This window comes from Bubalus kerabau, chromosome 17, assembly GCF_029407905.1.
Source record: "Bubalus kerabau isolate K-KA32 ecotype Philippines breed swamp buffalo chromosome 17, PCC_UOA_SB_1v2, whole genome shotgun sequence".
Lineage (NCBI taxonomy): Eukaryota > Metazoa > Chordata > Mammalia > Artiodactyla > Bovidae > Bubalus > Bubalus kerabau.
In genome coordinates this window covers 6,034,710-6,177,197 of record NC_073640.1, presented here as the reverse complement: position 1 = coordinate 6,177,197, position 142,488 = coordinate 6,034,710, and the positions used below count along the sequence as shown (strand labels likewise).

The 142,488-nt window shown below is 43.5% G+C and overlaps 6 protein-coding genes and 1 long non-coding RNA gene across 15 annotated transcripts; 4 read left to right on the top strand and 3 right to left on the bottom strand.

The window, feature by feature from the left end:
• Positions 1-9,632: 9,632 nt before the first annotated feature.
• On the bottom strand, positions 9,633-14,988 carry LOC129632594 (uncharacterized). The gene is made up of 3 exons (XR_008704597.1): positions 14,867-14,988; positions 11,349-11,593; positions 9,633-9,805 (listed from the first exon to the last, which is right to left on the bottom strand). It is a non-coding gene; the product is annotated as an uncharacterized LOC129632594 (long non-coding RNA).
• Positions 14,989-30,018: 15,030 nt separating this feature from the next.
• On the top strand, positions 30,019-35,646 carry DUXB (double homeobox B). Its single transcript, XM_055553523.1, is given in 8 exon segments — positions 30,019-30,125; positions 31,013-31,063; positions 31,065-31,088; positions 31,090-31,148; positions 34,057-34,140; positions 35,067-35,521; positions 35,523-35,596; positions 35,598-35,646. Coding segments are annotated over 8 exon segments (903 nt in total).
• Positions 35,647-40,733: 5,087 nt separating this feature from the next.
• TERF2IP (TERF2 interacting protein) lies at positions 40,734-48,134 on the bottom strand. Its single transcript, XM_055554374.1, has 3 exons — positions 47,325-48,134; positions 43,833-43,957; positions 40,734-42,022 (listed from the first exon to the last, which is right to left on the bottom strand). The coding sequence occupies exons 1-3, from the start codon at positions 47,998-48,000 to the stop codon at positions 41,624-41,626; spliced, it is 1,200 nt and encodes a 399-aa protein (XP_055410349.1). The 5' UTR covers positions 48,001-48,134; the 3' UTR covers positions 40,734-41,623.
• An 8-nt stretch (positions 48,135-48,142) lies between these two features.
• On the top strand, positions 48,143-62,418 carry KARS1 (lysyl-tRNA synthetase 1). The gene is made up of 14 exons (XM_055554375.1): positions 48,143-48,303; positions 52,073-52,226; positions 53,244-53,409; positions 55,484-55,577; positions 55,889-56,075; positions 56,162-56,287; positions 57,378-57,497; positions 58,910-59,072; positions 59,180-59,353; positions 59,512-59,597; positions 59,933-60,018; positions 60,612-60,738; positions 61,393-61,536; positions 62,137-62,418. Exons 1-14 carry the CDS (start codon positions 48,242-48,244, stop codon positions 62,233-62,235), a joined length of 1,788 nt encoding a protein of 595 aa, XP_055410350.1. The 5' UTR covers positions 48,143-48,241; the 3' UTR covers positions 62,236-62,418.
• A 2,192-nt stretch (positions 62,419-64,610) lies between these two features.
• On the top strand, positions 64,611-102,018 carry ADAT1 (adenosine deaminase tRNA specific 1). 3 transcript variants are annotated; one of them, XM_055554401.1, is made up of 10 exons: positions 64,611-65,284; positions 67,552-67,732; positions 68,018-68,086; positions 69,350-69,404; positions 70,105-70,235; positions 74,520-75,123; positions 76,847-76,992; positions 77,516-77,615; positions 88,222-88,308; positions 101,659-102,018. In XM_055554401.1, the coding sequence occupies exons 2-10, from the start codon at positions 67,564-67,566 to the stop codon at positions 101,822-101,824; spliced, it is 1,527 nt and encodes a 508-aa protein (XP_055410376.1). In that variant the 5' UTR covers positions 64,611-65,284; positions 67,552-67,563; the 3' UTR covers positions 101,825-102,018. The 3 variants fall into 3 exon arrangements, with proteins under 3 accessions (XP_055410376.1, XP_055410377.1, XP_055410378.1); XM_055554402.1 differs by lacking the exon at positions 101,659-102,018 and adding an exon at positions 91,060-93,453 and having other exon boundaries at positions 64,612-65,284; XM_055554403.1 differs by lacking the exon at positions 101,659-102,018 and adding an exon at positions 90,890-91,202 and having other exon boundaries at positions 64,612-65,284.
• A 2,850-nt stretch (positions 102,019-104,868) lies between these two features.
• Positions 104,869-115,017, bottom strand: GABARAPL2 (GABA type A receptor associated protein like 2). Its single transcript, XM_055554404.1, has 4 exons — positions 114,850-115,017; positions 114,468-114,523; positions 113,160-113,332; positions 104,869-105,469 (listed from the first exon to the last, which is right to left on the bottom strand). The coding sequence occupies exons 1-4, from the start codon at positions 114,881-114,883 to the stop codon at positions 105,379-105,381; spliced, it is 354 nt and encodes a 117-aa protein (XP_055410379.1). The 5' UTR covers positions 114,884-115,017; the 3' UTR covers positions 104,869-105,378.
• Positions 115,018-119,013: 3,996 nt separating this feature from the next.
• TMEM231 (transmembrane protein 231) lies at positions 119,014-142,172 on the top strand. Of its 7 annotated transcripts, XR_008703804.1 has the most exons (8): positions 119,024-119,657; positions 119,764-119,933; positions 133,789-133,917; positions 134,503-134,646; positions 136,656-136,737; positions 137,861-137,966; positions 138,334-138,852; positions 138,940-138,957. XR_008703804.1 is itself a non-coding variant. In XM_055551466.1 (7 exons), the coding sequence occupies exons 1-7, from the start codon at positions 119,519-119,521 to the stop codon at positions 139,017-139,019; spliced, it is 798 nt and encodes a 265-aa protein (XP_055407441.1). In that variant the 5' UTR covers positions 119,015-119,518; the 3' UTR covers positions 139,020-140,152. The 7 variants fall into 7 exon arrangements, 5 of the variants coding, with proteins under 5 accessions (XP_055407443.1, XP_055407441.1, XP_055407442.1 ...); XR_008703805.1 differs by lacking the exon at positions 138,940-138,957 and having other exon boundaries at positions 119,014-119,657; positions 134,503-134,639; positions 137,766-137,966; positions 138,334-138,471; XM_055551466.1 differs by lacking the exon at positions 137,861-137,966 and having other exon boundaries at positions 119,015-119,657; positions 134,503-134,639; positions 138,792-138,852; positions 138,940-140,152.
• The last annotated feature ends 316 nt before the right edge of the window (positions 142,173-142,488 follow it).

The window sequence follows — 142,488 nt, the reverse complement described above, 5'->3', positions numbered from 1 at the left end:
TACAAAAGGAAGAAACGATCCAAGGAAAGTGTTGTGTAAGAAAAAGGGTGTTGTGTAAGAAAAAGAGTGAAAGAATGTGTCTTTCACCATAGATTCTACAAGCAGAACCCATCACTGTTGTTCTAACACAAAAATTGATGCCCTTCTACTATGTTTATTGTAATTACTCAGAGTATTTTGTTGGGAAAGAAATTTTTGCATAAACTAAGGATGATGTTTTAAATTATTGCTGAAACTACTTTCATGTTTTACAATGAGCTTAAAAACAAACAGGGTTTGGGGATGCAAACTTAAAATCATGTGGGATTTTTTAAAATATTCTTTTTTAATAAACAAATTGTTAAAACACATAGAAAGTCATTCCCACCTAAAGAGAGTAAAAGAGAAAGGAAGCGTGGAGCTGCCAGCAGGGTTTGTAGTTTCTCTGATGCAGTGCAACAGCATTTCAAATCCTCCAGGAAAAGGAAGAAAATATTCTGTACTCCTGAAAGCCAGAGTGGAGGCCATTTAGCTCTCTCCTGCATGTCAGGAACTTTTAGTAAACTAACTTACAAATAAACCCAAAGGGATTATGATCACTGTGCGTTATAAAAAAAAGGGATGGCCATAAGGAGATTTAATCAGAAAATAAACTTCAAAATCAAAAACATGCTTTGATGCAAGAGCACTGGGAAACCAATCAGCATTTGATGCTCTTAGTAGCCTCTCCTAGAAAGCGCCTTATCCCTCTGGTGCGTTTGTGCGATAAAGTCAGGGCACCCCTCCGTGGCCCTTCATGAGCTGGTCAGACCCGGTCCCGCAGCCAGTGAGGAGCACAGCTCTGATTCAACAAGCTGCAAGCCTGCAACCCCACACCTGAGAGCCCAGACATTCAAAACAACCAGCTAATTAAACCTGGAGCAGCAAGCTATCATCATCCGAGATTCATGGGCATCCAACAAGCAGAAGAACCAGCAACATGGCACTCAGCAACAGCTGTCACCTGCTATAATGTTCTTTAATTATCTTAAAATCTCTAAGAACTGACAAATGGGTGACAAAATGCAATTTTCTGTGTCAGGAAGCGAGAGAGAAGCCCACGTTGCTTTGATGAGAGGAAATACTGTAAACCATCTCTCTCGGCTCTCACCAGGGAGAGGGTACCGTCGTCACTCAGCTCTGGTCTGTAAACACACTCGTTGTTATTGTTGTTGATGTGTAGTCACTCGGTCATGTCCGACTCTTTTGCAACCCCATGGACTGTAGCTCAGCAGTCTCCTCTGTCCATGGGATTTCCCAGGCAAGAATACTGGAGTGGGTTGCCATTTCCTCCTCCAGGGGATCTTTCTAACCCCAGAATCAAACCATCATATGCTGCATTGGCAGGTGGATTCTTTACCACTGAGCCGATCAGGGAAGCCCATATAACACACTCATTACAGGACTCGTGGAGGGACGCATTTCCTTCTTTATAAAGACTGAAGAAGAGAAGCCACGATGGGCACTGGGCTATGACCCCCATAGGCTCAACATGTCTTTCAAATTCAGCCCCAGCTCCAGGGCTAGCCCCACGTGGTGCTCGTGTCCCGTTGACATGCATTCCTGGGATGGACCACTAGCAAAGCCAATCCAAGTTCCCTGGGATCATGTCACGCCCCTTTCCACAGATCCCTCCCGGTACCTGTCCAAATTGCGACCTAATCCCTCTATGTTGCAGTGATGTCTATTATGAACTCCATAAGGATTTCCATTAGTCCCTAACCTCTGGTCATTACATTCTACTAAATGTGCATGATAGCATCCTTTGTCCCCATGGGGCAAATTTGCTTCTATCATCTACAGTTTTGCCAGCCTTTAAGTGCCAAAAATGTTCACAACAACACAAAATAAGTTGCAGAAAGAAGGTCACTCTGTAGTAAATAGCTCTTGTCAACATCAGCAAGAAAGCCACATCATCTGTAGAGAGTAATAGGGTACTCATAAGCCAAGAACATTGCATCACTCATGATTCTAGAACACAAAATTAGAGAAAAATATGGGCTAGCTCACGTCGACAGAGAGTATAAGATAGCCCTCAGAGCTGGAGGAAAACATGCATTAACAGTGTGCTACAACAAACTCTATATAGAATATAGAAGTGTATACAGTCATTTCTTTCAGTATTTGAGAGAGAAACATTAATAACCAATATAAATATTAATAACCAATCAACATGCTGTTACCAGGTACTGACAATCTAAAAGGATAATAATTCTAAAAACATACAGTGTCTGTGACTTGTTCTTAAAATGTACATAAATATATTAATGCATGGAGCAATGACTGAAAGCTCCGGTTACACTTTAAGACTTTGAAAATTTGTTTTTTTGGCTAAGCCCCACAGCTTGTGGGATCTTAGTCCCCTGACTAGGGATTGAACCTGGGCCCTCAACCTGGGCAGTGAGAGAGGAGAGTCCTAACCGCTGAAAGTTGCTCAGTCATGTCTGACTCTCTGCCAGAATACAGTATTCTCCAGGCCAGAATACTGGAGAGGGCTGCCTTTCCCTTCTCTAGGGGATCTTTCCAACCCAGGGATTGAACCCAGGTCAACTGCATTGCAGGCAGATTCTTTACCAGCTGAGACACAAGGGAAGCCCAAGCAGAATTATGCATTTTGCCTTGGCCGGGAACTGCCAGGTAATTCCCCAATGAAGATATAAATTAAACAAGCTTCCCTGGAGGTCCAGTGGTTAAGACTCTGAGATTCCACTGCAGGGGGCCAGGGTTTGGTCCCTGGTCTGGAAACTAGGATTCCCACATGCCCATTGGCATGGCCAAAAATTTTTTTTTTAATAATAATTTTTAAAATTATAAAATAAAATAAATTAATGTCAATTTAGTAAACATTCAGTGAACATTTCTGCTATAGTTTATAATATAGTATAATCATTTAAATTTTCTATTTTAAATTATTTTAAGCAATTAGCATATTATTTTAAATTTCTATTACTAGTTAAATTAGTCTGTTTTTATGCTCTTTGAGATACAAGTTCTCTGGGAACAAGGACAAGATCTGTTAAATAATTTTGTTCATGATACTTTGATAATCAACATTTTGTATTTGGTCATTTTAATAATAAAGTCAACTGTTCTCTTCAAGACCATGTAGCCAAATTCATTAATTTTTTCCTCCTCTATTTTCAATCTTATTATCCACTCCACCAATGCTTCTCACTTTATCATTTCAGAGCCCACAGGTGAAGGCTTAGTGTACAGTACAAGATTAGACCTGTTAATTGACACGGTACCTGAAATGGACATGCCACTAACCTAAAGAGATGAGGAGACCATTGCTTTCTCCAATCAACTTCCACTAAAAATGCAGGTAAGGGCATGAAGCTGATCCAGAAGAAGGTACAGCACCAGAATGCTGCCCAAGTTATGACCAAAAAAATCTATACTCCCAATTTACCTATTTTGCTTAAAGGAGAAAAAACTTCCAGTGAAAAACATACCCATTTCATATATTTAATATAACTGGGGAATGTTAACACTAGAAGGAACCATCTCTGAAAAATGAAAGTGAAACTACAAGAAAGAGTGAATTACAACAACCCTGATTCCCAAAGAAACAAATTGCAGCTTCCAAGCATGGACATTTAAATTACACATCACAGATGCTTTGGTGCCTTTCAAAATAGAATAAATAAAGAGGAATGTGACAAGGATCATTCTCCTCTCTCCCCATCTCTGCAAGGGTGGCCTTCAGTGGAACTTGGCCAGGAACACAGATAGCCCAGGAAATCCTGATAATCTATCAAGACTGAAAAAAGACAATGTATTATAGATATAAAAGATATTCTTTCACCGTGTCAAGTCAGTCTCAACAGACTGGATTTTGTTTTCTATTGTAATGCATTCTTATTTGTGAAATAATATCAAAAACTGAAAAGCACTTCACAATTTACCAAATATTTCCATAGACCTTCTTTAGCACTGACAGCATCGGACAGAGATAATGGGCTGACCAACTTAGATCCCTGCTCCTCATTCATAATGCAAAGTTGGTGGAAAGAGGTGGCCCTGGTTGGGACCATGTGATGGAATGTGAGCCAAAGTGATGTCTGCCATTTCTGGGCTCAGATATTGAGTACTGGGTGTTCAATCCTTTATGCTCTCACCCTTCACTACACAGCCAACTAAGGGCAAAGGATCCAGTAAAAGACACTAAAGGCATCTTAAGAGATGGAGAGAGTCACATCGTAACAGGAGATTCACACACATCTGGGAGGCAAGCAGGAAATTATTGAGATTTGCAGAGTTTTTCTTGTTTTATTAGCTAGTGAAAACAACACACTCCAAAAGAAGTGACAATGCAGGTGCCAGCCAGGGCCTGATTCACATCAGGCGTTCAACAAATGCTGGATAGACGGATGGACAGATGGATGAATAGCAGGTAGATGGACCAATGGCAGCCCTATTTTATTCTAACCTATTAAATCTGGAAATCATACAGTTTTGCCACAAACACAACACTCGGTAGTGATGGCAGTTTCTAACACATGTGACCTGGGCTGATGACTATTTTAAAGAAACATGGCTGACCTATAAAACTGTAATAAACTTTTCAGAGGAATATCAGAAAAATTATAAATGGCACGAATTAGAGTCTAAACTAAATAAGGTCTCAAAATATCTCCAGACTAGTAACCATGATTTTCCCAAATAATTCAGAAGAAATGGGGATTAGGGTACTAATACGTAGGTTTATGAGCATTGGGCTTTGAGAAGAGGAAGATGGCAATTCAGATGAAGGTTGCACCACATACTAACTGTGTGACTCCAGCTGAATCCCCTACCCTCCCTAAGCTTCGCCTCTCGCATCTGTAACATGGTACTGAAACATGAAATCAAAGGAGAAAGTTTAGCATGGGGTCTGGCACATAGAAGACACTCAATACGTGCGAGGCTATTGTTCTTGAGAGCGACTCTACACACTGTTACTGCTAATTAAAACATATTCAAGTTACCCTGTCACAATGGCAGGTAATTTCACAGATATTAAACCATACAAATTAAAGGATTCCTCCAATTTTAAGCAGAGTTAAAAGACAGTCAATAACTAACTCATGTTGCAGAATTGGAAGCTTTTCAAGGGTGGCTATCAGTGGCTGCTGTATGATAATTGCTGAGCTCTTCTTACAAATTTAACTTGTCAATCCAGTGGTTGCTAGCCTTTTCTGAATATCAAGGTCTGCATGCATGACATTCTCATTTCTCTCCAAACATGCTTCCCAGTGTTCCTATCACCATCTTCCAGACAAGCCATAATTTCTGCTTTTGAGCATTTTCTTGGGCCTCCCCAGTTTTGTGAACCACCTTCCTCCTATTCTTTAATCTCCTGGGCAAATATCAGACTCAAGGTCACGCTGATAAAGCCTCCTGCAAACTTTATATACTTGGCAAATGTCAAGGCTCTTAGCTCTCTCCATTTACTTATACCACAACAGAGATCTCCTCTCTTCAGATTCTAGAGCACATATAATCCACATAAAACAGAGTATTTATTCCTATACTCTTGTATATTGATATTTAATTATTTCACTTTTTTATTCCTCTTAAATAGGATTATCAATTTCTTGGCAGCCTTAGTACCCTCATCTGTGAAATGAGGGCACTGTATTAAAGGTCTCCTAGAGAAGGCAATGGCACCCCACTCCAGTACTCTTGCCTGGAAGATCCCATGGACAGAGGAGCCTGGTGGGCTACAGTCCATGAGGTCGTTAAGAGTCAGACACGACTGAGCGACTTCACTTTCACTTTTCACTTTCATGCATTGGAGAAGGAAATGGCAACCCACTCCAGTGTTCTTGCCTGGAGAATCCCAGGGACGGGGGAGCCTGGTGGGCTGCCGTCTATGGGGATGCACAGAGTCAGACACAACTGAAGCGACTTAGCAGTAGCAGTTTCTTCTTAGTCTCAAATTTTTACTATCTCCTGAGGCATTTTGCCTGTGAAGACCAAAGCATTAAGCACAAAGATGGGTACATCTTAGCTTAGTCACTATGTAAAGAGTTAAGAGAAAAGATGTGTGCGCGTTCAGTTGCTAGTCATGTCTGACTCTTTGCGACCCCACGGACTGTAGCCCACCAGGCTCCTCTGTCCATGGGATTTCCCAGGCAAGAATACTGGAGTGGGTTGACATTTCCTTCTCCAGGGGATCTTCCCAACCCAGGGATCAAACGCGCATCTCCTGCATTGGCAGGCAGATTCTTTACCACTGAGCCACCTGGAAATCCCAAGAGAAAAGTGATAAGCCATCCTTAACAATTCAACAAAGGTCAGGTCTAAAGTGAACCTTTTTTGTGTACATCAGCATACAGAACAACATTCACAAAGATTTTCTCTCGACAGATTTAACTCTAAGGTTAAGAAGATTCATGGCATTTTTCCCCTTCTTTTTGTGAAATCGAAAGCCAACATAGGGCCAGGCAGCCTGATAGAAACTTTCTTTTGCCTACAGGAGAGAGTGCTCTCTTTTCAAAGGCTTCCTCAAAGGCTCCGGGATTTCTGCTGCCCTCACTTACAAAACCCGACTCAGGCATAATTCCACTTTCTTCTTTCCTCATGCTCAAATTGATTCACCATGAAACAAGTAAGACATAGCTTTTAGGGTCCCTTATTTGAGAGAATTCTAGCAATTTGTCCATGTGGTCCAATGTTGCACAATTTGCAAATGTAAGATACTTTATTCATAATTAAATGACTGTGGTCTCTTTTCACTCTGCTTTTTCCCCCTTTTACTGCCCTTTGCTGAAGTGGTAGTGTTGTGACCATGGGCACATGTGAAGACAAGGTAAAAAGATGCCAGTTTATGATACATGGTTGGGAACACAGTCAGCTCTTGTTTAGTCAGATGTTTTCACATGGTTCACCATCACTTCCATAAAGTAAAGCTGTAATAGCTTGTCCAGTAAGTGGCAAAGCTAGGATTCAAACCTAAGTGTGTCTGATTCTAATGCTACCATATCATCTATGTACTCCTATCATATTCTTTGGGATCTATTAACAAGTCTTTGATTCCTTAATTTAAGTATGATGCTCGATGCTCAGCCACTTGCCAGCGTCTTGTACCTCCACCTCTCAATCTGGTGCCAACAGACTATTTCCTATCCCTAACAGCTACCACCTTCCTACCTGTATAAACAACTCTATCCACGTTGAACTCTTTTTCTTTTACAGATTGCACTTTGGTTTATCTATCCTCAGGCTATAATAGTTTTGACCAGTCACATTTATGTGAATTCTTACTAATTTTTTCCTAAATTGACATAAAGCATTGGCATCAATGAAGATAATATATAACTCATATTATACCACTACTACAAAGACAGCAATGAAAAACTGGGTTATGATTGTTGTCAAATTTAAGAGTTGTCCACTGAAAAAATCTAGAGACAAAGATCAACCCAGTAGTACTAAAGACCACTAGCACCCAGATTTTGCTTTCTAAATGTAAGTACGTATAATTTTTTAGTTTAAAAATGAGAGCACCTTGGGAAAAATTACTAATTACAGGTTAGGGCAGGAACTATCCAAAACTAGATCCTTTGTCATACCTGCAAGCAAGAAAGATTTCTGACGTTGCTGCTGCCAAGGTTTCACTGTGATTTCAGTTACCCCCATGGTCAACCGCAGTCCAAAAATATTAAATGGAAAATTACAGAAACAAACAATTCACAAGTTTTAAATTGTGTGATGTTCTGAGTAGCCTGATGAGATCTCGTACCATCCCGCTCTGTCCCACCTGGATCATGAATCACGTCCTTTGTCCAGCATATTCCCCCCTACGTTAGTCACTTTGTAGCCATCTGGGTTATCAGATCAACTGTTTGAGTACTGCTGTGCCTATGTTTAAGGAACCCTTGTTTTACTTATTATTGGCCCCAAAGCACAACAGTAGTAGTGCTAGAAATTCGGATACGCCAAAGAGACACTGCCAAGTGCCTCTTTAAGTGAAAAGGTGTCTCAAGTTAATGAGGAAAGAAAAAATGCTGTGCTGAGGTTGCTAAGACCTATGGCAAGAATGAATCTTGTATCTGTGAAAGTGTGAAGAAGGAAAAAGAAATTTGTGCTACTTTTGCTATTGCACCTCACACTGCAAAAGTTATGGCCACAGTGTGTAATTTAGTGCTTAGATAAGATGGAAAAGGCATTAAGTTTGCACAATAAGATAGTTTGAGAGAGAGAGAAACCATATTCACATAACTTTCATTACATTATATTGTTTTGACTGTTCTATTAATATTATAGTATTATTGTTATTAATCGCTTACTGTGCCTAATTTATCAGTTAAACTTTATCATAGGTATGTATGTATAGGAAAAAGCATAGTATATGGATATACAGCTCCATACTATTCATGGTTTCAGGTAAACAATAGGGGCCTTAGAAAGTATTCCATGGATAAGGAGGGACTTCTTTATTGAGGTTATATCACAAAAACAGAGGAGTCAATTTGAAGAGGCTTCAACTGACCAAAGTATTGATAAGAATAAAAACACACGAAAATGTTAAAATTCATGAGTTTTAAATATTACTAAAACAAAAAATGAAACCTTCACTAATCACCTTTTAAAAATGCTCAGGGGACTTCTCTGGTGGTCCACGGTTGAGAATACACCTGCCAACGGAAGGGACATGAGTTCGATCCCTGGTCCAGAAGGATTCCATGTGCCAAGGGACACCCGCCATGCACCACAACCACCAAGCCCGCTGTGCCCCAACTACTGCGCCCACACACCCTACAGCCCAAGCTCTGCAACAGGAGAAGCCACTGCGATGGGAGGCCCACACACCATGGCTAGAAAGTAGCCCCTGACTGCCACCACTGGAGAAAGCGTGCGCACAGCAAAGAAGACCTAGTTCAGCCAAAAATAAAATTAATTAAAAAAACAAAGAACAGGAAGACTGATAAGATTTAAAAAAAAAACAACACTACAGAATCAACTCATTTTCCTGATAGCTGGTAAATAAACCAATATTCAAGCTGCTTTTTAAAAATCAACTATACACAGGGTAACCAGATACTTTATTAGGAAAATTGTCTCTCTATGGAATCATTCCAAGAACTATAAGAGGAAATGATTGAATAGCAACATTTGCAAACTCCTAATGAAGACAGGCAGTGGTCATGAATAGCTTCAAGCAGTCCCAAAGAAAGACAACCAGACACCTTGTACCTTATGACAAAAGTGCATAACACCATTTATGACGGTAAAGTGTCTGCCTGCAATGCGGGAGACCTGGGTTCGATCCCTGGGTTGGGAAGATCCTCTGGAGAAGGAAATGGCAACCCACTCCAGTACTCTTGCTTGGAAAATTCCCTGGATGGAGGAGCATGGTAGGCTACAGAGCAGGGGTCACAAAGAGTCGAACACAACGGAGTGACTTCACTTTCCTTTCCTTTCCTTTTGCCAATAAAATCAAATCTAAATCAGATCAAGCCTCTGGACATAATTATCAATATTCTGAGAAGAGAGTACACAGAGGAACATAGTTTGTGACATCTTTAAAATGCAATTAGGAAAATCCAAACAATAATGACAATATATAAGTGTATGTTTTTACAGCACTTTTTTTATACTTTTATAATCAGCAAAAAATAAAAGTGTTTTGGAACTATAAACAGGCAGTATAACAAATAAAGAAACTTAACTTACTTGTGAAACTATTATTACCTTAACAAAAAGATTCTCTCCTTGACAAGATTATTCACCAAGACACTTTGGAGAATGAACTGAATTGGTGCATTTATACTTAGTCACAGCTCCTTGACTTATGGTCCTACATACAGAGAAATTCAAGAATGAAGTTTTAAAGGCTACACAGTCAATGGAAGACCCAATTGTAGTAAGTAAAAGTGTTTTTAAATTTATATCACTGAAAATATTATACATTGAAAGAAAACTTCTACATTTGCAAAGTTCTCATTTAAATTTTATCATTTCTGTTATTGTTGAGTAAGTAAGTTGTGTCCAACTCTTTGCAACTCCATGGACTGCAGCATGCCAGGCTCCTCTGTCCTTAACTATCTCTCCGAGTTTGCTCAGATTCATGTCCATTGAGTCAGTGATTCTATCTAACCATCTCATCCTCTGTCATCCCTTTCTCCTTTTGCCTTCAATCTTTCCCAGCATCAGGGTCTCTTCCAATGAGTTGACTCTTCACATCAGGTGGCCAAAGTACTACAGCTTCAGTTTCAGCATCAATCCTTCCAATGAATAGCCAGGCTTGATTTCCTTTAGGATTAACTGGTTTGATCTCCTTGCAGTCCAAGGGACTCTGAAGAGTCTTTTCCAGCACCACAATTTGAAAGTATCAATTCTTCAGCCTTCAGCCCTCTTTATGGTCTAACTCCCACATCCATATTTGACTATTGGAAAAACCATAGCTTTGACTATACAGACCTTTGTTGGCAAAGAGATGTCTCTGCTTTAAATAAGCTGTCTAGGTTTGTCATAGCTTTCCTTCCAAGGAGCAAGCATCTTTTAATTTCATGGCTGCAGTCACCATCTGCAGTGATTTTGGAGCCAAAGAAAATAAAATCTGTCACTGCTTCCACTTTTTCCCCTTCTATTAGCCATGAAGTGATGATACTGGATGCCATAATCTTAGTTTGTTTTTTTTTCATTTTAAACTTTTTATTTTGTATTGGAGTATAGCTGATTAACAAAGTTGTCGTACTTTCAGGTGAACAGCAAAGGGATTTGGCCATACCCATGTTTCCATGCTCCCCCTCACCTCACCCCTATCCAGGATGCCACATAACATTGAGCAGAGTTCCATGTGAGGGATGGGTTATTTTAAAAATAATAGTATCTTGATCAGGAAATCCTTCGATTTCACTGAGCATCTAAGAGTATTTAAAATAATGAACGCTTTTTGATTTATTACATCAGTTCAGTTCAGTCACTCAGTCATGTCTGACTCTTTGCAATCCCATGGACTGCAGTACACCAGGCCTCCCTGTCCATCACCAGCTCCCAGAGTTTACCCAAACTCATGTCCACTGAGTTGGTGATGCCATCCAACCATCTCATCATCTGTCGTCCCCTTCTTCTCCCACCTTCAATCTTTCCCAGAATTGATGCTTATGAACTGTGGTGTTGAAGAAGACTCTTGAGAGTCCCTTGGACTGCAAGGAGATCCAACCAGTCCATCCTAAAGGAGATCAGTCCTGAGTGTTCATCGGAAGGACTGATGTTGAAGCTGAAACTCCAATACATTGGCCCCTGATGTGCAGAGCTAACTCATTTGAAAAGACCCTGATTCTGGGAAAGTTTTTTTTTTTTTTAATGTCACGTTTCAAGCCAGCTTTTTCACTCACCTCTTTCACCTTCATCAAGAGTCTCTTTAGTTTCTCTTCACTGTCTGCCATTAGGGTGGTATCATCTGCATATCTGAGGGTGTTGATACACACATGCTTAAAATCAGGTCCAAATGTATCCATGCTAGCCCAGCTTCCTGCAGGTCTCTTCAGAGTGCGAGTCACCACTGTGCGTTGTCAAGGAGAACTCAGCTTCGTCTGCACAAGGAAGCCGTACCAAACAGCCAAGGCAACAGACCTGAGTCCTAAGGCAGGAGAGCAGAATTGCAGGCGAGATGTAAGTAAGTGTCATGCATGCTGACTTATGCTCGGGCCTTTTGTTTTTTATTCTATTAATTCTACGTTATTATTTAACTCTGCTTTGCATAACCAAAAAAAAATAGCTTTGTAAGTCTTTGGCACCCTCTTTTGGACAACATGATTATTTCAAAACTGAAATTTGTTTCAATAAAAAGGATTTCTGAGTATGCTAAAGGCAAATTGGAATCAGATACATATTTTTATGTACTTTTGTTTTTATAATGAATAGACTTTACTTTTAGAGTGGTTTTAGGTTTGTAGAAAAATCGAGTAAATAATTCAAAGTCCCTATATGTTCCCTTTCCCACAGAGCTTCCCCGATTATTCACAGTTTGCATTAGTGTGGTATATTTAAGTTAACAAAACAATATTAGCACGTGATTACTAACTAAAACCCATAGTTTACAATAAAGTTGTACATTTCTATAGATTTTTATAAATTTCATATATCCACCGTCATAGTATATAGTTTTACTGCCTTAAAAATCCCTGTGCTTTATCCTTCCTCCTCTCCACCCGACCCCTGTAACCACTGATCTTTTTACTGCCTCTATAGTTTTCTGTGTCTCTGTACTTTTCCAGAATGACACATAATGGATAATAAAACATGTATCCTTTTCAGACTGCTTTCTGTCACTTAGCAATATGCACTTAGGAGTCTTCCATTTTTGGTTTTCATAGTTCATTTCTTCTTGTCACTGAATAATATTCCATTGTATGGATGTGCCAAAGTTTATCCATTTCCTACTGATGAACATCTTGATTGCTTCCAGTTTGGGCAATTATGAATAAAACTGCCATAAACATTTCTGTGTAGGTTTTTTCGTGTGTGTTTGCAGAGTTTTCAACTCATTTGGGTAAATGCCAAGGACTTTGATTGCTGGATTATATGGTAAGATAATGTTTAGCTTTGTAAGAAACTGCCAAATTGTCTTCCAAAGTGACTGTACCATTTTGCATTTACACCAGCAAGGCAAGGAGTCTGATTGCTGGATTACATGGTAAGATAATGTTTAGCTTTGTAAGAAATTGCCAAATTGTTTTCCAAAGTGATTGTAACATTTTGCATTCTCACCAGCAACGAATGAGTTTCTGTTGTTCTGCATTCTCACCAGCTTTTGTATTGTGGGTTTTTTTTGGATTTTAACCATGTATATTTAGGATAAATCCTACTTGGTTATGATGAGCAATTTTTTTATTCATTATTGGATTCGCTCTGCTAATATTTTGTTGAGGAATTTTGCATGTATGTTCAGAAGAGAAATTGGTCTCTGGTTTTTCTTTATAATGTCATTATTTGGTCTGGAGAGTGAGTGTAATGTGAGCTCCATTGGATATGTTAGAAAGTGTTCCCTCTGCTTCTATTTCCTGGAAGAGGGTGCAGAGAATTGGTGGCATTTCTTCTTTAAATGTTTGGCAAAATTCACCAGTGAAATCATTTAGAACCACTGCTTTCATTTTTGGGATTTTATTTATCAGTGATTCAAAATCCTTAATAGATATAGCTCTACTCAGATTATTTCTTTTTGTTTGAGTTTTGATGTCCACTTGGTCCATTTTACCTGTTATCAAATTTGTGGGAATAGACTTATACCTAATATTCCTTTATTATCCTTTTATTGTCCATGAGATCAGTAGTGATCAGTTCTATTCATTTTTTATTTCATGTATTCTGATGCTCTGTTGTTAGGAATATGCATATTAAGGGTCACTTTCACTTTTCACTTTCATGCATTGGAGAAAGAAATGGCAACCCACTCCAGTGTTCTTGCCTGGAGAATCCCAGGGACGGGGGAGCCTGGTAGGCTGCTGTCTATGGGATTGTACAGAGGTTGCACAGAGTCGGACACAACTGAAGCAACTTAGCAGCAGCAGCAGCAATGACCTCTTGGAGAATTGACTCTTTTAATTATGTAATACCTCCTTTTATTCCTGATAATTTTCTTTGTTCTGAAGTCTGGTTTGCTTAAAATTAACATAGTTACTCCAGTTTTGTTTTGATGGATGTTAAGATGGTATATCCCTGGAGAAGGGAATGGCAACCCACTCCAGTATTCTTGGCAGGAAAATCCCATTGATGAGAGGAGCCTGGTGCGCTACATTCCATGGGCAGCAAGATGGTGTAACTTTCTACATCTTTTTACTGTTCATTTACCTGCATCTTTATATTTTGAGGGCTTCCTTACAGACACTAGATAGATCTGAGTCCTGTTTTTTAATCCACTTTGATAATCCCTGTAATTTAACTGTTATATGTAAACCATTCACATCTGAAGTCATATGTGGTGGATTAAAATCTACCATCTTTCTATTTGTTGCACTTTTTTTATTACTTTGTTTAAACTTTCCCTTTTATTTAGTTTGAAAATATTATTTTTTTGCTAGAATCAATAGATTCAATAAAATCTTATTAAATTCAATCAAAATGATTCATAGATTTCATATCCGTAGTCCTAATCCCCAGAATCTCAGAACATGACTCTATTTGGAAATAGGGTCTTTAAAGAGGTAATTAAATTAAAATGAGGTCATTGTGGTGGTCCCTAATCCAATACGATGGGTGTCCTTTTAATAAAAGAAAGTTACAGAGGGAAAGCAAGGTGAAGACACAGGGAGAAGAAAGTCATATACAAGCCAAGGAGATAAGTCTTGGGAGACACCAATCCTGCAGACACTCTGATCTCAGATTTTCAGCCTCCAGAATTGGGAGAAAATAAATTTCTGCCACTTAAGCCATCCAGTCTATGGTACTTTGTATGACTGACCTAGCAAACCAATATAATCACCAATCAGCATTAAGGCTTTAAGGACCTTAAAAACAAGTGCTTTCAATTTGCATTCATATATCTATATTTAGGCCCAAACTTTTATTTTGAAACCATTATTTTCTCTTTGACTACTATACAGAAGCCATTCTTGAGGTTATTTGATGCCGTAATGAACAGGGAAAGTTAGAAATGTAGTTATAACATAGGTTTCACATAGCTCAAACTGCTGGCTGCTTCCTGGTGAGTAGGTATTTTTATAATCCCCAAATAATTACAAGGTAAAAATCAAGTCCATGAGAATACCTGTGGGGCTGTGCATGGGTGAGCCTTATGGCATCTCATGTTCAAAGTCTCCCAGGGACTGAGCCAAATGCCCACACAAATGGGAAATCATGTAGGCTGGGTGATAAGACTCAGGATTCCACTGAGTATTTCTGTTAGAGCTCTTACCTGCAGTCTGAAGACTTCAATTCTCCTCTAAACTGAACTACCAATTTAGAACAAGCCAGGCAATTCATTTCACATTACAAGGGGTGCTCACGTGTTTTCTCACGTATGAAACAAAAGGATCAATCTGCTAGCCAATCTCTAAGGCTCTCAATGGCTCCCAAAATTTCTGAATCATAAAAGTAGGAGATGACATCCAATAAGAAGCTCCATGGTGGTGGCCTTACAGGAAGTTTGAGTCACTCTTTCCACGGCATCCACATGACCAGACAAGTGTGTATGAAAAAACCAAAGGCAAAGCAGTCATCCCACTGTAATGTAAGACATGCAATTGAGGTAAGGTTGGTAAAAATGTCAACATGACAACCTCTGAAAATGTACTTCTTCATAAAAGAAACAGAAGAAAAGCTGGCAAAATTTGTCAAAATCAACTTTTTCAGACCTAAAGGTATTAACCAAAGACTTGTAATAACCCAAGGAGCATTTATTCAAGAAAAGTGGCTGCATTTAGTCATGAAAGCAGCAAGTCCTGGGGTGTTTTAACTTACCCTAGTACCATCCACACTGCCCATCTCAACAGTAGCCTTGGAAACCAACAGTCTGCATTCCTATAGACAGATGGAGCAAAGCATCATGAAATACAATCCACAGAATGGGAGAAAATATCTGCAAATCATATATCTAATAAGGATATAGCACCCAGAACACAGAAAGAACTCTTACCATTCATAATGAAAAAACAAATGACCCAAATTTTAAAAATGGGAAAAGGTTCAAATAGACATTTCTATAGATACTCCAATGGCAGAAAGTAAAGAGGAACTAAAGAGCCTCTTGATGAGGCTGAAAGAGGTGAGTAAAAAAGCTGACTTGAAACTCAACATTAAAAAAACTAAGATCATGGCTTCCAGTCCCATCACTTCATGGCAAATAAAAGGGGGAAAAGTGGAAGCAGTGACAGATTTTATTTTCTTGGGCTCCTAAAAATCACTGCAGACGATGACTGCAGCCATGAAATTAAGATGCTTGTTCCTTGGAAGAAAAGCTAAGACAAATCTAGATGGTGTATTAAGCCTCTACTAACAAAGGTCCACATAGCCAACGCTATAGTTTTTCTAGTAGTCATGTATGGATGTGAGAGTTGGACCATAAAGAAGACTGAGCACCCAAGAATTAATGCTTTTGATCTGTGGTCTTGGAGAAGACTCTTGAGAGTCCCTTGAACAGTAAGGAGATCAAATCAGTCAATCTTAAAGGAAATCAACCCTGAATATTCATTGGAAGGACTGATGCTGAAGTTGAAGCTCCAATACTTGGGCCACCTGATGTGAAGAGTCAACTCACTGGAAAAGACCTTCATGCAGGGAAAGATGGAGGGCAAGAGGAGAAGGGGGGTGACAGAGGATGAGATGGCTGGATGGCTTCACTGACTCAACGGACATGAGTCTTATCAAACTCTGAGAAATAGTGGAGGATAGAGGAGCCTGGCATGCTGCAGTCCATGGGGTCACAAAGAGCTGGACACAACTTAGCTGTGGCTCAGCTGGTAAAGAATCCGTCTGTAACGTGGGAGACCTGGGTTTGATCCCTGGGTTGGGAAGATCCCCTGCAGAAGGGAACAGGTACCCACTCCAGTATTCTGGCCTGGAGAATTCCATGGGACTGTATAGTCTGTGGGGTCACAAAGAGTCAGACACGACTGACAGCCTTTCACTTCACTTCACTTAGTAACTGAACAACAAAATAGACAGCCAGATACACAGGTAGGATGGACAGGTGGATAGATACAGGGCAAATAAGCACAGGAATGCTCATCATTCATTAGAGAAATCAAAAATCAAAACTATGATGAGATACCACCTCACACACACTGAAATGGTTATAACTTTTAAAACTGGAAATAACAAATATTGACAAGGATGTGGGGAAATTGGATCTTTATGTATTGCTGATGGAAGTGAAAAATTGCACAGCTGTTGTGGGAAACAGTTTGGCTATTCCTCAAAAAATTACAAGAAGTTACTGTATGATAGCAATTTCACACCTAGGTGTATATACTCAAGAGAAATGAAAACAAATGTTCATAGCAGCATTATTTATAACAACCAAGAAATGGAAACAAATGGTCATCAACTTATGAAAAGATAGATAAAATGTGGTATAAGTAGCTATACAGTGAAATATGGTTCAGTTAAAGGGAGTGAAGTACTGATACTTGCCGCTGAATCTTGAAAAGTTTTTGCTAACTGAAAGTAGTCAGACACAAAAAAGCACACATTACATATCATTTTACATGAAATGTCCAGAATAAGCAAATCCATAGAGACAGAAAGTACATTAGTAGTTTCATCTTCTCCAGATTAATGAAATATTCTGGAATTAGTCCTGATAGTTGCACAATCTTATCAGTGTACTCAAAACACCTGAAATGTACACTTTAAAATGATGAGTTTTATAGTATGCTAATTACATATCAACAACACAATGAAGCAAGACACAATTAAGCCAAATATTGCTGCTGATTCCAAAAGGCTGGCCTTAAACACGGGGCAATCTACACCAAGAATGAACAGGACACCAGCAGTGCGGCGTCTCTGGGTTTGACACACATTCTCAGTCTTTTGAAAGTCCAATAGTGTTGCCAATAAGGCATTTTCATTTTAAGCTTCATAATAAGGTGGTCCATTGTTACCATTATTCCTTGCCTGACATGTGATTTTATTTTATCTCCACAACAAAGTAATTCTTGATAGATCACAGTAATTTCAATCCATGAGGATCTTTCAACTGTAGGAGTGAATTAGAAAGATATTTTTATATTGCCTATTTGAGATAACAGGTCCTAGCACCACGCTTCGGGCAAAATACATCAAAAGAATGAACTGAAGGTTAAGTTTCCTTTTAGATCACAATTTTTATAACATCACAACATTCTTGCCTAAAAGCAATCCGAATTATTCAACTGCAAGATATTCTATATTCACCTCATTCAGCCTCAGGGAAAGAACAAAGTCAGTAGCTGGAGACACTTCTGAGGTGGAGGCACATTCATCTTCTCATTGTGCCCTCCTAAGTCACCAACGCCTGAATTCAACATCAACACACTAGAAAGAAAATGCAAGTAAAAGCTTCCTGAAAAGCTTCCTATTATGCTGTATTTGCAAAGGTAATCCTCACGTGGAAAGAAGTCATAAGAAATTCAAGTCATGAAATTTAAATTCCATGTTCAACAATTATTACCATTTTATCCTATCCAAATCAGTCAATTAAATATAACTCTCTCTCCAAATTAGTGTTAGATAGCACTTAATCCCAACTTGATAAAAAAAAATTTACTTTATGTATATTCTTGTTTCTATGAAAAAAAAAGTTCCTTGCTGTGATTATGAATCTTAGAGAATTGAAAGATTCAAGGTTCTTTGCCTTATATGCTGTTTATCACAGAGCAAGATTTGTATTCAGTTACAGGTGGATCCATGGGGGTCTTTCCCCACAGGGGTTTATTTACTGAACTATCCAGAGATATTCATTATGAGATGATTTCATATATCATTATCCATGAGCAACTTTGGTGTTAACAAGTTTGTATTTAATCAGGTCTTTCTTGGTTTCAGCCTCTTTTGCACAAGACCTGACCTTTGACACACACGGAGCCCACTGCCGCTGCTGCTGCTGCTAAGTCGCTTCAGTTGTGTCCGACTCTGTGCGACCCCATGGACTGCAGCCTACCAGGCTTCTCTGTCCATGGGATTCTCCAGGCAAGAACACTGGAGTGGGTTGCCATTTCCTTCTCCAACGGAGCCCACTGGGGTTGTGCAATACTGTGGTCCTGCTTAACAAATGCATCTTTTCTTAATCTTTATTGAGACATAATGGATATACAAAAAATCACTCACATGTAATGTGTACATCTTGATAAGTTTGGACATATACTTACATCTGTTACACCAAAGCTCTAAACATATCCAAAATTTTCCTTGTATACTTTTGTGAGTTTCTTGTTCATTTGTTGTTGGTTTGCGAGGGGTTAGAACATTTAATAGGAGATGGACCCTCTTAATATTTTAATGTATACGCACAATAATGTATTATTAACCATAGATACTCTTTAAATAAATTCTTTCTGATATTGATGATGACAATGGACATGACATCAGGTAATATTACCCTCATTCATTCACTCACATAATCAATGATTTTGTATTGATCACTCAATTTGTGCCATGGCCTGTCTTGACACTGTTGACAGGATGATAAAGAAGGAAAACACAGCCCCTGACCTGATGCAGTTTTACACTTTAGTGAGAGGAGAGAGAAAATACACATAGCCTGAGTGAATAAGATCACTTCAAACACTTATAAGTGCTGTGGGACAGGAAGTGGCAGGACAGAACAATTCACAGTGTGCTGAAGTGGCGAGAGAGCAGTCAGCTCGCCAGGCCCTCCTGCCCCTGCAAAGACCAGTGGAGCTCCAATACAGAGAACACGGTGGCAACATGAAACGTCCCAACAGAAGATGTCTGATGGCCAGGTGAGGAATCAGCGCACCAATAAGAACACCCAACTCACATCAGTTTTACACTGGGATCTGCTTCAAAAAGTCTCCCATTAGAGAGACTTTAGTACCATCAGTACACATGTAGCTCTGTCTTGTTTCAGCTTTCAGAAGGTGTCCACTGAAAGACTAGCCACCATTCCAATATTTTACACTGAGAAAAACCACACTTCCAATTTTATCTGGAAGACAATTCAGGAACTGTGAATCCTGAAGAATCCCACTGAACTGTTGACATACCATCCTACTGAGAAGAAGTGGGATGCAATTTTCCGATCAACAAATTAGCAAGGTCAAAATGCAATTTGGGCAGGGAAAGGTATCTGCAAATGATCAAGGTATAAATTATCAACAATCATTCCTTTAAAGACATGTTTTAATACTTCATATGATATTGAGATGAGCCTCTGAATTTATGTAATATTTTTCATATAGTTGATGCAATTACTTATGCACAGTAATTTATAAATTCATACAAGAACGGTATCTGCCAAGGTGAAGCAGGAGATGTGATGCTCCCTACTACACTTGGGAAACTCTTGGCTGAAGAAGCCACATTCATCTGAAGGACTAGAGGATGGGCAAAGACATGGAGAGACGGTGCCAACTCAAGTCTCCTCAGGCATCTTCTGCAATAACATAGGTCAGATACTTCAGTTCATCTTTGTTCTTTGTCCTAGTCCATCTGAACTGCTATAACAATAATACCACAGACTGAGTTACTTACAATTTAACAGAAATTTCTTTCTCACAGTTCTAGAAACCCAAAGTCTAAGATCAAGGTGCCCTAATGATTGGGTTCAGGTGAAGGCCCTCTTCTTGGTTGCAGACTGCCAACTTCTCACTATGTCCTCAGAGTTAAGGCGCCTCGTCCTTTCTCAGGTGTTGGCTTGAGAATCAGCTACAAAGTTTTCTTTTCGAGATAATTCTAATCCATCTTCACTTGTAATACCAGAACTTCTTAGAACATGATTGCTCTTTTTAATGTCTGTGCTTTGTTCATTTACAAGGGCCAAAATTAAATACATATTTTTTGAACTGGACTATAACTATTTATCTCAGTCTTAATTGAGTCCAATTCTTTTTTTAATTATTCCCAGGATTTTATTTACTTATTTTTGGCTGCACTGGGTCTTCAGGGCTGAGCACAGCTTTCTCTGGTTGAGGTGAAGGGGAGTTTCTCTCCAGTTGTGATGCACGGGCCTCTCATTGCAGAGGCCTCTCCTGGTGCAGAGCACAGGCTCTAGGGCACAAGGGCTTCAGTAGTTGCAGCTTGCAGACTTAGCTGCCCTGAGGCATGTGGAATCCCAGACCAGGGATCAAAGGAGTATCCCGTTCATTGGTGGGCGGATTCTCAACCACTGGACTCCCACAGAAGTCCCGAGTCACATTCCGTGCGTGTTGGGCTCCTGCCTACACGCTGTCGTCTTTTCACGCTGCAGTTTGAGCCACCTAACCTGGAAAGCCTATGAAAGAGCATAGGACTCCCAAGCTGCACAGAATGACAGGGAACAAATAGAATAGCGTATCTCCATTAGCATTTACTTTATACTAAAAGTAAGAAAGAACTTAGACGTCTAATATTTGCTTGGGAGAGGAATCTTGCTCAGTTCATACACAAAATGCTCATGCTGTATGTGCAGTGTGCCAAGCTCAAAGAAATAGTGGAATTTCACCAAGATATTCACATTTTCTGAAGTGAACAAGAGAATGCCAAGACTAACATGCCTTCGATTCCATTTAAATTAGCCTCATTATGACATAAAACAGTGATCTACTCAGACCTGACATATAACCTGCAAAAGATTCTAAGAGGCCCATTCTACTTCATCAGCAGCACGAGCGTCACAGTTCTGTGTCTATTTTGTAATCTACATAGTGTATTTGGATAGGATGTACTATGTAGGTAAAATTCATAAATAACTAGATATAAATATGTTGGATGTTTACTAAACCAATATTTTATTACAAAGGCTGTACAAGAGTTTAGAGACTCTAGTCTAAAACACCATTTTAATCATATCAATCACTTAATTGAAAGTCATTTAATCTCCACTAGCTAAAAGCTATAGTCCAAATTCTTAGTGCAGCAAAGTGGCCCCAACTGCCTTTTTTAAAATTCTTATTTCCTGCCACTCTTCTCATGGACTCACTCAGTAAGTACTTCCTGATCTTGTCATGATATTTTGAGTACCTCTTTCCTTCTACTTTATGCCATATTCAGAATTTTGAGGATGGACGCTTATTTGCCCCTTTCTCAAGTGGAAATTTCCTAGACATCTTTTGAATCCCGATGGATAGTCATCTACTCTGTGACGCCTCCCAGACCTCCCCTGACAGTTACAAAGCATGTTGCCTCATGCTGTCATTTGGGGTCCACATCTCTGTCCCCTCACCAAAGACAGGAGCCCTCGGAGGCACCAGAAGCATCTCATCATTCTTCTCTGTGAGGGCCTTATATATCAGACACGAATGAACACTAAACAATGCCTCATAAACACACATAAATCCATCTAAAGGTTGAAAATAACCCTACCCACTGTGTCATTCCTGTTGAGTCCTAGTGAGGAGAATCACTAAATCTATATATAGCACGTATTATTTTAGGCAAAATATTTTCATAAATTTTACACTGAAGCTAAAAAATACCATCATGACAGATACAGGAATAGAGTAAAGCAAATCAGACTGGGTTATCCAAATTAATACCAAATATATCATTTTATATAGCTCTTAACCTAGAAATGCTGTCTCCGCTGTATAACATTGCCATCTAGTGGTCAACTTCAAAACACTAACTCAAAATAAGACTGTTTTCACTGTTTCAAAGTAAGTACATAAATAAGACCTTAGCTTCTGGCCATGATAGAATAATAAGGAACAAACTTTCCCTTCCATCAAGAAAAAAAAAGAAGACAAATCACATAATTGTTTACAAAGCACTGAACAACAGGCAATAGAGGACAGTGGTTCTGTGAAACAGGAAACAAGCAAGGTCAACCCTACAATCTCCCCAGATTGTTGCCTTGAAAGAGACTGCAGGCCACGGGGAGGGGAGGCTAGTGGACTCATTATGGATCATGTATGAATATTTGTTCGTCAACTGTAAGAAACATGCCACACTAATGCAAGATGTTAATTATAGTAGAAACTACATGCTATAAATAACATAAAACAAAAACTATGTCTTTATAAGAACTCTGTGCTCTATTTTTCTGTAAACCTGAGAGTGCTCTGCAGAGGGTGTGCGGGCAAGGCTCGCAGAATGCTGGAGGATCCCCGGGTGAGACATTTGCAGCAGCTCATGAGCGCGCTTCTTGAAGGGCTCTGTGATGCAGTGGGTGCAATCCGTGTCCCCTGAACGACCTCTGAGAGCCCTCTCTGCTGCTCTCCCAGCCTCTCCCCACCCCGAGTCCTGTAGTTCACAGTCGGCCTCCTTGATGAGGCGGGAGAGTACCCTTCGGCACATTTTCCTCCACAGGAGATCACAGGCCCAGAAGCTCTCTCTTGGCCCTACGCCATGCTGTTCCGGGGAAGGAGTGATGTGGGCAAAGTCAAGCTATTCCTCTTATCCACACTCCAATGCATTCAAACTTTTTTTTCTTCCAACAGTGTGGGGAACTAACTTCTCCTCTGGAAACTCAGACTTCCACATAGTCTCTCTTATCAATGTCTTTCAGAGGCTCCCTGGTCTGAGGCAGAGAAGGGCTGGAGCCGGTTCACAGGCCACTGCAGGGTCCACGATCAGGACCAAGGTCTGTGTGCCTATTACCCAATGTTCAGTGGGGGTGAGACTGGACCCCTTGGCCTATGGTGCTATATCCCACAGATCTCACAGAGACAATCTGTGGATGGATGCCAAATTTTTGTTGCTGGGGTGGGGGAGTGAAAAAAGCAAGTGACATCTTACGCTGCCATGATGCTGCCATCCTGCAGACATGCTGATTGTCAAGGTGGGGAAGGATGCTACTGACATCTAGTGGCTAGAGAAGCTGCTAAACATCCTACACCATCCAGGATGCCTCCCGCAAAGAATGATCCTGTACAAAATGCCAACATAGCCAAGCTTAAGAAATCCTGATGAATAATACCGCTTTGAAAAGGAAGAACAAAGTTAGAGGACTTAAACCATCTGATTTCAAGACTTAATATTATAAAGCCATGATGGCCAAAACCATGCAGCTGGTGTACAGATAGACGAATAGATCAATGGGACAGATTAGTGACGGCAGAAATAGACATACATATAAATTGATTTTCCACCAAGGTCCCAGAACATTTGATGGGAAAAGGATAATCTTTCAACAAATGGTATTGAAACAATAAAATATATGTGTAAAACTCTATTCTTAATCTCACACCATAGACAAAAATTACGTTGTGTCATAAACAACTTTAGGACCTTAATCTGAAAAATTCTAGGAGAAAACATAAGCATAAATTTTAGCAATCTTGGGGTTGGCAAGGTTCTTAAGTATAACACAAAGAACACAAAGATTTTTTTACCATAAAAAATTGGACTTCATTTATATCTATATTTACCTTGCTGGAGAAAGGTCTCCAGTAGAACTCCTATGCATTGTCTGAAGTTAGGGTGCCCAGTGAGGGGAGAAGCCAGGGGCTGGCAGGAAGGACCCCACCAGCCCAGGACCCTAAACGCCCCACACGCAGGCTGCACCGAGGTGACCTCACTCAGCCACCAGTACAGCACAGGGTGGAATCCGTGCTTCCACCTCCCACACCCAAGACCTGCGTTTGTTCATCTTTGGAAAAGGTGGGGGTGTGAGCCAGGCTAGCCTCCTTGGCACTCGCACTCGAGGTGTGACATTGGCGCGGCTGTGTTCTCGGTGTGGGGTCCCTCACCCTTGGCTAAGCGGTTGCGTGCACCTGGATTTGCACCTCCCAGGCCTGGCACCAGCTCAGTCCAGCCAAGCAGCCAGATCAGGCTTCTGGCATAAGTGACCAGCCCTGGCTCTACACAAAGCCGTGTCCCACGTAAAGACAAAGCATTATCAGTGTGGAGATGGTGGGCACCAGGGATGGTAAGAGGGCTTGAGTTTGTGATCTGTCCTGGGCCAGGCCCTGATGGTGCTCGCACCTGCCTTACTCCCACCGAGACCTGAAGGCCCCTCTCCCAAGGAGCGGCAGGGTCTGCAAAAGTCAGAAATGAAAGGAGATGAAGAACAAAGTGTCAGGAAATACTGGACATGAGGGCTCTTACTGCAGTTATTAGCGACCTGCAGACTTTTCCACAGACCACTAACAGCTCCATGTGGGAACGTGATAGGGCTGTAATCTTAGACAAGGCTCCGTAACCGTGGACTATTTTATGTGACTCTTAGATGTCCTTTCTTGTTATTCTGTTTGTAGATGGTGTAATGACAGTATTTTGTGGCTACCCATAAGACCACTAAAATGATCAGAAACACAAATTTTCTTTTTTTTAATGATTTGATTTTATTTTTCCTCTTCTGTTTTCATTGCTAGTGTTTAAGTAAGGGCAAAATTTTGGTTGTTTCTGTTTAACAAGGGCCCATAATGCAAACACTAAGAGGGAATTTACATGAGTGGACTCACAACTAGAAAGATTTGGAAGGCAAAGTTTATTTCATTGTAATGAGTTACAGCACTCACATGTTTAACAAAATTAATTTTTAAGAAAAAGTAGGTTGTGAAGCATTTTACATGGCCCAGCATCACTTTCTTCAGCATTCATCGTGTGTGGTTTTGTACTGACGGCCCTGGGAGTTCTGCCGCCCTTCACCCTCAGAACCGAGCTCTGGGCCTGGATGAGCAGCTCAGAGTGGGTGCGTTCCTCCAGACGCAGCCTTCTTAGGCGGAAACGCTCTCTACCCACCCTCCAACAGTACCATAACCCAGATTAACATATCCTAAGGCAGCCTTTCAAGAAATGTGTTTCTGTTAAGTTTGGTGTAGAAGAAAAAAAAGTCATCAAAGTATGTAAGAGGTTCGCTGCACTCCCCAGGACGCTCCTTAAGACACAACTTTAATCTTAACACTGAAATGTGCCCCAGGTGGGCACCCACTCAGTTAACAGGTCAAACCCAGCACTTTCCAGCCAGGCCAGCCTATGGCAAGCAGATGACTGAAGGAGGATTTTGTTCAGGGTCCTGATCCCTTTCTCTCTGAGCACTGACTGATTTATCCGAAGTGTCCCTTGATATCAAATTTGCCTGGGTGACTTCATGGTGTCCAGGACAAGCCCAACTCAGGTCCAGGCAAATTACCTCCTAGCAAATACCTGTCTCTCAGCACATTATTCTGGACACTGTGGCCACCAATCTGTTTTTCACCCTTTATCTTTTATTTGCAATCGTGTGTCCTTATGTGCTGCACTGTGCTGTGCTTAGTCACCCGGTCATGTCCACTCTTTGCAACCCCATGGACTGTAGCCGCCAGTCTCCTCTGTCCATGGGATTCCCCAGGCAAGAATTCTGGAGTAGGCAGTCGTTCCCTTCTCGAGGGGTTCTTCCCAATCTAGGGATCAAACCCAGGTCTCCTGCGTTTCAGGCAGATTCTTTACCCTCTGAGTCACCGGGGAATTACAACTTTGTTTTTATTCCTCTTGATGTAATAGGCATAAGTTTATGAATTTTGAATTATGGTTGAATCCAACTTAAGGATGTCTGGATCTGGCAGGGAATGGCATGTAGCAAGTGAATAAATAACTGCATTAACCATGGAACCTCAAGATAAAATCTGGAATATGAGTTTCAGCAGAAAGCCGCCTCTTTTTTTTTCCCCTAGCCGCATCTTGTGGCTTTCAGGATCTTAGATCCCCTACCAGGGATTGAACCCAGGTCACAGCAGTGAAAACACTGAGTCCTAACCACTAGACTGCCAGGAAATTCTCCAGGCAGCCTTCTCTTTAATGACACTTTTGTACTTCCTCAGCGGAGTGAAAAAGTGAAGTCGCTCAGTCGTGTTCAACTCTTTGCGACCCCATGGAATGTAGCCCACCAGGCTCCTCTGTCCATGGAATTTTTCAGGCAAGAGTACTGAAGTGGATTGCCATTTCCTTCTCCAGGGGATTTTCCCGACCCAGGGATCAAACCCGGGTCTCCTGCATTGCAGGCAGACACTTTACCATATGAGCCACCAGGGAAGCACCTCAGTGGAGTGGGAGATGTCAAAAATTAAGAAAAGTAAAATTAAAAAAGAGAGTTTAGAAGATTATTTGTATAAACTGTTTTATATCCCTTCCAATTGATAGAATATTTAGGAAACATCAAGTTTCAGAAAGGTTAAGTGGTATTTTTCTTAGACAAAATTACAGAAGGACAGGTATTGCCCTGGAGGTCCAGCAGTTAAGACTCTAAGCTCCCAAAGGAAGGGGCATGGGTTCAGTCCCTGGTTGGGGAACCAAGATCCTACATGCTGCATGTCCAATAAATAAATAAAACAAAACATTAAAAAAAATAACAGAAGGATACTTACTCTCAGGATATATAAGTGTTATATAAATAAATATACATACATCTATATTTGGGCTTTCCTGGTGGCTCAGAAGGTAAAGTATCTGGCTGCAATGCAGGAGACCTGGGTTTGATCCCTGGGTTTGGAAGATCCCCTGGAGGAGGATATGACAACCCCTACTCCAGTATTCTTGCCTGGAGAACCCCCATGGATAAAGGAGCCTGGTGGGCTATAGTCCATGGGGTTGCAAAGAGTTGGACATGACTGAGTGACTAAGCACAGCACAGCACATCTATATTTATTCATATTCATATATAGTGTGTTCTAGTCTTAGGAATATTAACAAAGTGCTACACTTATTTCTCTGTGTGAAGTGTGTGCTATAATGGAAGCAAAGTTGGAGATAAGAATATGTGATTTGACATAAAATTTGGTAGTAAAGAAAATCTTACAGTGTGAATACCAACTATGAAGGTTTTGGCTACTTAGGTCAAGTTTTCTAGGTTTTAGCCTGGAAAGAGTAATATTTACCCAAGAATCTCAAATTGTGTCCCAGGTCATTAGCATCCCAGTCATGGCAGCTTAACCAATTTATTCCTGGGAAAAGGTTGCTAGTGTGTCATGATTATACGTATATGAGCCATTCTGAAAAGGACCCCAGGATTGAATGAGAAGAAACAATATATTTCATATGTGCTCGGTTTCACTGTATTTAATAACACTTCTCTTCTTGGGAATTTCACATTTTATTTAAACTTTTTAATTAGAATATTAGAAATAAAATATGGAGAGGGATAAATTAGGAGTTTGGGATTAACATATATACATTCCTGTGTACAAAAGAGATAACGAACAAGGACCTACTGTATAATACAGAGAACTGAGTATTTTGCAATAACCTATAAGGGAAAAGTTTTATTTTCCCTTATAGGGAAAACATATTTTTATTTATATAAAAATATATGCATATATTTATATATGTATAGGGAACATATCGGAGAAGACAATGGCACCCCAATCCAGTACTCTTGCTTGGAAAATCCCATGGACGGAGGAGCCTGTTAGGCTGCAATCCATGGGGTCGCTAAGAGTCGGACACGACTGAGCGACTTCCCTTTCCCTTTTCACTTTTATGCATTGGAGAAGGAAATGGCAACCCACTCCAGTGTTCTTGCCTGGAGAATCCCAGGGACGGGGGAGCCTGGTGGGCTGCCGTCTATGAGGTTGCACAGAGTCAGACACGACTGAAGTGACTTCGCATAGCATAGGGGACATATATAAACTGAATCACTGTGCTGCATACCTAAAACGTGACACTGTAAATCAACTAGACTTCAATTTTAAAAGATAATAATATGTTTAAAATATAATTAATATAGTAAAACCTACTTAACATTTCTGCCTATAGCACTCAGACACCTCAGATTTTAGAACAGCAGAATTCAGTGGCATGTTGATTTTTATTAAGTCTGGGAGTCAAGGGAAAACAGCTTGAAGATCTTGGAAAATCAGAATGATGTTAAGGCATCAGAAGACTAGAAGGGTAGATTTAAATGATAAAACTATTAGAATAATTATAACTTTAATGGGTAAATAATAAAATATTATATAATAATGAAAATATTAAACATGAATTATAATTTAGCATTCTAATGGCAAATATATAGCAAACTTCAATTTCATTAACATTATATCATCTGAGCTTATACTATCAAGTTATTAAATAAATATTAATAATGAAATAATTTATCAATATAATTAGGTATTGCTATTAAAATATTAATAGAAATAATTTTGAACTTAAAATATTTTATTAATACCAATGTTATATTAATGGTTGATAAAATATTATATTTGTATGTTCATTTAGGGCAATACTTTCCAAGTTTATCATTAACACTTACATAGAATGATATACAATATCTGTTGGTCAATAAACAAAGTGATGCTCCTTATATTGATGTCATTTTCCATTTGCCTGGACAAAGAAAATGAATAATTTGGAAATGAATGGATGTTTTTGAGTAATGTTTTAATGTCCTTTTATTTTCAACATAATCATATTATTCATTTCATACTTTTCAAATTTTCATATGTGTTCATATCCTCACTTGAAAAACTGAAACTATTCACAAAATTAAATGCATATTTAAATTTTTTTTCTGGTGAAAGGTACTTTACATAAATATTCAAGTTATAGTCAATTAGACCTCTTTCAATCGAAGCATGTGATCAGTGTTGACAAGTGTTAATACTAATGGCATTAAATTTCACCATATTAACTCCTTAACTTACACTTTCATTTTAAACAATTTTGAGATGTTTCTGGAAAGTTTCCTCTGCACTTGCACTATCCAGGGGGCAGAATACTTCATAAGCCCCTTCATTATGTTTTTATAAGCTATTGTTTTTTATTTATTTTTTTAAGCTTTTCTTTTTAAATAAATTTTATTAAAAGTATAACTTATTTGCCATGAAATGTATCCTTTCAGGGTGTGCAACCCAGTGGTTTTCAGCAGAGTCAAAGAGTTGTGCCACCCTCAACCAAAACAAGAGCTAATTTTTTAAAACTTCCATAACCTCTAAAGAGAAATCCCCTATCAATTAGCAGTCAGTCCCCATTCTCTCCACTCCCTAGAAACCGCTAACCTACTTTCTGTCTCTATGGATTTGTCCATCCCGGATGTATCATGGAAATGGAATCAGACACATACTGTTGAATTTACAATCAATCAATTTACAGAATACCTTCATAGCAACACTAAGATTCATTTTTTTTTTTTAATAACTATGGAGTATAGAATAGCCACGATAACACATAAACAATATCAATGATGGAAAAGATATGTTTCTGTAACAGCTAAGAAAAATAGAATACAGAGTACGAATATCCATATAACATTAAAATAATATCATCAAGCCAAAATAATTAAGAAACAAAAGTTTTTAAAACTATACAGAACAAAGCATATATCAATGTATACATACATATGTATTATATAAACTAGAAAGCACAGATTTTAAGTCATATTTGGAAAGATGTTATGATAGATGCAAAATTAGAATCTGGTAGAATCTGTATTTCCTCTTAATCTGATTACTTCAAGTTTCTTCTGAAGTGTTCATATTTAATGAAGGGATTAAGTAGGAGAGCATTTACGAGATGGGTGTTTATAAATCCTGTGTCTTGGGGAACTGCTCCGTTGTCCGCTCCTCTCTGCAGAATCCAGATGCCTCTTCCCTAGATGGATCAAACCAGCACTACAAGTGGTCTTTTGCTCTTCTCTTTGGTGATGCCACATGCTTTATTTTCCAGAGTTTATAAAAAGTAAAGTCACCATTATGATTAGAGGAACAGATTGCTGAAGTAGGTCCTATTTTGCAGTGGTAAGTTGTGTCAGGGGATTGATGGGTACTTTGAAGTTAACAGAATGGAATCCCATATTTAAGAGGCAGCACTGAGTCCCATAAGTGGGTTTTCAAAAATCTTAAAGTTAACATTTTTAATGGAGAAAAATTTATACGGCACACACAATATTTTACATTTAGCTTATATCTAACAATTTAATATATTAATGACTATACCTAATGATTTAATATATTAACAATACCTAATGATTTAAAATATTAATTTTATCACAAAATAAGTTTTGTATATTTTATTTATCCCTTTAATCTTTTTCATATTTTACTTGTTTCACTTATTTCCATTTATTTTCCTAACTCCTATTTTCTTTGCACATAATTTTGTGGATTTCTAGTAATTTCTTGCTTTGATAACTCAGATAACAGAATGTCTTTTTTTACGTTTTATATATATATATATATATATATATATATATATATATATATATTTGACCTATATGTCATTTTTTTATTTTGGCTATGCCGGGCTATTTGTAGGATCTTAGTTCCCCAACCAGGGATTGAAGTTGAGCCCTTGGCAGTGAGGGGACAGTCCTTACACTGGAACACCAAGGAATTCCCATGTCTCCAGTTTAGAATGACTTTAGGTATAGCTTTAAAGTAAAAAATATAAAATAATCGTTGAATCCACAGACTTTCAATCTGAACTAAACATAAGTTACATGCTCACACAGTTTTTAATCTGTAAACATATCCTTCATACTTCTCCCCATTTTCTCTTCATCGGACAGTCTACAAAAAGAACCCTAGCAAGGCAAGATTATTTACAACCAGAGTCAAAAGCATCCAAGCATGGTTTGAATGCTCTTCACCCTGAACAAGCAACCAGGAAACAGCTGGCCAAGGAAATTGGCATTCCAGAAATCTAAAATTCAGGTAAGTACCAGATATTTCATTATTCTGGTTCAAGGTAAAGAAAAAAGGTAGGCTTAGCACTAGCAGGCAATTACTGTTGTCAGGTATGTTTCCCAGAAGGTTTTTCCTGTTATATATACATATACATAGATAGATATATATATATATATATATATATATATATTTTTTTTTTTTTTTTTAAATTTGGCTATGCCAGGTCTTAGTTACCACACGTGGGATCTAGTTCCCTGACCAGGGATTGAACCTGGGCCCCCTGCATTGGGAGCTCAGAGTCTTAGCCAATGGACCACCAGGGAAGTCCCCTCCTGTTATATATTTAAAACAAAATAAAAACAAGAGTTACCTCTTTTACCATGGAAGAAACCTCTATTACTTCTTTTACCATGGAAGAAACCTCTATTACTTCTTTTACCAATTGGCTGGGTGTATTTACTATTGGAGGAAAGAATATACTGGAATATCTCTCCCAATAGAAGATAACTGCATCAGCTTTTTAAATTAATTAATCTGGCTGCCTTGGGTCTTAGCTGTGCACGCAGGCCCCTCCTTGCTATGCACAGGTTTCTCTAGCTGCAGTGCACAGGCTCAGCTGCCCCATGGCATGTGGGGTCTGAGCTCCCTGACCAGAGATTGAACCTATGTCCCCTGCATTGGAAGGTGGATTCTTAACCACTAGACTACCAGGTTAGTCCCTCAGTCAACTTCTGAGATTTAGAGAATATAGGAAATCGGATCACTATGTTAATGATATGGTATCATTAATGATATGGTATCACTGGAATATACACTGCAGAATAATGAGTAATATGTAATTGTGAGGAAAACTGTGGGATAAACACATGTAAATTCCCAATTCTCAGGTTAGTTTTTTTTTCCCCCACTAATATCAGAAATGTAACTTACATACAGGACTATATGAAATAAAATCCCATATTGTATCATTTTGAATACACTACTGATGTAAAAATAAAGTTGGATTTCTTCAGTCAGCGAAGAGCTATAAATAATACAAGAACACCAACTGAAACAGTATTGAAACCAATAAAGGTCAATAAAAAAGATGCTTTTGGGGGGGCAGGGAGAAAAAAAGATGCTTTTAGAGGAGAAGAATGAGTTCAGATTTTTTTATCAAAAATAGTTTCCAATAAATCACTATATGTAAGGGCTATAAGAGCATCCGTCTGGGGGGACACTAGGAAGAAGAAAATTTCCTCTTTTCTTAATGTACTTGTTTTAGGAACAGGAAACAGTTTCCTGAAATCCCAGTAAAAAGTGCACTTTGGGGGAACATCTGAAGCTTCCTTGGTGGCTCAGACAGTATAGAATCTGCCATCAATGCAGGAGACCCACGTCTGATTCCTGGATCGGGAGGATCCCCTGCAGAAGGACATAGCTACCCACTCCAGTATTCTTGCCTGGGGAATTCCATGGAGAGGAGCCTGGTAGGCTACGGTCCAAGGAATTGCAGATTGGACACGACTGAGAGACGTTCACTTTCAAGAGCGTCTAGTGACTGGCTGCGCGAGAGGTACTGGGCCCGTCTGAACTGAGGTGGAGAACGGCAAGTCCAGAAAGAACGTAGGATGAGCTTGTTTCAGCCACTGTGCTCGGTAACTCACTCATTAGTTTCCAATTTCCACTTGGGCTTAAGACTTACTGGAAAATATTTTGATTAATTAATTTAAAGAACAGATATAATCTTTTAGAACAATGCCTGGGAGATGAGTGATTCATCAAATATTGGTTATCATTTACACTCTACTCTTACCATGAATTATCAAATTATCAAAATAGAACACTCAGAAATTATTGGAACTTACATTGCAATGCTGACTCCAGTAATGAGGAAACAAAATACAACTGGCTATATTAGTGATAATTTTAAAGCAAGATATATGGGGCTGTTATCTATTCCATGATGAAGATGAGGTAAGTAAAAGGAAGTGTGGATGAGTTAGCCCTGCTCGTGACTGTGGCTAATTCTACTGTCTTACATAAAGAAATCCTTTTCTATATAGTCTGTACATATTATGTATTATCAAATGACATTTCCAATCAAGAGTTGATGCGACATGAGGGAGAGATTGATTTCCTTTGAGAGAACTAACGGTGCTTCTTAAACCAGTGAAATTTACTTTGGATATCCTGAGGATGACCATACAAGAAACGCTAATTCGAGTTGAGAGCAGATTGTGTCCTGTCCTGAATTTTATGCTAATAATGGCATCACTCCCAGGATAATGCCCTTTCTCTTAGGGGTATTATCCCAAGAGCAACTGATCAACTAGTTTTGTTTAACTGCAATGGTATTTGGGATAACATAGACGGCGTTACGTGACTTCCATGTCTTCCTTTCCCACTCAGATTTGGTTCAAAAACCACACAGCAAGACAGACCACTGGGGTTCAGCTCCTTTTTAGGAGAAGACCAAACCCATGGCTAGAACCATGAGTATAAGGCTAGAACGTTATACTCAAGGTAAGAACCCACCAGTCCCAATGCAGTTCACCAGTGGAATCAGTTGAGAGAGGAATCAATTCTGCATGTTGTACCCAAATTCACCACAGAGAATCCTTAGTTTTGGAGCCAATTACAGCTTGTTCTTTGTAACTGAGGGTCACCAATAGGTGGCTGGGACAGACAGGTTCTGAGCAAGCAAGGCTTTGGACTTTTTGGTCCTGCTGCTCTGAGCAGGGCAACAATCTCCTCTTCTGTCATCTCAGGGGGATTCAGAGGGAGTAAGAGGTTAACACTAACTTCTCAAGTTCGAGTTTCCAGCTTGAATGCAAAAATGTCCTAAAACTCTCCCTTTTGTCCCTGTGTTCTCTTTTAGAATACTTACCAAAAGAAGCCACACAAGACCAGACAGCCATCCCAAGATCTTAATCAAACATTCTAGTTCAAACTTTCTAGAGGAACCAATACCTTGATATTGCCACCAGGAAAACACTAGCCAAACAGGCATTCGGAATTGAGAATTCAAGTTTGATGTCTATGGCAGCAAATACCCCTTCTGTTAAATGATGTTACCCTCTGAGTGGTTGCTGGAAAATTGTAACTAACCTAGATTATCACAGTAATCAAGGACAAAGGCATGGGATGGTAAACATCTGGCATTGCAAGTCACACTCCTGAAAAAGGAAGCATTTTCTAATTAAATTGTCAGTGATGCATCTATTCAGAACTAGCAGCAGCAGAACTGCAGATAATGTAAAAGTTAATGCCTATTTTGAGAACAGTTAGGTTCTCTAAAGCTTGGCACTGTTGTCATTTTGGGCCAGATATTTCTTGGGAGGGGCAGTCTGTCCTGGCATAGTATTCTTCAGCGTTCCTGGCCTCTACCAACTAGATGTCGTGCAGACTTCTCCTTTCCCTGTTCTTAACAAACCCCCTCCAAAAGTCTATAGGCACAGTCAAACTGGGGAACAAAATCACCTTCATGAGTACCCTCTCCTACCTAAATTACGGGGAAAGTGGTTCATATATGTTCAATGTTCATGACAAGGAAGCACATTCTTAGGCAGAATGACTCTCAAAAACACATGTTTATTAACCCTTACTCAGATTTATACACGTTTACAAGATATGTATTCCTGTGCACACACTGATAAAGAGGAAAAAAATGTCAGCCTGGTCAAGAGACCTTGCTCCCTGGTCCACTGCTGAAATCGGAGGGTGGATCCTAGACATATGCCTTTTCAGCCAAGTTTCAATTCATCTAAGGTTGACTGCTAAAAGTGCTATGACCTAAATCTATGTTTGTATGTATGAATATCTATACACATACATACATACACATATATACTTATGTATACATACATACTGAACACATGAACCAGGGTAATTAATTTCATACATATATCTCTTGAGATTTGCGCCTTATGATGTCCACGTCTGTTTTTCTCACAGAGATGTGGTTTCAGGACCCAAGATCTCTGTACCCTGGGCAGAGGAGAAGTGAGCCTGTGAATTCCTTGCTAGATGGCCCAAATGTGAGACCCGGTCCGACAGTTCAGCAGCCTGAAATTGACCTGTGGACTCTCCCAGGCCGATTTTCTTCCTTCCTCCAGTTCTTTCAGCAGGAACCAATCATTTCTACCTGTTCTTCTCCCTTCCTACGGGTCCCTAGTGTGATCCAAGGACAAAGTGTCATCATGCAGCCTGTGAAGCTGTGCAGGGAGAACTCTCTCTCCACGCTAACATCTGGGAATGATGTGCTTGTACCGCTGACTATGGGAGGAGACCCAGATACTCAGGATCCTTTCTGGTCCCAATACCAAGAACACCAGGACCACCAATAACAGACTGACATGGGAATGCTACAGCTGGAAGACTACCCTCAGCCTCAACCTAAGCACACACACAAAAAAACAACTGCCACAGGATCTGGGCTAGGTGGACATATCTTTCGTTCTGCAGCGGTGGGATGAGTGCTGCCAGGCTGACTGTAGAGTGGAATCCTCAAAAGGGAACCATCGAAACAGACTGATGGCCACAGCACACGCGAGCTACAGATCATCTCATACCCTCATCCAGTCTCACCAGCAATACACAGAAACCTCAAGAAGACTTTAGGTCAACTCCTGCCATCCACAGATTGTCAGTAAAAGGTACAGATTTTTTGAATCCTCATTCACAGGAAGAGGACCCTCCAGGACTCCAGCTGTGCCTCAGGGAATAAGATTTTCAGGCTCTTCTGAACACACTGCAAAGCTCACCAGGGCCTGAGCTTCTGGAGGAAGATGGCATTCTGAATCTGATCCAGGCCTCCTTCCTTTTGACGCAGATCAGAATTTAAAGAACAATGACTGTGGAAGCCATTCTGCCAGGGGCAAGATTAAAGTGAAGAAAGGAAAAACCAACTGGAAACCTAAATGGAGGTTATCTTGTGGGCAGTGGTTATCTTCTGTACTCCACTAAGGATTCTTTCCAAGCTCCACTCTGCCGCTGGAAGCACCACAGGACACATCTGCTAAATTCTTATGGGAAAAAAAGCATTTTACTGACAAGTATGACCTCTGTGATGACCACGTCCTCCACCACCTGGAAAATCCACAAAGGGTAGCCTAACGCAGGCGAGAACAGGTCTCTGAGGGACATCAGAACTTCTCTCCTTCCCGACAACATGGGAAGGCAAACTTGAAATTTGTTATGTAAAAAATGAAGGGATGCTGTACTTCCTGATGGAGTTCATAAAACGGATCTTTTCCCCAAAGCTCCAAGGGTTTAAATTAGGAACCAGACACTATCTCAGTATCCATCATTAAGGGAACGATTAAATGGATTAGGACATCCTTCAATACTGAGTAGTCTTCACTTAGAAGTGTATTTTTACTTTATTTAAAACATACAAAAAATTGTAAGAAATTGTAATAGCAACACCATATCATCACCAAACATAGTCTAATGATGTTAATACTTCCATTTTTTAGGGGTTTTAATACATTTGCATACATGATTATATATGCCAATAAAATTTTTCCTCAGATAAACTTTGTATGTTTATCAAAACTCAGTAAACCATTCTCATTCTCCATCTTCTCCCTTCTTTTGAAAAGGTAACTTCTAAAAATAGATTTTGGTATATGTGGGTCTACCTTGGTAATAAAAATGTCTTTAAAAAGTATTACTTCCTAAAAAAAAACAATTACTTCTTTATTTCATCAATCTGATTTGTTTTGTCATATCTGCTTTACTTTCCATATGAAGGTGCTGAAAGATCAATACACATACATCTAGTTATACAGATACCAGTTTTGCACAAATAATAGTTGTGAGGTGGACATCCTCCTGGTATCTGGGTGCGCTACATGCAAGAGTTCTCTAGGTGTTCATACTGAAGCACAAGTGCCAGAATATTCCAGCACCAAGATTTATGGCCAAATTACACTCAGCACAAGTAATTGTTCCTAATATGAGCTGTATCTTCATTAACCACTTACGGAATTAAAACTCACATGCATACGTACAGGTATTTGTGGCACAAATCTACCCACAAAATCTGCTATAATATTTGAGTGTTGACACCACGCCCAGTTTTTTAGATTGTTCCCCCAGATGATTCTCATGCAGCCAGAGCTGAGAGCTCCCAACATCCTTCCTGTACTTCAACCATATGTAGACAGAGTTCTTCAACTTATGAAAACAAGTCTGATGACTTGAGAAGGGAAAACTATACATTTGTATCTATAATCCTCTTCATGTATATGAACGTCTGTATCTCCATGTTTATAGGTATTGCTCTACGTAAATACATATCTATTGCTCAGCTACACAGCCTCTATAGCTCCCCTCTATCCTCTATTTATATCTCTGTATCTATACATCTATCTATAGCCTCTGGAGGAACACAGGATGACTTTCTCTAGAGAGAGAAAAAAGTAAATTTTCACTTCTGAAGCAGTGAGGTTAAGTCTCTAGAGAAAAATGTAGGGAACAGTGTCTGACCAAGGGAGTCAGGTTGACCAGTTCAGAATCTCAAGTCTGATGTGCCTTTCATGAACTGGGTGACCAGACATCCTATTTGATTGAGGTGATCTATGGATGCGGACTGAGCTCAACCAGTGGAGGGCTTAAAAGTTATCATGGTCGAGGCCTCCACAGCCTGAAAACAGGGTTGAGAACATGGGGTCTGCAGGGTTTGGGACCTTGCTTGGTGCCCAGGACCAGAGCATCTGGTCACCCGTCCCAGCAGTGCCTCCAGTAAAAGGCGTCTGCCCTCTTCCTAGAGGCTCCTTGGATCCCAAGAAGCTGGGCCCTTAGATCTCAGACCCCTCTGGGCTGAAAGCCTTTGGACCGAGGGGCTTCTGAGAAAGGCTGCCCACAATAAAAGAGACTCTTGGAGGAAACCCTCCCTCTTCGGCTGTTGGGAGCTGTAGCAGCCACCTTTCAACCACAAGGTGAGTGGCTGACAGGACAAGCTAAGGATGGCAGGGCAGAAAACTAGAACCGTAAAGCCCCCTAACTCAAGACTTGTTACATATACAAAATATAAATTCCCTTACTTGTTGAAGTTCTTTAGAGTTAGGTTTTCTGTTACATGTAATAAACACCTGGCTTTTGACAAGCCAGGTGGGGTTATGATTCAGCAAACAGCATGAGTCCAAAAGCAAGAGAGGATGAGAACAAAGCAAACAGCAGCATAAACTTTTAAAGCTGCAATCACTTAAATGGAATAGGGAACAGAGGAAAACAATACTAAGAGTATTTCTTCACTGCTGCAGAGAAAGAGAAGACAGTGTTTCTGCCACTATGGAAGCTGTGGAGGTTACTTAAGGCTGGAATAAGAAATCTCAAAAGCTGGAATAAGAGAAAGCCAGGGGGGAATAATGAGAAAGGCCCAGAACTCAAGAGCTTAATTAAATGAGTTAAGAAATAACGTCTCCCAGAACACAAGCAGAAAGCAAAGCCAAACTCATGAAGTTGAGAAAAGAAAACCCAAAGAACAAGAATCTAGCAGCTTAAGTGGAGAAGGCGATGGCATCCCACTCCAGTACTGTTGCCTGGAAAATCCCATGGACGGAGGAGCCTGGTAGGCTGCAGTCCCTGGGGTCTCAAAGAGTCGGACACGACTGAGTGACTTCACTTTCACTTTTCACTTTCATGCATTGGAGAGGGAAATGGCAACCCACTCCAGTGTTCCTGCCTGGAGAATTCCAGGGACAGGGGAGCCTGGTGGGCTGGCGTCCATGGGGTCACACAGAGTCAGACACGACTGAAGCAACTTAGCAGCAGCAGCAGCAGCTTAAGGCAAAAGTATCTAAGTATTAAGACTTAAAACAGTTGGTCTTTGGAACAGATACAGCTATAGTTGAATGCCATTAACTATTAAAATCCAACTCATTTTCCTTGCTTAGTTTTGTGCTCCCAAAAATACTTCTGATAATTTGTTTCCCCACATATATACCAGCCCAAGAGATGAAATGATCTGAGAAATTACAAAACCAGATATTAGAAAATTACTGGTTTATAATGAGCACTAGCAGCTGGCGTGTGTTTTGGTTTAAACATGTCTTCTGGCAGTACGGGTATAATAAATCAGACCCTTTTGCACATGACTGACAAAACTGGGATCTCTAGCTCTGTAAAGCCAATAGGCTGTGCTAACTACTCAGGTACAGACATGGTGGATGACATGTTCATTTCACATCTAAAGCAGTGATTTTCAACCACTCTAGTGTCCCATCACAATAGAAAAACACGTTTTAAACAAATATCCACCACCAACCCCTCCCAAGCCCCATTTAAGAATCACTACCATAGGGTCTTCCCTGGTGACCCAATGGTTAAGACTCCATGTTTCCACTGCAGGGGGCTCGGGTTCGATCCCTAGTAGGGAAACTAAGACTAACATCCTGCCTGCCACAAAATGTGGCCCCCAAAAGTCACTACTATAGTGAGCAAATGGGTGTACTTTTTTTTTTTTAATATTTATGCACTCATTTGGGCTTCCCTTGTGGCTCAGCTGGTAAAGAATCCGCCTACAATGCGGGCAACCTGGATTCAATCCCTAGGTTGGGAAGACGCCCTGGAGAAAGGAAAGGCTACCCACTCCAGTATTCTGGCCTGGAGAATTCCATGGATAGACTGTGGGGTTGCAAAGAGTCGGACACAACTGAGCAACTTTCACTTCACACGTGCTTATTTGGCCATACCCACGTCTTAGCTGCAGCATGCGGGATCTTTGATCTTTGTCGTACTGTGAAATCTTTCAGCTTTTTCACGGGTTTTGTCATTTAGTTTAGCTGTGGCATGCTAACTCTTAGTTGCAGCACACCATACTGACAGTGCGGAGCCCTAGCCACTGGACCACAGGGAAATCCTTGCACTCATGTCGTACTATTCCAGCAAGCTGAGGAGGAGGAAAAGGTTACATGCTTTGATTTAGGCCGGGTTCTGCCACAAGCAGACTCTTTCCAGAATAAGAGTGTGAGGGCAACTGATGATTCTGGATGCACTAGGAGAGAAGTGGGGATGTAAAGTAAGAGCAGGAGGCCTATGAGGGTGCAGTCATCCCACTGTAAGCAACTACGCTTTCTTCTACTGGCAGCCTCCAGGATGGCACGGAAACCATCATCCCATCCAAAGAGTAACTCAAATATTCAGCTGTCATCTCTCTGGTCAGCAAGGAAGCTGAGTGTGCATTCTCTGATTCCCATCCACCACTGGGTGAAAGCTGCTCTCAGGGGCATTAACTCCATAGCACTTCAAACAGAGAGAGAGCCTCCTACAGGTGCTGGCATAAGACTCCTGCTGCTGGCATGTGCTGGACTGGTGAGTGCTCAGGCATCTGGGACAGGTACTGACATCTTCTGTTATACACTGGATAGTTCCTTATTGACTTCTCTCCACTTTGGCTCTCAGCAGTTCACCTGGTTATGCCATCTTCACAGTCCTCGACACAGTTCTCTTTGCTCCATTCAGAAGAAATAGCTTCTTTCCAATGGCCTATCAGCTCTAAATGGAACCTCTTATTGGTTCTAATTACTAAGAGCCAAAAATGTTAGTTCCTTTATAGCTTTTATACCTAAAAGGTTTTATGAATACAACCAAAGAAAACACTTTGTGGAGACTCAAATACAAAGTTCTATTTATTTTCAACAATGAAATCAACACAACAAAGAGGAATTAATCCTCCAATTTTTAAATCTAACACAATTCTTAGCACAAAACGATCTTCAATAAATAAAAAGACATTACTAGTAAACAAGTAAGACTTTTCTTGAGACTCTCTTGTAGTGTGTGTCTGAAACAAACTAGATGATAGGTAAAGAAACTCATGCTAGAGACTTCACTGACGCAGACCCAAAGAAAAGAACAGCCAAGGAACAGGGTTCCCAAATATCGAGCTGGCAAAAGAAACATGGGGTTTTCAAAGCAGCCCAGAAATCAGAGCTCACTGAGGGATACAAGAGTTTGGGACAGTCCATGTTCAAGGCCTTGTAATTCAATTTTTCCGTATTTCTAGATTCTCAATTTGTAATCTATCACAATCTAGAGGAGCTTCTGCCAAAAGACAGGAGGCTCTTTATTCATGCTTTCACAAGACCCATCTAATTTTCCTTCTTTGACTTCATGACTAGCTCCTATCACCAATATAGCAGGGATTCCACTCCAGAAAACGGTCACTACTATGTAAACCAATCTCTCTGTTCTCAATTTTCCTTTCATAAACACACTGATACTGCCAGGAAGAGATCGAAACATATCCCATTTCTTTTATTTCCATCCTCTTATACAACTCTGCATGGCGTGCTGCAGCCCATGAGGCTGCAAGGAGTCGGACACGACTGAGCAACTGAACCGAACGCAACTCTGCTTCAGTAGAAAATCTAGGACTCACAGTGCAACAAAATTGGTCAAAAGATTAGTGTCAGTTCCAATGTAAAAATTTCTGAAGTCCAGTGGTCACACAAAAAAACGTTAATGTCTTATCTGCCCAACTTTTTTTTCCATTACCTTGCCAATTATTTCTTTCGGAATTCAATTCTCCGAGCTACATTCTGAGCACCAAATTTTTTGACCAATGCATCTCGAGTAGCCTCATCATCTTTTTGCAAATCTAAGTCATCCTGTCGGGACCAAATGGGATACCCGTCAGCCCTCTGACCAGACTCTAAAAAGGAGGAAGTAGCCTCCAGCTCACCACTATTTTTTAGGAAGGCCTGTGTAACTGTTGATAGATCCAAGTTAAACTTTTCCATCAACTGCCGGATGATCTTAATGGCAGCTCCCACCTCTGGTGCAGAAACTTTTTCTTCTTCTTCTTCTTCCTCATCAGGCTGTGTTTCTGAGTCTTCCTCAGGCGTGCATGGATCATCATCACACATTGTTATGTGTATTTCAAAATCAGGACTCTCATCCACCTAGACAAAGTGAAGAATAGAACCAGTTCATAATAACGAAGTCACAAACACTTACTCTTAAAATATCTGGTCTCTCCCAACTACCACCTCCTTTCCCTTTCATTCCACTGGACTTCCTTCAGTTCCTCTAATGTGTTATGTTCCTTCTTACATTTAGTCATGCTAGATGTGTGTATACATGCATGTGTACATACATACATACACACACACACATATATATGCCATAGAGTAACCAGGAGTGTGAGTATATGGTATATATGTGTCTATGTGTGCATGTGTATACATATAAATATGTGTATGTATAATTATGGTATTCCAAAGAACATTAGAAGCTACACTGAATGTGAAAAATATATGCATATGCTGCTAAGTCGCTTTAGTCGTGTCCAACTCTGTGCGACCCCATGGACGGCAGCCCACCAGGCTCTGCCGCCCCTTGGATTCTCCAGGCAAGAACACTGGAGTGGGTTGCCATTTCCTTCTTCAATGCATGAAAGTGAAAAGTGAAAGTAAAGTCGCTCAGTCGTGTCTGACTTCGTGACCCCATGGACTGCAGCCCACCAGGCTCCTCTGTCCATGGGATTTTCCAGGCAAGAGTACTGCAGTGGGGTGCCACTGCCTTCTCCGATTTGCATATACAGGCACATATATATGAGTATACATGTATGCATTAGACTATTTGTTAAAAATTTGACTTCCCTCTCAGGTTGTGAGCTCCATAAGGTCAGGAATTGTATTTTGCTTATCACTACATCCTCAGTGTTTACCAATGCTTTCACATAATAAGCACTCAAAAAACACTGCTGTATGAATATATTAGGGCCTCCACGCTCCACTACATTTAGGCACATTGCAAAGAATGTTATGTGAGAAAAGACCTATGTAGGCCATGTCCGAGAGTTGTCGAAGTACCTGAAAGCTTGGGAAAAATGAGCCAACTTTAAACTAAATGAATTTTAAACTATTTCGTGATTTAGACTAAGACCTAACCATTTTTCTTGGTGTTAGTAAGAAAAGTTAATTAATAAGATTCTTTTTCTTAGAGAAATTTGCACATATAATTTGGATTTTTTTAAAATTATTTTATGGTTGCCTTCCTCTATTACTATGATTAAATATGGGATTTCAACAAAGTATCAGAAATTAACTGAACATGGAGAGCTAAAAAATCTCTAAGTATACAGAGAGCTAAAATTGTTTAATAAAAAAATTAACCTCCTTAAAAAATTACTTTTACCTGAGAAGCACAAAGTATTTTAAAAAGATAAATCCACAGTCTTAACTTAGAAAACCTTATTGATCAAAGTACTCAAAGTGAGATGCTCTGTACTGCTGAAAAATCATTCTCCCCTTTCTCCCTCTCCCCCTCCTTCAAGCCTCCTACCAAACTCTGAAAGCTACGTACCTGGAACTTGGGTCAGTCCCACTTTCCATCCTCCTCCTCCATCTTGAACTCTCTTACCTTTCTGGGCCTCAGGTGTATAAAAAGGACAGATGGGATGACCACTTTCAAAGGAGAACCTGCTAAGTCACTTCAGTCATGTCCGACTCTGTGCGACCCCATAGACGCCAGCCCACCAGGCTCCCCCGTCCCTGGGATTTTCCAGGCAAGAACACTGGAGTGGGTTGCCATTTCCTTCTCCAGTGCATGAAAGTGAAAAGTGAAAGTAAAGTCGCTCAGTCGTCTTCAACTCTTAGCGACCCCATGGACTGCAGCCTACCAAGCTCCTCCGTCCATGGGATTTTCCAGGCAAGAGTACTGCAGTGGGGTGCCATTACGTAGGGAGAAAGTGATTTCTAATTAACATACCACAATCTCCTCAAACTCTCGGGTAGCTTCTACAAGCATCTTTTTGACTGCTGCTTCATTCTCCTTGATCTCTTCTTTTTCAAATTCTTCTTCAGGCAAGTCTGGAGTTCTCTTATTCTGTGGTTCTGTTAAAGAAAATAGCACTAGATTAGAATTAGCTCTGGGCCACAAGTTAGGCTGCACTTTTTTCCCTAACGGTTTTTGATCAGAGGGTGAGAAAAACATAAGACACGCATGTTCAATAATTTCTAATTTTTCAGCCTGCTACTGAAAAGTTGTACAATAAAAATAATGATAATTTTCCTAAGTTCTCATGTATAAAATAAAAAATACTCTTCAAGCTTAATTCATTTTTTTGCTTTGTATTTATATAAATTTTGCAAAAAAAAAAAAAAAAAACCTGCCATAAACTGGGTTTTCTGGGAATCGGATTCTGAGATGGAGATTGCCGTGTAATGTGTTGATCAGGGAGTGCTTAGCGGGCAGAGAGAGAAGCTGAGCTGTGAAAGAGCTCCAACAAGGCCTCAACTGAAACCATGGAGAAGTATGGAGCTAGCAAGGCCCTTCAGAGTTGACCATATTGGGGAAAGGGAGCCAATAACACCACATAGATTAGTCACTGGACGCTAGCATAAAATGACAGAACCTCGCCCAGCTGAAGATGGATCTGAGGAGTCTACCACAGTCCACTACATACCATCTACAGAAAGGAGAGCCTCATTAAGCTAAACACCTTCCTGTTCTCCTTTTACTCTGTTCTCTGAGGATTTAACTCTGCTGTTTTCCACTTAACAAAAACTGACTGCGGAGGGGCAACTCGAGGGAGTTTTGCAATGAAGCTGTTTCTGTATTCTGATTATGGTGATGGTTATACAAATCTATACATGTATTAAAACACCTAACTGGAAAACTTGTATGGCAATTCCTCAAAATATTAAACATATAATTACCATATGATCCAGCTATTCCACTTTTGAAAATATTAAAAAAAATAAATAAATGAAATGAAAGCGTAGTCTTAAACAGGTATTAGTACACCCATACCACAGCAGCATTATTCACAACAGCCAAGATGTGGAAGCAACTTAAGTGTCTATCAATGGATGAAAGGATATACAAAATGTGGTCGTAAAGTGGAATATTATCCAACCTTAAAAAGAGCAAAATTCTCACGCATGCTACAACATGGATAAGACTTGAAAATAAGCCTTTCACTTATATTAAATGAAATAAGCCAGACACAAAAGGACAAATACATTATGACTGCACTTACATGAGGTACCTAGAGAGATGAAATTTATAAAGACAGAAAGCAGAGTGGTGATTGCCAGGGGGAGGCAGGAACGTGGGGCTGGTGTTTAGAGGGTACGAACTTCAGTTTGGGAAGAAGCACTCTAGAGATGGACGGTGGTGACAAGTGCACCGCAGCACACTCCGTGCTACTGAAGAGCTTAGAAACCGCGGACACTGTAAGCTTTATCTGACGTATACTTTACCACCATAAAAAAGTAAATACCTAACTGTACATCAAAATAAGTCTTTTATTTTATATAAAACTTTAAAAAGAAGCCTTATATTTTAGAGATACATGCTGAAATAATTAACAGATAAAATATGACATTGCCTTGCTCTGATTTACTTTTATAAAAAAACCACAACCCCACACACTATTTCAGTTTCCATGGGTCAGAAGCCCAGGTATGGCTTGTACCTGTCCACTGATCAATGTCTAATTTATTTTTTAACAGTTCTGCATGTATTAGCCATTTATTTATTCCCTCTTCTGAAAACGTCCTGTTTCATTTCCTTTGCTCATTTTTCTACTAGTTTCTCTTTTACTTACTAACTTCAGCAAGCCCTCAAAGGGAAACACTAAGGAAACTTGCTTTGTTGCAATGTAATGGATATATTTTTCCAATCTGCCCTCTGACTTCATGAAAAGCTTTAAATTTTAAGTAATCAAATATATAAGTTTTTTTATTAGTCTTCCTGGCTTCAGAAATAACAACACACAGCTATTAAAAAGGCTATTCATCCACATCCTTTCCTGGTCCTTTTCGGATCTTAATTTTTATATTTAAATATCTGAACATGAAAACACTGCATAGGGTGAGTCCAGCTTAATTTCATCCCAAGTTCCAACTAGTCTACCAGTCATCTCTACATCACTGATTTATATATAAAATATATATATATTTATAATATATATATGATCTTCTTCATCCATACACATAGCCCTTTCCTCTCTCCAAAAATTCTCCTTTTTCCCTACTCCATTCCAGTCACACTGATCTCTGTTGCTCCAAGAACACAACAGCCATACTCCACCTAATACCCCCAAAACCTGGAACATTCTTCATCAAATAACCACCTGTTTAGTTCCTTCACTTCCTTTGATCTCTGCTCAAGTATGAGCTTATGACAGCGAACTTCCCCTCTTACCCTGTAGAAAACCTCTTCTCCAGCCCTTACCCTTTTTATTTTTTTCTACAGTACTTGGAGTTGGTGATGACAGGGAAGCCTGGCTGGTTGCAGTCCATGCAGAGTTGGACACGACTGAGCAGCTCAACTGAACTGAGAGCATTCACCACTGCCCAGCTAGCATTTTAAGCTCCATGACTGCAGGGAGTTTTATATACTGTTATCACCCAGCAGGTAGGAGTCTGGCACTCAAATATCTGTTGAATGAATCTCAAGTGTCACTTTACCAAAAACAAAACTCCTACGAAGCATACTGAACAGGAGAAAATAGATTTTACCTCCCCAGACTTCAACCGTTATGCAGAATAGTCACACAAGGAAAGAGACGTTAAGTGAAGGAAGCATGACCATAAACGAAAGTGTCCGACAGTTTAAGCTCAATACCGATTATATCAGAAGAGAAGCATCTCAACAGCTATGCCCTGTGTCCTAACCACGTCGGAAAACCAATACTCAGTTCAACTGCGTTAGAAACTCACCTCACCCGAGGGAAACTAGGAAGCGGCTTCCAATAGACGAGAACCTTCTTCTGTGAATATGCATTCATTTAAGCCAAGATATGAAAACAAACTGGACTAGCATGGCTTTAAAACTGGCTTATACTGAATCTACCTAAAGCCATAAGAAACATTGTTTAAAACGAGTCTGTGAAATATCTCTGAAAAGATACCCAAGATACAGGTTGTCTCTGGGGGGAAAAAACTGGATAGCTGGTGGGAAAAGAAAGGAGAGGGGGGTGAATTTTCCACAGACTCTTTGTGCCTCTTTTGAATCTCGGGCCATGTCATGTTAAAGAGAGATTTCAAAATGATGCTAACTTTACCCAGACGTTTAAAGAGAGATTACAAAACGATGCAAACTTTACCCGGACGGCAAAGGGGGTTAAGGAGAGGGGCCGGGCGATGCCCCTAAGACGCCCACATGGACTCCCCGCGGAAGGGGAGACGCCCCCGCCCCCAGAGCACACCGGTGACAGCGGAGCACCCGCGCGTCGGCGACCGCAGACCTCACCTCCGCTATCAGCAGCCTCCGGGTCTTGCTCAGCCTTCCTCTTGAGTTTCTGCGAGGAGGGGCTCACCGGGGCCTCCCCCAGCAGGTACTTGTGCTCCTGGCCCCGCAGGCGCTTCAGGTAGCGGTCCTTCATGGACTGCCAGGAGTGCTGGGTAAGCGAGCTCTTCTCCATCGCTTTCCACAAGGCGTTACCGGTGACGGAGCTGGCCGAGCGGGCATGTTCCTTCACGTAGGTTATGATGGCCACGTCGTCCGCGTCCGTGAAGACCATCCGCCCCGCCTGCGACTGCGGCTCAGGCTCCGCCGCGGCGGCGCCCCCGGCCAGGACCCCGGGCTTCGTCTCTGGGGCCTGGTAGGCCGCCGGAGCCGGGCCTAGACGGTAGGCCTCCAGCTCGAGCTTCTCGTTGCGCTCCACGCAGTCCAGAATGTACTGCGTGGAGATAAAGTCGCCCGAGGCCTCGGCCGCCGCCTCCCCGGGCTGGGCCAACAGCACGGCCCCGGGCTCCTGAACGCGACACAGAGTGCCGCCGCCGTGCAGGATGAGCGTCGAGAGCCGGCGCTTTGCCGGGCTGGGACGCACGTAGAAGGACATGGAGCTGCCATCCTCCCTTACGAACAGAGTCGAGGAGTGAGTGGGTCCATTGGGGTCTTTGCCCAACTCCATCGCCTCCGCCATAGCTCTCCCCGGGCAGCCGAAAAAGCTGCTCTCTCGCGAGCGCGCGAACAGGAAGCTGCAGGGATTCAGGTAAAGCTCCTGGGGACGCCGGAGCCAGGCCCCGTATTGCGCCTGCGCATTGGCTGCGCGCGAACAGTGCCCCGCCCCCTTTCCCCGGAAGAGGCGGGGCTTCTGACCCTGACCTGGAAGTCGCCGCGCGACCCCCCCCCCCCGTCCTCTTTAGGTCCGGCCCTCGGGGAAGATGGCTGACGTGCAGGGCGCTGAAGTTAAAGTGGACTGCGGCGAGCCGAAACTGAGCAAAAGGTAAGTGCCGCTGCGGGTCATTATGCGATCGGAGAGTCTGGACTAGGAAGCGCCTCGAGGATCCGGCCGGGACGGCTGTGCCTGGGGCCTTGCTGCCGGTTCTCGTGGTTATGAACACGTTGGGACGCAGACGCTGCGTCCCGAAACTACATCCCCCAAGCTGCCCGAGGGCCCCGCTGGTTGGGTCCTTCCTCCCTGTCGTACTCCTAGAGAAAGAGAGTGCGGAGAACTGGGCGGCGACGGAGAAAGGCAAAATTTACTCTTTTCGCGGAGAAATGCGTTATTGTGCCACGCCCCGGTAAAGAAGTTGGAGAAATGATAAATAACCAGCTCTTCAGAAGGACCTTCAGATTTCCCTTGGCCTCGCCAAGGCCATTCTGAACCTTTTGTATTAAAGGGATCATTCTAAAACTGTCGTGCAGCTATCTTTATGGGTTGGTCAGAGGATCTGTGAGAATTGAGTGAATCACCAATCAGCAGTATGCTGCTGCTGCTGCTAAGTCGCTTCAGTCGTGTCCGACTCTGTGCGACCCCATAGACAGCAGCCCATTAGGCTCCTCTGTCCCTGGGATTCTCCAGGCAAGAATACTGGAGTGGGTTGCCATTTCCTTCTCCAATGCATGAAAGTAAAAAGTGAAAGTGAAGTCGCTCAGTCGTGTCCGACTCTTAGCGACCCCATGGACTGCAGCTACCAGGCTCCTCCGTCCATGGATTTTCCAGGCAAGAGTACTGGAGTGGGGTGCCATTGCCTTCTCCGAATCAGTATGGACTGCCTTATTTAGCCGAGTACACCAAGCTGCACTTAGCACTGCTGGAAGTATCTTTGTTAATCACCCCAAATCAAAAGGTAAATATTAATGAATTAAGATTGGCCGCCCTTTCACCGATTGTCCCTTGTATTCTCTTAATACTGCATTCCTCAACCGGAGTCCTTCATAGAACCTAGGCGGTGATAAGAGTGACTGATTGCTCAATACTCCCACAGATAGTAGGTAAATATAGTATCCTTCCAGGGGCATCGGAGAGAAGTTAGATTCTTGCATTTAATGGCTGCCTTAGTGCATTTTTTTGCTTCTGTGTCTTAATTATTCTTGGAACTTCCTTTGTCAGAAGCTTTAGTGAGCACCACTGTATGCCAGTTATTGTCTCCAAGTTTAAAAGCAGGCTGCCTGCCAGGTGACTCAGTTAAGGCCTCATTCATTTTAATGCAGTGAAGAACACGATCTCTGTCATTGTGTTGCATTCCAGTGTTAATGTATAAAGTTAATGTAGTCCAAGACTCTTCCTGAAAGTCTCCTTTCCTTCTCATTCCTAGAGCTCCAAACAAGTCTTGTCTTTGACTCAGGTGCCTTTGCGGCTTATTTTTAGCTTCGTCTAGAGTGGGAAGTTGATGGTGACGTTTTGTATGCTTCACGTTGCCATCTTTGGAGCTAGGTGTTTCATCTGCAGGAGAGAAGCTGCATATCAGGAACTTGAGAAACACTGCCTCATGTCCTGTCTCCTATTTTCTAGAATGTTGTGATCATTTCTACCTGTACACCATTGATTGACTTATTTTTGACTTGTGACCCCAGATAAGCATCATCTTACCATAGCCAGGGCTGAGAACATTGTCAGTTACATGTGTGGCACAGTGAGTGTTAAGACGGCTGCTGTCAGTTGAGAGGGTCTTGCATAAAATGGGACACTAAAAGGTGGTGTAACCTCCGCTTCTCCCCCAACCCAAGTTGGAGTGCTGGCTGGGGGTATATTGTACTGCCTGTCCCATCTGACACCACATCTCTGTTTCCTGTTAGGTGGTGGTGATCATTCTTAGGTGGTTCCAGGGTATTCTGCCATGTTGGTGCAAGCCGCTGCAAGGCTTGTTAGGGGGTCCCTGCGCCAAACCTCCTGGGCACAGTGGGGGCAGAGGGAGCTGCGCCTGTGTCAACTTGCGCCTTTCACAACGATTCACAAGGACAAGCCACTTTCTGATAAAAGAAGGTTGGTGCCCTTTACCTTCTTTATTGCTCTGGGAGCAAAAGTCCTTCTTAATTAGTTTCTTATCTGTAAAGCCTCTGGCTGAGTTTTGGACTTGTTGCCAAGTAAACAGCCCTGCTACCTACTACCCAAACCAATAGTCCTTTCTCAGTTTCTCTTTAATAAATTCAAATTCTCATTCCATAAATTCTTGAGATGACGTTTAGGTCTTATGTTAGAACAGTGCTGAGACCAAAACGCTTATATGAATAAAGAAGAATTTGTAACACAGATTATTTTCCCTTCCCTATCTTCCTGGAATTTCTTTGCTTCTGAGATTAATTTGGTTAGTAGTCTTAGTTCTTATTCCTAGAACCTTTTTGGATGATCCTTTTTTACTGATTTAAATGGCAAAAACTGGTAAACAGGCTTATTATGTTAATGCCAGGAAGAACCAAATAGGCTTAGATGCTCCTGACTGAATGACAGCACAATAAATCTAGCATATTGTTCTGGAGAGGCGACTTCACAACTGATACAAAACAGATTATACCCAGAGACACTTACTTTGCGACCCTCAGAGTCAGTTTTCTTACTTAAAAGATGGTCATTTCAAATCTCCATTTTTTAATTGAGTTATTCTAAACTCATATATGATTAAGAATGTGCCCTGAAACCAAACAGTAGCAAGCATGACTAGGGATCATTTGCCACGGTTCATTATTATAGGATATTCATTTAACATTGGTGGCTTGAAAGAACAATGAGGGTATCCCTCTCTGCCCAAATCTGTTTGGTTTCTGAGTCTCAGGTAACAAGTATTAAAAGTTTGGATAGTGAGAGATTTGACCAGAAATTTAATCCACATCTGTAAAATTTTTGTCCTTGAGGCCGGGTATGAAAATAGTGGGGGAATACCTAGAGTAGTTCACATTTGCATGCTTAATTGAAGAATGCAGTTAGATGCTAGGCATGGGGGTTATCTCTTTGTGTATATTTCAGTCCTCAGAACATTTAGGGAGGAAGGTGTCTATTATTTTAAAGGAATAACTTGAGTAATTGAGTAACTTGCTTAAGCACACCAAGTCAGGTTTTAGTCCCAGACAGTCTGGCTCCAAAGATGGTGTATTATCCCCTACACCATGCTGCTTTGTACACTATCTACCCAATTTGTTGTCAAAGTCCAGCTCCTCTGGGGAAAGTGAGGCCAGTAATGCTGAGGGTCACGGTCAATGCATTGATCAATGCTGGGGGAGAGATTGTCAGAGGAGTGTCTCCCTGGACTTTGTCACCCCACCCCAGGCTAATCCACTCCTTGTGGGAGGGGAGAGAGATGACAAAGCTAGGGCTTTCACCTTATCACACATCAAATCCACTGGTCTCAGAACTTCATGTTCTCCAGAGGATACCGAACAACTCAGTCCCTGGCCTCAAGGAGCTCCCAAGACTAATTAGCCTGAGGAAATCTTGCTGATTTTCTGTAAAGCATTTTTTCCTATCCTAACTATAAACTAATATATGTAGGGTTTTCTTTGTCCTTATGGATCTTGATTTTAGATGGGCGCTAATGCCAAGGACCTCCGACTGGAAAATAGAGACTGAGAAAAAGATCTTTCACATCTTTATTCTAAGTTTATTTTTTCTTCTATTTCATGTATACAGTTTAGTAGCTAAGAGATAACCGTGGGGGTGTGAAACTGGACAAGTGTGTTTCTCTGGGCAGTTGATATTTTTGGTAATTGGTGACGGGGCAGAACATAGGGGACTCTTCAGGCACCTGTTACATTGAACACTTGCATCTTCCTGACAGTGAGCTAAAGAGACGCCTGAAAGCTGAGAAGAAAATAGCGGAGAAGGAGGCCAAGCAGAAGGAGCTCAGTGAGAAACAGCTGAGTCAGGCTGCCGCCAGCAATCACAGTGCTGAAGATGGCGTGGCTGCGGAGGAGGAGAGCTTGGACCCAAATGTGAGTTCTCAGGACCACTGCCCTCCCTGGGCTTGGGGCAGCTTCTGATGAGACTTAGGGCAGATTCCCCAGGAAGAGATAGTAGGAGGGACCAGTGACTGGCAGGATAAACAGGAACTGGGACAGGCACTGAGACTGCTGAGGGGGGCCCACCACTCCATCTGGTTGAAGGCACAGGCCCTGTGCATCTTTCTTGTCTTCTCGCTTAACATTTGAGAGAATCCAGTGGCTGATACTCCTTGGAGTTAGCTGGACCTTATAGCAACCCTAAAGAAAATCTCTCCCTACAGGTGGCCTGGGGGGTTTATTTTAGCTGAGAGATTGGCAAACTGTGGCCCACAGGCCAAAGCCACCACCGTCCCTGTCACTCCTCCCTAGTTCTGTAAGTAAAATTGTGTTGAAACACAGCCATGCCCATTTGTTTACATGTCTTAAGGCTGCTTTCACACTACAACCTTGAGTAGTTGCATCAGAAAATGTTTGCTGACCCCTGATACAGAATATTCTGTTTTTTCATACTTCCAGGCCCATGGGCGTGCCTTGGGGAAAAGTCTGGTGTGTGACCACGGATAGGAAAGTAGGAGAAGTGACTCAGGCAGATATGTCTCCAGAAGTGGTAACCAGGCCACCTACACCAATTAAACTTTCTGTTTTAGTGAATTCCCTGGCAGTCCAGTGGTTAGGTCCCTGAGCTTCCACTGCTGGGGACCGCCCCACCATCACCCCCCCGCCCCGCCAAAAAAACAAACTTAGACAGAAATGGGGTTTTTCTTTTTGTCACATCTTGCATTTTGGAATTCTAGTCTTTATTCCCAGCTATTTATCTGGCCACCCTGCATATTTAAGTGCAAATCTCACTCCATAGCCAATCCTTGATTTCAAGGCTGGGGAGAGCTTGGTTAAAGAAATCTCACTGTTTTGGGGCCCCTCTGAGGCAGAATACTGAACTCCCCTAGACCGGCACTGGTCTGACCGGGCTCAACTTCAGAAGCTCTTTTGTTTTTGTTTTTTTAACAGCAATACTTCAAAATCCGAAGCCAAGCAATCCACCAGCTGAAGGTCAATGGGGAAGATCCATACCCACACAAGTTCCATGTGGACATCTCGCTCACTCACTTCATCCAAGAATACAGTCACCTGCAGCCTGGGGACCACCTGACTGACATCACCTTAAAGGTGGCAGGTAGGAAGACTCCCTGGCAGTTTGCTGGGCTCCCAACAGCAGGCAGGCCTCTGCAGTTGCACAAAGGAAGGTCTGGGGTGGTCTTGCTCGTGAGGAGCTTGTGTCTGAGACTTCATCCCTAGAGATGGTGCTAATATGTCTGTTCACAGACAGTAGAGCAGCTGTAAGGCATGAGGCCACATTCCAGCATCAAGGCTGCAGAGGAAAGGGCTTTCTTTGTGGGGGACCCCTGACCTGGTGCTGCTACTTTTCATAGTCCTTTATGAGACTTTATCCCGCCAGTGGGAACCATGCCCTAATAAAGCTCCTAAAAATTCGGATCTGTGTCCCTAGACTGCTGTACACTAGGCTATATTTCTAGAGCACTCTTATTTTGTGTAGGATCTTCTCCTTAATTCAAAAAATAATTAAATCTTGTCTTTCATGTATACCCCCCAAAATATTTCTATATAAAACTACCAGTTGTAGAAAATTTAGAATGTTGAAACAGAGAGGCAAAGAGAGAAAAGTTTAATTACCCATAATCCCACCACCTAAAGAGAACCCATGCCAATACTTAAATGCCCCCCAAATATGTTTTATCTTTGCTTTTTTTCATTATTTGTTTTTGACACTTTTTCTCAAATTTCTTTTTTTATCTTTTTTATACTTTGATTTTTAAATTTTATCCTCCTTTCCAGATTGTTTTAAGGCATTACGTGTTGTATTTATTCACTCTTATTTCCTTCTAATTTAGGCTTCATTTCTGAGATGGTTTTTTTACTTTATTTTCTAATTTTTTCATGCCATCTCATTTCTTAGTTTTTCTAACTCTGATTTGTGTTCTTTCATATTTTGTATCATATTCAAATGTCTTTCAGGTTGTGAAATAGAATTTTTTGCTTTTTCCTGAGCATGTCTTTCTCAAGTGCTTTCATTGTCTGTGGAGATGTTATTCTTGTTATTCTGTTTCTAAATTTAATATTGGTATTTGACCTTGCTTTTTTTTTAATTGATAGGCAAGAAATAGATTTATTAATATAAGATGCTTATAAGAGATAAACATGAGCAGGCAAGAGAGCTCTGCTGTGATGTTTTGTTTTTTTCTTTTAAATGTGAGATTTTTTTTTTTTTTCCCCCTGAATATTAAAAGGAAGCTCAGGGAACTTCCCTGGGTGATCCAGTGGCTAAGACTCTGCTCCCAACACAGGAGGCCCAGGTTCAGTCCCTGGTTGGGTCCCACATGTTGCAACTAAAGACCCCGCATGCAGCAGCTAAGACCCGACAGAGCCAAATAAATAAATTTCTTTTTTAAGGGCGGGGCGGGGAGCTTGTTTCAGATCGCTTTTCTAGTTTCACTGAGGTCTCTCATCTGTTTTTTTTTGTGAAGCATTCAGAAATACAGCAACTTGCTTTCTGGGATTTTCAGTCTCTTCTCTGTTTTCTCGGTCTTGTTCAGTTTTGTGGGGCCTTGTCCCAGGAGAGATCCCTGGCCTTGAGTTTAGAGAGTTCCTGGGGCCCCACTAAAGGCTTCATCCCCTAGGCCTTGGTGCAGCCCACCGCACTCACTCACATGGCCGTGAGCTGCAGTGCTTAGCCCTGCCACATTTTCCAGTGAATACCTGTGGTTTTGGGGAGACTTCCAGTTCTCAGACCTGTCAGAGACCCCATTGATTCCCATCGCTTTTTCCTGTTGGGGCCCTTGGTTTTTACCCGTGCTTGTATTTGGGGATTCTTGGAATGTCTTCCCACATGATTTTGCTGTAAATTTTGTCCGTGACTTTTTGCCCTTCCCTATCTAGTTGTGCTTTCTCTTTCTATGTGGGGATTTAGGAAGATCCAAAAACAACACAGCCGCCAACATTCCGGGAATCCATTGAGCACCTTTAAAAACTAGATCTTCCTACACATTCTTTAACTGGTTTGAATGGGAAGCCAACTTTGTCCTGTAGAAAAGGGCAGGGCTTAGGCCTCAGGCTACAATCAAATTGCTCTAGTTTATGTTCTGCCTGGATGTGAAAAATGCAGAGGGAACTTTTTTGGCACTGATACCATGAAATAGCTTCTGTCAGTATTTTTGCTGTTCTTTCTCTAGGTAGGATCCATGCCAAAAGAGCTTCTGGAGGAAAGCTCATCTTCTATGACCTTCGAGGAGAGGGGGTCAAGTTGCAAGTCATGGCCAATTCCAGGTATATAGAAATATCCATTTACAGGCCTTTCTAGATTGGCCCAGAGCAACATGACAGAGAACAAAGTCCATGTGGTCTTCTTTTCTTGTTGGAAATAAAAGTTAAAGGGAATGGTGTAAGGTTGGGAAAATAAAATAGCCCTCTGGTCACCTAGAGATTGATGCCTGTTCTTGGGTTGTGTGACAAACATTTGACCTTGAATCTAGGAGTCTTAGATTCACAGTAACAGTTTAGCAAGGGTTCTAAAGTAAACCAGAGGTCAGTTTTAATTTGGGATATTGTATACTGAGTTAAATTTTCCATTCATTCAGGAATTACAAATCTGAAGAAGAATTTATTCGTATTAACAACAAACTGCGCCGGGGAGACATAATTGGAGTCCAGGGCAATCCTGGGAAAACCAAGAAGGGCGAGCTAAGCATCATCCCCTATGAAATCACACTGCTGTCTCCTTGCCTGCACATGTTACCTCATCTTCACTTCGGCCTCAAAGACAAGGTGAATTCTTGTGGCCTTCTGGCTCTGGTTTACCATACCATTGAAGAGAACACATCAGTGATTCCTCTCTATTCCTTCTCATTTAGGAAACACGGTATCGTCAGAGATACTTGGACTTGATTCTGAATGACTTTGTGAGGCAGAAGTTTATCATCCGCTCTAAGATCATCACGTATATAAGAAGTTTCTTGGATGAATTGGGATTCCTAGAGGTGATGGAAAGTTCTTACCTGACATGAGCTGCCTTGTAGTGCCTGCCTCTTATTCTTCCTTCCCGTCCCTTCCCCACGGGCACATCCTGTGTCAGTATGCTTCATGCTCAATGAAAAGTCCTCTTTCTTGCCCTCATTTGGAAGGTAGGACAGGACTGCAAAGATAATGAATACAGTAGAGGGCCAGCCACATGTTAATGATGCCATGTTCAATATGTTGCCAACTTGTTTTGCTTTTTTGTAGAATTAAAAGTATTTTCTTAATTTATATTCAACTTCTTTAAACTGAAAGATGTTGTTTAGGGAGAATTTTAGAACAAAATTTCAATATTTTCTAATTGTATGAGAAATATGAGTACATGTTACCATAAAACAAATTCAGACAATAAAGAAGTAAGTAGAAGCAAAACTGAAAGTCCCCTTTCATTTTTTTCCCAACTAATTTCCCTCTCCAAACGTGCATTTGAATATGTATCCTTCCTCGCCATTTACTGTGTATATTTATATACATACCGATGCATGTTGCAGATGGGGTACCTGTGTAAATGTTTTAGAAGGGTTTTACTCTTTGTTTTAAACATAAATGAAGTCATATTGTATATATTATAATGGACCTCTCCACCCCCCAACATATTCTAGGACCCTTTGCATGTCCGTGTGCGTGTGTGTGTGTGTGTGTGTGTGTTTATGTTCCTTTTTGATACTTTATAATTATTTCCTCTGTTGGTAGTTTAAGTTTCTGATTTTCTTTGATAATATTTTAGTGAACATCTTTGTGCACCTGTACAAGTGTTTCTGTATGCTGGATTTACGTCAAAGGATATAAGCCGTTACATTTTTAATAAATACTGCAAATTGAACTCAAGAAAGGGCATACCCATTTAGAGTCCCACTGACAGCTTGTGAAAGTTTACCATACTGTGTTAATGGTGTTTGGTGTTAATAGAAAGAGACACTATATTAGAGAATCGAGCTAGCTCTACTTTTTTGCCAAGCATCTGCACATTACTATTGAACTTATCTTTTACTTGGGATATTACAGACTATCCCAGTCAAACCATGAGCCATCCCCTCAAACTAGAGGAGCTAGATTGAAACTCCCATGATGAACATCATCCCAGGGGGAGCTGTGGCCAAGCCTTTTATCACCTACCACAATGAGCTGGACATGAATTTATATATGAGAATTGCTCCGGAACTCTACCATAAGGTTACATTTTTAATAAATACTGCAAATTGAACTCAAGAAAGGGCATACCCATTCAGAGTCCCACTGACAGCTTGTGAAAGTTTACCATACTGTGTTAATGGTGTTTGGTATTAATAGAGACACTATATTAGAGAATCGAGCTAGCTCTACTTTTTTGCCAAGCATCTGCACATTACTATTGAACTTATCTTTTACTTGGGATATAACAGACTATCCCAGTCAAACCATGAGCCATCCCCTCAAACTAGAGGAGCTCTGTCTGTGAACTAAACGTCTTCCCCTCTCTTTTAGATTGAAACTCCCATGATGAACATCATCCCAGGGGGAGCTGTGGCCAAGCCTTTTATCACCTACCACAATGAGCTGGACATGAATTTATATATGAGAATTGCTCCGGAACTCTACCATAAGGTAATCAATAAAAGATGCCCTGTGTCCTTAGAGAAGCAGAAGGCTGAAAAACATTGGCTAGACAGATGGTCAGAAATAAGAGGAACAGTGAGGGTAGAACAACAGAAGTGTTCTAATGTCAGGTTTGCGAGTGTTAAATTTCTGGAATTTATCTATAGGATCGGTAGAGCCTTCTCTAAGGGCAAAGGGAGTGTCTTTCCTAGATGGACAGATCTTCCTAACCTACTTTGTTTCCCATAATACTTTTTAAGTTTATAATTCTTATATTAAATCTGATTTTAGTCTTTTGTTGAAGAATGAGTTGAATCTCTGCCTGAAAGTTGGAAATATCCTTAAATCACCAGAATAAATATCAAAGACTATGTCATTAGTTGCAAACAAAAAACTGTACAGTATTTAAGTAAAAGAAAAATGTATCCAAATATACAAGGAAGTTCACAATTTCCAGGAGGATCAGAGAATCGGGCTTGGAGACCACACAATTAGGAATGGTTCTGAATCATATCAAAGGGCTGTCCCCGTGAAGAACCCAGTATCTTCCATTTGGGAACTTACCACAGCTCATAAACATGGCACGAGGCACAGGTCGTTGCCATTAGGACCTCTACCATTACTACCTTTATAAGCCAGATACCTCTGGCCCCTTCACCAGAGGAGATTCTGTGCTGTATCTGCATCCTCTTTGCATGTGGAAGTCTCACAGATGGGTCTGACTGGGGAGCTTGGGTCATGTGTCTGCACCCTGACCCCCAAGAGGCTTGTAGAAGTTCACACAAGATGGGGGACACCCCAAAGGAAGAGTATTCAGTGTTCCTGGGCAGCCAGAGTGAACTACAATTATCCACAAAGACCTAAAGAGAGTAGGGCATTCAGCATTTGGGCAGAGACCTGAAAGCATGGCTTGAGCTGTTGTAACCAAGTTACAACTTCTGTAGACAGAAACTTTCCCCAGCCAGACAAGATTAGCTGCTGTGACCATGACCATGGCCATGTGTTACTAGATGCTGGTGGTTGGTGGCATCGACCGGGTTTATGAAATTGGACGCCAGTTCCGGAATGAAGGAATTGATTTGACTCACAATCCTGAGTTCACCACCTGTGAATTCTACATGGCCTATGCCGACTATCATGATCTTATGGAAATCACAGAGAAGATGATTTCAGGTGACCCCCTCCTGCTCCCTTTGTCTTTCCCACGTGTCTGGAGGCCTGGTGTGCTGCCTTTGATTGGACTTCCTGTTGGTCCTCTAAATGACACATTTGTTTCCCAGGGATGGTGAAACACATTACAGGCAGTTACAAGGTCACCTACCATCCAGATGGCCCAGAAGGCCAAGCCTGTGAGATTGACTTCACCCCACCCTTCCGGAAAATCAGCATGGTAGAAGAGCTTGAGAAAGCCCTGGGCATGAAACTGCCAGAAACGAACCTCTTCGAAACTGAAGGTAAAGTGATGCCCTCCTCCAGTTGTAGGGCCCTCCTCCTGTTCAGCTCTGAATTAGATTAGATCAGGAGTAGAATTCCCCATGTAATTCTCCTTATATTGGGGTGGTATTGTGATGGTGTGATGTCTTCTGTCCCAACTTGTATGTTTGTATTACAGAAACTCGCAGAATCCTTGATGATATCTGTGTGGCAAAAGATGTCGAGTGCCCTCCACCCCGGACCACCGCCAGGCTCCTTGATAAGGTGAGAGGCCGGGCACTGGCAGTAGATGCCCACATCCACTGGAAATGCACCCTGCCCCCTGTGAAGGAGAACGCCACCGCAGAGAATTAACTTGGCTTCACAGGAAAGCTCTAGCGAGAGAAACGAGAGAACAGGTTTTAAATTCGTGCTGTGCTAAGCTTTCTGCCAAATAGTTACGTTTGTTACCTTAGTTAATCCTTACCAACCTTTCAGCAGCTTAAGATAAACCTCTGTAGCGTCAGGTGTGGATAGGAGTTGAGTCCTCTGCCACCAGAACTGAGCCAATCAAAATGGCATATAGAAGGGCTCTAGCTGTGCTCTGCTTTTTCCTTCAGCTTGTCGGGGAGTTCCTGGAAGTGACGTGCATCAATCCTACCTTCATCTGTGATCACCCACAGATAATGAGCCCTCTGGCCAAATGGTAAGACAGAGTGCAGTGTCTCGGTTACCTGTTGCTACATGATAATCTCAGAACTTAGCAACATAAAGCAGTTTATTCTCAAGAGTGTGTGGGCTCAAGGGTTGTCTTTCTGCCCTATGTGGTGTTGGTGAGGGTAGCTCAAGTGGCTTTTTCACCTGGGAATTCGACCAGCGTGCCTTGCATCCCCCCGCAGGGGATTCTCCTCCTTCAGAGCCTCTTCTCTGGCAGCGGAGCCAGGGCTCCAAGTGGAATCATTCTGAAAGAATAAATCCTGGTGTGCAAACACACACCAAGCCTCTGCTGATGTCCCACCGGCCAGAGCAGGTCACCCAGGCAGCCTGGAGTCAGTATGTCAGGGCATGAGTGCGGCGGGTTTGGTTCGGGGTCCCAGTCTACTCACAGGTCTGTTGTAAGATAATTCAAGCTTCCTTGTCTCTAAGTGTCCTCAGTAATGTATCAAATGATTCAGTGCTGAGGATGCATACAGGCTTCTGGTCACAGTAACAGTTTTGAGTCAACCAGATTTCAGGAGTTCTTGTGCTTGTACCACATGTTCTGTTCATTCAACCTCCCCGGTGGTCTCCTGTCCCCAGGCACCGCTCTAAAGAGGGTCTGACTGAGCGCTTTGAGCTGTTTGTCATGAAGAAGGAAATATGCAATGCCTACACTGAGCTGAACGACCCTGTGCGCCAGCGGCAGCTCTTTGAAGAACAGGCCAAGGTAAGGAGGGAACGTGTGCCTGCTCACCAGAAGACACCTGCCTTCACCCTGGTCTGTGTCTGGCCTGCAACTCCTGCTGACGAGAACACAAATGAAGGCTGAAAGCCACAGGCCTCACAGGAGGTCAGATTTCAAGATGGAGAACTTGACCAGTTTTGGCCCTAGAATTTCTATATAAATGGAGTCAGGCGTGATGATCTGTGGGGCGACTGTGACGCTTGTGTTGACAAGGATGTTACGTTTTCTTAGATGGTACATTTACTGAGGTGGCCTGCGGATAGGAAGACAAAGCACCCACAGGCCGCCCACACTAGCGCTGCCATGATGGGTGGTTCAGGCAGTGGGAGAGACACTGTTGGGAATTATCAGTCTCTGAAAGTCAACTTCCCTGGACTCGCAGAGCCCCAGGCAGTGGAGGTATTTGCATTTGGCAGAGAAGTTCGCATATGTCCTGGAGTAGGGTTCATCAGTCCTGACCTTCAGGTCTTCGAAAGAAATGGCTCCATCCTGGAGTTCCTGGGAAGCCAGTTTCCAGCAAGTGCTGGGAGTCAGAGCAGCACTGGGATGGAAATGCCTCTGGCAGTTTTCACATGCTCACGCAGATGCCAGAGCGCACAGCCTGGAACAGTGTCACTGTGTGGTTCTGTCCTCTAGGCCAAGGCCGCTGGCGATGATGAGGCCATGTTCATAGATGAAACCTTCTGCACTGCCCTGGAGTACGGACTGCCCCCCACGGGGGGCTGGGGCATGGGCATCGACCGCGTCACCATGTTTCTCACAGACTCCAATAACATCAAGGTACGCGGCAGCCCCGAAGGAGCACCGCTGCGTGGGCCAGTGTCGGAGGCGTGGGGGAAGGGCGTTGGGCTGGGAGGAGGGGCAGGCGGAGAGGTTACCTGTGACTTCACAGGAGGACGGTCAGGGCATCTGATTGTACAAATTGGGGGGTTTCTACCCAAGGCAGAAGAAACACCAATTGTTTGCATTTCTTAAGGATCCAAAGAACATACTGAGCCGTCTACATGCATTACCTCATTTAACTTAAGTCAACCTGAGACATGTAGAAACTGTTGCTATCCCCATATTTACAGATGAAGAAATCATCTGGAGAGAACCTCTCTGTTTATTCCGTCTTTTGATATCGTGACCTAGGCAGTGCTGTACAATTTTCTTTTTAATATTTATTAATTTGGCTCTGGTCTCAGTTGCAGCATGTGAGATCCTTTAGTTGTGCATTTCTTCTTTTCCATTGTTTGTAACTGACAGGGACTAAACTGAAATGAAACAACACAGATCTCCGGGTTTTGGTGATAACAGTAACAGGGGGAGGGGGGCCGAGTGGGTGGATGGGCGGGAAAAATTGCTTCTTAGCTTCAGAATCCATTCTCTCTCCTGTAGGAAGTGCTTCTGTTTCCTGCCATGAAACCTGAAGACAAGAAGGAGAATGTAGCCACCAAGGATATCCTGGAAAGCACAGCTCCTGGCACTTCTGTCTAAAAAACAGTAATGGCGAGTCGTGTGACGGGCATTTTTGCATTTCTGTAATCAGGGACTGCGAGGGAATTCCTGTGTGTGTTGCTGTCTATTTGACTATCACATTTCACTTCAGCTGCCAAAAGCGAGAAGAGGAATCAAGAATTCCTTTTTACTCCTTGTTACCAAATAAACCATTTGTCTCTACTCTTGTTTCATCGCTCTTTTTACTTTTGAAATGTCATCTTATTTCCCAGACAACTGACCTAATGAATGTTTAGGATTATATCACTTTACTCATTCAACAAATTTCTCTAGGTGACATCTAAGTAGAAATCTAGAAACAGAGATCTGAGTGGAAAAGCATAGTCCAGACCAGAGGGCTGCATTTTTGAGGAGCTCCAAAGGGGTCTGGTATGACCAAAGGAGTAAGTAAAGCTCAGTGAGGGGCCAAATCATGCAGGCACCTGTAAGCCATGCAGAGGAGTATGTATTTTATCATGAGCTAGATGAGAAGCCATTGGAGGGTTATGAGCAGTGTTTTTCAAAGACTGTTCTAGTTAGTATGTGGATGGCAAGAGTGAAAAAGTTACCTCTGCATTTGCAGGCTGAGGAGACATGATGGCTTAGTTTTGGATGGTGTAAAATGACGGTGATGGTTATGAGTCATTGGAGTTTGCTTGTGTTCCTGAGGTCAGAATCTTTGACAATGTGGGCTGTGAGAAGAGGAATCAGATAATTTCAAGGTTTTAGGCCTAACCATCTGGAAAGCAGAGTTGTCACTGACTTGAGATGGAAAAAATTTGAAGGGCAGGTTTGAGAAGGAAGGTTGAGTGTGATTTTGGACATATTAAACATGTTTGTTAGATGTTAGGTGAAAAGAGTAAGTAGGATGTTGAATAGTGAATCTGGTGTGTTCGTATTTTCAATTCAGTGAAAAAGAACTGGAGCTGGGCAGAAAAAGGTAAAGTCCAAGATTAGCACAGCAATCCAAAAGGAAGACAACAGCAGTTTGTCCAAAGGACTAGGGTTTTGCCATAAAAGTAGAAATGGGTGAATTCAAGAGAGAGATCAACAGGACTTGGTAACAGATTACATATTGGATTAAAATACGAGGGTGAAGGGAAAGAAAATGACAAGGTGATTAACTGTTCAATTTATGCAACTAGATGAATGGCAGTGCTAATCCTTGAGATAACCCTGAAAGATGATTCCCCCACAAGAAATCTTTTAAAAAAAACAGAAGAGTCACAGATTAAACACGTTAGAGAGAGGAACAGGATACTTACCTTTGCAGGAGTAAGGAACTTACCCTTCCTCTGATCTAGAAAGAAAGATGGGGGTCAATTAAGCTGCACTTCTCTAGCCTTGGAGGGGTAATATGAAAAGTAAATACTCATCTTTAGGAATTGAGGTATACAACTGCCAAATGGTACAGACTCCTGAACTATCCAGACAGCTATACTATGTATTACTACATATTACTAGTAATACTACGTATTACAATATGAACGTTTTAGACCTGAACTGTTAATAAATAAGCCATGAGCCACATGCGGCTATTGCACATTTGAAATGTAGCTGGTCAGAATTGAGACGTACTGTGAGTGTAATACACAAACCAGACTTCTAAAACTTAGTATGGAAAAAATATAAAATACCTCAATATTTTTTTTTAAATATTGATTACACATTGAAATATGTTGTACATATTAGGTTAAATGAAACATGGTTTGCTATGCTATGCTAAGTCACTTCAGTCTTATCCGACTCTGTGTGACCCCATAGATGGAAGCCCACCAGGCTCCCTCGTCCCTGGGATTCTCCAGGCAAGAACACTGGAGTGGGTTGCCATTTCCTTCTCCAATGCGTGAAAGTGAAATCGCTCAGTCGTGTCCGACTCTTAGCGACCCCATGGACTGTAGCCTACCAGGCTCCTCCGTCCATGGGATTTTCCAGGCCAAGGGTACTGGAGTGGGGTGCCATTGCCTTCTCCGAAAACATGGTTTAAGTTCATCTATTTTGAGTTTTTGAAATGTAAAAATTTTTAAGTTACATATCTGGCTCAAATTATATTTCTACTGGATAGCAGTGTTTTCGACAAAAATCTACCCTAGTGTTTCATGATACGACGTCATTCTGCTCTGGGAATCGATTCTCACACACCATCAGCTTCCAGAGCCCCTTTGACTAATAGGCACAGCTCCGGAAGTCGGATCGGACCCCACCTGGCTCCGCCCCCTAAGTGACTACAAAGGCCAGCGTGCACTGTGTGCCGCCTCTTAGTGATGTCACGTCCGCTGCGCCGCACACGCTCCGTCCGCCCCGTTCGACGGCGTGCGTCGTAGAGGTGGGAGGGGAGGGTTTCAGAGAGGGTCGGGGAGCTGAGGGCGGGCGAGCGAGGGGGGTTCTCGCGGCTTCTGGGTCAGGTTCCAGTGTCTGACTTTCCCAAGCTCCGTTTGTGTGGGGAGAGAACGTGAGAACAGTATCTCTCCCACCACGCTTCTGGCGGTAAAAGGCGGCTCCTTTAGTGAAAATACCGCCCTCCCTGCGCGGAGAGCCCCCGCTGCGGGCGAGCGGGGGACGCGAGGCCGTGCTGCAGCGTCCTACAAAAACAGAGGGCAGGCACCCACCTAGTCCCGGCTGCAGGGGCCCGGAGTCTCCTGTTGACTAGACACCTTGGCCGTACCCGGTCCACTTGAGGGTGTTGAGCCGGGGGCTGAGGGAAGTAGGCTTCCCTTCCAACCCTTCGAAAAGAGCTTTTCGCCCCTGGCCCTAACTTTCTTTGAAAAGGAAGTGGTCTCTTCAGCCTTTTGCAACTGTTAAAACATGCGATCTTGTGGGCAAAAAAACTAACAACAATTATTCACGTTCTAGGAGAGAGTGGATTTGAATTTTAGTGGACTCAGTGTAGCAAAACTTGCTCGTTTCAACTACTGGGCACGCTCATCCTGACAGCTCCGAGAATGTGATGATACAGTTCTGGGCTGCTGCTTCATAGAGTCAGCGTTTCTTCTGGCAAGTTCTGTCTTCCTTGGCTATTATGGTTTGTGTACCTATGATTTAATTTAAGGTGGGTACCAGAGTATCTGCCTTCATAAAGTATACTGCCTTCTGATGCTCCTCGCCCCCTCGAAATGAGAGGGAAATCTCTTCCAAACGGAGGATTCAAGGCTTGCCCATGCTTTTCTTTTTCTCCAACAAATACAAGATTTATGCTGCGAGAGCTCCCTGGCGTTCTAGAGGTTAGGATCCGCTTTTTTTCCTGCAGTGGTCCGGTTTCAATCCCTACTTAGGGAACTTGTGGTTTAGTCACTAAGTCGTGTCCAACTCCTGCGACCCCATGGACTGTAGATCTCCAGGCTCCTCTGTCCATGGGATTTTCCAAGCAAGAATACTGGAGTCGGTTTGAGCTAAGACCCACCAAACCAGCCTGTGGGGCAAAGAAAAGCTTATGCTGGTTCTCTGACATAAATCACAGTTTATGTCAGTTCCAGCCAGATTCTTAATTTAAAGCACTATGATCTGATGTACTATGACCATTTATTGAAATAACAACCCCACACATCAGAACAGTTAAATGATAAACTGAAGCATATTATAATTTTTAAAAGTTTGGTCAAAAACCAATTCCAACTGGGCAGCACCAAAGCAAGTAGTTAGGAGCCCTCTGCAGACAGGAGGCAGGGTAGACTGTTGTAGAAAAAGTGCAGAAACAAAAGAAGAAATCATGTGATTGGCTACAGCTGGAAGCCTAGCTGACAGCCGTTGGTTGGTTGTCCTTAGCAGTTTTGATATGTTGGAGAAGGCAATGGCACCCCACTCCAGTACTCTTGCCTGGAAAAATCCCATGGATGGAGGAGCCTGGAAGGCTGCAGTCCATGGGGTCGCTGAAGGTCGGACACAACTGAGCGACTTCACTTTCACTTTTCACTTTCCTGCATTGGAGAAGGAAATGGCAACCCACTCCAGTGTTCTTGCCTGGAGAATCCCAGGGACGGGGGAGCCTGGTGGGCTGGCGTCTATGGGGTCGCACAGAGTCGGACACGACTGAAGTGACTTAGTAGCAGCAGCAACCTTAAGGCATTTACACACTTAGATCTTGGTTTGCTTAAATAGGCCAACACAGCATTAGAGACTCATCAATCTAGTCATCTCCTTGTTTTATTAATTTAACAGTGCAAAGAGTTTATTGTGGAAAAATCAGTTGTCTGGTATATGCCTTGAGGTTCAGTGGAGCCTTTTTTTTTGTTTGGTGACACATTTGGCTTTGCCCATCACCTTATGATCTTATTTTTTCCTAGGAAGCTTTTCATACATTTCAGTGGCCAAATGAGGTCACTGAGTGAGCATTGATAGAGTCAACAATGAGAAGAGTGTCAAGGGAAGTATTCTAGGCCTCTTTTAGGTCTGCTTCATGGTCTCTTATTCATGGCTTTACGTATCCATCACAGATCCACTATCTGCCAGGGAGCTCAAGGCAAATGAATCAGGAAGTTCAAATGTTCTTATTTGTAGTATTAATCTCAATTGATGTAATTATGCTGGACACTGTGCCAACTTTTTGTAAATATTATTTAAGCCTCACAGCAACTCCAGTGGATTAAATACTATTGTCTCTTTTATCAGATGACACAGAAAGGTTAAGTAATCTACCCAGTATCTCATAGTCAATTTGTAGCAAAACCAGGATTAGAATCCAGAAAGGGTAACTCCAAAACCCTCAATCTGAGAAGCAGAACTGCCGTCTCACTTGAGTGGTGAGAAACCACTGGACTCTGTCACTTTCTTCTGCATCATAAAAGGTTGTGCAAGATTAAAATGGTGCTTTCCTGATGGGGGCGGAGGCTTACTAGACAGAGGATAAAGAACCTCTCTGCTGTGAGGGAAAGAAAAGTAAAATGTCTGGGGAAAAAGGATAGAAAAGAAGACCTTTATCCCCAGAAAGATGAACTTTGTGTGGTGAGGGTCTGTCTGAAGCAAGCTGAGGTCTGCAGCCCTTTACGTGCTATTTCCAAATGAAAAGTGGAATACCGACAATATTTCCTCCTATGCTTTCATTTTGAGTATTGGGCTCAGATTCATTAGAAACATGTCATATACCCAATATTAGAAAAAAAAAACATCTTGAAGAAGTAATGTATCTTCTGGGGTTGTGAGATTTGAGACTTTGTTGATCTTTCATTAATGATGAAAGCAGAGGGGTAGTCAGAGAAGATGATACACAGAGTTACAAAGGGGGAGCTTCAGGAGGAACACGAAGGGGCTACCTGTGAACTCCTGTTGCAGCATCTTGCCTTGGCTCTCCCCTCTGTCCTGACGGCTGTGGGTTTTGATCAGGGCCTGAGCACCATGTGGACCGCGGATGAGATTGCCCGGCTGTGTTACGAGCACTATGGGAGCAGGCTGCCCAAGCAAGGGAAGCCTGAGCCCAACCGCGAGTGGACGTTGCTCGCAGCCGTGGTGAAGATACAACCCACAGCTGACCAGGCCTGCAACTGCTCTGACGGACCAGTGCAAGGTGAGACCTTTTCTCCCTGAAACACTGTCTCTCCCAGTAAGAGACACAGGACTAGACAGGGATGGTGGTGGTTGGGTATGATCCGAAATGCCAGACACATTCTGCTGCTGCTGGCCAGGTGCTGCGGGACCTCTGGTGGGTGGGAGATGGCCGTGCAGAAACCAGTCCTCAGCTGGGGCAGCCTGTGAGGGAGCCCTCTGGACGAATGTGCAGGGGAGTTGTTAAACTTGCCGACCATTCAGATTCTAAGAACTCATTTTATGATTTGCTTTTTTCCCCCCTCAGTGACAAAGGAAGTTGTCTCAATGGGAACAGGAACCAAATGCATAGGCCAGTCCAAAATGAGGAAGAGCGGTAAGGCTGGGTGGGGTCTAAACAGGGCCTGTTGCTGCTGCTCCTGCTGCTAAGTCACTTCAGTCGTGTCCGACTCTGTGTGACCCCATAGACGGCAGCCCACCAGGCTCCCCCGTCCCTGGGATTCTCCAGGCAAAAACACTGGAGTGGGTTGCCATTTCCTTCTCCAATGCAGGAAAGTGAAAAGTGAAAGTGAAGTTGCTCAGTCGTATCTGACTCTTAGCGACCCCATGGACTGCATCCTACCAGGTTCCTCTGTCCATGGGGTTTTCCAGGCAAGAGTACTGGAGTGGGGTGCCATTGCCTTCTCCAAAACAGGGCCTGTTAGGGAGTTTTAGAAAATCGGCGTCCGTGTCACCTGTTTCTCTTCCCGGCAGAGCAAAGGGGCCGTATCACTAGGTGGCTGACCTTTCACTTCCTGCTGACTGTCGCTCCAGTTGGAAGGACAGATCTCATTTAAAGAATGGAAATAAGTTTCAGAAGCAAAGGCCGCCAGGAACATCTTTCTGAGTGGATTGAAAGTTGGCCATTTATTTTCATGCTCAAACCAAAAGTTCCCTGAGTTTAGCTTTCCATAGTACATCTGAAGCCCCAGAAAGCAACCATGAATTAAATGGAGATTTTGGCACAAGAAAGAGTAAGAAAATCCCTTAGAGGTCTGGCATCTTCACTTTCTGGATGCCAGTTAACAGATTCCTCCTCCAGTTTGCTTCCCTCATCTCCTAGTTTTCCCAGGGATATGAGGACACTGTTTCAGGACTACTATTGATTGAATTCAACGGAATTGTTTCACCTTGGGCACAAGAATGGCACCAGGGTACAAAAGATCTGGACCTTTGTCCTCCTGATTAAGATTTCCCTGTAAGTCAGGAGTTCTCAGCTAGGGGAGATTTGCCCCCCCCAGGAGACAATGGGCAATGTCTGGAGACATTTTTCACTGTCAAAACTGGGAGAAGAGGAATATGCTAGTGGTCTCTAGTGAACAGAGGCCAGGAATGCTGCCAGACATCCTGCAGTGCACAGGACAGACATCCGCCACACACACACACACACACACAAAGCATTTTCCATCCCGAAATGTCAGTAGTTGAGGAAACCCTGCTGTAAATGCTGTGCCAATAATGATGTACTGCTTTCTGGCAAAGCCCTCCAGGAGTTACGTGGCCAATCTGGGTGCTGGGGAAAACTCCCATGTTCTGCTTTCAGGAACCAGGGCCTGTCTAGGTTCCATATGTTTTCACTAGTGTCTTGTCTTTGCTGCAGGTGACATCCTCAATGATAGCCATGCTGAGGTCATAGCCAGAAGGAGTTTCCAAAGGTAAAGCCACGTCCCCCCGAGAGCTTGATCTAGCATGGGTGGGGGCCCCAGAATTTGCATTTCTAATAAGCCCCCAGGTAATACTAATTATGTCAGCCTCTGAACTGTACTTAAAATACAGTTGGTCTGGCCTAGACAGGGTTTCTCATGCTTGAGTGTGCTTCAGAATCACCTGGAGGGTTTGTTAAAACCCAGGTAGCTGGGCCCATCCCTAGGGGTTCTGAGTCAGCAGATCCAGGTGGAGCTTGAAAAGTTGCATTTCCATTTTTTTTTTAATTTATTTATTTGCTGTCTTGGGTCTTAGCTGCGGCCCGTGGCATCTGTGTTTTGTCACACAGGATCTTTTCCCCGTGGCGCGTGGACTCCAGCTGCAGCACAGAGTTGCGCCCTGGGGGCTTAGTTGCTCCACAGCACCTGGGGTCTTAGTTCCCTGACCAGGGATCGAACCCTAGTCCCCTGCATGGTAAGGCGGACTCTTAACCACTGGATCACCAGGGAAGTCCCAGAAGGTGCCTTTCTAATAAATTCCAGCTGGTGTTTTGAGAATCACTAGATCGTTCTCGTAATTCCAGGTCACTACCTGTTTCATTGGTCTCCAGTATCTCTTTCCTTCTTAGTAATCACCCAACCAGAGTCTCTCCCTTGACCACAGACATGGGTTGTTCACTCTGGTAACGCCCCACACCCCGCATCCCATTAGGTACCTGCTCCATCAGCTCTATTTGGCAGCTGCCCTGAAGGAGGATAGCATCTTTCTCCCAGGATCTCAGAGGGGACTGTGGAAACTCAGACCAGACCTCTTGTTTGTGTTTTTCTCCAGCCATACACCCTGTAAGTATATTCAGATCTCTGGATTCATGCTACATTCATCTTTACTTCCTTATTGGTGTCTTATCCGTGAATATGTTTCTCAAAAAAAAACCTCTTTAGCAAAATGTAGTTACAGCCAGTGAGAGTGCCTTTTTGTGAACAGTCCAGTGTGCCTAATCACTTCTCTACCAAGGAAAATGGAGGGCACGTCACTCACACTGTTACTCAGTTCTCAGTTTCCGATGAGGATCAGGAAACTTAAAGGTCCAAAACCAACAATAGGGCTTACAAGTCCAAAGCCCTGAGTTGTGTGGTGATTTATCCTGACACTCATGTCATTCATTCATTAAACACATCAGTTTCATTTATTCGCTCAGTCATGTCCAACCCTTTGTGACACCATGGACTGCAGCACGCCAGGCTTGCCTGTCCATCACCAACTCCTGGAGTTTACTCAAACTCCTGTCCATCAAGTCAATGATGCCATCCAACCATCTTATCCTCTGTTGTCCCCTTTTCCTGCCTCCAATCTTTCCCAGCGTCAGGGTCTTTTCCAATGAGTCAGTTCTTCACATTAGGTGGCCAAAGTATTGGAGCCTCAGCATCAGTCCTTCCAATGAATATTTAAGACTGATTTCCTTTAGGAATGACTGGTTGGATCTCCTTGCAGTCCAAGGGACTCTCAAAAGTCTTCTCCAACACCACAGTTCAAAAGCATCAATTCTTTGGCACTCAGCTTTCTTTATAGTCCAACTCTCACACCCATACATGACCACTGGAAAAACCATAGCTTTTACTAAATGGACCTTTGTTAGCAAAGTAATGTCTCTGCTTTTTAATATGCTATCTAGGTTGGTCATAACTTTTCTCCCAAGGGACAAGCATTTTTTAATTGCATGGCTGCAGTCACCATCTGCAGTGATTCTGGAGCCCCCCAAAATAGTCTCTCACTGTTTTCATTGTTTCCCTATCTATTTGCCATGAAGTGATGGGACCAGATGCCATGATCTTAGTTTTCTGAACATTGAGTTTTAAGCCAACTTTTTCACTCTCCACTTTCACTTTCATCAAGAGGCTTTTTAGTTCTTCTTCACATTCTGCCATAAGGGTGGTGTCATCTGCATATCTGAGGTTACTGATCTTTCTCCTGGCAATCTTGATTCCAGCTTGTGGTTCAGCCAGCCAGGCATTTTGCATGATGTACTCTGCATATAAGTTAAATAAGCAGGGTGACAGTATACAGCCTTGAAGTACTCCTTTCACCATTTGGAACCAGTCTGTTGTTCCGTGTCCAGTTCTAACTGTTACTTCTTGACCTGCATACAGATTTCTCAGGAGGCAGGTCAGATGATCTGGTATTCCCATCTCTTTCAGAATTTTCCACAGTTTGTTGTGATCCACACAGTCAAAGGCTTTGGCATAGTCAATAAAGAAGAAATAGATATTTTTCTGGAACTCTTCTTGCTTTTTCAGTGATCCAACAGATGTTGGCAATTTGATCTCTGTTTCTTTTGCCTTTTCTAAAACCAGCTTGAACATCTGGAAATTCATGGTTCACGTACTGTTGAAGCCTGGCTTGGAGAATTTTGAACATTACTTTGCTAAGGAGTGAGATGAGTTCAATTGTGTGGTAGTTGAGCATTCTTTGGCATTGCCTTTCTTTGGGATTGGAATGAAAACTGACCTTTTCCAGTCTTGTGGCCACTGCTGAGGTTTCCAGATTTGCTGGCATATTGAGTGCAGCACTTTAACAGTATCATCTTTTAGGATTTGCAATAGCTCAACTGGAATTCCATCACCTCCACTAGCTTTGTTCATAGTGATGCTTTCCTAAGGCCCACTTGACCATCTCTGGCTCTAGGTGAGTGATCACACCATCATGGTTATCTGGTCATGAAGATCTTTTTTGTACAGTGCTTCTGTGTATTCTTGGCACCTCTTCATTAAACACATATTTTGTACTGTTTGTCAGGGAAGTGTGAAATATGGTTATGTAGCAGTGAATAAGTCTAGTCCCTCGTTTACCCTTTAATTTTTCAGGAGATATAGACAGTCACGGTGAGTTTAGATAAATTTTGATCAATTTAAGGGGATTTTCAGGTGCTGTAGTTGCATTAGGCAGGAAGACCAAACCTGGCCAAGGGGAGGTCACCTCTATCCTTTGTTTTTCTGTCTAGAAAATTGAGAATAATTTCTACCCTTGTAGACAACTCAGGAATGATAAAATTTTCTCACCTGAAAAATTTTGAAATAAGGAAATAAGATTGTCCCATGGGTATTACACTAATCACTCTTTAGAGACAATAACTAAAGATCATAATTCAAATAAAAAATATAATATAACTTTATGAGAGAACAGAAAAATGACATACAGAGAAAGGCAGGGCTCATCCATACTCTGTTCTTAGCAATGTCTTTGGACCAAGGCACTCAAGAACCAAAGGATGTTTCTTAACTCAGTGTTTCTCAAACTGTAATATATATAATACGCACCCCAAGAACTTGTTAAACTGAACATTCAAATCAGCAGCTCTGGAGTGGATCTGGAGGCCTGTATTTCTAACCAGCTCCCTGGTGATGCCAGGAGTCTTGGCCTGTGGATCCCGCTTTGCCCAGCCAGGGCCTGGTTGATCCCAGCAGCAGGTGTAGCATTCTTGTGGAGAGAGAGATCTGGGGATTACAGCTAGCCTGGCCACCTAATCAAACAACAAGAATCAGTGGTCCGCAGGCTGGTACTGCTCTGTGAGAGAGCACTGCTCCATGGTCACACGGGGAAACTCAGGACTGTTCAGTGAGTTTTTAAAAAAGCTAATTTCTTTCCATTTTAAGCTAATGAGATCTTTATGTGTTTTTAAATTAATGATAAATAAGCTTTTTAAAGATCTTACTTGATGGAATATAAAATTGACAACACTCTATTGATCTTAAAATCTTGTGGAGATTTTACAGGTCTGTGAAATCAAAACTGGAACTGCTGATCTAACTCCCTGGGTCATGGGCAATCTTTTACAGTGGGACATTCCCACTGGGGGAAGAGAGAACACTAGAGAATGTGACGGTCTGGCTCACTTGGCATTTATTCCTCATTACTAACTGTTAAGTTGGTGCCTGGGTTGGCTACTTCAGACTTGTGCATTTGAGTTGTGTTAGCATGAGTCAGACTCCCGAGTTCAGACATCGGTCCGGATCAAATCTCTGAGCCTTCGGAGTGGGAGGTGGGCCCTGGGGAATTCTTCAAAGTCACTGTCACCTTGTGAGGTCTCTGGAGGCCTGCCAGCCAGCCTCTCTGGCAACTCTCCCATTTCTGCATCTCTTGCCTCTCCCACTCTTAGGTTATATAGACCACAGATGTATTATGTACACACTTCAGAAAAGCAGTACACATTAGGTTAGTGTTTGAAGAATCTCCCTTCTCTTGGGAAAGCTATGCTTTTTACTGACCTCTGGTTTTCTTTGGTTCAATGTAAACACAGAGTAAGTCAGAAATCTCTGAACCAGCACAGGGAAATACCAGTTATGCAAGTCTTTACTGAGAGGATATGCAAGATGGGGAAATTATAAGCATTATTTGTCGAACTTATTTAACCATGAAATCAACCCTCCGCTTTTATTTTCCAAGGCATCTTGGGGATAACACTCCACAAAATGCACTTGGGAAACCGTGCTCGTTCTAAACCAGGGGTTCCCAACTCAGGACAGTTTTGATCCCCAAGGGATGCTTGGCAGCATCTGTAGACATTTTGGTGGTCAGACTCAGGGGTACTCTCAGTATTTAGGAGGCAGAAACCAGAGAGACTGCTAAACATCCTGTAATATATAGAACAAGCCCCCATGGCAAAGAATTGTCTGGCCCCAAATGTCCGTGTGGAGGTTGAGAAAGCTTGGTCTAATCTGGTGTTTCCAAAACATCCTGGGATCTTTGTTAAATGGTTCAATTTTTTAAAGACTCCTTCCACTGAGAGATTCTAGCTCATTGGGTCTAGGATAGGGTCATCAGTGAGAACCCCAGAGAATTGTTATGAGGGAAATTTGGCCAAGTGTTCTTAATTCATCTCAGGTCAGCTGGGAGAAAAGTATTAAGCTTCATTTAAAGCAGTCGTTCTCAAACTCAAGGTTGTATCAGAATCACATGGAGAGCTTATTAAAACAGACTGCTAGGTACCACCTCAAGAGTTTCTGATTCAACAGGTCTACCATGGGTCCCAAGATTTGGCATTTCTAACAGGTTCGCAAGGGATGCTCATGCAGCTGGTCTAAGGGCCTCACTTTGGGAACAATTGGTTTAAGGGATTTCTTCTCCTGCAGGTGGGGATGCCTCCATCATTCCAATGCTTGAGTTTGAAGATCAGCCTTGCTGTCCTGTCAGTAGAGATTGGGCCAGTAACCCATCAGTAGAAACTAGTGATAACCTAGAAGCTCCTGAAGATAAAAGGAAATGTGAAGACCCAGAGAGTCCTGTGACTAAAAAAATGAGGCTGGAGCCCAGGACTCCTGGTGGTACAGCTCACCGTCAGAGCTTTGGCAGTCAGGAAAGGGGCCCAAATCCACCGGATGTCAGCAGCTCTAATCTCACCGCAGAGGGACTGGCCAGTGTCACTGGAATGACCCCTAGTGGTGCCCAGGTGGTGGACGTTTACAGAACTGGAGCCAAGTGCGTGCCTGGAGAAGCTGGAGACTCGGGGCAGCCTGGTGCTGCGTATCACCAGGTGGGGCTGCTCCGAGTGAAGCCAGGCCGGGGGGACAGGACTTGCTCCATGTCCTGCAGCGACAAGCTGGCTCGGTGGAACATCCTCGGATGCCAGGGGGCACTGCTGATGCACTTCTTAGAAGTACCCATCTACCTGTCAGCTGTGGTCATTGGAAAGTGCCCCTACAGCCAGGAGGCCATGCAGAGAGCACTGATCAGGAGGTGAGAGGGCAGGGGGGCCATCTTGCCAAGAAATGGTCTAGGGCTATGTCCACAGGGCCTTGAACGTGGGTACAGACGTAGAAAAAGTTAGGGTTTGTCCTAAGGGAGTGACTAAGAAACTGCTCAAATGTTCATTTTGTGTACACTAAGAAAAGAAAAGGAAACCACAGAAGTGACCAGCTATAGAAGATTGTGATTGTGTTTTGCAACTAATACTGATGAGAATTAAACATGGAAAAATGCTCATAATGTTTAAAGAGCAATTTATAAGGTAAGATGAGTTCATTTCAGTCTTAAAGTATATTATGTCCATAGGAAAAAAATTATAGAAAGATACATACCAAGGTATTAATATGATTACCTCTGAGTTGTGGTATTATGGGTGATTTTTTTTCTTTATGATTACTCTTTTTTTTTTTTTTGCAGTGCACATAGTTTGCTATTGTCATGTTTAAGGACACTCAAACATTAGTGTTAATTTTTTAAAAAGAAAAAAGATGAAGGATGACCACCCAAGTGTGATCTCCCCAAAGAAGGGCAGCCACGCCTGATGCCTGCCGTAGTACCAAGGGCAGAATACGACCAGGGCCTGGGGAAACCTGGGTGCTCTTGTCAAATGCACTCTCCTAAAGCCAGCTCTTGGGAGCAGTGCCAGGATATGACCCACTAATTCCACTCCCAGGTACATATCCGAAAGGAATAAGGACAGGCATCTACATAAAGGCTGTGCATGAGTGTTCAGAGCAACGTTAGTCATAATACCCTAAAAGTGAAACAACCCAAATGTCCATCAGCTGCTCAATGGATCAATCAAAGATGGTAGCTCCCTATAGTGGAATGTTAGCCTCAAAAAGGGATGGAGTCTGATACATGTCACAGCAGGGATGAACCTTGAAAACCTTATGCCAGATGGAAAAAGCCACACGTTATATGATTTCATGGACTGAAATGTCCGAAGTAGGCAAACCAGAGAAGGTAGATTCATGGGTGCCAGGGGCTGGAGAAGGAGACAAGGAGTTACTGCTGTTAAGGAGTGACTGGGATTTCTCTCGGGATGACGGAAATGTTAGATTTTGGTGCTTGCTGCACAACTCTGTGACTAAAAGCGCTGAATTATAACTTGAAATGGGTGAATTTTATGGTATATAAACTTATACCAATAAAGATGCTAAGGGGGAAAAAAGGCAATCCTAGGCACAGTGCCCAAGGCATTTTCTCTGTTTTCCATGTTTTCTTGATTCTGAAACTATAAGTTGCTGTCTACTCAGTTCTAGATCCACTTCATGTTGGCATCTACTTTGTGTGAAATAGAAAAAAATGAAGTTTTATATTACAGAATAATTATGGTTTCTGGTATATTTGAATGACTCCTTAGGAAGCTACTGCCAACAGGTTAATATTTCTGGTTAAGGTCTTCGAATCTTTCAAGCCCATTACAAGGAACAGAGTTTGGTGCTACTGAAGTCCCTGAGGGACGGCGGTAAGTTCCTAGCTTCACTTCAGAGTGACGGAAATGATTTTCCCGCATTCATAAGGCTCAGAGGATCTAGGTTCTGTTCTGTCACTACCTCCTATACCATCCCCATAAATAAATAAACAAATGCACACACCTTCTAAAGCTTTTGCCTCTTGCTGAGACGTGGGTGGTGACGTGGTACACAGCCCTAGATATTCTCTCTGTCGAGGAGTGAGCCAAATTTCATGCATTTTCCCTCACATTTAGGTGTCAGAACGTCTCGGCTCTGCCAGAAGGCTTTGGAGTTCAAGAAGTGAAAATACAGCAGTCAGATTTACTGTTTGAACAGAGCCGCCGTGCAGTGCAGACGAGAAAGGCTGACAGCCCAGGCCGACTTGTTCCTTGTGGGGCAGGTGAGGGGTGCAGGTTCCACTTGCTCTGGAGTCACCTGTCCCCAGACTGTAGAGTGGCCTGGGAGACACTGCATCCTCCCAGCCTGGGGTAGCACTTTCCCACACAAGTTGTCAATAATGTGGGCTCAGGAAACACCCACAGTGGGTCAGGATCATGCTGTGTGACCCTGGGCACCTTGTTCTCTCTTAGCCTCAGTTTCTTCATCTTCAGATAAGAATTTGTCATTTATTTGTCAGGGTTGTTATGAGGAATAAATGAGAGATTTTTTTCATGCATTTGCTGCGTGTCCAGCATATAATAACTGTTTTAACGATTGTCAGCCCTGATGGTGATGATGAAGAATCATGAGCTACTTTATACTTTTGTACTCCGGAGGGCAGGCGTCAGAGTGACAGCCACTGTCTCTGACATCGTATCCAACTCTCACGGGTCTGCAGTGGTCGGGAAATACTCTTACTAAAATACCTCTGACATTTACGGAAAACTGAACACCTTTAACCCCAGAATCTTACCTTTTCCTAGCCATCAGCTGGAGTGCAGTGCCTGAGCAGCCCCTGGATGTCACCGCCAATGGCTTTCCCCAGGGGACAACAAAGAAAGGAATCGGACGCCTGCAGGCCAGGTACAGAGTACTGGGGCGGCGGCGGTGGCAGTGTGTTCACGCCTCACCACCCTCCGATTCCAGAACATTTCCATCCCCACAGAAAGAGCCCCACACCCATGAGCAGTCCCTCCCCTCCAGTTCTCTCGCCCTTGGTGCCCACAGGTCTACTTTCTGTTTTTATGGATTTACCTGTTCTAGAGTTTCTCTGCACGAAATCATACAATATGTGGCTTCTTTCACTTAACATGAGGTTTTCAAGCTTCATCCATGTTGCATCATGTGTCACTCCTTCATGCCTTTATTCCATCATATGGATATACCAGTTTGGAGGGGGTCACTGGTGTTTTTAATTTTTATTTTTTGGCTGCACAACTTGTAAGATCTCAGTTCCCTGACCCAGGATCAAACCCTTGCCCCTGCAGTGGAAATGCAGAGTCCCACCCGCCAGACCACCAGGGAATTCCCTGGGTATACCGGGTTTTTAATCTGGTCCATTGATGGTTATTTTACTTTGGGGGTATTCTGAATAATAATTCTGCTCTGAACATTCAGAATGTAAGCTTTTGGGTGGACATTTGTTTTCAATTCTCTTACGTATACTTGGAGTGGGATTGCTGGGTCATGGGATAACTTTATGTTTAACTTTTGAGGAACTGCCAGACTGTTTACATAATAGCTGCAACATTTTAGACTTCCATCAGCAGTATATGAGAATTTCATTTATCCCATATCCTTTCCAACACTTGTTTTTATCTGTCTTTTATTGTAACTGTTGAATGTGAAGTTCTGTTTCATTGTGGATTTGATTTGCATTTCTCTAGTAACTAATGATGTTGAGCATCTTTTCCTGTAAAGCCAATTTTATATTTTCTTTAAAGAAATATCTATTCAGATCTTTTGCCTACTTTTAAAATCAGTTCATCTTTTTATTGTTGATTTGCAAGATTTCCTTGTATATTCTGGCTATGAACCCTTTATCAGATATATATTTCAAATATTTTCTCTAATTCTGTGGATTGTCTTTCATTTTTTTTTAAAGTGTTCTTTAAAGCAGAAAAGTTTTCTATTTTGAGGAAGTCCATCTTATCTATTTTTTTATTTCATGGTTTCTGCTTTTAGTGTCGTATGTAAAAATCGGTAGTCTAATCCAAGGTCACAGATATTTACCTAGTATTTTCTTCTCATAGTTTTAGCTTTTATGTTTAGGACTTTAATCTATTTTGATTTAGTTTTTATGAGGTATGAGGTAGGGATCCAACTTTATTCTTTTGTATGTGGATGTCCTTGTCCCAGCATCATTTCTTGGAAAGGCTATTCTTTCCTCTTGTTCAGTTGCTCCGTCATGTCTGACTCTTTGCAACCCCATGGACTGCAGCACGCCTGACTTCCCTGTCCTTCATCATCTCCCAGAGCTTGCTCAAAGTTGTGTCCATCAAGTCGGTGATGCCATCCAACCATCTCATCCTCTGTCATCCCTTTCTCCTCCTGCCTTCTATCTTTCCCAGCACCAGGGTCGTTTCCAGTGAATCAGCTTTTCCCATCAGGTGGCCAAAGTATTGGAGCTTCAGCTTCAGTAGCAGTCCTTCCAATGAATATTCAGGGTTGATTTTTTTAGGATTGACTGGTTGGATCTCCTTGCAGTCCAGGGGACTCTCAGGAGTCGTCTCTAACACCACAGTTTGAAAGCAGCAATTCTTCAACGTTCAGCCTTCTTCTTTGCCCTGGAAGATTTTGAAAAGAACACTTTCTTGGGTCTTACCACAAGAAATTCTGGTTTAGTAGAACAAGGCTGGAACCCAAGAATCATTTATGAAGCTTCACAGTGATGAGACTGGCAAGAAGAGTGCCATAAATACAAGACTTTGCATCTTCAAATTAACTTTTATTGAAATGTGGAGCATGTGATCTGCTGGACATGAGACTTGGGTATCATGCCTGTGTGTTTGGAGGTTCATGTATCTGCCTTATTGGTTCTTCTTTTGTAAATGTTCATCTTGGCCACTCTGCTTTTCCCTCCCAGTGAACCACGGAGGGTCTGTAGTAACCCAAGGGTGGACGGGGCTATGGGCTAGTAGCCTCTCCATCAAGGTCTTTCCGTCTGTCTGGACTGAGCTGCTGCTGAGTGACTGTTGTCAGACTCCCACAGTTTAAAAGTAGTTCTTTTCCCTTTAAGTGGCTCTTCCATGTCTTTTTTATGCCCCCTTATAAAGAGGTGTATTGTAGTGAAAGTTCACAGGTGGATTTGTTTCTTTTCTTTTTGACATGCTTATTTGTCTCCCTCAACGGAAACGATAATAACAACTTACATCCTTTCAGACTTTTAAAAAAAAAAAGTTTTTTTCTCACAAACACTAACAAGGGTTCAGACTCCTATCAGGAGATCTGGGCTGTCTCTTAGTGGCATAAGCTATTGAATCGAGTAGTATTTACAAAATTTTTGTTGTTGTTTTGTTTTTAGGGATAGAGATTTTTTTGCAGTTTTTCTCAAGGACCTCCCAGCTTCAGGCCAAGGTCTGCATCTCTCAGGGGATCAGCCCTTAACCACAGACCAGGATGTGTGATCAGAGCAGGTCAGGAGAGCCAGGGAGCACACTTCCTGCCGAGTTCTGCCTTTGCAGGCAGTGACAGACTAGCCGCAACCCATGCTGGCCCCACCCTCCTGCCTGGGGCTTCAGTCTGTTGCTTTGCTGAGGTCTAAATGCTCTTACTCTTGCCTGGGAAATCCCATGACGGAGGAGCCTGGTAGGCTGCAGTCCATGGGGTCGCTAAGAGTCGGACACGACTAAGCGACTTCACTTTCACTTTTCACTTACATGCATTGGAGAAGGAAATGGCAACCCACTCCAGTGTTCTTGCCTGGAGAATCTCACGGACAGTGGAGCCTAGTGGGCTTCCGTCTATGGGGTCGCACAGAGACACGACTAATGTGACTTAGCAGCAGCAGCAAATGCTCTTCACTGTGAACCCACACCATCTTTTACCTTAAAAACTTGCCTTACCACTGCTTTCTGGCTCAAAATTACCATCTTTTCTCCAGATTCCTAAAGTGCTGTTTTCCAGCTTGTCCCAATATGTCACTGTTTTCTGTGTGATTGGGAGTGCCCCTGTTCTCACCCTGGCTCTGTCTCCAGTTACCCAGGTGTCTTTGAACAAGTCTGTTAGCCCTCTGGGCCTCAGTTCAGTTGAGTTCATTTCAGTCACTCAGTCTTGTCCAACCCTTTGTGACCCCATGGACTCCAGCACACCAGGCTTTTCTGTCCTTCACCAATTCCCGGAGCTTGCTCAAACTCGTGTCCATCAGGTCGGTGATGCCATCCAACCATCTCATCCTCTGTCATCCCCTTCTCCTGTGTTCAGTCTTTCTTAGCATCAGGGTCTTTCTGTGAGTCAGTTCTTCTCATCAGGTGGCCAGAGTTTCAGCTTCAGTATCAGTTCTTCCAGTGAATATTCAGGACTCATCTCCTTTAGGATGGACTGGTTGGATCTCCTTGCAGTCCAAGAGGCTACCCAGAGCCTTCTCCAGCACCATAGTTCAAAAGCATCAATTCTTCAGTGCTCAGCTTTCTTTATCGTTCAACTCTGACATCCATACATGACTCCTGGAAAAACCATAGCTTTGACTAGATGGACCTTTGTTGGCAAAGTGATGTCTCAGTGTGTAAAAATGTCTAAGTGTGTTCATATCTGTATGAACCTCGGTGTGTTCATATCTGTAAGACAGATATGGCCTCATAAGACTGAGGCCTCAGAGTAAGGGCCTCAGTATGTTCGTATCTGTAAGACGAGGATACTGGAGAAGGCAGTCTGAGGCTTCTGTCGTATTGTGGATGTCTCTCCATTTAGAAGGCAGACTTCATACAGAAGGAAGTTCATGGTGGAAAGAGCAGAAGCTCTGCAGTTCAAGAGACTGATGTTTAATTCCAGGCTCCTTTCCCCCCAGTAATTGAGCAAATTACTTTACCTCTCTGAGCCCCAGTTTCATCAACAATAAAACAAGGGTAACTCCGAGTATCTATCACACAGGAATAGATGTTGAAAATTGAGAGAGAGTGCCACTAACATGGTGCAGGGCTTTCAGTAGACATCTTGTTAAGATAGATACCCCCTTCAGTCATCAAATGAAACTGCATGTTACGTTTGAAAGAATCAGTTGCTTTAATTCTAAGGACTGACCACTGCAGGGGAGAGAGGGTTTCCTCACATTTCATTCCCCGAGTGCCCTCCTGGGACTTCCATGTTTTAGAACGATCTGGAATACGAACTCAAGACTTCCGGGATGTTAGAAGCATTTAAAATTCTAGTGCAATACTCAAAGGTAATATTTTTTATACCTTTTTTAAATTAATTTTTATTGGAGTACAGTTGTTTTACAATGTTGCGTTCATTTCTGCTGTACAGCAAAGTGAATCAGTTATAGATATGCAAGTATTCCCTCTTTTTTAGACTTCCTTCCCATTTAGGTTGCCACAGAGCATTGAGGAGAGGTCCCCGCGCTGGACAGCAGGTTCTCATCACTTTATACATTTGTTGTTGTTTAGCTGCTAAGTCATGTCCGACTCTTTTGTGACCCCATGGACTGTAGCCCACTAGGCTCCTCTGTCCTTGGGATTTCCCAGGCAAGAATGCCTGAGTGGGTTGCCATTTCCTTCTCCATTTTTATACATAGTAGTGTATATACGTCAATCCCAATCTCCCAATTGATTCCACGCCTCCCTTCCCCCTCTTGGTATCCATAAGTTTGTTTTCTCTATATCTGTGTCTTTATTTCTGGTTTGCAGATAAACTCATCTGTACCATTCTTCTGATTCCATATATAAGCAGTATTATACAATATTTGTTTTTCTCTTTCTGACTTACTTCACTCTGTATGACAGTTTCTTAGTCTACCCATGTCTCTGCAGGTAGCACCATTTCATTCCTTTCTATGGCTGAGTAATACTCCATTATATATATGTACCACATCTTTATCCATCCCTCTGTTGATGAACATTTAGAGTGCTTCCATGTCCTGGCTGTTGTAAACAGTGCTGCAGTGAACATTGCGGGGGGAGGCGGGGGGGGGTGTCTTTTTGAATTATGGTTTTCTCTGGCTATATGCCCAGGAGTAGGATTGCTAGATCATGTGGTAGTCCTGCTTTCAGTTTTTTGAGAAACCTCTAAACTGTTCTCCATAGTGACTATATCAATGTACATCCCACCAACAGTATAGGAGGGTGCCCTTTTTTCCACATCCTCTCCAGCATTTATTGCTTGTAGATTTTTTGATGATGGCCATTCTGATTGGTGTGAGGTGGCACCTCATTGTAATTTTGATTTGCATCTCTCTAGTAATTAATGATGTTGAGCAATTTTTTCATGTGTTTGTTGGCTATCTCTATGATGGCCAACAAAACACTTGAAAAGGTAGTATTTACGTTTTTGTGTTTATTGCAAACAAGGAGATAATAATAGGAATCAGATAAAGGACCCTCATTTTCCAGAAGCTTAATTTTACTGTTTGCCCCAAAGTGGCAAATCCTTTTAAATTCTCTTTGCTCTGAAGAGGCATATCCTCTTTCCATCCCACACGAGCTACCACAGCATCCTGGAGAGATCATTGCATGGCTCATTGGATTATAAGAGAGAAGGATAAGAGAGTGAACAAACAAAGTGTGTCCAAGTGCGTTAGAATAAAGATAGGCCTAGGTTGAGTGTGAATATGTGATCTTTAAAAAAAAATACGTATGTATGTATAGCTTTCCTAGCTCTTTGACGCACCAACCAGCAATGTTAACCAACTCACCAGGGAGACGTTAATATCTAAGAAAGTAATCCTCACTGCTAAAAGGAACTAGGGTTTATTGGAACGTAGCATCCAGCAGTCACCAAGATGGTTTTGCTCCCCAGATGACATGAATGGTTATTGTTGGGTGAGTCTCTTTGGCAGAGAAGTTATTAAATGTAGTCACTCTGTTCTGTTGTTGAACAAGTCTTGAGAAAGGTCTTATTTCTTTGGAGGGAGATCTTTTCCAGCAAAGGAGAGATTCCCAATTTATCTTTGTAGATATAACACCTAAACATTATTCATGAGGTGACTTAGACCAAAAGCACTCAGAAAGTACCATTCAGTGCCCCAGAGGGAAGAATGTTGAAAACATTTGCAGATCTGTTCTCAAAAAGTTGCTAAGCTCTCTGTCACTGACTGCTTCTCACGGTGACGCTAGAGGCCTTGACGTTTCACCACAGTGTTGGTGCTAAACAGAATCCAGCAGACTCCTTCCTGTGAGGCTTAAGTGCTGTGTTTCTTTAATGAACCTTGAGTGGGTCCCTTCTCCAGACTACAGAGCATCGCATGGTTGATTGCTGAGGCTCCTTGTTCCTGTGAATGAAATTCCTTGACATATTTCATTAATGTTCTGTAATTCTATAGCCAGATGTTCTTTCATAGTTGTTCATCAGCAGCCACTGGGCTTTAGCAAAAATTTCATGGGCTCTCCTAATCAGTATTTCAAAGGGAAACATGAGCATGTGGGGCAAGATATTAGCTTATTTTTTGTATTCCTCTTTTGCTGATTCTGGGTGATGTGGGCAGTGGAAATGTGGGCTCTGTAAGACTCTCTGCTGCTGCTGTTGCTAAGTCGCTTCAGTCGTGTCTGACTCTGTGCAACCCCAGAGACGGCAGCCCACCAGACTTCCCCGCCCCTGGGAAGACTCTCTAGACTTCCTGAAAATGTGTGGTCATGTCACCAAAAATGGTTTCAGACTCTTAAATCTAGAAATGAAATCTTTGATTCTAGGTAACAGTGAGCATATCAACTAACCTACCTGAAAGCATACATGCAATAAAGCGTAAATAATGTTTGTTTTTAACTGGGTAAAACCAACCGTGATATGGTACTAATTATCTGAAAAATATTTCTAAATCTTCCCTTTTTTGAGGGTCATGAACTTCTGGCTTTGCTCTTAATATGTTTCTGTTAGCTATAGAAACTTCATTCTCTCTCTTTTGTTTAGGCCTAGAAAGCACAGGGAGCTGCCAGACAGCCTCATTTCTTTGTCCTGTGTGAGGTTTTTTCAGGACCATCACTTCACTGCTCCAGTATATAGAACCATTTCTCTCTAAAGTGCCCTGGTTCTGTTACAGGAGAATAGCATTAGCACCTGAAATCCGTGTTTGAAGCATCCATGTTTAATTGTTTCTTACAAGTCTTTAAGTGTTAGGTTGATCTAGCTAGTTGGTATGCCAGTGAATGAACTAGGCAAAATATTATGTGAAGCTGTGAGGCTTGGCTGAAAGTAATTTCTTAATTGTCTAATCAGTCAGTATGAATTAATCAGTATTATTCACACTTAAACTACTGGATGAATAAAAGATTTAACATTACAGTTGCCTTTGGTGACCACCCTTTGGATATATTTTCACTAATATTGAACGGATTATTTTGTTCTTGAGTAATAATTTTCAGTTCTAATGCAATTATATAAACACTTGCCCTGTATTTTAATTCTGTAATTTTAGTTCAGTTTCAGGGGATTGGTATTTCAATCTGACAGTTCTTACTTAGTGGCAGCTTTAGCTCCAGCTCCTTATTAGCTCTACCAGCCCACTTTATTGAGTGGAAAAAATATGAGCACTTTGAGCTACAGGAATTTCACTTATCTGGCCTCTTTCTGGTACACTCGCAATGGCCCAATACATGGTTCTGTATAAGAGGCTCTCATACAATACAAGCTCCCTGTCAGAGAAACTCATTTTATTTTCTTTATAGAAAAAGAAACTGTAGTAATTTTATTGAAATCTATGTTTTAAGTGAATACATATCAAACTTAGAATATTTTATGTGTATATGTATGTATGTCTCTTTCTGGGCATTCTGTTCTGTTCCATTGGTCTGTTTTTCCCTACACCAAAGCCATACTCTTAATTACCATAGCTTTATAATAAGATGATATCTGTTAGGGGAAAAGTCTCCTTGCTTTGTCTTTCAAGAGTGTCTCGGCTTTCCTTAGACTTTAAAGATTTGACATCTTTCATTGTTAAGTCTTCAAACCAGGGATATGGTGTCTATCTCGCTATATAATGCTGGTGCCAAACTGGCAGTTGTGCCCAAATTTAAATAGTTTTGAAAGTTCACTTATTTAGGTCTTCTTATATATATTTCAGTAAAGTTTTATGATTTTCACATCTTTTATTAGATTTATTTCTTGATGTTGTATTCGTTTTCTGTTGCTGTATAACAGATTACACCCTCACCCCATGGCGGGGTGGGGAAGAACACCTTAGTGGCTGAAAACAGCAATTAACATTAGTTTACAGCCTCTGTAGTTCAGGAATTTGGGAGGAGCTTAGCTGGATAATTCTGACTCCGGGGCTCATGCGGTTGCGCTCTATTATGGCAGCCAGCATTGCAGTCACTGAAAGCTTGACCAGGGCTGGAGGATCCGGTTTCCAGTAGCTCTCATGTGACTGCCAGGTCAGAGCTGGCTGGCTGTTGGCAGGAGGACTCAGTTCCTCTCAACCTGGGTCTCTCCGTGATGCTACAGATATTCATCTTTACCGTGTGATGGCTGGTTGCCTCCCCCCCCCTCAGCGAGAGGATGCATCCCAAGAGAGCAGGGCAGAAGCCACAGAGTCTTTTATGAGTAGCCTCAGAAGTCACACTCCAACCCAGTCTTGTAATGGTTACTGGTGTCAGCCCTGTTCCACGTGGGGTGGCATTGCCTAAGGGCTTGAATGCCAGGAGGCAAGAATCACCATTCAGTGATGCTCCCACTGATGCTGTTTAAGTCATTTCCTTTATTTCATTTTCTGGTCATTGCTACTGCAATCAACTTCTATTTTGTTTATTTCTCTCTTACAATAAATGTGTCCAGCAACATTGCTAACTCTTACTATTCTACTAATATATGTATGAATTCTTTTAAAATTTTTTAATGTAGACTATCTTTTGCAAATAGTATTTCCTTTCCAAGTTGCCACTCCTTTTATTTTTTTTCTCACTTACTGTGCTAACCACAGGTGACAATGTCACAATCATCTCTGAATAATGTCTTCAGTTTTTGCTTTTCAATCTTTATTCCTTTTATTTCTTGTCTTACTAGCCAGACCTTCTGTATAACGTTGGATAAAAGCATTGATAGCAAGTATCCCTCTATCATTCTTGATTTTGAGAACATGTATCAACTGTAGGATTTTTATAGATACCCTTTATGAATTTAAATACTGTCTTTCCTAGTCCTAGTTTGCTGCTGCTGCTAAAAGGTTTTAAATCACTCAATGGATGTTGAATTATAACAAATGCATTTTCTGTACATATTTTCCTTATAGTACTTTTCTCCTTTGGTCTGTTAATGAGATCCATTAGTTTTTTGGTTGTGGTTTGTTTTTTTTTTTGTTTTTTTTTCATGTTAAAGCAGGCTACTTCCCTGGAGGTCCAGTGATTAGTTCTCTGGCTTCCTTGTGGCTCAGCTGGTAAAGAATCCGCCTGCAATGTGGGAGACCTGGATTCAGTCCCTGGGTTGGGAAGATCCCCTGGAGGAGGGAAAGGCTACCCACTCCAGTATTCTGGCCTGGAGAATTCCATGGACTGTATAGTCCATGGGGTTGCAAAGAGTCAGACACAACTGAGCAACTTTCACTTCACTCCACTGCTGTGGGCCTGGGTTCAATTCTTGGTCTGGGAACTGAGATCCCACAAGCTATGCAGCACAGCACAGCCAAAACAAAAAGCAAACAAACAAAAAAAGCAGCCTTATGTTCCTGAATGCCAGCAGCCACTCAGGTTCCCCTTTAAGCAGTGATGTCTCCAGTAGGCTAGGTCCCAGCCAGGTAAGGGAGCTTTTCAGCGGACTACAGTTCCCTGTTTAGTATATGCCAGCGATGGCCTCTGTGTCTCAGCTGATGGTACGATTTTCAAGGAGGAGATGGATATGGTATGTAAAATAAGACTGTACCTGGTTGGCACACACAATGCTTCCCAGCTTCTAAGTCAGCCCATGAATTGTGTATATGAGGGAAAGGAAGGAGGCACATACACTCTAGGCCCCAGCTGTTATGAAAGAGCAAAACCAAGAAGACCCAAGTAACTGGTAAAGAATTCACACTGACTTCCTTCACTACTTCAAACTATGACCATCATGAAGCTTGATTCAGAAGCAAAGGACTTACCTCCCAAGGACTGTAATCCCCATAAGGAGGAATCTAGAGATTCTTCCTCAGGTGCCTGGGCTGAATGGACTTTATAACCACAGTTCATATAGGGAGCAACACTCAAGTCTCTGAAACAAACCTTTCAATGTCTTGTAAGCAGTGTTACCCAAGGGCCAGCTCCCTTGAAAGGTGGTAGCCAAATAACAGCTGATGGGTATCCTTGGGGGCAGAATTTAGTAATTCCCTCTGCGTTTAGCCCATTTCAGCCTGTCACCTTGATGATTTCACTGCTGATAACGTTTATGAAATGAGAATCATTTTTGTGTCTCAATCTAATCAGACTCTCAGATCTGGATTTTTCTTGCCAAGCATTGGTGAAAACAGGGGCTCAGGACATTCAGACCTAGAAAGATACCATGTGAAGCCCAATATCTTTGATGGTGGCCTGGTGCGTATTAAACACTTAATAAATCCTCTTGATCGTTTTTCAAACAGATCCCGAATCAGCAAAATAGAACTCTTTAGATCATTCCAGAAGCTGCTAAGCAGTATTTCAGAGGACAAGTGGCCAGACTCACTCAGGTGATGCCTTTGACCTACATTTTTTCATATTTATGAATGGCTGGAAGTTTTGGCAGGAGTGATGTTTCACTAGGCCAATGAGTACTTAGTACTGACCACATGCTCTTCAGTCCCTATAGCCGCAGCTGCAGACATGTGTGTGATCTGAGATGTGATGGGGCATAGTTGGTGGGACAGAGTCACAGAGCCTGCGGGTGGAATTGGGCCCAGCCCATCCCAGGCCCTCCTTTAGTCCAGCTCCAGATGGAGAGCACTGTGAGAATGTGAGCGCTGAGGTGTCAGTGTATGCTGTTGGGAATATCATTCTTTTTTTCTTTTTTTCAATCAGTGGTTGTGAACTAAAGCTCGAGGACTTAAATTAGTTTCCAAACAGGAATGTAGAGACTATAAAACCACTTGATGAGCAGGTGGGTGGGGGAAATTCAGACGCTCACAGAGTCAGGCCAAATCTCACTGGGTAAGGGCACAGTGCCCACAAACTGACCTCACTTGGTAACACCAGCCGCATTCTAGGGGGCCCCAAAGCCACTCAGGTTCCAACTACCCACTCAGGTTCAGTAATTCACTAGAAAAACTCAAAGAACTCAGGAAAGCACCATACTTTGAATGCCTTTTATTGTAAAAGATACAAATAAGGGCCAGACAAAAGACAGGACGCACAGGGCAAGGTCTGCAAAGGTATCCAGCCTGCTACTTCTGTGTCCCCAGGAGGCATCACCCGCCCAGCACATCACTGTCTGTCACCGACCAGGAACCTGCCCCACGTTTCAGTGCCCAGAGTGCTTACTGGGGCTTCCTCATCCAGCATGAGTTATGGAATCACTGGCCACACGATGTGACTGAACTCAATCTCCACCTTCTCCTCTCCCCACCCCAGGATGTCAGATAGCAGATGACTCAGGGCCCCAACTTTGTAATCTCATGGCTGATCTCTCAGCCACAGCCAGCCCCTCCTGAAACTATCTAGGGCCCACCATGAGTCACCTCGTTAAGCAAAAAGTTGAGACCCAAAGGGTCCACCATGAATAACAAAGACACTCCTATCACCAAGGAAGTTCTGAAAGTTTAGAGGTTCCCTCCCAGGAACTGGCAAAAAAGACCAGCCAAATTCTTCTTTATACAACAGTGGGGAAGCCAGGGAGTAGCTAGACACTCCATATGAAGAGGCTGCTGCCTGTTTGCAGCATCATGTATCCTGCAGTCGGTGCCAGTGCCCTCCAGCCATCCATGGTCAGTTTGCTTGTTTCTTGTCTGGAAAAATCAGTCAGATTGGAACTGGGTGGGTTGCTATACATTCTATGCCTTAAAAACAAATCTGGACTTAGGTAAGGGGAGACTTCATTTGAAGGCTTTGTTGCAGTAAGAGACAGGGCCTGTTTCAGCAGGTGGAGAAGGACTAATGCAGTAGCAAGAGCATCGCAATCTTAAGGTCTGTAAGCCTCTCGAAGAGCAGGTGCAAAGGAGAAGTTTTGTCTAAGCAAAGTTAGAGCTGGAAATGTGGGAGTGAGGTGAGCAGGTAGTGTGACGGGACCATTGAACAGGAAGTGTCAGTCCTCAGGAGGGGCTGTTAAAAGAAAGGGTTGGTACACCTGCCTACGCCGGCTCAGAAGGAGTGGCTCTGAGTTTGGGGGTCTGCAGGAAGGAGAAGCATAACTGGTAATTAATATTTGGTCAAATTATCAGGCATTTTGATGAGATTTTCTCAGTGGGTACAAACAGTTCAGCTAATCATTAAGAGACAAAAAAACAGGTGTTTGGAGGGTCCGTGTCCGGCCTTGTCACAGGTAAACCAGGGGGGCACCCATGAGTCTTAAGTCATGAAGAAAGGTGGTTCTTTCCAGTCTGCCATTTCCCACACACAGGAATATAGGAGGGAGGTTTCTTAACCATCGCTTGTTTTAGGAACTGAGGGCTCAGGTAAAGGTTAAGGTTGTCATGCGTGTAGCTCCCATCCATTAACCACCGAAAAGCTATGGGCAGTTGATCAAAGACCTAGAATCAGTGTCCGCTACAGTTAGCAACTCGGCTCTGCGCTGTAGCCAGTGAAGAAACAACGGGTCTCCTAAGATCTTTGCAAAGAACGAAAGAGTAGAAGCAGGGTAAAACCTGACTCAGTGAGCTCCGAGTCTCAGTTTCTTCAGCTATGAGATGACAAGGATGTAGTTCAAGGTCGGGGCTGGGTCAGGAAGAGGACTTTGAGAAGCCTGACTCAAATTTGATCAAAGGTAAGAATCTTTGTCTCAAGAAAATCTTTTTATGTGGGTGTAAGTGTTACATGACTCAGCACATTAGCCATTCTTCAGCAGTCAGAGACACTGAAGGATTTGGGAAGGGGTGTTGGCTTTGATTACACGGGAGACTATGACTAAGATGAAAAGTACTTTGGGAAAATGCAGTTGAGAAGTGTCTAACGGCTCGATCTACCAGTGAAGATTATAGCCACGTAGAAAACTTTAAACCAAGTAGTAGACACAGTTATTCTTTTTTATCTGATTCCACCAGGACCGAAAAAAGAAAAGAAAAAAAAACAGACTAGTATTCTGTTTATTTTTACCTATTTTAATCCCATGTTGTTTTCTAGTGAATTTCCTACAAAGGAGCTAAGAGTCACTCTAAGACAGCATAACAGAATCCTTCTGTTCCCAAGTCTCTCCTAATAAATCTGTCCGGCCAGTTGCAGAGGTGTCTCTCTGGCCACCGTGGTGAGCCGTCCATTGAGAACGTGTGTGCTTGGTGGTGTGTGTGCATTAGGGCGCAGAAGCTAGCGACGTACCGAGAGTACAAGGAGGCTGCGTCCACGTACCAGCAGGCCTGGAGCGCGCTCCGGAAGCAGGCGTTTGGGTCCTGGATCAGAAACCCCCCAGACTATCACCAGTTTAAGTGAGCAACAGCTGTGATCCATTCATTCATCCTGGACTTCTGTCTTCCTACATGCTGAACAGGCCTTAGATTTTCTTGTGGCTGATCAGGAAAAAAGACTGCCATCTACCAGAGCGGTAGATTTCTTCTATGTCAGATGGATGGAATTTTGGACACGAAACAAACTATACTTGATTGAACTATGCTTTCAAACTCTGATGCTGGAGAAGACTCTTGAGAGCCCTTGGACAGCAAAGAGATCAAACCAGTCCATTGTAAATCCTGAATAGTCATTGGAAGGACTGATGCTGAGGCCGAAGCTCCAATACTTTGGCCACCTGATGCAAAGAACGGACTCATTAGAAAAGACCCTGATGCTGGGAAAGATTGAAGGTAGAAGGGGAAGAGGGTGACAGGATGAGGTGGTCGGATGGCATCACCAATTCAATGGACCTGAACTTGGGCAAATTCTGAGCGATGGTGAGGGACAGGGAGGCCTGGGGTGCTGCAGTCCATGGGATTGCAAAGAGTCGGACACTACTTGGCAACTGAACAATAACAGTACTTGACTGAAGTAGCTCTCTGCTAAAACAGCATCCTGCTAATGACCTTGGTGTGTGTCCTGTATTTTATTGCTTCTCTAAGAACAAGAATTTGGAATGTGATGCTGTAGAAGTACTCTGCAGTAGCTCCATTTTGTGTGTTCCTCGTTGATTCAGCAAGTATTGGGCTGACATGATGTTTGAATCTCTGCAAACTTTAGAGCTTCACCTGTCATAATGGACATATATTTTGTATACCCAGCCTTGCTTCCTTTGAAGAACCACCCTTTTCTGCTTTATCCCTGAGACTCGGGTGAAGCAAACTTTCCTCATTGACTCCAGCAGTGTGAGCCAACCCTGAACAGTCCTGGAACTAATACCAGAGCGATCGGGAAAGATTCCCTCTCTTCTCGTATTGGGAGCTGTGAGCACCAGGTAACCCAGGACTGCCTGGGGCTGCTTTTGCCCACTGCCCAGAGACAGCCAGCTGGAGAACAAGGTGATGAAGGAAACAGCCCAGAGGATGAAGGCTCTCGTGACCTTGTCTGGGTGCCTGAAACTAGTGCCCAGTCTGGACTTCAACGATGTGAGATAAATCGCTCTTGTTATTTTGAGTAAGCCCCTTTGACTCCGTTTTCTGTAACTTTCATTGGAAAGAGTTCTGTCTAAAAGGCCAAACAAAAGTCCCTATAGCAACTCAGCAGCACACCTAGAAACCAGGCCTGTTTTTCCTAACATCTAGTATTCAACTCGGAGAAGGCAAGGGCAACCCACTCCAGTTCTATTGCCTGCAAAATCCCATAGATGGAGGAGCCTGGTGGGCTGCAGTCCATGATGTCGCTAAGAGTCGGACATGACTGAGCGACTTCACTTTCGCTTTTCACTTTCATGCATTAGAGAAGGAAATGGCAACCCACTCCAGTGTTCTTGCCTGGAGAATCCCAGGAACGGGGGAGCCTGGTGGGCTGCCATCTATGGGGTCGCACAGAGTCGGACACGACCAAAGCAACTTAGCAGCAGCAGCAGTATTTAACTCTCAACCTCTTCACACTCTAATATACTGACTGAAAGTGGAAGTTCTCTGTGTTGGGATTACTCAAGGACCTTGTTCGTTCTTGAGTATTTCTTTATAGCTTTAAATATTTTTAATAACAGCTTTATTGAGATGTAATTCACATACCAAAAAATTCATCCATTTAAAATGTACAGTTTAGTGGTTTTCAGTTTATCCACAAAGATGTGCAAAATCACCACAATCGATTTTAGAACATTTTTGTTCTAAATTGGGGGTGGGGGGTGCTATCTGATCCAGTACAGTACCCATTAGCAGCCACTCTTCATATCCCCTCAACACCCCCACTAACCCCAGGGCAAGCACAATCTATGTTGTGTCTCTATGGATTTGCCTATTCTGAACTTTTTATATAAATGAAATCATACAATATGTGGTCTTTTGTGACTGGCTTCTTTCATTTAACATGATGTTCTAAGACTCATAATGTTGTAATGTGAATTGGTAACATCATTCAGTACTTTATTCCTGCTTATGGGATAAAAATTACATTCAGTTCTATGGATATACCACATTTTGTTACCTAATCATCAACTGATGGACTTTTAGGTTATTTCCACTTTTTGGCTGTTGCGAATATTGCTGCTGTAAACATTCATGTACAGGTTTGCATGTGAACATATGTTTTTAATATTTTTTTATTGCAGAAATAATACATAAAGTTTCTTTTTTTTTTTTTTGCCTTTTTATCATTGTAGCTTTTGGCGGGGATGGGGCGGGGAGGGGAGGGCAGTGGTGTGGCTTGTGGAAACCTACTTCCCCAATCAGGAATTGAACCTGAGCCATGGCAGTGAAATTGTCAAGTCCTAGCTACTGGACCGCCAGGTAATTCCCCCGTAACTTTCTCATATTGAGTTATCTTTGAACCTTTTTCTATGAGGAATCCTTTTAGGTGGGAGCAAAGACAAAAACCTCCACTACCGAAGGCCACACTTCCCACATGCTGCTTTAATCAACCCTTTGCCTGACCTGACCCCAAATCCTGTGATATAAGACACCTCAACTGGCAGAAGCTCTTATCCACAGAAGGTTATGCATCACTCTCATGAGATTCTGTTTTCAAAGATAAAGATTTATTTGAGAATGTAAGGAATTAGTGTCTTTTCTTTCCTAAAATTTATGGTGTTTGTCACATGTGTACAGAATGTGAAAAAACACCCATCAATTTAGACTTTAGAACAGAGACTAGGAAGCCCTGAAAGCTAGAGACCAGAGGTGTCTTCACTTTGGACTCTGCCTGTTTTGTGAAGAGACAAAAGGAGAGCTTAGACAGCTCACTCCCTATGTTTTGCTTTAATCTCTTAAAAACCCAAGTTTAGAATCTCACCTGTGCCTTAAAATCACATCTCTGCAATATTGGCAGGTTCTCAAACTTCATACATTTAGATCGTGTGTTTTTACTGATAACTACTTCCAGTTTTTAACTACATTTTAAAAAGAAACTTCTTACAGAAATTTTTAAATAGACTCAAAAATAGAAAAGCACAATCACCTCCATGTACCAGTCACCCAGACCAAACATCCATCAGCTTTATGCTGCTGTTGTCTGATCTTTTCCCCCTTCCCCTCCAATTTTGTTTTTCTTAGAACATTTTAAACTGAATTCTAGCTATCCTATTCTACCCAATAAAATTAACAATCATTCTTTAATATCTATTATGCAGGCTGTGTTTAGTTTCCCTTATTGTCTCAGAAATGTCTTTTGACTACTGATTTGTTCAAATTAGAACTCAAACAACATCCCCACAGTGCATTGGGTTGATGTATCTTTTGTGTCACTAAATCTCTAGCAGTTCACTCCTTTTTATGTCCTTGACAGATGGGTCATTTGTCTGGTAGACTCTCTCCCATCCAGGATTTGGCTGCTTATTTCCTCCAGTGTTGATAACCAGTTTCTCTCCCCCTCATATTTCCTATAAATCTGTGGTTACATGGAGAGGCTTGATTACAGCCAAGTTCAGTTCTTTCCAGGAGATTCTGCATACTTCTGTTACATTATATTAACCTATGGGAACGTGACATCAGGCTGTCCTGGTTTCAGTAACTGATCAGAGAGTTCAGTGGTACCAGCCTGATCCAACCCCTCACCCTCACCCTTTCACAGAATGGTTTTAGCAGCTGTGTCTTGAGGTCCCCAAGACCACCCTCAGATTGAGACAGTAGACAGACTCACAGAACTCAGAAAAGCTACTGTCCTCAGAGTTACCATTTATTACAGTGCAAGTCAGCAAAGAGAAAGGCGTGAGGGGAAGAGGGTCTGCACAAGCTTCTGGTTGTCCTCGCTGTGCCGATGCTTCTGGTGTCTCTGGCATGACATCTTTGCCTCGCTCACCCTGGAGAGCCTGCCCCTCCTGGAGCTAGCCAGTCCCCAGCCCGCTTTCCCAGCCTGGCCCCTGCCGGTCCCTTCACACTGATGGCTCTTGCCCACATTTCCTCCTCACCCCCAGTGCCTCCTGACCCACCCTGGTGCTCCCACGTGTGGCTCCTCCTGGCATGGCCTGCCCCCTCCTCCTGCACTTCAGAACACTCTCCTGGGGGATTCACACAGCACAATGCTGGGGGGCAGTGATGTCTGACCGTATGTGTGAAGTATCACTGCCAATCAGGGAGGCTCACCTGAGCCTTGGGTGCTGACACCCTATGATACAAAGGACAACCCCCCACAACAAAGAACTAGATTCTGCCCAAAATGTCAGTATTGCTGAGGTTGAGGAACCTGAACTAGGGATTATAGGTGTTTTTCTGTTTTTATTTTTGGAGGCCCCCAGAGGCTTGAGAGATCTCAGTTCCGCAACCAGGGATTGAACCTGGGCCACAGCAGTGAAAGCCCCAAATCCTAACCACTGGACCACCAGGGAACTCCCAGATTGTGAGTATGTCAAAGTCACTGGAAACAGTTCCTCTCTAGTTACTGCTCCAAATCTATACACAGTTAATTTTGTTTCATTTCCCTTTCAATTTTCAGGGGTACTTTTTACCAAAAAAAGTTATGTAAAATTTCAAACAATTTTTTTTTTTTTTAAAAGGTACATTCAGAAAGGTCTTCCATCTTTGTCCCCTGACTTCTGTTTCTTCCCCCAGCAGTAGCCATTTTTTTAGTTGGTGATCAGTTCAATTTGGTCACTAAGTCATGTCCGACTCTTTGCAGCCCCATGGACACCAAGCCTCCCTGTCCATCAAAAACTCCCAGAGTTTACTCAAACTCATGTCTCTTGAGTTGGTGATGCCATCCAACCATCTCATTCTCTGTCGTCCCCTTCTCCTGCCCCCAATCCCTCCCAGCATCAGGGTCTTTTCAGATGAGTCAGTTCTTCGCATCAGGTGGCCAAAGTAATGGAGTTTCAGCTTCAGCATCAGTCCTTCCAATGAATATTCAGGACTGATCTCCTTTAGGATGGACTGGTTGGATCTCCTTGTAGTCCAAGGGACTCTCAAGAGTCTTCTCCAACACCACAGTTCAAAAGCATCAATTCTTCACTGCTCAGCTTTCTTTATAATCCAACTCTCACATCCATACATGACCACTGGAAAAAACCATAGCCTTGACTAGATGGACCTTTGTTGGCCAAGTGATGTCTCTGCTTTTTAATATGCTGTCTAGGTTGGTCATAACTTTTTTAGTTGGTGATAAACATTTCAAATTCTTTCCTTTTGAAATACTCTGTGAATAGAATATTTTGTATTTTTGCCAGTGTGTCTTTTGGGTAGATTTCTTAGAGGTGGGATTCACTGTGTCGAAATGTAAATGAACACAAAAGTTTTCTGTATTGAAATCCGTCTTCAAAGTTCTGTTTCTAAATACAAGTGCAAATGAAAAAGCAAAATGTAGGACAGCATTGTAACATTCCATTTCTGTAGAAAAGGATGAAAGGTATATATCTATGTTTTGCTACACTGTCTCTGAATAGACACCTGGGAAACCACGAACACAGGCCTGAGGGGAAGGAAAGAGAATGGCTGGGGCCTGAGAGCAGGAAGGAGACTTTTCTTTGAATACATTTTATGATCGATTATTTTTAAAATTTTAAACCATGTTAGTATAATAACTTTTTTTATTTTTTTTTTCTTTTTAAATCAGGCATTTATAAACAAGAAAGCATACATTAATTACATAAAAATAGTTTTCGAATAGTAGAGTAAGTCGTCATATTGTCATTAGCAGCAGCAAAGGAGAGAAGGGGACGGCGATGCGGACGCTCCTGGCGGGCACCAGGGTGGAGCTGTGGTTTTTTTCCTTAATTGAAAAAAAAAAGTGTCGTTTGTGACTCCTGACTTAAAGCAAGAACAAGACAGCCCCCCAAGCCCGGTGAGCAGGCATGAAGGACGGGTGGGGTTGCCCAGGAAGCCGGTGGGCATGTTCTTCCTCTGTAATAACTTTTTTTAAAGTAAATTTTATTTTATTATTATTTTTTAAATCGTTGGCTGTGCTACGTGGCATATGAGACCTTAGTTCTCCGACCAGAGGTCAAACCTGCTCCCCCTGCACTGGCAGTACAGAATCTTCACCACTGGACCACCAGGGAAGTCCCTAAGTAAATTTTCAAAAATGAAAAAAAAAAAAGAAAAAATTTAAAGTTGTTTTAAACTGTAGAAACATCACAATATACTCAGAAGTGACATTATATAGGGAAGAGGGACTCAGCATGCTTTAGGCAGCTAATTCCACAGAATTCTCTCTTTGCTCACAAAATGTCTTCTGAAATCTGGCTCTTTCAGGGTAGATAACATTTTCAGCATGGTTTTCTCTTCATTCTGTGTTCACAAGTGGGTGCTAATGTTACGACTATGTGTGCATAACTTTTATTCTCTTTTTCTGTAGAGTTTTAAAAAGTTGGCTTGATTTAAATAATTTTGCGTATATATTCCATGTAGTCATTTCTGCCTCAAAGTGTGCAGTTAAATGCCTTGTTTTCTGAAGTTTTTCCGTGCCAAGCATTAGCTCACTGTCTAGGGAGCCAGCCGATGTGGAGAAAATGACCCTGGCTGGCTGCGGCGCCCTGCTGGGGAGAGGCAGGGCCCGCCAGTCCGGTCGCCTCCGTGGCTGGTGGAAGGCTCCCTCCACCTGGACCCGGGCAACACTTTGGGGCTTTCAGGCAACGTTCTGAGCAAGCTTTACCAGTTTGCAAGACCCAGGTCCCTTGCTGGAGAGTCAGATAGCTTAGGACAATGTTAGGTTTTTAACGGCCACGCCCTCCTGTGATGATATCTGGGGCAGTCAAGGGAGCTGTCAGGAGGAGTCCCCTGAAGCAGCAGGTTCTGGAAACTGGCAAACAGCTTCTAAGCAGAGAGCTAATGCGCATGTGCTCGCTTTCAAGGGCTCAGGCAATTCTTTCCACTGGAACAAAGGCAGCTACTCTGAAGGAATGGTAGGATACGCACAGAGCCAAGGAGGCATGTATTTTGGAGAACAAAACTTGATTTCCCAGCAGGAAGAGCTCTTTTTATGCCACATCTTGAAGAATCATATTTAATAGTTAGCTTCCACTTCTTCTAAACATGAATCCATTTAAACCTAAATATGTTTGTACTGGGTCTATGACTGACTTTCTGGAAGAATGTCCAAATGGATCCAAAACAAATCTTAAGCAGTACTTGTGGTCCAAGATGGGGAGGAAAATTCTGTAGAGAGATTCTTCAGGGCTGCAGGCAAATTCACATGCATTCGTTTTTTATTTCTTGAAACCAGGGCCCGAAAACTAATCAAAGGGGATGGAAGTCACAGCAGGGGTCATTGCTGCGTGGGGGAAGATGGGAGAAGGGAGTTGAGTAGAAAAAGACCCAAGGCAACTTCTAGAATGATGGATACATTCCATGTTTCAACTGGAGAGTTGATTACATGGATGTAAACATTTGTCAAAATGTATTAAGCTGTACACTTAAGATCTGTGCATTTTATTATATGGAATCATATCTCAATATAAAAATGTTAAAAAAAAAAAAACCTAGTCGTTATCCATGACTTGGCATAGTAGAATAAACTTTGGTTTAGATATTTAAGTGTTAATAATTATGTCCTAGTACCAATTGTGTCACTACTTCCTATATGGATGCAGAGAAAGCATTTAATCTCTGAATTTTAACCTGTCACCCTATCTAGAAAATGAGGCCCCAAGGTTAAGATGTTCAGTTTTTTCAACATTGAGATGAGATTTCTCATAAAAATTCTTAATTGGGTAGATAATGCAAAGAGAAATTTTCTCCAAGGAACTTAACTCATTGACACTGTGAGATATGTATGGCCTCAGTCATGTTGGTAACAAGAGAGGAATGGAAGTAATTTTTGTCTCAGTAACCCAGGCACTGTAATAACACTGTAATACAATGTAATAACAATGTATTAAAAAGCAAAGACATCACTTTTCCGACAAAAATCATATAGTCAGGGCTGTGGTTCTTCCAGTAGTCATGACGGATGTGACTATTGGACCATAAAGAAGGCGGAACACCAAAGAATTGATGCTTTCGAACTGTGGTGTTGGAGAAGACTCTTGAGAGTCCCTTGGACTGCAAGGAGATTAAACCAGTCCATCCTAAAGGAAATCAATCCTGAATATACATTGGAAGAACTGATGCTGAAGCTGAAACCCCAGTACTTTGGCCACCTGATGCAAAAAAGACCCTGATGCTGCGAAAGATTAAAGGCAGAAGGAGAAGAGGGTGACAGAGGATGAGGGGATTAGATGACATCTCCAATTCAGTGAACTTGGGCAAACTCCGGGAGATGGTGAGGGACAGGGAGGCCTAGGGTGCTGCAGTCCGTGGGGTCACAAAGAATCGGACACGACTCGGCCACTGAACAACAACAAGCCCCGGCTCTGGATTATCATGTAGATTTTTTGTCCCTCATCCCAGTGAGCTAGCAGGATGAGGAATTAGCTTCTAGAACTGTGTTCAGCACTGCTCTTCAGTCTCCAAATTCAGGAACTGTCTCAATAGGAAAAAGGCAAAGGCAGAAAGTCGCTCCAAGTGAGAACCCAGGCTGCCAAATGTTGGTCTCAAACACATGTTCCCTGAACTTGGGCTTGGCTCCATGAGAAGAGCTCACAATGGAAACAGTGATGGCTGTTTGCTCAGGCAGCCAAGAGAATGAAAAGCGCATTGAAACCCGGCAGTGTCTCCATGGGGAGAGGCACTGCGGGCCCCTGGGTGGTGAGACCAACCTGACAACAGAGCAGGATCACAGGGCCCATTCCCAGCATCTTTCTGCAGTTCAACAACAGGCCTTTATGTGCATCCTCTCAGGAAATCACGGAGAAATTAAACTGTGGGCAACCCAAGCTTTGCCCAGCAATAGATGCACACTCAACCCAGTTTGCCCTGTTTTCATTGAATTTGATTCAGTTAACTGAGAGAAAGCAAAGAGTTCTTTTCAATGTGTGTTCCCTGTCCCTCCCCTGTAAGATTTCACCAACTTCCTTTTTTTATCACTGCCCCTTGTGGACTATTTTGACCTCCAGTGTCAGACTTTATTTTTGGGGGCTCCAAAATCACTGCAGATGGTAATTCAAGCCATGAAATTAAAAGACACTTGCTCCTTGGAAGGAAAGTTATGACCAACCTAGATAACATATTAAAAAGCAGAGATATTACTTTGCCAACAAAGGTCCATCTAGTCAAGGCTATGGTTTTTCCAGTGGTCATGTATGGATGTGAGAGTTGGACTGTGAAGAAAGCTGAGCAGTGAAGAATTGATGCTTTTGAACTGTGGTGTTGGAGAAGACTCTTGAGAGTCCCTTGGACTACAAGGAGATCCAACCAGTCCATCCTAAAGGAGATCAGTCCTGGATGTTCCCTGGAAGGACTGATGCTGAAGCTGAAACGCCAGTACTTTGGCCACCTCATGTGAAGAGTTGACTCACTGGAAAAGACCCTGATGCTGGGAGGGATTGGGGGCAGGAGAAGGGGACGACAGAGGATGAGATGGCTGGATGGCATCACCAACTCGATGGACGTGAGTTTGAGTGAACTCCGGGAGTTGGTGATGGACAGGGAGGCCTGGTGTGCTGCAATTCATGGGGTCACAAAGAGTCGGACACGACTGAGCGACTGAACTGAACTGAGTGCCATTTCAGTTGGTATTTTCATGCTATACTTTGTCCTTTCCCCAGTGGTATTGTGACTGTCCTCCCAGCCCAGCACCTCAGTGACTGCCGGGCTGAGGAAAACAGCTGGCAGCAAAGAACTAGGCTTTGGGGTGAGGTAGCAGGAGTCTCCACCAACTCCAGGGTTCGGTCACCTGTGCTGACACAGGCAGATGGTGCCTCCCAGTTCTCTGCCTCTCTCATCAAAGATGAGGGCCGATGAGAGTTACTGTTTTGATTACATGTACTTTGGGGAAATTCTGTTCTAAAATAAAGGATGGCACATAAATTATGGTGCAAAGGTTGTAAGCCCAAATATATCCAGGAATTGAAAACCTTTAAAAAGTAGATGGAGTGAACTGGAAAGCTATTTGTCCAAAGAGGAGCCATTTTGTTGTTGTTGTTGTTCTGGCCAACTGTTGCCAGATCTTCAGAAATTTTTGAGGAGAAGCAAGAAAGTTGTATTTCTAGATGTATGTTTAGGGACCACGTAAGAGACACAGGCGTTCGGTTTGTAACCTCTGGTCTAGCAGAACAAAGATGGATTTTGGCTACAGATTTGAGTCTGAGTTGTGGCTCCAGGAGGCTCTGAGCGTCTGATCGTGGGTGGGTAAGTGCGTTTTCAAGAGTGTCAGTATCCTCACCTTTGACTGAGGGTGGGGTGACACCCCCGGCAGTGGGGTTGTGGCCATGAGCTGAGACACCGTTCAGCACAGGCTTGAGGAGGGCTGCTTGCCACATGTGCAAGGCCAGCCTTGGTCTCCGGCTGCTGCTCATAAGGGACTCTCTTTTGCAGTTTACTGATCCGGATTTCCAGAGCTGCTTCTAACAAACCTGAGAGATCATCCATAGGAGAAGCCTGTTGGGCAAATGATTTGGAGCCCCTTGCCGTGCACCAGGCTCTTCCCACATGCACCACCCCTTCCCACATCTGGAAGCAGCAGCTTGTCTCTAGCAGCTAAGGAGGCGAGGAAGCAGGGCTGTTGAGCACAGAGATATATATATATATAGATCCTCCTACCTAACTTTTGGGGCCTTGTCTTCGCGATGTCAACCACCAGGATTTTTTTTTCTCCCTGAGGAAATAAAGATGAAGAGGGGAACTTTAAATCCCCAGTTGTGCTTTTTTAAAGCATTCTACCATTCAGTCTAATGAAGAGTGAGGCTTTTGAGAATAAAAACATGTACACTGCCTCCTGAATTCTTGAAGCAGATGCTTGGGCTGCCTTTGGGATTGGTGCCCTGGTTGCGCTGTGCTGGGCCTTTGTGGCTGCACGGCCTCTCCTCTCATTGCAGGGGCTACCTTCCGGCTGCGGTGCTCCGGCTCCTCCTCGCAGTGGCTTCTCTTGTGGAGCACAGGCCCCGGGGCCCGTGGGCTTCAGCAGCTGCAGCGCATGGGCTCCCGGGCTCCAGCGCGCAGGCTGAGCTGCTCCTCGGCGTGTCCGCAGGATCTGCCCCAAGCCAGGTTCAAACCCTGGCGGAGTCTTTACCACAGAGCCACCACTCTTTCCCAACTCTTAAAAGACAGTAGCTGTTCCAAATTGTTTTTCCTAGATTTTTTTTAAAGTTTTGCTTTTCCACATTTAGATGTTTAATTCATCTTGAATTTATTTGATGCCGTATTTAATCTATATTCATATATATATACTAAAAACCCATTCTGAAGTAACAGATGAGCAGGTTCATCCCCCTCTGATTCTTCACGCCATGACTGCTGTATTTTAAACATGGGCCTCACTCTGGGTCTCCGCTGTGTTCCCTGGTTTGTGTGTCTGTTTCTTTGCCACAAGGCACAGTCTTAATTACTTAATTACTGCTAACACAGATCTCCCTGGCTTGTTTTTCTTAACATTTCCTTGTTATCTTGGCTTCTGCTCTCCAATTAATGGACTTTTGCCAGCAACTGTCAGATTACACAGACACACCTCTGATTTCAGTAAAAATTTCAATTTTTATTGAAACTGTATTAAACTCACAGGTTAATCTGGGGGCAATGTGCATTTTTATAGTCCTGGATGTTCTCATCCTTGAATATGGTGTATTAGGGTTATCTCTTTTTTATGTCCCTCAGTAGTAATCAGTTTTTTCATAAAGGTCTTACATATCATATTGTTTATTCCTATGCACATATTCATTTTAGTTTTATTGAAAATGAATTTTTTTTCCTATAATATTCCCTAATTGGTCATAACTGGTGTGTAGAAACATCAATATTTGTGACTGATCTGGTATCCACCAGCCATGGAGAACTTTCTTCTTCTAATTTGTATAGATTAGCTTAGATTTTTCTGTGTCGATTATCACAGTCTGTATATTACAGTGTTCCTTTCTGATTCTTTTGCCTCTCCTTTACTTTTCCTCTCATTATCTTAGTTTTATGCCAAAACAAAGTTCAGAAAAGCACTGATAGCAGACTTCTTAATAGCGTCATTGAGATATAATTCATATACCACAGAGTTCACCCTTCGGATTTCCTTTTTCAGTTACTGTTTTTAATAGGAATGCCTCTGAAATTTTACCATATTAAGTAACCAACTGTTGCGGTCCCATTTGTTAACTGGTTCATTATTTCCCTGATAACTTGTTATGCCACATGTTTTATACACAGATCAATTCCTGGGTTTTGTTCCATTAAAATATTTGTCTATACCAATGTCAGTACCACACTGCCTCATTCACCATAGCTTTATTTACTAAAATGTACATATTTGCTACATGTTTTTATGAATCCCCTTTATCAAATTAAAGAACTCTTAATTTACTTAGAAGTTAAATAGGTTTTGAGTTGTTTCAGGTGCTGTTCCTTCATCTGTTGAGATGACCATATAGGTCAGTGTCTGCAGGCCCGCACTCCTTTAGTCTGGCCTCCGGGGTCTTGTTTGGAATGAAGAATGCGAACACCTTCCATTTGTTGGGGCTTCCCTTGTGGCTCAGCTGGTAAAGAATCTACCTGCAATGTGGGAGACCTGGGTTCGATCCCTGGGTTGGGAAGATCCCCTGCAGAAGGGAAAGGCTACCCACTCCAGTATTCTGGCCCAGAGAATTCCATGGACTGTATAGTCCATGGGGTTGCAAAGAGTCGGACACTGAGCGACTTTCGCTTTCACTTTTCCATTTGTTGGGAGTCTGAGTTCTGTAAAGAGCTCAAAGGTATTCTGTGTATCCCTTGACCTGGAACCAGAGCCTCGCCCACGGGCTTTCACTGCTGTTTCTAGGCTGCTCTTCCCAGGCTCTGCATCCTCTCCCTTCCCTGGTTTGTTGCTGTTCAGTCCCTAAGTCGTGTCCTACTCTTTGCAACCCCATGGACCACAACAGCAAGGCTCCTCTGTCCTCCACTCTCTCCCCGAGTTTGCTCAACTTCATGTCCATTCAGTTGGTGACTGCATCACCCTTCCTTGATTAACAAGTGTTTGAATCTGCCCTTTGGAACTCAGGGAAGGTCATGGAGGCTGGAGTCTATTTCCCTACAGGAACAGGTCACATGGAAAGGTTTCCATGCCCAGGAGCCACACAGCGTCTGCTGGGTTTCAGTAATAATGATAAACCTACACAATGCAATACTAAAATAAATGAAAAGGCTTTCTATGAACTGGTATGGAAAGATCATCATGACATACTGTTCACTGAAAAAAAGTATATATAATGTGTTCTAAGTATATATAATGTGTTCTCTTTTGTATAAGAAAAAAAATTTTTGAACATATATTCACATATAACTGGACTTCCAAAAACAAATTCTGAAAAGAATGTGCCAGTAAAAGAAGTTCCCCAAAAGGTGGAGGGTTAGGGTAGTCAGAAAACAGCAGTGGGAGAAAGGACTTCTTGACATATACTTTTTTAGAGATTATATTGACCACTTAAAACAAGTCCCTCCTGACAGAGGCTTCCTGTGCCCAGCTGTTCTGCCGTGGGCCCCACAAACCCTCCTCCTGGCCTGGCGAACGCAGGAGCTCCTTCTCTCATGCATCTAAGACAAGGTGAGTAAAGGACAAGGCCACACTGCAGCGCCTTTATAAGAGGAAGTTTTATTGTTAATTATTTTCCTTAATAGTTTCAGAAAGAGGAACAGATCAGCTCAGTCCACCATGACTGGCAGTTGGCAAAATCTAGTAAAGCAAGTGTTCTGACTGCTATGGATTTAATTTGGATGCTTTTAACACTTCATCATCTAACACTTCAAACATAATCCAGAATAAATGCATCATATCCCCTTTCACTTTAATTCCCACCTCCCTCACTTCAATATGGAAATATCTTCATTAAATAAGATTCCCAGAGGAACAGGTTCTCTGGAGGGTACAGCCATAAGGACAGTGCACAAAGAAAAACTCAAAATAAAACTCTGCAGGATAATTTACTAGTCTAAGGAAACAAAACCTTCCAATATATTAAGAAGTAAATCCAGTTACAAATGCACTGAGAGGTCTATGTGAAGAGGTTCTGGTAGAGTAACTGAAAATGGCCGGCTATTTACAAGATCCACAGCGGGAGCGCTGCACCAGCCCAGCGCCGGCCCTCAGAAGCCGAAAGTGTTCTCGCCACTGTAGGCCACGTACAAGAATCCATCTTCATCTTTTTCCTTCTCGTAAAGCTGTCCCATAGTTAGGCTTGAAGGAGAGAAACAAAAAGAGAACACTGAGAACTGGGGTTGATGACTGAGTCCAGCTTTTGGGAGAAAAATGGTTTGAGGATAAGGAGCCCACTACTTAAACTAGCTACTCTCTGTAACACCTCTGGTGGGAGGTTGATAAAAGTAATTAAGCCTCGGGGAATCGGGGATTAGACTAGAGTCAGCCTCATATCTCAAGGCAAGGCCATCTGACGCACCCTCACTCTGAGGAAATCCTTCAGAAGCCAGCCCCAGCTCCCAAGGAGTGCTTTCACAATGCTTCCTGAACGCCAGGGGCAGGGGAGAAAACCGAAACAAGAGCCCAAGAGCCCATCTGTGGGAGTGGAGGACAAAGGTGGGGAAGAGTGCCTCCTTCCAGCTGGCCTCTGAAGATTTATAACTAGTACCTGACATGATTCCTATGGAACCTCCCCCGCCAGAAACCTGTGCCCGAGACCTGCATCAGCGTCATCAAAGGGAAGCTACTCTCCTCGCACATAGTGCAAGCAGCTCTCAGATTGTATCGGGAGCCAAGGAAGTCCTGCCTAAGAAGCCTCCGTGAACAGACACTGCTCCAGCTAAGCATGCGGGGGAGGAGAGCTGGCTTCCCTTAGCAGTGCAACAGACTGCAGCAGAGGAGACCTGAGCGTGCTCTGCCGTAAAGCCAAGCTGCACGGGCTCCAGAGTTAAGACGAGGAACACCTGAGCTCTGGCCACCTGACCGCACCACTGGAGACGAGCAGGAGGTGCAGACACGTGCTGAACGGGGCATGACTACGTGTCAGGGAGATGGGGTGTCAACCAGCAGTCTGGGAACCAGCTCAAGACATGAGAGGTCACTAAGCCCAAAGAGGCCACAACAGATGCCTCCATGCAGGACTCAGTAAAACCAGGGCCAGCAGGTACACAGAGAGGGGTCGGGGCCTCAAGCTGGTAAAGACAAGGCTGCCCCACGGCCCTGCTTTGCTCCTGGCTGCTGTGAGACCTCCACGTAAACGGGCAGAGACCACATTTCTGTATAAAGGGGAAGTTTCTTCCTGCCTCTCTAGAGGGCTGGCTGTGTGGGCAGGTGAGAATTAGTAACAATGTAGGAGTGGATGAGTATGAATACAAAATAGCCTGTCCCGGGCGTCCTGTACAATAAGAACTGTGCTCTGCCAGGCTCTGAGGACTCCCTGAAGCAGCACTGTCCACGAGAAATTTCTGCTTTGATAGACACATCCTATGTTTCTGCTGTCCAATGCAGCAGCCACTGTGCACCTGTGTTCAGCGCTTGAAAAGCGGTTCATCTGAATTGTGATGTGCTGTAAGTGTAAAGTATACACAAGATTTCAGTGTCAAAGTATAGGAAAAAAAGATGTAAAATTATCTCAATTTCGATTACATGTGGAAGTGATGACATTTTGGGTATATCAGATAGGTGAGATATACTATTCTTGTTTAACGTGGCTGCTAGAATACGTAGAATCACACAGGTGGCTTGTGTGCCACTTTATGGACCGAACTGCCCTGGAACACGTGAGGACCCGGGGGCAGCCTGTTCCGAGTGGCGGGCCTCCACCTCAGCTGCAGAAACAATGAGGAGCTTGAAAAACATGCCCAAGCCCTCCCCCAGACCAATTAAAGCAGAATCTCTGGAGGTAGGATCCAGGATCAATAAGTTTTAAGATGCCCAAGATGATTCCTTGTACAGCCAAGTTGAGAAACAATCCTTTTGCCAGAGGGGGAGATGCCTATCTATAAGAGCACCTTACTAGGAAGAAGAGGGACAAGCCAGGAAGTGGAGTGAGGAGCCAGCAACTAGCAAAAGGCTGGAATGAGTAGCCACATCTCTCACCAAGACTTTTAGCTCCGGTGACTGGCACCCTAAAAGTGAAGTGAAAGTGAAGTTGCTCAGTTGCATCCGACTCTTTGCGACCCCATGGACTGTAGCCCACCAGGCTCCTCAGTCCATTGAATTTTCCAGGCAAGAGTACTGGAGTGGGGTGCCATTTCCTTCTCCAGGGGATCTTCCCAACCCAGGGATTGAACCCGGGTATCCCGCACTGCAGGCAGACGCTTTACCGTTTGAGCCACCAGGGAAGCCCACTGGCACCCTAAGGAACCCAGCTTTTCCCTGAGAATCCTCAAAATGAGGCAAAGGGGAAAAGAGCTGCTGCCCTCGCCACCGCTCCGCACCACCTAGTACACGTGTGCAGGTCGCTCCTGATGAGACCTGGACTACAGTTTCCCCAGAGCCGTTCCCATGGGGCCTGGAAGCAACAGGCACTGTGCAATTCAAAGGCAGCAACCCCTGCTTGTCTACGTCAAGTTTGGTTCCTTCTGCCAGCCTAAGTTCTGCTCTTCTAGCAAGTTACAAGCTCAAGGGCAGTGACTCGAAATCCTGCTGCTGAGTTAGAAATACCAGAGGAGCTTTATAAACCCCCGGCTCTGAATGCTGTCTGCAGTGAATGACCATGGGCCCACTGCTAAGGCAAGCTCGGAGACTCTGATGGGGTTGTGGGAGGGAGCTCTATAACCATGTGCTTTCTGTCTTTAGATTCCATTGTCTTTTGGTAAAACTTGGATTTATAAATCTGTTTACCAGTGCCCTAGCAGCTACAGAGGCCAATCATAAAAATTCTAACTATAATAGCAAACGCTTAATGTGCCAAGCACTTGTTCTAAGTGTATTTCATACATAACTCTTTACCCTCAGAACAGTCTTAGGAGGCAGGTACAATCATAACCCATAGTTGACAGACAATAAAAGTGAAGCACAGAGGTTAAATAATTCTCCCCAGGTCACACAGCTAGGAGATACCCTCGCCACCAAGGTGTGCCGCCTTCACGTGAATACACAACTGGATCTAACAACCAAGCGTCAGCGTTCTAGTACCTTCTGCAAAGATTGCCCTTAGAACAGCGCTCCTCACATGTGTACATGCATACGGAATCACCTGGATGTCTTGTTAAAATGCCATTTAGATTCTGAAGGTCAAGGTCAAGCCTGAGGTTCTACATTTCAAACAAGTTCCCAGGGAAACCCCTGCTGCAGCCTCTGTACCACACGCTGAGCAGGTCTTAGGGCCCCTCCTTCAGATCGTGTGTTTTCCTAACTAGATGGCTTTGCCTAGTGACTCTAAGAGCCTGCTCGCTGTTCTCCGTTTCTCTGCCACGCAGCATCATGCGGAGTCTACTCAGTTGGCAAGAGCACTATGTCCTTATACTCAGGTATCCCTTGGGCAGGAACTTGAAAACCGACTGCTCATGGCTGGGATCTAAACGCTCCAGTCCGCGCCCATGACTGGACACCTGGTTCCAAGGCTTCCTAGTGCCGAGAAAGCATCTGTACAGTATGATTTGAAAACAGCACTTGTGCGATCAGGCCACACACACAGCATCAGAATAACTCGGTCTGAAGCCAAAAAAGAGCTGGGCTACAAATGCAGTTTAAAAGTAATTTAAAAAAACAAGTCCCATTAAAAGGATAGCCAAGCAGAAGCGCAGGGATGTAAATCGCGCCTCTCTTCTCCAGGCACAGCAGAAGGCTGGCTGCTCCTTTCCGACAAGCCCCACGCCGCTGAGAAGCGGGGCCCCTCAGGATTCGGAGGCCCAGGGCACTCAGCACAGGCGGGCCGCCGCTGGAGCGCCAGGGCGGCGCAGGCAGGCTGCTCGAACGCGTCGGTCAGGCTGGCAACCCACAGGCAGCACCGCAAGGCCAAGGATTCCTGCCCGAGTTACGGCTACAGAAGACGCCCGAGGATGGCCCCCAGCCCGGCACTAACGCTGCGGTGCCGTGTGTTACAGTCATCTAAGGAGGAAGCCACCTTCAAGCTCTCAGTCTGACAGAAGAAACGGGAAAAGCGAACAGCAGATTTGAGGCAAGCCAAGGTGTGGTGGGATCCCAAGTGGCATGACCCTAAACTGCTCCCTAAAACCTTGTCCCCCACCCCTCCATTCAAGATCAAACAGGTCTAGACAAACTAACCAGTAATAAATGCGCTTTTCAGAAGGACCCACATCTAGGAAGAGCCATGCTGCAGAGGACAAACTGGTTTTAAGCTGCTCGACAGCTTAGGCATCGGGGGCAGCTGACCTAGAATCGTGGACGCCCCGTCCCTGCACCAGCTTTCCTTGGCCCCAGCCAAGGTCAGCTTATGGAGGCTGTGGGATCCAGCCTGACTCATGAATTGGCTGGACCGATGGGCCACCTGGCCATCCATCTGCTTTGAAGCCCACGTGCTTCCACTGGACCTGGATCTGTCTCTTTTCCAGCAGGGGAAGCAGGGTGGCGGAGTGAAGGGAGAGGACAGTGGCTACTGCTGTGGATCCTGGAAAGACATGGACCTCAAAGTTAAAATTAATATGGCCCTAGAGGCTCCCTAAAATTCTAAAATACAAAAAACTAACCACTGCTTATTCTTTTTATCAGGTTTTTCTCTGATATAAATACTCTATTCCACTACTAAAATAAACCCTGCTTTGACCCAGAAGTGCTCAAAAGTGTTGAATTGAAGCATATTTCTAAATAAAGTTTAAATGAACTGTTAAGACATCATAACTTCTTTTACACAGTACCTTTTTAAGAGCCAGGAACAAAAGAACCAACAAAAAAAGAGCCAGGAACAATTAAATACCATAATCCTAAACAGCACAGATTTCCCAATGTAACATTCCCAAATTACAACATCTTCAGTTCAGTTCAGTTCAGTCGCTCAGTCGTGTCTGACTCTTCGCAACCCCATGAATCGCAGCACGCCAGGCCTCCCTGTCCATCACCAACTCCCGGATTACTCAAACTCATGTGCATCAAGTCCGTGATGCCATCCAGTCATCTCATCCTCTGTCGTCCCCTTCTCCTCCTGCCCCCAATCCCTCTCAGCATCAGAGTCTTTTCCAATGAGTCAACTCTTTGGCATGAGGTGGCCAAAGTATTGGATATATTTAATTTAATAATATACTTCAGTTTCTATTTAAAACAAGGGATTAATAAGACTCTTATCTGTACTCTAAACAAAGACCACAAGGTAGGCAACACTGCCAGGTCTGGGTTCCCCACTAAAGCCTTGACTGGAAAACTTATACAATAATGATATTCCTTCTCAAGTCCTGTCTACACCAAGACACAGTTTTCCTTTCGTTTCCAGCCTGATTCTAGATGCAGGCACCTAGGCAGAGAATTCAACTTTCCAATGCTAAATGGGAAAAAGCAGTTGAGATCTCCCCTTTCTAAAAAAAAAAAAAGAACTCAGAAAGGATTTAAAATGTACAACTCTTAGGGACTTGCTTCTGTCTCTATTTCTAGAGTCAATATTAACACTGACTACTCAAACAATAATCACACTATTTTACAGGATGGTCGCCTGTGTCCCGGAACACTCCCAAAGCCCACTCTAAGGCAGGAATAATGAAGTTATTTTTGCTCAGCCTCAGACATAAGCAATCCTTGTGTCGATATGCTTGTTATGGGATGGGGGAGGGCTCATCCTTTCTCAACTCTGATTTCCCCAGCCACTCTCCAAAGGCTGCAAACACTGGCTAATGGTTAAAGGAGGCTCCACGCTTCCCTAAGGAGGCTGGAAAGTGCTAAGGAAGAGGCTCCTACTGCCTTGGGGAGGAAGTGGTGAAGCTGAGTCAAACTGTAGCTTTAGGAGGAGACTGCCAATCTTGTCTGTGCAGGAATCAGGTGATTGGCAGTTGCATAAAGCCCGAGGATGTCACATGCCTCCTTTGTTTATAAGCAAACTTGTTTTGAAGACTAAAACCCCCAAACAAAGAACTGCTGCCTTAAATGTGGGCCAGGAAGTCATTAACTGGAGCCAAAGGCGCTGAAGGATCTGGGTGGAGGGGCTGGTTAGTGTGCCTTGGGTCACCGCTGTAACCTGTTTTAGGGAGGATTCTTACCAGGTTGCAAAGGCAAATAAAACTTGAGAGAAAGCAGCCTCTGCTGCCCTGAGAATCACTTTTCATTTCCAGTTCTACTGGGACAGAGGGCATTAGTTAAAATCTGCAGCCATTGTAATTGCTACATTAACAAAATCTTAATACTTCCCTGATGGCTCAGAGGTTAAAGCATCTGCCTGGAATTCAGGAGACCTGGGTTCGATCCCTGGGTTGGGAAGATCCCCTGGAGAAGAAAATGGCAACCCACTCCAGTACTCTTGCCTGGAGAATCCCATGGAGGGAGGAGCCTGGTAGGCTACAGTCCATGGGGTCGCAAAGAGTCGGACACAACTGAGCAACTTCACTTTCACTTTTCACTTTCAATGTCTCCAGAAGCCTGCTTCATTTCTTCAAAAAGTATCGGAAGATCAGGATCAAGGAAAACAAAACTCAAGGCTACAGGTCCTACTCACAAACTCGTTCCCACCAAGAAGCCAACTCTGGGAAGGAGAACACACAGGGCCATCAAGGAGCCGCGCAAGCTGCAGGTAGCATGAAGATTTATTTACCTCCACCTCCCCACCACCTTAAGAGAAGCGGAAAGTGACCGCAGATGTGCAGGGCTTCCCTAGCCTCCCCTGGAGAAGAATGCACCCAGCACCACAGTGCCCAGAGGCTTGGAAGGAAGGCTGAGAGCCCAGCGGGGTGACAAGATGACCCCTGGCAACACCACAGCTTCCTAAGCTTGAGCTGCAAGCAGACCAATGGTGCCCATTAGGCAGGGCCTGGCCTTTCTCCTCAGGTAGAGCCCTGGCCTAATGGAAGGCAGACCTTCCATTCTCCCCCATCCTCTGCCAAACATCAGGAAGCAGAAGTGGCAGAGACTGGGAAAGAGAAAACCAGACCTTAAAAACAGCCAAAGTTATTCTATTCGTAGGATATGGGACTAGAATTTGGCTTAGGCCTCTCCTGGAGCTTTCACAGATTTTCAAAAGAAGCATATTTTGGCTACACTGGGCTAGTTCCCAGGGCTTCTTAAAGCCTTAGCATCAGAAGTACTACTTTTGGGGGGATAACAAAATGAAACTCAGGAGGAAGGGGGCCAACATCTGGCTCTGTTACTCACATCAGTAACAGAAAAGAACTGACCAGGGATGCAGATTGAGCCAGAAAATTCTCCTCTCTCCACAGGAGACTAAAGCTAGGCTGTCGCCTACCTCGAAGCGTACTGTAATGCCCCTGCCTCAATTCAGGCCCCAAATATCCCAAAGACTGCTTCCCGGCAGCACAACAGCAAGACAAGAGGGCAGCTACTCTGACAGAATAAAGGGAGGTTAAGTCTATAAAGCGCCGTCTCCGGATACCTGAGGCTCAGGCAGCGGACTCTCACAGTGGCCAGGACTGAGCCTGGAGAGCGAGCAAGCAGGCAAGGTGCTTAACTGAAGCTGAGCTTCAGCAGGGCCCACAGGCTCCTGGGGAAGAACGACAGGACTTATTTCATGGATCATTTGGAGAAAAACCTCATTTCAGGCTTCAGTTCTACTGATGGCTTAAGCCTAATTAAGTCCCGAACTATTTAAAAGGATTCTTGGGTATCTGAGGCTGAATTTCATCTTTTTTTTTTTTTAAAGTCCAGGCCTTGCTCTTAACCCAAAGTGCACAGACATCTATTGCAGCCCTTTCTTGTTTTCCTTGAGCTCCTGAATGACAGGGAGCACAAAATTCAGATTTCTAATCAGGATCTCTAAAAGTTTTCAGACTTCCAAAGTTCTGAGTTCTGTAAGCAACCAAGCAGATGTCCAATACCAGTAAACACCCCTCACCTGGACTGAGGGACTGTCTTATCCACAAACAGGAAAATCGCCTTTTCAGAAGGAAGCTGGATCCTTTTCCTGATGATCCACATGAACTGAGCCACAGTGATGTCGGATGGAACCAGATACTTCCGTTTGTCAATGTCAACAATCTGAGAGCCTGAGACCTTTTCCACAATCACCTGCAAAAGCAAAGTAAGGTCATGACTGGATTGCTAACGTGACGCTCTGGCCTTGCGTTGCTGGAGTGCTGATTAACAGTGTGTGGGCAAGGAGGTGGGTGGGAAACGGCATAACATGAGCAAATATTCCCCTGACTTAATAAACCACACACTCTGGAGGTTAGGAATTGCTATAAATGTGTTACAAGGAAACAGTAAGTGCTTTTCTGTGGTCAATTATTAATACAGTTCTCATCCCTGATCTCAGCATGCGTAAGAGCAACACAGCCCTCACTACAAAGCTTTTCAGTACTTTGGGCAGACTTGAGAATATCTGGTAAGGGTTCCTCTACAACCTCTTACTCCACGGCCCCAGAATGGATCTGCCTTCACACTACAGGGAAATTAAGATCCCAAGAAACTCAGGAAATGAGAAGGGACGGATCAATGGGGATGACTGGCAACCCCAGGCAGCCAAGGACCAAGCTCTTCACTTGGCCTGTTGCTTCTCTCTGAACTAAGTTTGAAATCTATCCCTCCTGCCTCTCCCCAAAGTAACTGTTCATAAGCAATAAGCAACAATAACAGGCCTGGATGTCCTCAAAAATAAATAAGGGTTACAGAAATTATTTCCCCCATCAAGGGATAAATACAGGATAAGCATTATTGATCAGTGGCGGTTCAGTTTTGTTTTGTTTTTTTTTTTTGTCAGGAAAGGATGACAGGGTCAGGGTGAGAAAAGGGAACCAGAAGTCAGGTAAAGAGGAAGGCACAAAGTTAAAGATGAATGTCCTGAGACTGAAGTACCACTTTCAAGACCAAAGTGAACGTCTCCCTCCACCACCATTCCCTAAAGTGGCTGTGACCTGTCGCCCTGTCCTAGAACATCATTTCTTACATAATTGGCTAGGGAGCCCAGAGGCTGCAGACAGCTCGCTGGCCTAGATCGCGAGGTTCAGCACCGAAGCATCCTGAACAGCATCCACTACAGCCCCTCAAGTCGCGGCCCTCGACGGCCCCTTACCCAGTGTGGCCCATCTGCCACCACAACCGTGACTGCAGTCTAAACTTGTCAACTGTTGAGCAGCCTTGGCCCCACCACCGGTCCTAGACGGCAGGGGTGACAGAGAGGCGAGGGGGCGGGGAACGCACTCACCGGAACCCGGTCGGGGTATTTCGCTCTGATCTTCGCAGATTCCACGCATCTGTGTTCTGAGGGAGAAACACACGGGGCTGACGGCCGCGCCTGCTCGCCGGCCGGCTCCCAGAGCCCCGGCCCTCCGCCCTCCGGGACCTGCGCACGCCCCCGGTCTTCTTGGGCGTCCGGACGGGCCCGGTCCTCGGGGCCCCGGCTCCAGCAGGGCCCGCAAAGGGCGGCCCGGGGCGGGTGGGCAACCGCCCTGGGGGCCAGGACCTCGGCCGCCCGAGCCCCGAGGGAAGCACCCGCCCCGCCCGGCCCAGCCTGGGGCGGCCCGAGTGGGGGAGGGAGGCCCCCGCCGCCCCCGCCCCCATGGCCGGGCCAGCAGCCGAGCGCTCACCCAGCGAGTGGTCCTCCTTGAACATCCACTTCATGGCGGCGGCGAAGAAGGGACGCAGCCGGCTCTCGGAGCCGCGGAGCTCAGCGCACCAACCACAACAACAACGACAGCGGTAGCGGCGGCGATACACGGCAGGCGGGACTTCCGGCTGCCGGAGCCTAGCAACCGGGAGGGGCGGGGCTTCCGGCGCCGCTCGCGGGACACCGCGTCAAGGGGCGGGGCCGGGTGGCAAGGGGCAGGGCAGGAGAGGGGCTTAGAGGGGCTCTCGGCCCGGGGAGAGGCTAGAGTGGGCGACAGGGAGGTCTGTGAGGGATACTGATGACTGCGGACCGGGTATTCGAGAGCTGGTAACAGGCGTAGGGTCTCGGTGGACGTTAGTAAAGGGAAGAGGTGAGCAGGGGTCCGGCTGACAGGATAGAGCCCTTACAGGAGACTGTTCAATAAGCAAGTCTGACTGGGGCGTTGGTGACAGGAGGGCAATTTTGTAGGTTTCAGTGACAGAAGAGGGTGCTCTGGTGGCCAGTGATGGCAAGGGGTCTACTTAGGGCTTTGACACTTTGGGGAGGATTCTTTGGAGTGACTGCAGGTTCAGGGCTCAATCTGAGGGATGTGACTGGTTTGAGGGGACTGTGTGGGGAGGGGTACTGATGACAACGCGGGAGTTCAGTACTGAGGACAATCATCATTGTTGCGTTGGACCTAAGAATTGGGATTTGAAATAAATCCCAGCTCCTTCCCTCATTGACGAATAAATGAATAAATGTTTAAGAAAAGTTATCCTAACTATGCATTTGGGGAGTGTAACATCACACTGATCACAGAGACCCTTTAACTCTAATTGCCAGAGGATTTAGAGGTGACTGTCAGACCCAGAGAATTCCTCTGATACCTAGTCATGAGGTGGGTTTCTTTGGCATTCAGCATCACAACCTAAGGGGTGTGTGTGTGTGTGTGTCCTGCCTGACCATATGCCTTCAGGTTCTCCAGTGATGTCATTCCTTTCTTCCTCCAAGACTCACCAGGGCAGTGTGCTCTGGTTCATCTCTCTGTTTATGAACTGGTGAATATGTAAGAAGATATTCACTTAATTGGGCACGTGATCCTTGCCGTGCTTGTGATTCTGATGCATCTGAAAGGCTTGTATGTTTGAACATTGTCATTTATCATTTCCTAAGTTGAAATTCCTGATGGATGCTGTGGAATACAGCTTCATTCTACAAGTATTTCTTGTTTTAACATTGCTTCCTTGTATTTTTATGAAAAATCCTTTGAATTTCATGCCTGGAAATTTTTGCTGTTGCATGTAAGAGCACTGTTCTAAATGTTGGTGAAAAGCAGTAAACAGAACAGACAACACTTCCACTCTTACAGAGTTTGCATTCTAGTGGGACAAAATGAAAAAAAATATATGTTTGGTAATGATAGGTGCTGTTTAGAAAAATAAAGCATACTTGGTGACTAGTGAGTCACCATGATGGTGGGAGCGAATGCTAATTAGATAAAGTGGTTGGCATATTTCTGGGAATAGGAAGGAGTCCCGTGTGACTGGAGCTGAATATACAAGAAGGTGTGCATTAGGAAGTGAGACCAAAGAGATCTAGAAAAGTGGGTTGAGCTTTGAATTCCATTTGAAGAACTTTAGATTTTATTTAGAATGAGATGAGAAGGCAGTGGAGGGTTATAAGCAGAAGTGTGACGTGATATGACTTTCCTAGCTTCTGTGTAGACAGTAGATTATAGGGGATTGAGGATGGAAGTAAGGGAAGAGTTAAGAGGCTATTGTGATAATCCAGGTATAAGATTATGTTGGTTTAAACCAAGATAGTATCTGTGGAGGTGATGGGAAGCAGCTGTGTTCTAGATACATTTTGAAGGTAGATCCAACAAAAATTTGCTGATCAATTGAATATGATTCATGAGGAACAAGTCAGGGTTTTGGAATAATTGAGTTGTCATTTACTGGAACAGGGTGGAGCCAGAGGGGTGGGATGTGCAAATCAAGGGTTTAGTTTTGAATATATTAAGTGTAAGATGCCCAAGAGACACATCCAAGTAAAGATGTAGAGTAGGTAGATGGATCTATGAATCTCAGATTCAGGTTAGAAGTATTTAAAGCTATCAAATTAGATGAGATCTGCTAGAAAGTAAGACAGCATATTAAAAAGCAGAGACATTACTTTGCCAACAAAGGCCCGTCTAGTCAAGGCTATGGTTTTTCCAGTGGTCATGTATGGATGTGAGAGTTGGACTATAAAGAAAGCTGAGCACTGAAGAATTGATGCTTTTGAACTGTAGTGTTGGAGAAGACTCTTGAGAGTCCCTTGGACAGCAAGGAGATCCAACCAGTCCATCCTAAAGGAGATCAGTCCTGGGTGTTGATTGGAAGGACTGATGTTGAAGCTGAAACTCCAATATTTTGGCCACCTGATGCGAAGAGCTGACTCATTTGAAAAGACCCTGATGCTGGGAAAGATAGAAGGCAGGAGAAGAAGGGGATGACAGAAGATGAGATGGTTGGATGGCATCAACGACTCAATGGACATGAGTTTGGGTAAACTCCGGGAGTTGGTGATGGACAGGGAGGCCTGGCGTGCTGCAATTCATGGGGTCACAAAGAGTCGGACATGACTGAGTGACTGAACTGAACTGACTAAAGAGAGTGAGTATAAAAATGAAAATAACCTATTTTGCAAATAGAATTAAGCACCGAGGAATGAAGATGGTTGTTAACCCTCTGATAGTGAATCAGTGAAGGAGTTAAAAATTGGACCAAAGACCCCTGCTTCCCTTTACAGAGCTGGTCATTGTGTCCTAGTTTGAAGTATGTGTACATCATCTTACACCTGGAAGAACTTAGTATGCTTCTTAGTGGAGAGATTCGAAGCTCATTAACTTACAAGCATGTTTGTCACCTGATGGTCTCGATGTGCAATGTCTGTCTTCTATCATAACCTACCTTTTTTTTTTTTTTTTTTTTGCCACATTGAGCGGCATGCAGGAATCTTAGTTCTTAGTCCCCTACCCGCCCCCCAGGGATCCAACCCATGCCCAGTCCTAACCCCTCAACCACCAGGGACTTCCCTTTACCTACCTTCCTGATGTCTTTTTCCAGTTCACCATTCTAATTGGTTTCTCTGGCTGATGACATTGTCACGTTGGACTGTGGTAAGGGTGCTGTATAGTTTTCCCATATGGGCATGTCTTTACCTCTCTTCTTTGCTAGGATCTCAGCTGTTCTCTTCATCTAAACCCCAATTCTAGGTTATAGTAACTAAACTTATCATGGTAATCATTTTGAAATGTATAGAAATACTGAATCACTATATTGTATAACAGAAACTAACCTAATGTTGTGGTCAATGATTCTTCAAAAACGAACTCATTAAAAAGAGATCAGGTGATTACCCGAGGCAAGGTGGAGGGAGGGGAAAGTTGGATGAAGTCAGTCAGAAGATACAAACTTCCAGTTATAAGATAAATGAGTACTAGGGAGGTAATGTACAACATGATAAATATAATTAACACTGCTTTATGTTGTATATGAAAGAGTAAATGCTAAGAGTTCTCTTCACAGGGGAAAATTTTTTTCTATTTCCTTAATTTTTAATCTATATGAGATGAGAGATGTTCAACAAATTTATTGTGGTAATCATTTCATGAAGCATGTAACTCAAATCATTATGTTGTACACCTTAAACTTATACAGTGCTATATGTCAATTATACTTCAATAAAACTAGGAGAAAAACCCACTTCTAGGTTGCCTTCAAAATAGGAGTATCTATGAGTGGATTTCATTCTGAGCACAAACTTCACACTAACTCGGCACTGCAACGTGATCCTTTAGGGCCTTTTGATGGAGAACTTGGCTGTTGACTACTTAAAAAAAAAAAAAAAAAAATTCCTTCTGCCATGTTTGAAATACTAGAAAGCAGATGGGATGGGGCGGGGGAAGCATTCAATTAAGTAATCAGTTCAGTCGCTCAGTTGTGTCCGACTCTTTGCGACCCCATGGACTGCAGCACGCCAGGCTTCCCTGTGTAACTTTATCTTTGAGGAGGACCACGGCTTCTCCTAAAATATGTAGCCTAAAGCTTGTGGCCAATCAAGATAGCAAAGTATAGCAGAGCTATACAGTAATTATCTTTTTTTTTCCCTCGAACAGCAGGGAGATAGGTCTGTTTCCGTGTCTGCCCTGCTATGGAGTATAGTGAAAGCGATAGAAAATTTGGAAACAAAGGGACAAGGTTTGGTGTTAACCCGGGACCAAGTGTCTAGGACCACGGCCACATTTGTTTTCTGTTTGCCTCCAACGTACGGTGTGCTGTGATTGATTAGACTTAAGTGTACAATGAACCACACTGGGGATTAATAGATGTGACTATTAATAAATAGTCAACATTTATGAAAAAAACCTTATTTTACAAAAATGTTAACGGCCACGATTTTGACGCACGAAAACGCCCTTTGGGAACGCGCAAGTAAAGCGCGACCACAGTGTACTTGCCCCGCCCCGTTGGCCCCGCCCCCACGGAAGCCTGCCTGCTTGCTATTGGTCGCTCTCCCTGGGCCGTCGGTTGCCATGGAGACCACGGCTATGGCAACCAGGAGAAGCCATACTAGGACGAGGCTCCGGAACCGCCGAGGGGCCACGACCCCGCGCGCCGCTCATGGCGCTCTATGAGCTCTTCGCGCACCCGGTGGAGCGGGGCTACCGTGCGGGGCTCTGCTCCAAGGCGGCGCTTTTCCTGCTGCTGGCCACCGCGCTCACGTACATCCCGCCACTTCTGGTGGCCTTCCGGAGCCACGGTGAGTCGGCCCCCCGCCCGGGCCGGTGCGCGCCCCGCAGCGCTACGTGGCTTCCGCGCCGCCTCCCTGACCCCGGTCTCTGCGCCCCGCACTCTCGTTACCTCAGGGTTTTGGTTGAAACGGAGCAGTTACGAGGAGCAGCCAACCGTGCGCTTCCAGCACCAGGTGCTGCTCGTGGCCTTACTAGGATCCGAGCCGGGCGGGTTCCTCGCCTGGAGCACGTTCCCCGCCTTCAACCGGCTGCAGGAGGGTCATCTGCGCGTCCCGCTTGTCTCGGTGAGTGCTTCCCGCCTGGGCCCGGCCGCGCAGACGGGGCTGCGGAGGGGATGGGCGGAGGGCGCGGGCGGGCTGGAGGCTCCTGCGCCTGAATCGGGGGGCCCGGTGTGCGGCTGAAGGAGTCACGAACCCCAGACCCGAGCTTCTGTTTCCTTTCCTGGGGGCCTGTTTGTTGGTACATTCGGCTTCTCCAAGCCGTCCCCCACCCCGGTTAAGCTGGCAGCTGCTGTCAGCGTCTCTGTTCTCTGCAGAGTCTCCAGCCCCTGGCATTTCCGTGGGCCTGGCCCTGCCTGGCCCTTCCTGAGGGAATGGTGGTCGCAGAGTTTGCTGTGTGAGTTGCGTTGTTCTTCATTCCCTAAGTCGTGTCCGACTCTATGGTGGTGGTGATGGTGGTTTAGTCGCTAAGTCGTGTCTGACCCTTGCGACCCCATGGACTGTGGCCAACCAGGCTCCTCTGTCCATGGGATTCTCCAGGCAAGAATACTGGAGGGGGTTGCCATGCCCTCCTCCAGGGGATCTTCCCGACCCAGGAATCAAACCCAGGTCTCCGGCATTGCAGGCAGATTCTTTACCAACTGAGCTATGAGGGAAGACCCACTCTGCGAGTCCGTCAACTGCAGCACGCAAGGCTTCCCTGTCCTTCACCATCTCCCTGAGTTTGCTCAAACTCATGTGCATTAAGTCAGTGACGCCATCCAACCATCTCATCCTCTGTTCTAGTTAATCACCCCGTTGTGCCTCTCAGTTGTGCGTGCGCCCACTGTCCACAAGGAAAAGGCAGGCAGTTTTAGGAGGACTGACAAGTGGAAGCCAACGGGCTGATTGGTTAACCGACCTCCACAACGTCCTGGCCAGGCCCGCCTCCCTGGGCTCACCTCCTTAGGTGCCGCTCAGTCCTGCTGCTGCCTGGGACTAAATGAAGCATTTTACTGTCCGTCATGTAGTATCTGGTTCAAGTTAAGTGAGTGCTTCCTTTACAGTCACCCCTTTAAACTCACTTTCTGAAAGCATTTTCCTTTGGAAGTAGGAAAATTCTGGATTTCCTTCTTACAAAGTTGAATCTCTTTAGATATCTGAGATGATTGGCCTACATTCAAATTTGTGTAGCTGAAAAAAAAAAAATTCAGACTTTTTTCCCAGTAACTGAATAAAATGGGGAAAAAAATTTAAATGTGACTTGCCATAAATGAATAACCACCAATAAAATATGGTTATGATTACTTTTTATGATTACTTTAATTTTTTTATAATTATAAAAATGCCTGCTCGTTGAAAATAGAGTTACAGGTACATATAAGGACATGAAATTAAAGGCTCAGTTTGGTACATGTATCTAGACTTGTTAATTAACCTTCATTTTAAGGTCTGCTAGGGACTTCCCTGATGGATCAGTGGTAAAAAGTCCGCCTGCCAATGCAGGAGGCATGGGTTTGTTCCAGGGGTCAAGAAGATCCCCTGGAGAAGGAAATAGCAACCCACTCCAGTGTTCTTCTCTGGGAAATCCCATAGACAGAGAAGCCTGGTGGGCTATATAGTACATGCGATTACAGAAGAACCAGACACAACTTAGTGACTAAACAACCAAATATTTCATGATATGGAAAGCTGTAATGGATTTACCAGTTTCCTGTTGGTGGATTTTTTTGTTTTTACTTTTTCACTATTAGAATATTGCAGTGAACAAGATTTTGACTAAATCATACACCTTTAAACATCAAATTGTGAGGAACTGGAAGAGAAGCTGTTTGTTGAAATTGCAAAAATACATAGAAAGCTAAGCAAACAAATAAAATAATTATTAACTCCAGAAAAATAGAAAGGAAAAATAATCAGAGTTATGAATAGGATTTCAGTTCAGTTGCTCAGTTGTGTCCTACTCTTTGCGACCCCATGAACTGCAGCACGCCAGGCCTCCCTGTCCATCATCAACTCCCGGAGTTTACCCAAACTCATGTCCATTGAGTCGGTGATGCCATCCAACCATCTTATCCTCTGTCATCCCCTTCTCACCTGCCCTCAATCTTTCCCAGCATCGGGGTCTTTTCCAATGAGTCAGTTCTTTGCATCAGGTGGCCAAAGTATTGGAGTTTCAGCTTCAACATCAGTCCTTCCAGTGAACACCCAGGACTGATCTCCTTTAGGATGGACTGGTTGGATCTCCTTGCAGTCCAGGGGACTCTCAAGAGTCTTCTCCAACACCACAGTTCAAAAGCATCAATTCTTCAGCACTCAGCTTTCTTTATAGTCCAACTCTCACATCCATACATGACTACTGGAAAAACCATAGCCTTGACTAGATAGACCTTTGTTGGCAAAGTAATGTCTCTGGGTTTTAATATGAATAGGATTTACATAATCATAATTAGGTGAACACTAAATGTTGACTAACCAAAAGAAGAGTTTAACTCTTCTGGGGGTGTGGGCTAGGAAGAGGCAAAGAAAATTAAATCATCCCTCTCTGTGGGAAGACAACAGAGGATGCCTGAAACAGAAATTGAGAAGTGCCAATATGAATGTTATTTAAAGACATGAAGGTACATTTCTAAATAATAAGATAAATGGGGTGAATTTATTTGCTGTGTGGGTGGAAGCCTCCTGGGTTTTTTAACAAACATTGTTGAACATTTTGATCCTGTAAAAGATCAGGTCCTTTAAATTTATTTAAAAAATAGAACTGGAATACAGACAAATTTCTTTCAGCAGCTCCTCCATAATCTTCACACATTGCCCATTCTCATTTGAGGTTCTAATGCCTCTGGGGAAGGTGACTGTTGATGTGAGACCAGCATCAAGGTATGCTTCCTTTTCCCTGTAAACCCACGGTTTCTTTTCCAACAGTAGAAGCAAAGGTTGTTTTTGTTTGTATTGTAAACACAGAAAAAATTAACGTGTTAGTTTTACTCTAGGGTAGCTTTCCCTGTCTTTTAAACTTTGGGTAGAAATTTTTTTTCTTTACATTTGTGTATTCTTATTTATCATATTCTTCTGGGTACTTGAGTTTAAGAAATAATCATGAAAACTTAAAATAGTCATGAAAAAAGGGATACAGCATTAGGTTTCATTTATGTATTCTTTTCACTTGTTTGTCCACCATAAACTGGTTTGGCTCCCCAGTTGGATTACTAGTTAGCTCTTATCTCTGTGACCAGAAGCCACTCCCTTGAGAGCACTGCCCACCAGGCCCCTACTTCTGGTGTGTGTGTGTTGCAATTTTATGAAGCCAAGACTACTACTTATTTTTATGGTACCCAGAGCTATCAATACTCTTTAGTACTGAGTAATTTTGCACCATAAAACATAAAGCCAAAGTTCCTTTATCTTAGTCTTTTCCCCTGTCCATTCCAAGCCTGTATCTGTAAGTAAATTATGACCTTGTAATTTGCATATCTTTCACAGTAAATTATTTGCTTCCTTCATGATTGACCTCTTGGTTTGAAAATAGTTTGAAATCATGAGATACAAGTAAATGAGTTAGAAGATATAAAGGAAGTACAGGAAAAAAAGTAAGTAAAAATTCTAGGAGAAAAAGAATAACACAAGTCTACCAGATATTAAACTACACCTTAAAGGTCTAATAAATAAAGTAGTGTGGTTTGTAGACTTGTATAAAATACGGAAATGAACCCAAATATGACTAAGGTGGCATTTATATATATATATATATATATTTATTTATTTATTTATTTATTTGGTAGTGCCAGGCCTTAGTTGTAGCATGTGGGATCTGTTTCCATGACCAGGGATTGAACCCAGGCGCCTCTGCATTGGAAGCCTGGAGTCTTAGCCACTGGGACCACCAGGGAAGTCCCCTAAGGTGGCATTTTAAATCAGTGTGTAAAGATGAAGCTAGTCCTCAGAGACTGTATAGCAGAATTAAAGTCCAGACCAAAATTAAATTTAAAATATGAAATCACAAAACTACTGAAACAAACGAGTGAAAACTTTTAGATTTCTGAGTATGACATAAAATCTAGAAGGCATAAAAGAAACTTTTTTGATAAATGCAAGTATATAAAAAATAATTTTAAAACCTGTTGGCCTGGTGAAAACCAAAAGCAAAGTCAAAACACAAATGACAACTAGGGAAAAAAGTTTTACTATTTGTTTCACTTGTAAAGGGCTAATTTTCCTAACATAAAGTGCCTCAGTTCAATTCAGTTGCTCAGTCGTATCTGACCCTTTTCAGCCCTATGGACTCCAGCATGCCAGGCTTCCCTGTCCATCACCAGCTCCCAGAGCTTGCTCAGACTCATGTCCATAGAGTCAATGATGCCATCCAACCATCTTATCCTCTGTCATCTCCTTCTCCTCTTGCCTTCAATCTTTCCCAGCATCAGAATCTTTTCCAGGGAGTCAGCTCTTCGCATCAGGTGGCCAAAGTATTGGAGCATCAGCTTAAGCATCATTCCTTCCAATGAATATTCAGGACTGATTTCCTTTAGGATTGACTGGTTTGATCTTCTTGCAGTCCAAGGGACTCTCAAGAGTTTCCTCCAACACCACAGTTCAAAAACATCAATTCTTAAGCACCCAGCTTTCTTTATAGTCCAACTCTCACATCCATACATGACTACTGGAAAAACCATAGTTTTGACTAGACAGACCTTGTTGGCAAAGTAATGTCTCTGCTTTTTAATATGCTGTCTAGGTTGGTCATAGCTTTTCTTCCAAGGGGCAAGCATCTTTTAATTTCATGGCTGCAGTCTCCATCTGAGATGATTTTGGAGCCCAAGAAAATAAAGTGTGCCACTGTTTCCATTGTTTCCCCATCTATTTGCCATGAAGTGATGGGACCAGATGCCATGACCTTTGTTTTTTGAATGTTGAGTTTTAAGCCAGCTTTTTAACTCTGACCAACTGCCTGGTTTTGAAAATGGGTAAAGAATATGGACAGTTCATAAGAAGATGAAACATGCCACTGGATAAAAAAATCTTATACACAACCTAAAAGTTGACAGTTATAATTTACAACAGGTATACTGAGGACTTCAAGCCCGGGAGGCTGCATCTCAAGTAACCCTGAGGAAACTGCTCAGAGGAGGTGAGGGAGGAGCTAGGATATTTAGGATAATTTGCAACAAAGGGCAAGTAGTAGAAACAAAGAGAAAGAAAGTGAAGTTGCTCAGTCTTGTCCGACTCTTTTCAACCGCATGGACTGACTCAGTCCATGGAATTTTCCAGGCAAGAGTACTAGAGTGAGTTGCCACCGCCTTCTCCAAGGGATCTTCCCAACTCAGGGATCGAACCTCCATTGCAGGCAGATGCTTTACCTTCTGAGCCACCAGGGAAGATCTTGAATAAAGGAGAACTAGATCTCAAGTTAAGAATTTAAGGCCTTGCTATGTATGGGGAAATGCAAGAATTAGGGCTCAGTGGAATCAGTCCTTGGATATGTACCTCACTTATCTGGGGCCAGTATTCTGTGTTTTCACATCCCGAGTTTCCTCAGGGCTCACCTTCCATGGGGGCTGTAATAGCTCAGGACTGTGAGATCCTGTGTTTACTGATATAGCAAGCAATATTCCATTTCTCCACACACAACTCTTAAACATATGAAATCACACTCATAATTAGGGAGATGCAAATTAAGGATAGTTGAGATATCTTTTTTTTAATCTATCAAATAGGCAAAAATTAAGGTTTCCTAGCACCATGGGCAAGCTGCATGCAAGCACTCCTGTATATCACTGGTGGGAGTGTAGATTGTAGAGCATCTTGGAGAAACTGATTGTCCATATTTGTCAAAATCACCAATTCATGTGCCCATTTTTACTTCTAGTAAGGTATCTTAAGGTTTGTGCACACATATGAAATGACATTTGAAAAAAGGTGCTCGTTGCAGCATTGTCTGTAATATCAAAAGATGGCAAGCAACTTATATAGTAATAGAAGACTCATTTTAAAAATTGTGTTACATCTACCTAGTGGAACAGATAGCTTTCTTTTTGAATAAAGTTAGATTTATATATACAGGGTGCTTAGTTGCTCAGTCATGTCCGACTCTTTGCTACCCCATGGACTGTAGCCCACCAAGCTCCTCTGTCCATGGAGATTCTCCAGGCAAGAGTACTAGAGTGGGTTGCCGTGCCCAAATCCAGGGGATCTTCCCAACCCAGAGATTGAACCCAAGTCTCCCAAATTGCAGGCAGATTCTATACAATCCAAGCCACCAGGGAAGCCCAAGAATGCTGGAGTGGGTAGCCTATCCCTTCTGCAGGGGAACTTCCTAACCCAGGAATCAAACTGGGGTCTCGTGCATTGCAGGCAGATTCTTTACCAGCTGAGCTACCAGGGAAGCCTGGATTTATATATACTGATACAGAATTACTCCAAAAGAAATTTGTTAGTATCAAAAACAAAAATTGTATATAATATGCTTCCATTTGTATAAAAATAGAAAATATATATATGAATGTGTATATTTACATATTCATACATGCCTGCTTCTGCTATCTCTGGAAGAATTCAAAAGAAGCTGACAACATTGATTGCTCTGGGGGAGGAACTTAGATTCAGTGGGAGAGAAATCTTTTCACTAAATGGCCTTTTGTTCCATGGAAATGTAATATATATTGAAGATTTTTAAATTACTGATAAAGTGACAATTTATAAAGGAAAAATTTAGAAAGTGCCTTGTTAAACAAAAGCAAACCAAAAAGCAGTAAAAAAGCATTTAAAAGCAGATAAGTATATAAAGTGGCAGTTACTTAGGAAAATAGTTTGCAGTTCCTCAAAAAGTTAAACATAGTTACCATGTGTCCCAGCATCCCTACCCCTAGGAAGTTGTGTACCTCAGAACTGAGGACAGTCTACACAGAAACTTGTGCACAAATATTCATAGTAGCCTCATTGATAATAACATTTTTTTTTTTTTTAAAGTGGAAACAACTCACATACCCATCAGTGAGTGAGTGGACAACAAAATGTGTTATAGCCATACAATAGATCCCTCAACCACAAAACGGAATGGAGTCATGATACAGGCTACAATATGGGTGAACTTTCTTTACTCAGGGAAAGAATCCAGCCACAAGACAGTACGTATTGTAGGATTCCATTTCGATGAAGTGTCCAGAATAGACAAATCTGTAGAGACAGAGGTAGCTTAAGGATTCGGGAACATGGGGAATTAATTGGCACAGAGGAGAGACAGAGAAAGTGACTGCTAATGAGTATGTGACTACTTTTTGGGCTGATAGAAGGTTTTGAAATTGGAGTTAGTGGTGATAAGTCACCCAACTTTGTGAATATACTAAAATCTACTGAATTGTATTGATAGGAAAAGGGTGAATTTTATGATATATGAATTATGTCTCAGTTTTTTTTAAAGTGGGTAGGCAAAACCCTGGTAATGTGCTTACAAACCATAGCAATAAAAATTGATATACGTTTACTGTGCCTCTGGCATAAGCTAAGCATTTTATCATTAGGTAACACATTTAAATTTGTCTACGTAGTACTTGGCCTTTAACAAGTACTTAGTAAAGTGTTAGCCATTAATTTTTTTTTACATATTACATTATCTCTGAAGCTCACAGGCACCTTTTGAGGTAGAGGCTATACCCCTGTTTTACAGATGAGAAGAATGAGACTCAGAGAATTGACATAATTTCTGGCTCTCAAGTGAGCAGTCAGGACTACAGCTCATATTTCATATCTTGTTTCCTATCTTGGACTCTTGTTCCATATCTTGGACTCTTCACCCTTAGTGCAGCAAAATGCTTTTCTGACTCTGAAGATAAAGGTAGACTGACTACAGCCTGTCCAAGAAAGTGCCAAAAAGTGTAAGAAGCAGTGGTTTTAGATCAAAGTTTTGACCAAATGCTTGAAGGTGGCTTTGCAATTGATAACTTGGGAAAATGCCTTGGAAGTCACGAATGGTCAGTTCACCTTGCTTTGCTTCTGTTTTGGTCAGTTCACCTTGGACAGCATCTTAATGCTTTTCACGCTTGAGAGAAGAAAAAAAGCACAGAATGACCTGTTTCCCTCAACGGGCCTGACTTGGTTCTTTAAGCATCTGTGACCCTGAGAATGTGGGGCTGAAGGCTGTAGGAGGGTGCAGGGAGATGAGCGGAGAGGACTGGGTGTCAGACATGTTTTTGCACGTCTCTGAAATCGGAGTGTGTCTGCCTGACAGTGGCATCGTACAGTAGCTATTGACCGGCTTGTCAGCTGAAGACAGGCTTGTCTGGGCTTCTTTGCCTGCGCTTGCGCAAACATCAGATGTGCCAGCACCAAAACTGGTAGAAGGGACATGAGCAACTTGAAAGAAAGCCCCGGAGGGACTTCCCTGGCGGTCCAGTGGTTAAGAATCCCCCTCTCAGTGCAGGGATGAGAGTTGGATCTGTGGTCGGGAAACTAAGATCCTGCACGTAGGGGACAGCAACTGAGCCCCCGAGCCACAAGTACTGAGCCCTTGTGCTGCAACTGAAGACCCTGCATACCATGACTAAGACATGGTGCAGCCAAAAACAAATAACAGAAGAAGTGTTCTAAAAAAGAAACAATAATAAAACATTTAACCCTAAGAACCAAATGAGAGGCAAGTAAGGGAAAGTTCAAGAGGCCCTTTAAAGTAGGACAGTTCCACATAATTGGAAAGCCTGCTTTAGAACTCAGACCAGTGGATTTTATTTCCCTTTGTGAATGTTTTTGTAGATGGTCTAACACCAGTGTGCTGCATGGTACAAAGGACAAAACTGCTTAGAGAAGTATGGATAATACTGAGTCAAAAAATGATTCGAAAGAATCAAAATGTAGAGAAGTTTTAAGAATCCCTGGATCAGTTTATTTTACATATATTTTTCTATGTACATAAATATGATATATTAATATGCCTAGATCTAAAAGCTCTTCCAATGAGTATAAAATGAATTCCCTGAGTGATTAGAAAGCACTATGTCTCACAGTAGTTTAACTAGGAAGTATTTTTGCTTTCTTGAGCGAAGTTGCTCCAATCGTGTCTTGACTCTTTGTGACCCTGTGGACTGAAGCCTCTCAGGCTCCTCTGTCCCTGGGATTGATTCTCCAGGCAAGAATACTGGAGTGGGTTGACATGCCCTTCTCCATACCCTTAGATTCATTGAAGTATAGGTAGCAAGGATTTTAGAAGTCTAGGAGACATGGAGTAGCGGTTCCCACTTTGCTGGAGAGCCAAAGACTGGTGTCAAAGAGCATTTTCAGTATAAAAAGAAAAAGTGGGACACCCCAATGATGACAAGTATATGGTAAAGTGGACACAGGTATAAACTAGGAAACTAAAGAAAAGAATATGACTCCAAAGAATAAAAGGTATGGGACTTCCCTGGTGGTCCAGTGGTTGAAGGTCCGCCTGCCAATGCAGGAGACATGGATTCGATCCCTGGTCTGGGAGGATCCCATGCGCTGTGGGGCAACTAAGCTCTTGTACTGCAACGACTGGAGCCCTTACATCTGGAACCCTTGCTCTGCAACGAGAGAAACCACCACAATGAGAAGCTCGTGCACTGCAACTAGAGAGTAGCCCCTGCTCGCTGCAACTAGAGAAAGCTTGTGCCTAGCAAAACCCAGAACAACCCAAAAGTAAGTAAATAATTTTTTTAAAAAAAGAACAAAAGGTATGAAAATAAGCAGGAGCCAAATAAAATTCCAACAAACTATCAAATAGTGTAGAATCCATGATGAGGAAAAAATGTTCCAAGTCAGGGCACTCTGAAAACAATGGCACTAGTTAGATTTACAGCTGCGCTTACAGTCAGATGCTTTGCTGGCTATGAGGTCTTGTCTCAGCTCCCAACCCACCCCTCTCCTTTGTGGCACTCATGTTGAGATACCGAAACCCACATTCTCCTCTGACAAATGGCTGCCTGTTAGGTTCTGCCAGTAGGAGGCATGGTAAGCTTTGTTCTGGGAGTGGCAGAAAACCAGAAATTGCTACCAGGGTGAAGAACCATCACAGGCTTGAAGCAAACAGCAGGCGTACATCCTTCCTCCAGCCTTACTGACTGGCTCCATGGGTTCTCCCTCCAAGCTCCAAAGGCATCAGCCCTCCCTTTTTGAGGTCTTGAGGCATCCCAGCTCCTTGAGGCGTCCCAGCCTCTTCCTTTTCTTCTCCAGCCCTAGGCAGTCATCCTGCAAAAAGTGTCCCTTTTTTTGCCTTTTTTCTCCCACTAATGCCTATGTTATCAAATACTAAATTCCCCTGTTAAAAATAGCTTGATTTTGTTTTTTTCTTTCTGTTTGGACCCTGATCGATACATTTGGACTGATTGGCATTGACTAGATCCAGCAATGCCTGCCTGTATTTATCCTATCTAGTATGTTAGTATTGGTTTCACAGATATCTGTAGAGGATTAACCTGTTTTAACCCCAGAAATCTTTGAAATTAGCGTTCTTATTGGCTGTTATAGAATCAGGAGTCAGCAAACATAAGTCCCAACCCCAGTTGCGTCATTGGGTTCCATACCTTGTTTGGACCTCAGTGTAGTTATAGAAAGAGTATGATAGTACCTACCTCTCTAATTATTGCTAGTTATTATTAGTAATAAAACTTCTTGGATATGCAGAGGAATGAGACAGGACAATCTGTGGATATAAAGATTGCCCCAAGTTCACATATACCTTATAGAAACAGGGGGATGGTGAATTCTCTTAGCCAGACACATCCATTGGATTTTAGTTACTAATCTTGAACGTGTGTTAAACAAGTATTAGCTGTTTGAATACCTACCTTTGTAGCCGTTGGATTTTGTATTAAGCTTCATTTAAAGTAAATGGAATTAGGATTTCCCTCATGGCTCAGTAGTAAAGAATCCACCTGCCGATGCAGGAGACACAGGTTCAATCCCTGGTCTGGGAAGATCCCACATGCTGCAGGGCAGCTAAGCCCGGGCTCCACAAATATCAGCCTGTGCTCTAGAGCCTGGGAACCACAACGCTGAAGCCCGAATGCTCTAGAGCCTGTGCTGTGCAACAAGAGAAGCCACTGCAAGGAGAAGCCCACGCTCTGCAACTAGAGTAGCCCCCACTCACTGAAGCTAGAGGAAAGCTCGCAAAGCAACGAAGGCCCAGCACAGCTAAATAAATAAATATAATTTTTTTAAAAAGTAGGTGGAATTAAATGACTGATCCCATCCGTGGTCCAGGTGATAGCACAGCAATGTAACCCACCTTACCAGCCTCAGGGGAGTGGGAGTCTTACTTGGTGACAGGTCCTCTGTGAGGAGGGCATGGCAATCCACTCCAGTATTCTTGGCTGAGAATCCCATGGACAAAGGAGCCTGGCGGACTACAGTCCATGGGGTTGAAGAGTTTTACATGACTGAAGCACCTTGGCACGCATGCAGCTCTGTGGGAGAGGCATCATTTGCACGCTCACTCATCGCCATGGCCCTGTATCAGCCTCGTCTTTCACTGTCTCCAGCTCATGAACTCTGCTCAGCTCCACTGGCCTCATCTCAGCCTCGTAAACGCTGACCCACTTTCAGCCAGAGCACGTGCATTTTGTTAGCCTGGGTTAGTCTTCCTCGCGATGTTTCTGTACCTCATCACCTCACTTCATCTGACTTCTCGGACAGTCAGGTATTCCTGAATACCTTCTATATAAATTTCTGTTAAATTCCACCCTGACCATTCTCTGATTTTAGCTTGCTTCACGTTTCCCTGTGGCATTTAGCACTGCCTGACGTCAGCACATTGTTTACTGACTTACTCTGCCTCCCTGGCTGGGAATGGAAGCTCCACTGTGGTGGGGACTTTGTCCATTTTGTTTGCCACTCTGTTCCCAGAACCTGAGGCAATGCCTGGCACCTCTGGGACATAGTAGGCCCTCAGGAAATATTTGACAGGTTAGAGCAGATTTAACAAGCAGACACCAATTATGGTGCTGTACCAGATCTCTGCCCTCTGTGAACCTGGAGTAAAAGCATGCTGGTTGTTTTGCAAAAAGATCTTTCATAACCAACATCTGCTCCTTGAGTTTAAGTCTGGACATTTAGTCCTGGAAACAGGACCAGATTTGAAGTCAGATATGTGGCTTCATATCCTGTCTTTACCAATACTAGCTGTACTCCATAAATCCTTTAATCTCCCTGAGACTTGATTTTCTCATATATGCAATGGGAATAGTAGTTGCTCTGCTTACCTTTGACTGATTGTAAAGATCAAATGAAATGTGTCTCTCCCTCTGGGACTCTGAGAGTCCAGATTCTTCTGGCGTTTCCCTCCTGACCACTGTCCTTCCTCTCTCGAAAGCTGTTGATCTTTGTCTTCCTTTATGACCCTCAAGATCCAGAAAAGCTATGGATCTACCACAGAAAGGTAACCTGACTTTGTCTTCCAAGTCTTCCCAGATATCAGCTGAAAAAAAAAATGCTCAGGAAGACAAGGCAGCCTCTTTTCCATCCTACTCATAATTGCTGATACATAATTGCCTCAGTAACCTGATCATCAGCCCTGGTAACAGATATCCATGTGCTGCGCCTGCAAAGCCGACAGAATGAGACAGAGAAAATAGTATCCAACAGAAGAGAGAGGGTAGACTTCTCTATAACAAGGCCCAGGATAAGGACATTATTGTCTAGAAGGAAAGAAATGATTGAAAGGTTCTGAAAACTGAGATAACTCCATCTCAAGCGACCTTATTATCCTGAAAAAGAACAAATAATCTCTTCCCCCACATAAAGGTATGGAGGAGAACCACATGACTCAGTAGATGGGGAATCAGGGAGGAATATGCTGATACAACATCGAGGAGTCCTTCTGGGAGCCTACAGAAGGGATCAGTTGTAACAGCGAGGTCCAGAGTTGCGCCACGGAATCATGTCCCCAGTGATCACATCTCAGTGACCGTCTCTCCTGCTCGTCCTCTTAGGGTCACTGTGAGGCAAGACTGGATTCTGGCGGTTTTTTATGAGCTGTAATCTGTCTTTCTCCCTCCTTGGATCTCTGTTCTCAACTGCTTTCATGTCACTAATTTATAAAGTACCTATGGAGTCTTCGGAGAAGGCGATGGCACCCCACTCCACTACTCTTGCCTGGAAAATCCCATGGATGGAGGAGCCTGGTAGGCTGCAGTCCATGGGGTTGCGAAGAGTCGGACACGACTGTGCGACTTCACTTTCACTTTTCACTTTCATGCATTGGAGAAGGAAATGGCAACCCACTCCAGTGTTCTTGCCTGGAGAATCCCAGGGACGGGGGAGCCTGGTGGGCTGCCGTCTATGGGGTCGCACAGAGTCAGACACGACTGAAGCGACTTAGTAGCAGCAGCAGCATGGAGTCTTACTGCCTTAGTGATTTTACTTAGCTTTTTTTTTCATTGTACTGATTGGTACTAAAAGATACACCATATTTTAAAGCCCTGACATCAATCCAACGTTGAGAATCTGAAGCAAAGACATCGTGGTTAAGGAACATATAAACAGCCTGGTGTTTTTCTGCAAGTCTGTTTGGGAGATGCAGAATGACTGGGATTTTTTCCAAACCTGTTCTTAGGTGCTATTTAAACCTTCCCTATAAATTCAGGCATGTTTCTTAAAAGGAAAGAAAACACCAGCAACAAAACAAAAAAGGTCAAATGAGACAACTGAAAAAGAATAATACATCCAGATGTTACATTGCTTTTATTGCTGCTTCCAGGTCCCAGCCAGTTTGGCCCTAGAGTGTTTAGAAGTACAAGTGTGCACTTCAGGGGCCATGTCTCTTTCTCCAGTATTGATCCACCTATAACTATCTAATGTTCTCTTTTTTCTTTCGGTGAGAGATACAATGCCTGTGTGTGGCAGAATCACTGTGTATGTCCAACATACTCCATGCCGTGGAGTCCTCCTGGACTTATTAAGGACCAGGGTCATCAGCCTTTTTTGGATTTCCTAGGCTAGAGAAGAAGACAGGAACCAGGATGGGAAAATGGACATGTTGCATTTTAAACTGGAGCTTCCCCTGCAGTCCACAGAGCAGGTTCTAGGTGTGCAGCTCATCTTGACTTTCTCCTACCAACTACATGTGAGTTATCTCCTTTTTGTCTTTCTTTTTTTCATAGTTTTTTTTTTTAAACTATTTATTTATGTTTTGGCTGCGCTGGGTCTTCGTTGCTGCGTGTGGGGTTTCTCTAGCTGTGGTGAGCGGGGGCCACTCTTCCTCGAGGCTTCCTTGATTTGGAGCACAGCTCTGGCTTTAGTTGCTCTGCAGCATGTGGAATCTTCTGGACCAGGGATCGAACCTGTGTCCCCTGTATTGGCAGGCAGTCTTATCTACTGCACCACCAAGGAAGTCCTCCCTTTTGTCTTTCAATAGAACAGAGTCCCCCTTTCTGATTTCTGGGAAAACTCACACTGCAGAAGACTCTTTGCAGAAGTGTCATTTAGGATTTAGCTGCCAAAGTTAAATTTGAATGTTTTTCCTGGAGGTCACATTAATTTCCATGAGCTATTAAGAGCTCCAAGGGTTCTGGGCAGAGCGCTTCCTGCATGGCTAAGCTCGGCACTAGGGGGATGCCTTAGGCTTCAACCACAGATGGGTGATGCTCAGAACCCGGAACCATTCGGATCTGACTGAAATTGATACGGTGTCTCTTTGTAATGATTTCAGAGGATGTCGACATTCGTGATGCAGAGCATGGCATTTCTCCAATCCTCCTTCGCTGTTCCGGGGTCCCAGTTATATGTGAACGGAGACCTGAGGCTGCAGCAGAAGCAGCCCCTCAGCTACGGTGGCCTAGACGTCCGGTACAACGTAGGGACGCTTCACTCTGCCCGTCTCTTTTGCTTCTGTATTGTATTGTTTATCAAGTGCCTTGAAGAGGGGGCAAGTAACATTGGAAATAGCACTTCTCTGTGAGTGGCACAGAAAAGGATCTCTGAGGAATTCTTTCCGTGAATCCTTTCGAAATATGGAGACAGATATCCCTGTTTACATCTTCAAAAAAGAGGGAGAAGAATCTTTGTCTTTATCTAAGAACTGAATTGTTTGTAGTTTTGGGGTTTGCACGCACACACACACAGTGTATTCCACGTGATCTTTCTTTGCTAAGCTTATAACATAGGCCAGCCCCGAGGTAAGAGGTTTAACTGCATCGTCTCATCCAGTCATCACAAAGCCTCATGAGGCGCCTCTGGTGCCGTTCCCTGCTCTCCAGCTGCTTGTCCTGTCTCTGTCCCCCTTGCTCCTTTCTAGCACCAGGGTCCATTTTGCTGCTCCTCAAACCTACGAAGCAGCTCCTGCCTCAGGGGCTTTGCACTTACCTCTTCCTCTACCGAGTATCCACGTCGCTTACCCTACTGCTCCGTCTGGACGCTGTTCAAAGCTCCTGAGCACAGTCCTTGCTTGACATGCTTCTAAAAAACATCCACCTGTCCCTCCAGCATCGCTCACCCAGGTTTACTCTTCTTACCTTCACCTGAAATATGAAAAGGAGGTTTCCAGTTTGTTCATTTGCCATCTCCCTCAGCGGTAAAGGGGCTTCCCTTGTGGCTCAGCTGTAAAGAATCCGCCTGCGCTGCGGGAGACTGGGGTTCGATCCCTGGGTTGGGAAGATCCCCTGGAGAAGGGAACGGCTACCCACTCCAGTACTCTGGCCTGGAGAATCCATGGACTGTGTAGTCCATGGGGTCCAAAGAGTCGGACACGACTTTCACTTTCAGCGGTGAAAGCCCTGCTGTCTTCTGTGTTCTCTCGATCCAGCCCTTAAAACAGTGCCTGCCCATAGTAAGCACTCAGAATTGATGAGAGAATGAACTCTCATTTCACACATGAGAAAACTGGAGCCTACAGGGATTGATTAATTTTCCCAAAGCCCACAGAGCCATGAACAGTCTATCTGAGACTAGGACTCATGCATCCCATCACTAATCGCAAACCTTTATATTATCACAAGGAGGCCCATATAATTTGGGCTACTTTTGAAACTTAATAGGAAATGTTACCACTTATTATAACCAGGACTGTCCCAGATAAACTGGGATTCATGGTTACCATAACCATAACTATTATCAACATACTATTTTTTTTAAGGAGGGACTATAAAATATACATTTAATGTGCTGTGCTGTGCTTAGTTGCTCAGTCTTGTCCGACTCTTTCCAACCCCATGGACTGTAGCCCACCAGGCTCCTCTGTCCATGGGGAGTCTCTAGGCAAGAATACTGGAGTGGGTTGCAATGCCCTCCTCCAAAGGATCTTCCCAACCCAGGGATCAAACCCAGCTCTGCACATATTGCAGGCGGATTCTTTACCATCTGAGCTACCAGGGAAGCCCATGTTAGATTATGTCAGGAATGTGATGCTAGAGAACAGCTCTTTCTCGTCTTCAAAGGGTTATGTGCTTATTACTATAAGCACTTTATCCTCTTTCCATTTCTGCATTTCGAAGAGATCAATTAGGGAGCATCCAGACAAAAGCAAGAAAAAAGACAAAGGGGTTGAAAATGTAGTCTCTTAGAAAAAATGAGAAGACTCATTTCTCCCATTGGAATAGAGAGGGGAATTATATAAGTAGCTTTAAAATCTGTGAAAGATGGATATTGACCCCTTGTTTCCTTCCCTCCAGAAAGAAAGACTGAAAGTAAATGACTTAAGTTGTTTCAAAAGAGTTCATTCATTTTTGAAGAAAATATTATCAATGCTGGAATAGGCCCCCAAGCACAAGAGGGTGGTCTCTGAGATCAGCCTGGGTGGGAAGAGGGTAGAAAAACCAAGAGTGCATGTCGCTTGTGTGCTCACACCACGCCCTCCCGCGCGTCCAGGTGTCTGTCATCAACGGGACCAGTCCGTTTGCCAGTGACTACGACCTCACCCGCATTGTTGCTGCCTATCAGGAAAGGAACGGTGAGTTGTGTGGACAGCTCATCCATCTGCTTCTCAAGGACTTTGCAGGTTAATGAGAGTATTGGAGAGAAACAGAATTAGAGCCCTTGTCATATGAAAATGTCGAAACCAGTGAATGCTCAGCTATGGAAGGTGAACAGGTTGCTCAGAATTTGTTCTTTTCCTCCTGATCCAGAGACCTACACCCTAACTTATCCCCTGCACTGCTCCTCTGGTCCAGCAGGTTGGTGCTAATTCACTGCCGTATTTGTCCCACCACTGATTTGGTGGGTTTATGTGTATAGATATGTGAGTTGCTTCCCACACCACACCCGTAAGAAAAGCCAAAGACAAGTTGCTCTCCGTAGTGTTCAGATGGAAACAGGGAACCTGAGTGACTCACCGCATGTCAGCAGCTGAAGAAGAAGAAAGCACCCAGGATTCTGGCTGAAAGGCAGAGGGTGCCCAGGGCTTCCAAGAGGCAAGACCGTCAGGTCGTCCCTGAGTGTGCGCTTGACTCAGCATATCTGGCTGCTTGGTGGTCTGAGGTTTCCTCTAAAGGAATCTAAAGCATTGCTTGGAAACCAGACATCATAGATAGGATACACAGACATTTAATAAGTCAGGGGACCACAATTCCAGTATTTCTTTCTGGTTTTATGTAATACATGAGCAGCTTTATTCCAAAAATCAAGGAATTTTAGAACATGACTTAAAAACATTTATCTGCAAATCAGCTTTTCTTCCTTAATTCCTTCCAGTCATTGTCCATATGCAGAGTTTTTATACAGCTCCTGTCACAGTTTAGAGACAGTTTTTTGTCTTCTGTACTTTGTAATATAAATCTTTCCCCCACACGGCTAGAAAGTTTTCATTGGTTTTCTTTTTAGAGGTAGCATAGTATTCCTTTGCTTAGCCATTCATTTGCTTAGACAGTTGTAGAACACAGTTTTTAACATCCTTTGACAAGTGTTTTAACAAATACTATGTGAGCAGCTTTGAACATTGAATTTGTCTTTTGAATTATTTTTTTGGAATGTGTTCTGAAGTGCAGAGTTGGCCTGAGAGGTCAGAGTATGTTACAGCCCTCAATATTTTACTGCCAAAGAGAGCATTCACGGATTAGCTCCTCACTGTGTTGCAGTAACCACCATCCTGACTGACCCCAGCCCCATCTGGCTGGTGGGAAGGGCGGCAGAAGCACCATTTGTGGTTAATGCAGTCATCCGATACCCCGTGGAAGTCATTTCATATCCTTTCTGTTAAAGGGCCAACAGTAGCTGGGTTTCAAAAAAGAAAAGAAGGATTCCTCAGATGTCTCAAGAGGGAACAGATGTGGGAAGCCTCAGACTGGAAATTGCTGCAGTGGTAGTCCCCCACAAATGACTCTGTCTGTCTGCAGTTCATACGGGAAAAAAATATTCATTTCCTGTTCATATGTCCTTTTGAGCAATTCTTCTAGGTCAGAATCATACATATTTATATCTTAATAATCTTTGATTGTCTCTTTTATCTTAAGGGTATTTGAAACATTTTTTGTGATTTTCTGTATAAACTAACCCTTTGGTGTAACATGTATGTAGCAAATGTCATCTGTGACTCCTTAACTGTTTGTACTTATCTACCAGGATTCTGGGAAATGATAAAGTTTGCCTGGATCCAGTATGTCAGTATCCTACTTATCTTCCTGTGGGCGTTTGAAAGAATCAAAAGATTTGTGTTCCAAAATCAGGTGGTGACCACAATCCCTGTAACAGCTATGCCCCAGGGAGAACTGTATAAGGAGCATTTATCATAAGAAGACCCTTTCTGAAAACTCTAAGCAAGACCGTGGCCACCTCGATGTTGTCTTCTGAGAACTGCCGTCTTACGAAATTTCTGAAAAGAGTCCGTGGACACTTGCCCCTGTGTGTGCTTTTCCCATCAGAGACAAAGAACAATCCTTTCTAATTTTCCTCTACACAAATTCTATATCTTAGAAGCATCTGCAGAGATAATCAGGGACTAGTTTGTAGAAATGTTTCTGAGGGTTCCTGAAGGCTATAATTTGCTTTTGTTTTTGTTTTTCGCCTCAGACTTGGATCTCGGGAGGAAACTACAGTCAGTTCAGACAGCTTGGAAAGAATCCCATCTCTGGTGAAGCAAAGACTTTTCCTCTCTTGAACTGAGAAGCATGCCGTGTATTTCTTCCCCCTGTTGTAAACCAGGTTTTCCTCTTTGCAGGGCTCTCTGGGGATAGATACGCAATCATCAGCACTTTCCACTCCTGGGCGTCTAAATTTCCACTCAGCACTGGTTTCTAGAACTGAGAGGCCTTTAACCAGCGGTCTGGAGGGGGAGAGGGGAGCGCTCGGAGCACATGTGCGCGCAGGCGGGCGCCGTGAGGACACGCGGCCCTGCGTCCACCTGCCGCATCGAACAGACGGGGGTCTGTGGCAGCCCCGCCGAGCAGCCCTTGATCCCGCCCGCCGGGGCCGGCGTTTGGCCTCGGGCTGAGCCCTGGAATAGCAGGCCGCGGGTCAGCAGGGCTGCTGCGGGCACAGGCCCTCCGCGACTGTGGGGGAGTAAGCCGTGCAACAACAGGTCCTTTCTCCCTGGCCCTCGCCCAGCAGGCTGCACGCTTGCAACTCCAACTCCTCGACAGCCCTCCCCCTCTTGAAAGGGACGCGACAGAGGAGCTGCTGTTGCTATTGGCTCCTGCTGCCTGACAACCACAGCGGTTACTTGGAGGGCTAGCGGGAAGCCCGCGACTTGGGTTTCCTCTGGCTCAGGAACAGGGTGCCCATCACAGTGGGCCACTTTGGGGAGGCACACAAGGAGCAGGGATGGCCCAGAGAGGATGCCAGCCGCACAGCCCATTCCGGGCCTGGCCGTTAGCAGAATGACACGCAGTTCAGCCGGATCACCCTCGTGACTGAGCGTCTGCTGAAGAGACCCGGAATGGGCCTCTGTCATACGTGGAACAGGGATTTTCCATTCACACTCCAAGGACCGCTGGACCTGCTTTATGATCCCGTGCTTTCACTGGCAGTGGAAGGACACGCCCTCTGAGAGCCGCACTTCACACCCATCTACACACACCTCTGAGTTTTTATTTCCAAAGCACCTTTTCTTCCAGGCTGCCCAAAATAAGAACTTTGCAAACAAAGCTGTTTTGAAGTATTTAAGCACAAAAAGATCCTAACTCTGGTCCCTCTGCCATTTCTTTTAATATTTTGAGCTGTTTATATGCCTAGAGTTTTTTGGTTTTTGTTTTCTTCCTTGAGATTTAAATAAAGTTTCTGGTTTGAATCATCAAAAGGTAATGAAATACAGAAAGACAGCTGAAGATGTATGTCAACATGGCTTCATATTTTATTAAATTATTCTTCATGCCAAACATGTACAAAGAACCATGATGTTTTGTAAATTTATAATTAAAATGTTCAAACTAGAAGGTTCCATGTGGCTCTTTAGAGGGGGAGTGTATTTGGAAAAGGGAGGATGGGGAAGGCAGAAGTTGTGCCCACTTCTCCTGGTTATTCACCAGCAGCCTTGCTTTGCCAGGGCTCTGCCCAAAGACCTTGGAGCTTTTGTTAACTCTTTGGCAAAAGCCTTCTGGCCCCACCCCAAGTAAATGTGAGTTTTTGGTGGAATCCACATGGCACATGAAAATCATGGGCTGGAAAATTACAACTGCTTCTGGTGAATACCAGATTGTTTACAGATCAGATGTTAGTGGCTTCTGAAGATGAACCACACATATAGTTGCAGGAAAAGGGTGGGGAGATATACAGAAGTTTATCAACTGGGCTGTAACCCATAGCTGTGTCAGGGTCTAAGACAATATTTGGCAGGGGGGAATCTCTTACCTTGCCAAATGATTATCCAGTTTCTATTTGAATCAGGTGAGGTCCCATCATCTAAGAAGAATAAAGCAATTAATAAAGCTTGCTTTCTTTCTCTTCATGCTTTGTAAAAAGTTTTATTTCTTTGTGACCACGTAAGTTCTAAATGCCTATGGGAGGAAACGTGTAATTACAGAAACCTAAAGAAAATGAGTTGTCTGTAAATTGCTCTCTTGGCATTCTGATACACATCCTTTTAAATTTTTGTTGCCTTTTTTTTTTTTTCCTTGCTGTCATAAATGACATTTCTATCAACCGTGCATATTAAATCCTTTTTGTTAGTTTTATTTCCTTAACATAGAGCCTAGAAAGAAACTACGATTTCAAAAAGCTTATGACCATTCTTAAGGATTTTAATTCATCTCGCCAAACCGAATCCTGGAAAGAATGCACTAATTTATAGTTCCAGCCGCAGAGATTTCTTTTTAGGTCGCACCACGGACTACAAGAGATCAGAATTCTCCATCTTGTTCAGATGCTTGGACTTTGTTATCTGTAGAGGGAAATAACATCTTTATTTACTGAAAGATACCGGTACCAGGACCTGCTATCAAGCCTGAGTCTCTGGGTTGAGGCTGGAGAAGCGGGGAGACAGCCAGCTGCAGGCCCACCTGGTGTCCCGGCGCCTCGCAGCCCAGCTAGTGCGCGGGGGCCCTGACATCCAGGTGACCCAGGCTTGGCTGGGGCCGAGACCGGGGGCTTGGGAAGCAGTTTGGATTCCTTTGGCTGCGAGGATGCCACCGAGAGCGAGCAGGGGCAAAATTAAGATTCGGTTTCTTTCACAAGGGCCTTTTGTGTTCCCAGGAGCCTCCCTTCTCTGGGGATTGATTGGAGGGCAAAACTCTTGGTCAACGAGTGGGATGAGAAGCGACGCGGCGGGCGCCCCCTGACACCCCGCGCCGAGCCGCGCTCCCCCGGGCCCACCTGCGCCCTCCTCTCGGGGGCTCGCCCTCCTCTCCGGGGCTCGCCCGCGCCCGCCCGAGGCGGCCGGCCCTCCCCCGAGGCGTGGCCCCTCGTCCCGCGGTGGGCAGGCTAGCCCGAGCCCGGGGGCCAACCGGCTCTTTCCTTCCTCCCCTCCCGCCCCGGCGCCCGCCCGCCCGCTCCGGGACCGCAGCCACGTCTGAAAGCGCCTCATTGTGCGCGCTCCGCTCCAGCCCGCGGCTCCGAGCGGCCGCACAGGTAGCGCGCGGCGCGGGGCCGGGCGCCCGAGGGGCTCCGAGGCTGCTTCGTGTCCTGCCCCCCACCCCGGGACGGCTCCCTCAATATCCCATTCTTACGACACCTCTCTTTTTTTTTAGGGGACTCCTGCCCGGTTTCCAGCCTCCCGCCGCCTTGGCTCTCCAGGTGCCTCCAATATCTCGGCCCCCGCTTGCCAAGTCCACGCCTCTCGGAGCGCCCTCCGCCCCGGGGGCACGGGTGCCCCTTCAGAGCCGTAAGACCCTGCGGACTGTCCCGGCGAGGAGACAGCGGCCGCGGACGGAGCTGGGTGAAGGCGGCGTCCAGGAGTCTCGGCAGAGACTGGGGCCAGAGGCGTCTGCACAGCGCCGCGCCCCCAGGCCGGGACACCTCGCCTGGGGTACGTTGATTCATACTCTCTCCGCGCGGGATGCCCACACCCTGGGCGGCCGGGGGCCCAGCTGGGGAGGCGGTGACCTTGCAGCCCCCCGTGGGCTGTGCCAGTTGGAGCTGAGGGTGGTTTTTATGAGAACGTGAAAAGAGCATCACCCTTTTCCAAGTGCTGGTTGGAAAGGGTCTTCCTGGGGCTTCAGCTCCACAGGTCATTTCTTGAGGATCCCTTGTCTCTTGGAATTTGAGTTTCAAAGGGTATGGCTTTCATTTAAAAAAAAAAAAAAAAAAACAGAAACAAAAAACTCTCCAAGGGCTT

Bases quoted from the DNA above. Each gene is read 5' to 3' on its own strand.
- TERF2IP (XM_055554374.1), bottom strand. From the start codon at position 48,000: ATGGCGGAGGCGATGGAGTTGGGCAAAGACCCCAATGGACCCACTCAC. The intron at 43,958-47,324 runs GTGAGGTCTGCG...TTTCTTTAACAG, and splicing joins GGAGGCTGCTGATAGCGGAG to AACCACAGAATAAGAGAACT. The intron at 42,023-43,832 runs GTATGTTAATTA...CACTTTGTCTAG, and splicing joins GAGAGTTTGAGGAGATTGTG to GTGGATGAGAGTCCTGATTT.
- KARS1 (XM_055554375.1), top strand. From the start codon at position 48,242: ATGGCTGACGTGCAGGGCGCTGAAGTTAAAGTGGACTGCGGCGAGCCG. The intron at 52,227-53,243 runs GTGAGTTCTCAG...TTTTTTTAACAG, and splicing joins AGGAGAGCTTGGACCCAAAT to CAATACTTCAAAATCCGAAG. The intron at 53,410-55,483 runs GTAGGAAGACTC...TTCTTTCTCTAG, and splicing joins CATCACCTTAAAGGTGGCAG to GTAGGATCCATGCCAAAAGA.
- ADAT1 (XM_055554401.1), top strand. From the start codon at position 67,564: ATGTGGACCGCGGATGAGATTGCCCGGCTGTGTTACGAGCACTATGGG. The intron at 69,405-70,104 runs GTAAAGCCACGT...GCATCCCATTAG, and splicing joins GCCAGAAGGAGTTTCCAAAG to GTACCTGCTCCATCAGCTCT. The intron at 70,236-74,519 runs GTAAGTATATTC...CTTCTCCTGCAG, and splicing joins TTTCTCCAGCCATACACCCT to GTGGGGATGCCTCCATCATT.
- GABARAPL2 (XM_055554404.1), bottom strand. From the start codon at position 114,883: ATGAAGTGGATGTTCAAGGAGGACCACTCGCTGG. The intron at 114,524-114,849 runs GTGAGCGCTCGG...TTTCTCCCTCAG, and splicing joins CAAGGAGGACCACTCGCTGG to AACACAGATGCGTGGAATCT. The intron at 105,470-113,159 runs GTGAGGGGTGTT...CTCTCCTTCAAG, and splicing joins AAGACAGTCCCTCAGTCCAG to CCTAACTATGGGACAGCTTT.
- TMEM231 (XM_055551465.1), top strand. From the start codon at position 119,519: ATGGCGCTCTATGAGCTCTTCGCGCACCCGGTGGAGCGGGGCTACCGT. The intron at 119,658-119,763 runs GTGAGTCGGCCC...TCGTTACCTCAG, and splicing joins GGTGGCCTTCCGGAGCCACG to GGTTTTGGTTGAAACGGAGC. The intron at 119,934-133,788 runs GTGAGTGCTTCC...TGGATTTCCTAG, and splicing joins TGCGCGTCCCGCTTGTCTCG to GCTAGAGAAGAAGACAGGAA.